We start from the raw sequence: 144,179 nt of genomic DNA, 5'->3' as shown, positions 1-144,179 counted from the left end.
AACTTTTCAATCTCCATCCAGTTATCAACAAGATCCATTTTGTTAAAATATTAACATGGGATAGCTCAAGTTGAACCATTGTTGAAAGGGGTGTCATACAACCACCTAGTTAATTCATTATGTCTAAAACAAATTGTGAACCAAGCAAATGTATCACACAAACATTGTAGTTCCAATACTTGAATTGATCAACACAATTTAGAATACAGTAACATGTGAGTAAAACTCTACTTGACCTGGGCAGTTAAAAAAAAATAATAATCATCATCTAATCAATTTTCCAATTGCTCTGTGAACTAATCATTTGGATATATCCCATACAGTGAACATGGTTTCCATTTGGACCTAAATTTTGCTTCTCCATTTTTTTATTGAGACATCATGTCAAATTATTAGCATTCAATGTTTGTGCTTCAATATCTTGTATGCATTGCATTCCACAATAAAACACATCTCTGTACCATTGTGTCAAACATTTCACCTGTGATGTCTTTGATTTCACATTTGCTTACATGTTTACCAAAGGATTATATTAAACGGCTCACACACCTTATGTGTTTCCATATGAGAGCATTTGTGATCCTTTTCAACAAACTCAACTTGTGTGAATCCTGTAATCATTACACTGCATGAATCGACACCACCTTTGGGGATTTCTTTTTTAAAATTGTTCACGTGTTTTGTTCTATGCTCCCACGTTTTGAAGACATATTGACCAGGGCGTTCACAACTACAATATCAATAAAACTCTTTTAATGCTCGAACATTCAAGGCCATATCCTAGCAGTGCTATCTCTTAAGTGGCCTAAGTTCAAAAAAATGTCAAAATTTGATGGGTTGTTTCTCAAAATCTAGGGCACATACAAACAACAATCTATTTGAACCTACAAGGTCGCATGAGGACACTCAAATTTCTAATACTTACGCCCATTTTCTTAGGTCAGCAATTTTTTTGTTGATGCAAAAACCTTCAGATGCATGCATGCAAAGTTGTAAGGTAGCCTATTTTTTGTTCAGTTTGTTGTGGGCACGAACCATCAATGTGAAACATTTGAGTAAGTGGGTTTATGCTAGGCATGCTCCTATTTTGTTTCCCAACTCACCCGAACATTCAAGGCCATACTGTAATAGTGTTTTGTCTTAAGTATCCTAAGTTCAAATAATTTTCAAACTTTGTTGGGTTGTTTCTTAGAATTCAAGCCACATATAAATGATCTGTTTAAACCTACACAATCATGTCAAGCCCCTCTACAATATCCTATCTCACATTTTCAAGACTTGGACTCATTTTCTTAGGGTATCATTTTTTCTTTTGATGCAAAAATTATCAAATGCATGCAACGCAAAGTTGCAAGGTAGCCTACTTTTTGTTTTATTCATCGTGGCACATAATTGTCAATGCCAACATGTCTAGAACAATGGGTTTATGCTAGGTATGCTCCTATTTTTCTTTCCAACTCGCCTAAATGTTTAGGGCCATACACTAGCCAATGATCATAGGGTAGTCCCATGAAAGTAGGGCAGTCCTAATGAACCTAAGACAACCCTAATGAATGTAGGACAATCCTAATGAACATAGGAAAGTCCGAATGAAAATAGAATAGCCCTAATGAAACTAGGACAACCCTAATGAACCTAGGACAACCCTAATGAATATAGGGTAGCCCTGATGAAATGATAATGAGGATGAAAAGGATAAATATAGACTAACAATCCTATATTGAACCCTAATGAAAATGATAATATAAATGGATGCAAAGGCTAATTAAAATGATGTAATATTGTAAATGCAAATGTAAGTAGGTCATATGCATAATATTTGTTAGTCTATGCATATTTTTCATCATAATCAACATATTTTGCATGCATTCTAGACACATAATCACCATTACACATACACATGTCATCCATGAACATACATAAGTAGGTCATATGCATAAGATTTGTTAGTCTATGCATATTTTTCATCATAATCATCATAATTTGCATACATTCTAGAAACGTAATCACCATTACACATACACGTGACATCCATGTACGTACATAAGTAGGTCATATGCATAAGAATTGTTAGTCTATGCTTATTTTTCATTATAACCATTATAATTTGCATACATTCTAGACACATAATAACCATTACACATACACAAGACATCCATGAACATACATAAGTGGGTAATATGCATAAGATTTGTTAGTCTATGCATTTTTTCATCATAATTTGCATACATTCTAGACACATAATCACCACTACACATACACGTCACATCCATGAACATACATAAGTGGGTCATATGCATAAGATTTGTTAGTCTATGCATCTTTTTCATCATAATCATCATGTACAAATACGTCATATATCATCAATACAACTACACCAATGTCATCATGTACAAGTATGTATCAATGCACCCTACTATCAAGCTATCCTAGATACACAACTGATACAGGTGCCTCTAATATCCTTGCTCTATAACCTCACGTCCTACTCCAAGCTCGTGCAAAGCAAAGTTAGCATTTAAATCAAGACCTACATAAACTGTTGGGATAATGTGGAAATATGTGTTTGAGTAATGTTTTGTCATTGTTGTCAACATATTCCTCTATGTATTCCAGTGTTGCAATCAGATTAAGTCAGTTGTTTTGGCCAGTGTGTTGCAGTTGAGCTATTGTAGATTAAATGGTTTTGAGATAAGTATCTCTAGTTGATTCAGCTATAGTTTATGTGGTCCACATGATGATTTGATTGAGTTATGTGATCTGGTACTGTGGTTGGTTTCTCAGTTGTTTAGTGTTGATCAGTGTTTTGGATTTTTCTCTGCATTGCTTCGCGTTGCAATATCTTGGTTTGCAGATTTAGCAGAGTGTTTGGGACATGCTGGTGTGTCCCCAATTTAGATGGTTCGTGATTTGGAAGTCCGCAAATGTATCTTTCAATTTGACAGTTAGTATAGTTGATGTTCTTGAGGTTCGGTATAATGATGATGAAGATTCTGGTAAGTGGTGATATTGTGGTTGGTGTTGTGGTGATTCATGATGCTTGTGGATGTTTCTAGAATGTGTTCTATTTGTGTTGATGGTCCACATTGATCGTTGTGCTCATTATTGACGATTTCTCTGGTATGTTCGTGTTATGCGACATTCTTGGTGACCGAATGATTGTAGCATGTTGCGGATGTTCATGGCATAATTCTTGGAGGTGTTTCATGTTTGAGGTGTTGACTTAGGGTCATACTATGTCTTAGTTAACATTGTTTTGGTCCGCATGTTATGTTGTAGTGTGTATGGTTATACCTTTTTAATTTGTGATGTGTGTTGAGCCGACCTTGAAATATAGGTTGATGATATGTATAAATAAATTTAATATCATGTTGTCGATGTATCTGCAAATGTGTGAGATGTGTGAATAATGCTTTAATCTTTTGGTAGTAGAGAAGAAGTGTGAAAGAGAAGTATATGTGCCTAACCAGAACTGTAACTAGGCATGAGGAAATGCTATTCTATCAGTTCATGATCTTCCGGATGCAATCTAAATGTTTTTGTAAGATAGTGAGTCTTTCCCAGGGTTGTATCCCTTGTTGGTATTATATTTGAGTAGTGAGATATAGGCAGTGTGCCTGAATGCATGTGCATTCCCCATTGTAATATTTCATATACTTCCAATAGGGTATCATCTTATTGTGGGTAGGTTCCCACCATGGTTTTTCCCTTGACCAGGTTTTCCATGTCAAAAATCTTGGTGTTATGTGTGTTATTGATGTGGTGTTGATTTATGCTTTCATTATTAATTATTAGATCTAAAATTGTGTTTGAGTTAAGTAGAGTTTGTGAGAAAATTGATTCACCCCCTCTTAGTTTTTTTCCTTGTTGCCAACAATTGGTATCAGAGCTAGATCCTCTGAAGCTTGACCGCTTGAGGTAATTTGGGATGGCAACCTATGCTTACAAGAAGGATAGTCTGAGATTTGATGGGAAAAACTACTCTCTTTGGAAGAACCAGATGGAGTGTTACTTGAGATGCATCGTTGAAGATTACTACAAGATTAATAAGAATGTGTATAATATTCCTTTGGATGGTCCTTCAACTTCGGATGAGATAAAGGAAGACGAATACAATATTAGAGCTAAGGAATCATTTTTGAGTTCCTTGATTGATTCTGAGATGACTAATGTTATGGATTTGCAGACTGCTTATGAGATCTGGAAGAAGCTAGATACTTTGTATGAAGGTGACAACCATGTGAAAGTTGCTAAGTTGCAGAGCCTAAAGGGAAAGTATGAGATGTTGAGAATGGGCGAAGATGAAAACATTACTTCCTTTATGTAGAAAGTGAATAAACTTGTGTTGAATATCATATGTGTCTGTGGAGTATTGGAAGAATCAAAGATTGTGGCTAAAGTGTTGAGATCCTTGCCTCCTGCTTACAAATATAAAGTTGTTGATATTGAAGAGATCTGGATGGTGACTGATGTGACTATAGACATGTTGATTAGCAAGCTTGTTGCCTTTGAGTTGAGAAAATTAAATCTCTTCCTAAGTCAGAATCTGCATTCAAAGTTATTGTTTCCGGGAAGTAGAAATATGATCCAAGAGAAATTTCTACAAGGGTGTCTAGATATGAGAACGAGATGAGAGAACTTAAAGAAGAAGAAAAAGAGCTTGAGGAGATTGAATCCCTAATGTGAGAAGATTTCCTAAAGGTGTCGATAAGTATGAAGGAAAGTTGTCTCTCAAATGTTTTTCATGTAATAAGATAGGACATTTTACTTCAAGGTGTCTAGAAAGAGTTCCTAAGAATCCATTTAAGTCATACAAGCCTAAATATCAAAAGAAATATTTGTATGCTACTAATGAAGGTGTGACAGATGATGAATCTGATAAGGGAAATTCAGGAGATGAATGGATGTTTATAGCTATCAAGGAAGATGATCTAGTGCCTACGGATTATACTAGTTGCATCAATGAAGAGAATGCTTTGGCTTTTAAAGTTGAAGAGAAATATGAATGGGTTATTGACAGTGGATGCTCTCATCATATGACAGGTGATAAGAGTAAGTTTATGAGTATGGAACATTATGATGGTGGTGTAGTAAGATTTGATGATGATAAAGTTGGTAGAATATGTGGTAGAGGTTCTATTTCTCTTGATGGTAAGCATAATATTGATGATGTCTTATATATTGAAGGTCTAAAGCATAATATTTTGAATGTTGGACAAATGGTAGACAAGGGATATGATTTTCAATTCAAGAATGGCAAGTGTAAAATCTTGAGTGGTTCCGGAATTGAGATTGCATCAAGTACAAAGACTAAAGGTAATATCTTTCATTTGAATGTTGATGGTAAAAGTTGCTTGATTGCTCGGGTTGATGAAAGTTGGTTATGGCATAGAAGGATGTGTAATGTGAATTTTGATTGCATGGTTAAGATAAGTTCTACTCAAGCAATGAGAGATCTTCCTAAGTTGGTAAAGCCTACTAATTCGGTATGCAAGGAATGTCAGTTAGGGAAGTAGACAAGAGTTACTTTTAAAAGAAAACAGTATAGTTCTAATGGATTGTTGGATTTTGTGCATACTGATTTATGTGCTACTTCTAGAGTGAGAAGCTTGCAAGGAGACAGGTATTTCATGTTGCTAATTAATGACTATTCAAGGATGATGTGGCTTACTTTCTTAAGGGATAAATTTGAAGCATTGGAGAAATTCAATATTTTAAAGCTATGGTTGAGAAAGAATGAATTGAAGCTGAAGTGTCTGAGATCTAACAGAGGTGGTGAGTTCACTTCCAGTGAGTTAAATGCATTATGTGAAGAACATGGATCGAAGAGACAGTTATCTACTCTGTGGACCCCTTAGCAAAATGGTGTTGTGGAGAGGAATAATTGGACAATTTAGGAAGCCACCAAAACCATGATGATTGAAGGAAATGTTTCACATATCTATTGGAGAGAAGTTGTGAGTAATACCATATATACTCTTGACTAGGTGCATATCAAAGGTGATACAGGTAAGACTCCTTATGAGTTATGGTTTGGTCATGCCCCTATAGTTAGATATTTTAGAATTTTTGGAAGTAATTGTTATATCAAAAGAGATGAAGATTTAAGGAAGTTTGATGCTAGATGTGATGAAGGAATTTTTATTTGTTATTCTACTAAGGGCAAGGCCTACCGGTGTTATAACAAGAGATTGAGAAAGATAGTTGGGAGTACTAATGTGAAGGTTGATGAAAGAAATGAGAGACAGATCAAATGCTCTGAATATGATTCAGATGATTAGGATGTCAGTTCAGATAAAGTAGAGCAAGTGTAGACCCAAAATCAAATTCAAGTGTTCTGGAAAAGCTTGAGAATGAAGGAGAACGTAAAAGTGCTAGTGCAGAAGTAAGAGCTCAAGAGTCTGAAAATCAAGAAAATCCGAAGACTCTCAGGTGTGAAAGGTTGAATCATTTAGAAAATCAAATCATAGGTGATAAGAATAAAGGTGTAATGACTAGAAGAATAATTGTTGAAGAGTATTGCTTGATTTCGAAGATTGAATGTAAAAATGTTAATGAAGCATGTAAGGATGAAAATCGAGTTAAAGCAATGGAAGAAGAATTCAACCAGATTGAAAAGAATAATACATGGATTCTTGTTCCCAGACCTAAGGATAAGAATCTAATTGAAACTAAATGGGTCTTTCAAAACAAATTGAATGAACAGGGTGAAGTTGTTAAGAATAAAGCTAGACTTGTTTGGAAGGGATATTCTTTGATGGAAGGAATTGATTTTGAGGAGACTTTTGCTCCAATGGCTAGAATTGAAGCTATTACATTATTTATTGCTTATGTTGCTTATAGAGATTTCAAAGTTTATTAGATGGATGTCAAGTCAGCCTTTCTTAATGGTGAGTTGGAAGAGGGAGTTTACATTGAGCAACTAGATGGATTTCAGTTTATAAATTAGGAAGATATAGTTTGCAGGTTGAAGAAAGCATTGTATGGACTCAAGCAAGCCCCAAGAGCTTGGTATGCTAGATTGGATAGGTATTTGATGAAGCTTGAATTCAATAAAGGTACTATTGATAGTAATTTGTACTTCAAAATTGATAATGATAGCATCTTGATTGTTGAGGTATTTGTTGATTATATTATTTTTGGTCGAGATGATGGTTTGTGCAAGAAGTTTGTTGATGACATGCAGAATGAGTTTGAGATGTCTATGATTGGTCAAATGAAATTATTTTTGGGATTGCAAATTACTCAGTTGGATAAAGGCATTTTTATATCTCAATCCAAGTATGTGAAGGAATTGTTAAAGAAGTTTGGTTTGGATGATGCAAAGCCAGTTGGTACTCCTATGGTAACTGGATGTATGTTGACAAAGGATGATGATTCTCCAAGAAAAAATCAGACTAGATATAGGTCTATGGTTGGTGGATTGCTTTATTTGACTCAGACTAGACCGGATATTATGAATGTTATGTCTCTTGTTACTAAATTTCAAGCCGATCCTAAGGAATCTTATGTTGTAGCTGTGAAGAAGATTTTTTATCTATTTGAAAGGGACAGTTGATTTTTGTTTGCGGTATCCTAAAGATGATGATTTTACTTTGACTTTTTTTACTGATCCTGATTGGGTAGGTGATGTTGATGATGGGTAAAGTACTAGTGATGGTGATTTTTTCTTGGGAAAGAGATTGGTTTCATGGATGAGTAAGAAGCATAATGTTATTTCTTTATCTACTACAAACGTTGAATACATTGTTGCTGCTAGCAATTGTACTTAGGTAATATGGATGAAGCAAATGTTAAAAGATATCAGAGTTGTTTTTGATGAGCCTACTGTTATATATTGTGATAATTCAAGTGTTATCAACATTTCTAAGAATCCGGTGTTGCATTCTAAGACTAAGCATATATCAATCAAGTTTCATTTCTTGAGAGAGAAGGTGAATGAGAAGGAAGTCAAATTAGAGTATTTGTCTACAAAGGAACAAATTACAGATATCTTCATGAAGCCTTTTCTTAAAGATACCTTTGAGTATCTCAGAGAGAAGTTAGGGGTGATTGCCCCTCCTAGTGAGAACTAAGATGCATTGATTTGCATCATTCTAATGCATTTCACAGAGATGTCTTGTGATCTGGATTGATGAGTGGTGGCTACTACTCACGGGGAGTAGTCAGTGTTATGGCTTAATGTTCAAATTTGATGGAAAGATATTCAGTTTAGAGAGTTTTGTGAGATAGTTCAAAGGGGGATAGGATCAAGATTGTGAATATGTGTTTCTGCATTAATGTCAAAGGGGGAGAGAATCATGTGAAAAATTGTCATATCATATGCTTGATCTTAGGGGGATTTTGTTGATTATTGTGAGTTGTTCTTTTCTTTGTCATTGATTTTTTTTCATGTCATATGTTTCCATCAATGCCAAAGGGGAGATTGTTGGGATAATGTGCAAATATGTGTTTGAGTGATGTGTTGTCATTGCTATCAACATATTCCTCTGTGTGTTCCAGTGTTGCAGTCAAATTAAATTAGTTGGTTTGGCCAGTGTGTTGCAGTTGAGATTTTGCGGATTAAAGGGTTTTGAGATAAGTATCTCTAGTTGATTTAGCTATAGTTTTTGTGGTTTGCATGATGATTTGATCGAGTTATGTGATCTGGTATTGCAGTTGGTTTCTTTGTTGTTCAGTGTTCATCAATGTTTTGCGTTTTGCTTAGCATTGCAATATCTTGGTTTGCAAATTTGGCAGAGTGTTTGGGAAGTTCTGGTGTATCCTCAATTCAAATAGTTCATGATTTGGAAGTCCGCAACTGTATCTTTCAAATTGACAATTAGTATAGTTGATGTTCGTGAGGTTCAGTATAACGATAATGAATATTCTAGTAAGTGGTGATATTGTGGTTGTTGTTGTGATAATTCATGATGCTTGTGGATGTTTCTAAATCATGTCCTATTTGTGTTGATGGTCTACATTTATCGTCATGCTCATTATTGATGATTTCTCTGATATGTTCGTGTTATGTGATATTCTTGGTGACTGGATGATTGTAGTGTGTTGCATGGTGCAGTCATGGCAAGAGTAAGTCCTCAAAGAGAACAATATGTACCATGTAGTAAATGAATCACAACACAAACAACTCAATATGAGTGAGACAATGCCAAAACTGAATTATATTATATCATGAATTCAATTACAACTCATCGGCAACATGCAGGCTTACAAGATTTGGCACACAATCTTGATTATAAACATGCTCAAATATACTATCCAGGCTCCAGCAAGAATGCGAGCCAACTTTGGATCTTCTAATATCCCGATTAATCCTCTGTCTCAAGATCTATCTTCCTTATGCTTAATTACATTGATTTATATGATATCCATAGCTCAAGGATAATCTGCGTCGGTCCAAGATGGAACAAATCCCAAATGAAGAAGATGTAATGTGAAAACAACTAGGTCGGCCTCCACCAAAGGAATCCCTTTGAAAACAACATAGAATGATGTGTGGACCCCAAGGGAAGGTCATCCACAAGCCAAGGAACTTTGGAAGCAACATAATTAGGCTCCACAAGCTACAAAAAATGATCTGCAAGATTCTCCATTAGCAAAATAGGTCCAGGCAGTCCTAGTGCTCTGGCTATAAAAATATCCTAGATTCTAAAAGCGATAACTTTTCGAAAAAAGATTCAGACATCCCGCAGACTTAGGATAGGGTAGATGAACAAGTCCACAAGAAAAATCCAACTCTGCAAGACCCGGTATGCAAATGCAAAGAAACACAAATAGAAATGTTGAAACTTCAAAACAAAAAGCAAACAGAAAGAAAATGTTTTTGGTTGATGCAAGATTGCGAAGAACCAGGGATGCTCCTGCATCAGACATCTGGGATTGATGAAAAAGTGAGACCCTCACTTTGCAGGGGTTAGAGGAAAGCCAAGATGGGTTGCCTCTTCCTGAGAAATCCATGATGAGTCTTCAATTGGTCTACCCTTCCACTTCACAAGATATTCTCTGTAATGTTTTCCTCGGGTGTTGCCACCAACTCTACTATCCAAAATGTCTTTAATGTGATCCAGTACCTTCTGGGGCATCTGCTTCTCCAAGTTTGTTGCACTATCTTCACTGAAATCTGCCTCATGATACGGATGAAGGTCTACAATGTTGAATATAGGTGAAATACCCAAAGAATCCAGTAACTCCACTTCATATGCATTTTCGGAACTAAATTTCTTCTAGATCTTATAAGGTCCAAACTTCCTCATCTTCAGCTTATTGTAGGTTCCAACTGGAAATCTTTTTTTTCTCAAATATACCATCACTTCATCTCCAACTTCAAATTCCTTGTGTCTCCTCTTTTCATCTACTTTTTTCTTATACTTGTGGTTCATGTCCTCCAAGTGTTGCTTAACCTAAGCATGTGTTGTCTTCAGATGTTCTACAAATTCTTTCACTTTTGCACTCCTTTTATTACTAATGTCTCTCAACTCTGATAAGCCTCTAGGGTGTATTCTAGTAACAATCTCAAAGGGTGTTCTTCTAATACTCATATTCACTTAATTATTAGGCAAACTCTGCTTGTGCAAGGATCAAGTCCCAACTTCCGATTTTCTCTCCAACTAAACATCTCAATAAATTTCCCAAACTCTTATTTACTACTTTTGTCTATCCATTGGTCTGTGGGTGAAAAGTAGAACTAAATTTCAAATCTATCTTCATCTTCTTCCAAAGTATCCTCCAAAAATATCCAACAAACTTATGTCTGTCAGAAACTATGCTTTTAGGTAATACATGTAGTCTCACCACCTCTTTGAAAAATAGGTCAGCTATATGCACGACATTTGTTGTCTTCTTATAGGGTATGAAATTTGCCATCTTTGAGAATCTATCCATCACCAAAACAATAGAATCATTTCCTCTTTGTGTTTTAGGCAATCCTAGTATAAAATCCTTGCTTATGTCTTTCCAAGGTATCTCTAAAACTATTAAAGGCTTATGCAATCCAACATTTTGACTGCTACTTTTTGCAAGTTGACAAATTCTATAGCTCTGCACAAATATCCAAGCATCCTTATGAATCTGAGGCCAAAAGTAATTCACACTAACCAAGCCTATTGTCTTATCAACACCAAAGTGTATGGCTAATCCTCTTCTATACTTCTCTTTTATTAGGTTATCCTGCATAGAGTTCCTAGGTATACACAACTGAGTTCCTCTGAACAACATCTCATCTTGAATGAAATACTCTAGCCACTTGCTCTTGTCTACCATAACCGATTATTTGCAAGATTTCCAAGGTTCTACAAAATTCGGATCATCCTGATATAAATTCTTCAACTCCTAAAGACCCAATACTTCCACTCTCAGCTCAGTCAACAAGTTCCTCCTACTCAAGGCATCAGCAACTTTGTTTGATTTTCCACTTCTTCCCTCAAAATAAAAATATAACTCTGCAAGAACTACACCCATCTCATGTGTCTCTGATTCATCTTGCCTTGGATGTTCAAGTATTGTAAATCTTGATGATCGGTATACAACACAAACTCCTTAGGCAAGAAATAATGTCTCCACTTCTTCAATGCTTGAATTATGGCAAAAAACTCTAGACCATACACTGAATATCTCCTTCAGGCATCATTTAATTTCTCACTGAAATATGCTACCGGTCTTCCTTCCTGACTTAACATTGCTCCAATTGCATTCCCACTTGCATCACAATCTATTTGAAATACTTTGCTAAAATCCAGTAAAGCCAACATAGGCTGCTCTATCACCTCTTTCTTCAACAACTCAAAACTTTAATTTGCTCCAAATGTCCACTTAAAATCCTTCCTATATCCCCTCATTACTTATGTCATAGAACCACAAATTGATCTAAAATTTCTAATGAACTTCTGGTAAAAACTAGCCAATCCATGAAATGATCTTACCTCCCCAATGCTTTCCAATGTAAGCCATTCAACAATTGATCTTACCTTTTCAGGATCCATCTTCAATCCATCCGCAGATGTCACAAATCCCAAATAAACTAACTGGTGAATAATGATAAACACTAAATACCCAACAGATACTGAGAGGGGGGGGTGAATCAGTATAGACAAAAACTTTCACAAACAACTTAAACTGCAAATACTACACTAACTGGTAAACAAAGTATAACTCTGCAAGAACTACACCCATCTCATGTGTCTCTAATTCAGTTTGCCTTGGATGTTCAAGTATTGTAAATCTTGATGATCGGTATACAACACAAACTCCTTAGGCAAGAAATAATGTCTCCACTTCTTCAATGCTTGAATTATGGCAAAAAACTCTAGACCATACATCGAATATCTCCTTCAGGCATCATTTAATTTCTCACTGAAATATGCTATTGGTCTTCCTTCTTGACTTAACATTGCTCCAATTGCATTCCCACTTGCATCACAATCTACTTGAAATACTTTGCTAAAATCCGGTAAAGCCAACATAGGCTGCTCTGTCACCTCTTTCTTCAACAACTGAAAACTTTAATTTGCTCCAAATGTCCACTTAAAATCCTTCCTATATCCCCTCATTACTTATGTCATAGAACCACAAATTTATCTGAAATTTCTAATGAACTTCCAGTAAAAACTAGCCAATCCATGAAATGATCTTACCTCCCCAATGCTTTCCGGTGTAAGCCATTCAACAATTGATCTTACCTTTTCAAGATCCATCTTCAATCCATCCGTAGATGTCACAAATCCCAAATAAACTAACTGGTGAATAATGATAAACACTAAATACCCAACAGATACTGAGAGGAGGGGGTGAATCAGTATAGACAAAAACTTTCACAAACAACTTAAACTGCAAATACTACACTAACTGGTAAACAACATCACCTATCTAAATCAAGGCAATATCGGTAAGACATAGTGACTTACAAGTCATAAACCGGTAACACTTATATCTTCACAAAACCTAATATCTCATTTCCACTTCACCCATATGCTTAAACAAGTAATACATCAAAAATATAATGACCACTGGATCAGCTTGCATTACCGCTTAACAGAAAACACTAAAACATCACATGAAAAAGCATCACACATAACACACTGATTTTTCACGTGGAAATCCAACTGGGAAAAACCACGGTGGGGATGAATAGCCACAAGTTGTTCTTGAACTCTTTTGAAGTTCGCTCTGTTAGGAGCCTAGTCTGGTTAAAGACTTTACAACAGGTTCTGCTAGGAACCGATCCTGCTAGGGATCACCCAGTTAAGGGATGGCTAAATACCTGGTTAGAGGTTAAAACCATGTTAAAGGTTACCTTGTTAGAGGATTTTAAGAACTCAATGATTTTGAGTCACCCTGTTAAAGGATTTACAAAAATCATGTTAAAGTTGCCCGGTAAAGGGATTTTCCAACTGCTGAAATGGTTAGAAGTCAACGGGTAATACACCGATCTGATAATAACACTCAATGCCAAGGCAAATCCACTTCAATTCCTTTTCCTCTGCAATCACACTCTGCAAATCTCTTCTTAATCCTTTGGTCTGGCAAGAATCACCTCAAATACATTAATTTGCCAACAACTTCAAATAAAAATCATCATCGACCTTATAGACAACAATTAGGTCGGTAGCCAAAACCTAAAACCCTAAGCATCTAGGTTAACAATACAGTCGGTCCAATCCTGGCCGTTTAAACACATTACATAGGGTAAAACAATCTTGAACAAATCTCAAGGCGTTCTTCATCATCCGTTCTTCACCGCTTCTGGAAGCTAATAACCCATCACGCTCTCTCCACCATTTACTAAGATTTTGCTCATTCCCGAGGTAGATAGAATCAACATTCTTCATGCAAGATCCTCAAGGAGATTCTTCACGTGCACAAAGTTGACGTGGTAATGCAATCTAATCTTCATCTCAATGCTAACTCATCACAGGATATCGTCGGTCGAATAACACTGACTTAGAATGCATCAACCAAAAACCCCGATACAAACTTTCCATATACCGGTTCACATGTCGGTTCACTTTTTGCATATACCGGTTCATACCATCATACCGGTTCACTTACTTCAATATACCGGTTCATATTTCATCATATTGACATCATCTTCAATATACCAGTTCATACTTCAACATATTGATATCAATGACAACATACAATCCCATCATGTCATCAAACTCTGCACATATGCCAACAATCTCCCCCTTTGGCATTGATGGCAATACACAAAGATATCTCTACATCTTCTTCCATATTATATGTCTTCAATATTGCAGATATCTTCTCTGCTTCACATCTTCTCCCCCTTTGACAACAATGCCAAAGTGGAGGCACAAACATCCATGATCTACTATGCTACTCCCCCTGAGGAGTAGCATCCTTCAACACATCAATCCTGAAAAGATAAAGATTTGACAATGCAATACCTGACTGATGTGGAGCACATACCTTTAGTTCACCTCTTAAAGGGGCAGCACCCCTAATTCACCTCTTAAATAGGTAAATGTAGCCTTCGGTAGAGGCTTGGTGAATATATTTGCTAACTGCTCTTTAATGGAAACATGTTTCAATACAACCTCTTTGTTCTGAAATTTCTCCCTCAAGAAATGATACTTGAGCTCGAAGTGCTTGGTTCTAGCATGCAAAACCGAATTCTTGGAAATATTAATTGCACTTGTGTTATCACAAAATATACTCACCAGTTTAGATACAGGGACAATGAAACCACTTAATACATGCTTCATCCAAATTGTCTGAGTGCAGTTCATAAATGCTGCTACATATTCTGCTTCTGCTATGGGCTGAGAGATACAACTCTGCTTTTTGCTCATCCATGAGACGAGTCTACCACCGAGAAAGAATGCACCACCGCTTGTTCTTTTTCATTCGTCCACATTACCAGCCCAATCAGCATCGGTAAACACTTTGCGATTGAAATCATTACTGTATGGATACCACAATCCATAATCTATAGTTCCCTTCAGATATCTAAGAATCCGCTTGACTGCTACCAAGTGGGATTCTCTTGGACTTTTCTGGAAACGTGCAGCAATGCCCACTGCATGTGCTATGTCTGGTTTGTTGTGTACTACATAGTGCAACTTACCAATCATTGACCTGTATTCCTTCTCATTCACCAACGCTGAGTCATCTTCTTTTGACAATTTACAACCAGTCATCATCAGTGTACCAACCAGTTTGTTGTCTTCCATGCCAAAGGTCTTCAACATCTCTTTGACATACTTGGACTGAGTGATAAAGATACCATCTTTCATTTGTTGAATCTGTAGTTCAATGAAGAACTTAATCTCTCCAATTAGTGACATCTTGAATTCCTTCTTCATTTCATCTGCAAACGCATGGCTCATCTTGTCATCTCCACCAAAAATTATGTCATCAACAAACACTTCACAGATCAGAATCTGATCTCCTTCTGTCTTCAGATAGATATTGATATCTTCACTTGTTCTTTCAAATCCAATCTTCACAAGATGGGAGTGTAAATGTTCATACCATGCTCTAGATGCTTGCTTCAATCCATACAAGCCTTTATGTAGCCTACACACCATATCACTGTCTTCTGATAGGGCAAACCCATCTGGTTATTCTATATACACTTCCTCTTCAAGTATTCCATTCAGGAATGTAGATTTCACATCCATCTGATATACTTTAAACCCCTTGAAGGTTGCATATGCAAGTAGCATTCAAACTCCTTCCAATCTAGCTACTGGAGCAAAGGTTTCTCCATAGTCTTCTCCTTCTTCTTGAGCATATCCCTTACATACCAATCTTGCTTTGTTTCTTACCACTGTGTCATCTTCATTTAGCTTGTTTCTAAAAACCCATTTGATGCCAATAACTTTTTTGTGCTCAGGTCTGGGTACCAAAGACCATGTATCATTCTTTTCTATCTAGTCAAGTTCATCTTCCATAGCCTTAATCCAGTCTTCATCTTTGTGTGCCTCTTTAAATGTTTTGGGCTCAAATTCAGAAATCATGCAAGAATTCTCTCTGACCTTTCTTCTTGTAAGTATTCCTGCATCCTTATCCCCTATGATCTGCTTTGGATCATGATGCAGCTTTACATACCTAGGAATGATCTTAACAGATTTCTTTTACTTTTCCTCTTCATCCTCATCTTCATCAGCATCTACATGAAAATCTACTAGTGTAGGAGCATTGTTACTTGTACTTGGTTATTTTGCAACCAGTTCCCAGAAGGTTACATCTGGTTCATCTACCACTCGCTCCCTGCTGGTTTCCTCAGGTTTCTCAGAGGTTTCATTAACTCTAACATTGATACTTTCAACAATTCTTTGATTCCTATTGTTAAAACACTTGAGAGCTTTGCTCTTGGTGGAATACCCTAGAAATATTCCCTCATCACATTTTGCATCAAACTTGCTCTGGTATTCACTTCTCTTGATATAACACTTGCTACCAAACACTCTAAAGTAGCTTACTACTGGAGTCTTACCGGTCCAATACTCATAAGGAGTTTTATCCTTACCTTTCTTGATGAGTACCTGGTTCATAGTGTAGACTGCAGTGCTCACCACTTCTCTCCAAAAAGTGTGAGCAACCTTCCCTTGAATCAACATCGTTCTGGCTGCTTCAACTACAGTCTGGTTGTTCCTTTCTGCTAGGCCATTTTGTTGTGGAGTCCGAGGGGCAGATAGTTGCCTCTTGATGTCGTTCTCTTCACAGTACTTATTGAACTCACTAGAAGTGAACTCACCTCCTTGGTCAGTTCTAAGGTATTTAATCCTCTTACCACTTTCCTTTTCAACTAGTGCTCTGAAGGCTTTAAACTTTCCAAAGGCTTCAGACTTGTCTTTCAAGAATATGATCCACATCATTCTTGAGCAATCACCAGTAAGAATCATAAAGTACCTATCTCCCCGAACACTCCTAGTTTTCATAGGACCACACAATTCAATGTGCACAAGATCAAGTAAATTATATGTTCTGAAAGATTTACCTTTGAAGGTTGAGGAAGACATTTTCCCCAGTTGACATTCTCTGCACAAAGGATTCTCCAGTTTGTTCAGCACAGGCAATCCTCTAGCTGCCTTGATCTTACTGGCCTTCACAATATTATCAAAATTTACATGGCAGAGTCTCCTATGCCATATCCAACTGTCATCAAGCTTATCCATTAGACATTGACTGATATTTGTATTTAATTGAAATAAGTTACCTTCGGTTTGCATACCGGTGGCCATCAGTTCACCACTCTTTCCTTTTATTTTGCATACTCCATCTTTGAATTCCAGAGTGAGTCCTTTATCATTTAGCTGGGCAACACTCAAAAGGTTATGACTGAGACCTTCTACCCAATACACATTATCAGCACTACTTTTTCCATTTAAAGAGATGGACCCTTTGCCTTTTACCATACATGGTGCATCATTACCAAATCGGACTACACCTCCATCGTACTCTTCCAGAGACAAAAACTTCCTTCGGTCACCAGCCATGTGGTGAGAACATCCACTATCAATAATCCACTCATTAGAATTATCAAAGCAGGAGACAAAAGCCTTCTTATCTGACACATCTTCCTTAATGGCTACAAACACTATGTCTTCACTTTCTTCATCTTCTGATTCATCATCAGTGACACCTTCATCGACTGCAACAAGACAGTTTCTCCTATTTCCTCCTTTGAGCTTTTTAAACTTCTCTGGTTTGTCCTTATTATCACTATTGGGACAGTTGACAACAATGTGTCCTATCCTATTGCAAGAAAAATATTTCAAAGGGAGCTTACCTCTATATTTTCCAGTTCCCTTAGGAAGTCTCTTGGCAAGAAGAGCTTCAAACTCCATCAGGATCTCCTCATCATCCATATCTCTACTTTGTCTGGGTTCACAGCTTGTACTAACCTCTTTTACCTTTCTAGATAGTGCAGCAGATGCTCTAAAGGTTGATTCAGTCTTCTGAATACTGCCATCATAACTGTTTAGCTCATATGTGGTCAACTTAGCAATGATAGAATCAAGGGGTGCCTTTGTCTTGTCAATAGATCTCAACTCCTGAATAGCAGCAACCCTTATTGCATAGACCAGTAACAGGGATCTCAAAGCTTTGCTAGGAATGGTGGACTCATCTATTGTACCTCTTGGACTCTTGATGTCTCCAACAACAGTTTTAATTCTTATCACATATTGTTGAATGGTCTCTCCTTCAACCATCTGCATGTCTTCAAACTTTCCCCTAAGACTCTCTTCCTTAGCTTGCTTTACATGCTCATCACCGCCATAGATAGTCTCCAGAGTATCCCATACATCTTTGGGATTATCTTTGTCTTGAACATCTTTAAACTCAATATCAGATAGACTGTTGATAAGAGCTTCCATGACTTGCCCATTCTCCTAAATTTCTCTTCTTTGATCATCGGTGAGAGTACTAGTAGGGACAACATAAGTATTCTCAACATAGTTCCAGCGTTGAGCACCGATGCTTTTAATGTAGATCTTCATTTTTTTATTCCATGTCTTAAAGTTATCTCTGTTGAACTTAGGACCTTCCCTTTTCATCATGAGAATAGGATCTTTTCCTCAAGTGGTTAAGCTTATAGCATAGAGGACCTGGAGGACGCTCTGATACCAATTGATGAATAATGATGAACAGTAAATACCCAACAGATACTGAGAGGGGGGGTGAATCAGTATAGACAAAAACTTTCACAAACAACTTAAACTGCAAATACTACACTAACTGGTAAACAACATCACCGATCTAAATCAAGGCAATATTGGTAAAACACAGTGACTGTAAAAGTCATAAACCGGTAACACTTAGATCTTCACAAAACCTAATATCTCATTTCCACTTCACCCATATGCTTAAACAAGTAATACATCAAAAATATAATGACCACTGGATTAGCTTGCATTACCGCTTAACAGAAAACACTAAAACATCACATGAAAAAGCATCACACATAACACACTGATTTTTCATGTGGAAACCCAACTAGGAAAAACCACGGTGGGGATGAATACCCACAAGTTGTTCTTGAAATCTTCTGAATTTCGCTCTGTTAGGAGCCTAGTTCGGTTAAAGACTTTACAACAGGTTCTGCTAGGAACCGATCCTGCTAGGGATCACCTGGTTAAGGGATGGCTAAATACCCGGTTAGAGGTTAAAACCTCGTTAAAGGTTACCTTGTTAGAGGATTTTAAGAACTCAATGATTTTGAGTCACCCTCTTAAAGGATTTACAAAAATTCTGTTAAAGCTACCTGGTAAAGGGATTTTCCAACTGCTGAAATGGTTAGAAGTCAACAGGTAATACACTGATCTGATAACAGCACTCAATGCCAAGGCAGATCCACTTCAATTCCTTTTCCTCTGCAATCACACTCTACAAATCTCTGCTTACTCCTTTGGTCTGGCAAGAATCACCTCACATACATTCATTTGCCAACAATCAAATAAAAATCATCATCAACCTTATAGACAACAATTAGGTCGGTAGCCAAAACCTAAAACCCTAAGCATCTAGGTTAACAATACAGTCGGTCCAATCCTAACCATTTAAACACATTACATAGGGTAAAACAATCTTGAACAAATCTCAAGACGTTCTTCATCGTCTGTTCTTCACCACTTCTGGAAGCTGATAACCCATCACACGCTCTCCACTGTTTACTAAGATTTTGCTCATTCCTGAGGTAGATAGAATCAACATTCTTCATGCAAGATCCTCAAGGAGATTCTTCACGCGCACAAATTTGATGTGGTAACGCGATCTAATCTTCATCTCAATGCTAACTCATCACAGGATGTCGTCGGTCGAATCACACTGACTTAGAATGCATCAACCAGAAACCCCGATACAAACTTTCCATATACCGGTTCACATACCGGTTCACTTTTTGCATATATCGGTTCATACCATCATACCGGTTCACTTGCCGGTTCACTTACTTCAATATACCAGTTCATATTTCAGCATATTGACATCATCTTCAATATACCAGTTCATATTTCAGCATATTGTTATCAATGACAACATACAATCCCATCATGTCATCAAACTCTGCACATATGCGAACACTAACTCTTCCTTCATGAAGCTACACTTCTTAATATTTATCAGCAACTTCTCTTCTCTCAACCTCTGCAAAACTTGTCTCAAATGCAGCATATGCTCTTCTTTTGTGATGCAGCCATAACCAGTAAAAACCCTCAAAAGAGTCAACTGACTTATGCAGCAAGAGGGACACAACAAAAGCAATAAGAGAACATAATAAATTCACATAAAATTATCATATTCAAGCCATATAACTTTCGGCAATCATCCGACAATCTTCATATTATCATCAAAGAACATCCGGTAGTTAACCAGTTACATGCAGGCTTCAATCCACAAACAATCCAACCGAGAATCTAAGAATCAACCGGCTCAGAACATGCGAATCTCAATCCTTATTCTCAGTTCTACTTCCTCTACCTTTACAAATGATTACAGAACATCATATTTATACTCACCGGAACAAATCCGGGTCGGCCTCAAAAGATTACATTCACCAATGCAGGAAAATGAAACATGTAATTAGGTCGGCCCTAAGATTTAAGAAATCTTTCCGAAAAATAACAACCAAGTGATGCGATTCAGCAGGGAGGTCGGCCACACACCAAAGAACATTAGACAAGACGCAAGATGGATCCATATGCCAAGAATCGTGTCGGTAAAGAAGGAAAACCAACCGGTAAGCATAAGAATTGTCCCGGGAACCCAGAAACAACCAACCGGAAGTGAATACTGACCGGAGAAGAACCCAAATGAACTAGAAATATGGAATCAACCACATGAAATTGCCAGGAAACTGCAAAGAAGATCTGCCATGAAGAACAAGCAACTACCGATACATACTGGTAAGAATATTGAAACTGCACAAAGAACTAAACAAGAACAAAACTGAAAGGAAATGTTTTTTTGGTTGATGAAAGAATGCTCATTGATCGGGGATGCTCCTACATTAGACAACCCAGGTATAAAAAAATGTTCCATGAGAGGCAACTCATGAACATCTAAAAGGCTTCGAAATGAAGATCCCATGCTCATTTATGATCCAAGCATCTTCTTTATCTGCCAATCTCTGCTCTATCTCTCTCAATGCTTCAACTAGCTTCTCTAACCTATGACTCTCTTTGGTTCTCCTTCTTTGCTTCAGATCTGCACATTGCCTTTGTTTCTGCAATTCTGATTTTTAGTTCTGCCACACGACTTTATCTGGTTTGTTACCATCAACTCCTTGTCATCCGGTTCCATCTGTCCATCAGACTCATCTGTCAAATCCTTTTATCAAACTCATGTCACCCTCCGGTATAATCTCTGCAACTGGTTCTGTCAAACCTTTCGGTATAACCTCTACCACCGGTTCTTTCAAACCCTCTGGTATAACCTCTACCACCGGTTTCCTGCAACTTTTCTCAAGACTCAGATTCTTCACCTCCTTCTCTTTCTCCTTCAAAAAAATCAATGTGAACTTTTACCCATCCTTGTCAATAGTAACTAGGTTCCTTCTACAATCATAAATAGCTCCTCTCATATTTCCAAGGTTTTCCCAACAATACATGACAAACATTCATTGACACAATATCACATAAAACTTCATCTCTGAAAGGCCCAATATTGAAACTCACCCAACACTGCTCCTTTATCTCTATCTTTTGATCATCTTGTAACCAACTTACCTCATAAGGAAAAGGATGTGCAAGCCTCTTCAACCCAAGCCTCTCAACCATCTCCTCAGATACTAAATTATCAGTACTTCCACTATCTACAATGACCTTGCAACACTTACCACCTGATTTGCAGTTCGTAAAAGACTCTTCCTCTGAGTAGATCTCGTATCCTTTCTTCTAAACATAAGGGATTCTCCTTGCTCAGATGCATAGTCAGATCTGGTACCATCCATTTCTTCAATTGCCACACAACTTCTTGACATTCCTTGCTTACATTCATAGAATCTATGTCTGGTTTCTCCATACTTGAAACATTTGCCAAGAAATTCTCTATCGATACTGTTGCTACCCTTCCTTGGTGTCTTATGTTCTGGTCCTTTACTCCACTTAGGTTTTGACTCCTCTTCTTCAACCGGTTTCTTCATACTGTCATTCATCTTGAATTTCTCCTTTCCTTTATTCGGTTGTCTTCTTCTCACCTTCTCCTCAACCTTCAAAGCATACTGGTAAGTTTCTTCAACTGTTGAAACCTTCAACATACTCATCTCATCTTGAATGTTAAAAGCAAGTCCATTGATGTACCTCGCCACCTTTTCTCTGTCAATCTCTCTATGTCCAAATCTGATTACCACCTTGTATAATTACTCAATATATTCCTTCACGATCATGTTTCTCTGTTTCAAGTTTTGCAACTTCTTGAACAGCTCCAATTCATAGTCTCCCGATATGAACTTGGCCTTCAACCTTGCAACCATTTGTCTCCATCGGGTGATCTTGAATTCCATTCTCCACTTTGTCTTTTTGCAACACTTTCCACCACAAGGCAACATGCCCTTTCAACTTGGTCTGTGCCAACCAGACTCTCTGCGGGTCCTTGACATCCTCAAACTCAAAGTAGTCCTCCAACTCTCTGATCCAATCGATCAGATCCTTTGGGTTCAGCGTTCCGAAAAAGTTAGAAACCTTAACTTTATGCACTTTACTTGCTTGCTCCACTGCTCTTAGGAATCTTTTCTCTCTCTCATCTTCTGGTCCTTCAGCTTCCTCGAGCTCTTCACCGACTTCCTCATATTCTTCCTCGGAATCAGGGTTTCTTCGTAAACCAGCCAAAGCATTCTGGATCTCATTCCTCACTTCATTCTTGAAGTCTTCCATCATCTGTTCTACCCTCTGGGGGTTTGTCCTCCTCGGTGTCATCTCTTCTTCCACTCCAGCGAACTACCTCAACTCGACGATCTGACTCCCAGTTTCAATTGCCTCCCCTCGGTGATCTATTGAACACACACGCAGCCTGCCTCCAATCAACGATCTGTCCACCCCTAGGAATGCCTCAATGGTCGCAAATGATTCTTCCACCAGTCGGTCCATAACCAACTCTGATACCAATTGATGTTGCCATAACCGGTAAAAACCCTCAAAAGAGTCAATTGGCTTATGCAGCAAGAGGCACACAATGAAAGCAGTAAGAGAACATAACAAATTCACATAAAAAGATCATATTCAAGCCATATAACTTCCAGAAATCTTCATATTATCATCAAAGAACATCTGGTAGTTAACCGGTTCATGCAGGCTTCAAGCCAGAAACAATCCAACCGGGACTCTAAGAATCAACCGGATCATAACATGTGAATCTCAATCCTCATTCTCAGTTTTACTTCCTCTAACTTTACAAATGATTACATAACATCATATTTATACTCACTAGAACATATTCAGGTCGACCTCAAAAGATTACATTCACCAATGCAGGAAAATGAAACGTGTAATTAGGTCGGCCCTAAGATTTAAGAAATCTTTCAGGAAAATAACAACCAAGTGATGTGGTTCAGTAGGGAGGTCGGCCACACACCAAAGAACATCAGACAAGACCCAAGATGGATCCATACGCCAAGAATCGCGTTAGTAAAGAAGTAAAACCAACCGGTAAGCACAAGAACTATCCTGGGAACCCAGAAACAACCAACCATAAGCGAATACTGACCGAAGAAGAACCCAAATAAACTAGAAATCTGGAATCAACCACTTGAAACAGCCAAGAAACTGCAAATAAGATCTTCCACGAAGAACAAGCAACTACCGGTACATACCGGTAAGAATACTGAAGTTTTACAAAGAACTAAACAAGAACAAACTGAAAGGAAAAAAAAATTTGGTTGATGCAAGATTTCTCATCAACCGGGGATGCTCTTGCATCATTTTGTCTTACTGAAAATCAAGATGTTATCTAAGTACACAATAACAAACTTACCCAATAATTTATTCAATACCTCATTCATCAGCCTCATGAAAGTACTCAATGCATTAGTCAATCCAAAAGGTATCACCAACCATTCATGCAGTCCTTCATTCGTCTTGAATGTTGTCTTTCACTCATCTCCTTCTCTGATTATGATCTGATGGTATCAACTTTTCAGGTTTATCTTGGGGTAATATTTGGCTCCACTTAAACAATCCATTATGTCATCCATCCTAGGTAAAGGAAATTTGTACTTCACTGTGATCTTGTTTATTGCTCTAGAGTTAGTGCACATCCTCCATTCTCCATTCTTCTTAGGTGCTAATACTATTGGAATTGCACAAGGGCTCAATCTTTCTCTGATCAATCCTTTCTGCAACAACTCTTATACTTGTCTATTCAATTCCTCATTCTCTACTACTATCATTTGGTTTGTTGCTTTATTAAGAAAAATAGCTCTGAGAATCATATCCATGCAATGATTGATACTTCTCACAGACGGTAATCCATTAGGTACATTATCTAAGATGATGTCTCCATATTCTATCAGCAACTCTTTTATCTCCTTCGGTTATTCTTCTTCATGCTCTGGATTTTCAATCTTCTTAGGAACTAAAGCAAAACATACATTCTCATGTCTCATTCCATTCAGGAATTTCCTTCCATCCACAAAACAAATCCTAGAACTAGTACAAACTTCACTCTTAAGAGGCTCCTCCAAGAGCAACAAGGTTTGTTTCATCCCATTTGCAACAATAGTGTATATGTTCTTCCTTCCATCATGTATTGCATGTCTATCATACTGCCAAGGTCTACCCAACAAGATGTGACATATATCCATAGGCATAATATCACACAAAAATTTGTCATGATAAGATCCAATCTTCAATTTTACCAAACATTGTTCACTTAATAGTATATTATGATCATCTTGAATCCATGCTATCTGACAAGGCTTAGGATGCTTCAATCTCTCCAATTTTAGCTTAATCACCTTCTTCTCCAAAACAAGATTATCTGAACTACCACTATCAATTATAACTTTACAACACTTACCATCAACTTCACATCTTGTCTTGAAGAAATTCTTCCTCTGCAAGGACTCCTGATCATCTCCGGTGTGGCATAGTGCTCTCCTTATCACCAATAATTCGCCATCTTCCAGTTTGTTAGTTGATCCAGTAGGTTCTTCTTCCACCAATGCTACTCGTATACTATTTGATGCCTTCTTACATTCAAAATCACGATGTCCTTCTCCTTTGCACTTAAAGCAGGTTCCTTTAAACACTCTCTTATCATGTCTTTTTTCTTCCTTTTCGTAACCCTCATTCCAGTAACCATCGAGTTCTCTCCTTTGGTAAAATTTTATTTCATCTCTTCGATATAAACTACAATCTCTGCTAACTTCCTTGTCTTTGTTCTGATCTGCACATGGTCCTCTTCCTCCTGTATAGGTCCTTCCTCCTTGAAATCTTCCTCCCTGAAATCTTCCTCCTCTACCTCTTTGCTTCTTCTCATGTCTTTTGTTCAACTTCTCTTCCGCCTTTAGGGCATATTGATAACCTTCCTCAACACTCAGCAACTTGATCAGACTGAGTTCATCTTGTATAGACATCCACAACCCATCCAGGTATCTATCAACTTGTTCAATCTCATCATCAGTATGTCTAGATCTAATATTCAACTTGTAGAATGCTTCAGTATACTCCTTCACACTCGATTCCTTCTGCTTCAGGTTCTGCAACTTCTGGAACAGATTTACTTGATAATCGGCAATCATGAACTTTGATTTTAACTTGTTAACCATCCAATTTAATCTTCTCTTTACCTCTTCTTTGTCTATCTACCTGCAAATGTTCCCACCAAAGAGATGTGTGTCCTTTCAACTTAGTGCAAGCATATCTCACCTTCTTGTCTTCAGTAGTGTTCTCAAAATCAAAATATTTCTCCATCTCCGTAATCCAATCGAGCAATTCATCTGAATCTAACTTGCCATCATAATTTGATGGGTTAAAGTGTGGTCTGGCATTCACTCTTGTCAATGCTCTTATGAACCTCTCTTCGTCTGAATCATTCGCCGATGGATTTTCTCCTACTTCTCCCACTCCCACTTTTTCTTCATCTTCTCTCACATCCTTAATATGTCGACCTCTTCTCTGGGTCATTTCAACAACTTCCAATTGGGCTACAATTCCTCTCAATATTTCCATCACAGTAGGGTCTGCATTTCCACGCACTCCACCACCTCTAACATTTCCTCTTTGGTTCATCTTTATGCCAGTCCTCTGCAACTATAGGTCGGATCCGCAATCTGCCACCCCACAACAAAATTCTACATGACTCTACAATCTCCAAAACAAAAACTTATTGATCTGATACCACTTGGTGCAGTCACGATAGGAGTAAGTCCTCAAAGAGAATAGACTGGACCGTGCAACAAATGAATCACAACACAAACAGCTCAACGTGATGGAGGCAATATAAAAATTAAATTATATTGTATCATGAATTCAATTACAATTGGTCGGCAACATGTGGGCTTACAAGATTTGGCACATGGGCTTGATTATAAACATGCTCAAATCCTATCCGGGCTCCAGCAAGAATGTGATCCAACTTCAAATCCGGGCTCCAGCAATAATGTGATCCAACTTCAGATCGTCTAATCTTCTGATTAGTCCTTTATGTCTCAAGATCTATCTTCCCTATGCTTAATTACACTGATTTATATGATATTCATAGCTCAAGGATGATCCGTGTTGCTCCAAGATGAAACAAATGTCGAATGAAGAAGATGTAAGGTGAAAACAACTAGGTCAGCCTTCATCAAAGGAATCCCTCCGGAAACAACAGAGAATGATGTGTGGGCCCCAAGGGAAGGTCATCCACAAGACAAGGAACGTTGGAAGCAACAAAATTAGGCTCCACAAGCTACGAAAATGATCTGTAAGATTCTCCATTAGCAAAATAGGTCCAGGCGGTTCCGGTGCTCTGGCTAGAAAAACTATCCCAAATTTCGGAAATGATAACTTGTCGGAAAAAGATCCAAACGTCTCACGGACTTAGGATAAGATAGATGAACAAGTCCACAAGCAAAATCCAACTCTGTAAGATCTGGTATGCAAATGCAAAGAAACACATATAGAAATGTTGAAACTTCAAAATAGAAAGAAAATGTTTTTGGTTGATGCAAGATTGTCAAGAACCATGGGTGCTCCCGCATTAGTTGCAGATGTTAGTGGCATAATTCTTGGAGGTGTTTCGTGTTTGAGGTGTTGATTTAGGTCCATTCTATGTCTTAACCAACATTGTTTTGGTCAGCATGTTATGGTGTAGTGTGTATAGTTATAGCTTTGTAATTTGTGATGTGTGTTGAGCCAACCTTGAAATATAGGTTCATGATATTTATAAATAAATGTAATATCATGTTGCAGATGTATTTGTGAATGTGTGAGATGTGCGAATAATTCTTTAATATTTTGGTAGCAGAGAAGAAGTGTGAAGAAGTGTGAAAGAGCAGTATATGTGCCTAATTGGAACTGTAACTAGGCATGAGGAGATGTTATTCTATCAATTCATGATCTTTCGAATGTAATCCGAATGTTTTTGTAGGACAGTGAGTCTTCCCCAAGGTTGTAGCCCTTGTTGTTATTGTGTTTGAGATGTGAGCTCTAAGCAGTGTGCTTGGATGCATGTGCATCCCATTTGTAATTTTCATATACTTCTAACAGGGTATCATCTTATTGTGAGTGGGTTCTCACCATGGTTTTTCCCTTGACCAGGTTTTCCACATCAAAAATCTTGGTGTTATGTGTGTTATTGATGTGGTGTTGATTTATTCTTTCATTGTTAATTATCAAATTTGAAATTGTGTTTGAGTTAAGTAAAGTTTGTGAGAAAATTGATTCACCCCCCCTCTCATTTTCCTGCCTTGTTGTCAACATAAACAATGTGAACAACAAAATTTTTACATGATCATTATTTGAAATGAAAATAGGGTAGTCCTAATGAACCGAAGATAACCCTAACGAAAATAGGACAGCCCAAATGAACCATAGGGATGTTATTATTGTGTCTTCCATTCCTTAGAGTTTCCAACCAAAAGAACAATCTCACTTCTTTGATCTAGTACTTGTATAAGATTTTCTTGTGATTTTCCTAACCCCTACATTCCCACGGAATAATATAAAAAATATCAGTATTAAAGAAAGAATACTGACTTAAGTAATTGCACAATGAAGGTAACATGAACTCCAATGTTGGATGCATTGCCATTGTAACCTCACATCCTACTCCAACCTTGTGTAGACCAGTGCCTGCATATAAATAAAGACCTATATAAGTAATGTGAACAAAAAAAGTTGTATGACCATTCTTTGAAATGAAAATAGGGTAGTCTTAATGAACCTAGGACAGCCCTAATGAACCATAGGGATATTATTAATAATGAATTGTACTTTCCATTCCTTAGAGTCTCCAACAAAAGAACAAACTCACTTCTTTGATTTGGTAGTTGAATCATATTTTCCCATGATTTTCCTAACCCTTGCACTCCCAAGCCATGAAAAATAATTTTCTTAACCAAACAAATCATTGGATTGTATTAATTAGTAGAATCTTCTTAAGCTTTACGATTCACACAAATGTAGATCTCTACATAGGCGTAATGTTCACGTGACATTCATAATCATCATAATTATCATATATGTCCCATATGGTATGAGTTGCATATGCTAATCAAGAGTGACTGGAGGATCAACTCTTACTCTCAACACATCCAATATTGTTTCATGATCGACACTACTAACTATCCATAGTTATTTTGTTTTTGGTTTGGCATGATGCTTCAATAACTTAACATTTGTTGCTATAACAAGGCGTGAATACATGAAATGGTTTTGTGTCTCTCGTAGTCTTCAAATGCATGTATGTCATTCTTCCTAATCATATACATCTGCAACCAAGTTCCAACAACAACTGAATATGTAGGATACATGAACCCATCATCATTTGTCATTGGTTGAGTTAGCTTATGCTTTTCTTGTACACATCGTGCCAACCAATAGTTTGATCTCTCTTCATTCCCTTGTGAAGCAACAACTGTATAAACATGTCATGTTGAACATTCAAGATCTAAAAGACAGTCATAGTTAAGTGAACTCTCCATTTCATAATGTAAAGAGAATTCTACTTGAGATAAAGGTGTTAGATACTGTGGAATCCATCTTTCTACCCACTCACTTGACTCACATTGATCCCACTTGCATTGCATACAATTGTGAAAAAAATAAGTCAACTCCCATGTCCAAATGGTCCATGTACTTGCATCCAAATTTCAAAATGAATGCATCTTTGAAGATTCCCTAATTGTCTAACAATTCAATCTATACCCCACTATGCCCTCATCAACCAACCAAAATAGCCTATGCATTTGTGAATCAAGCGTCCCTCATGACAATGCATGATTACACCAGTCAACAACACAACATGCATCTCTGAATGTAGCACCACCTGTAATCTTTAGTTGTTCCTTTACTAGAGCTCTCTTCACACATGCACCTACTCAATCGTGCTCCCATTTTCCATACCCATCTTCAAAAATACTCCATTACGAGGTACACCCCTCTTTGCATACATTCTATTCAACCAATAAAACGTATGAGCATTCTTGAATTGACCCGTGTAGTTATCTAATCAAATGAGATGCTAACCCAATACATATCTTTTCCCTACAAAAAAAAAATCATGAAAACAATGTTGCACATACTATTATGAATGAGACTTGTTATCACTAATGTAAATATGATACTCTATGTTTATCTTCCTATCCTCTTTTTCACTATCATGGGCATGTCTATATGTGATGTGCACAAAAATAACAACCTAAGCAGAATTGTAATATTGAGATTGTATCTCATTTTATGGTTGCAATGTGTAGTTTTTAGCAAAATCAACCGTAGATATAATAGTATCAATCGAAAAAGAGTCCTTACACATCTTGAATGGCTCATCCAACCACCGAGACCTATTGCAATGCCTTGCATAATTGTAGAAAATATTTTTCTCAAAAAATTGATATAAAATCTACAGCATTGATTTCTCTTATTATGAACTCACATCGAGAGCCTTCACCTCCACCCTTCAAATTGTATTGCATTGCCTTGTACCTCTTTTTTCAACCATTTTCTTTCAAAATTCATGTTTGTTGCACTCATGAAAACATGATGCAAACTTTGAAAACCCACCACATTGTAAACACTTCTCATTTAAACAATCATTTTTATAAAAAAAAACCATCATCTCCAACACATAAAAATAAATCTAACAAGTCCCTAGTTGACTTAGGGAGTTGCATTGCACCACACTTCTACAACATTTTGTTAGTATGCAAAGTAGAATGAATATAGTGTAATAGATCATGATACATTGAAAATTATACATGGTATTTACAACATGTATTACAAATTTTAAGAGGTACACAATAAAATGGCTTACAAGCTTCAAAAGTCCTTTGATAGATTTGGAAACGAGTGTTTTTCACAAAATTGTTTGTATAAAATTGTTTGGCCACATTCCAAGAAATGTTTAGGATGTGTTGTGCAGTCCTACTTACCAATTCTCAACTTTAAAGCATCCTTCACATTGTGTGATGCTATCGAATTAGAGTGCCAAGATTGTTGAATTTCATCCTTTACGTTCTTGGTTAGTTTCTTGTCAGCACATGGAATCCCCCCACTAAAAGCCCATGTATCATTTTGAAGAGGACTATCTAGTCTTGGTTCTTCTTCTAAGTGCTCTAAACAATCTTTTACAATTTAGGTTCATATCAACACATGCTTGCCTCAATAAACGAGTCTTCCTCACATGATGTCTTACTAGTGAGGTTGTGATTACTCTTTGAGAAGCTCTCTTTTCTTTTTCTTTAATAGTCTTTCCAATAGAATCTCTTTAATAGTCTTTCCAAATATAATATTATAATATATAGATATCTCTTGATATTTATTTATATATATTGGATTGGAAAGTTCTATCATTTCATTTTACAGAGCTGGAGATTGGTACCCATCGAGTTGACTAGGCGAGAAGCCTCATGAAAAATGTATATATAGATATATATAGATAGATATATACATATATATAGATAGATATATACATATACATATATATATATATACAGATATATACATATACATATATGTGTATATATATACATACATATATACATATATATATATATATATACATATGTACATATATATATACATATGTACATACATATATACATATATACATATATACATATATGTGTGTGTGTGTGTGTGTGTGTGTGTGTGTGTGTGTGTGTGTGTGTGTGTGTGTGTGTGTGTGTGTGTGTGTGTGTGTGTGTGTGTACGTGTGTGTGTGTACAGAGATATTTATAATATTTAAATGTTATATCAAGAGATATCTATATATATCTTCCGAGAACACTTAAATATATATAACATTTAAATATTATAGATATCTCTGTACACACACACACACACACACACACACACACACAGAGATATGTGTGTGTGTGTGTGTGTGTGTGTGTGTGTGTGTGTGTGTGTGTGCAGAGATATTTATAATATTTAAATGTTATATCAAGAGATATCTATATATATCTTCCGAGAACACTTAAAAGGTGTGATATTTATATTATATTTATACTATTATATATGTGTGTGTGTGTGTGTGTGTGTGTGTGTGTGTGTGTGTGAGTGATATTATATTATATTATATTTTATAGACTAGCAAAATAATTATCAAAATATTTAGTTGACATAACAAATTTGTTATTAAAAAGAAAGTGAAATAAGTAATGAGCTGAATAGATATCAGTTACAAATGGATATCCATTGTAATCAGATATTTGTTTTTTTCTGACAAAAACTATTTCCTTTAGATTTCCCTCAAGTTTGCTTTGAGATTCAACAAACCTGGAAAGTCAAGACCAACAATGTGTTTAGAATTTTTCCTTGGTTTTCCAGATTTTGCCCATGTGGTTGACGACTTTTTTTATCCGAATTCGATGAAACAAAAAGGGTTTATTAATAAAACTGTTAACTTTCTACCAATATAAATTTTGCCTTATTTTGAATTTAATAAATAATTATTATTGATTTTCTACATACATTATGACCATAGTCCTAATTGATAGGCTGATTGAAAAACATTTGTAACTTTAAAACAGTTACACATTTTCCAAATTTGAAAAATGCTCCACATTCTATGCTTCGTCTACTATAGGATTAAAACTTTTGAAAAAATCATAAACTAATTATATAGTTACCAAAAAAATACAAAGAAAAAATATGGCACATTTGGGCATGTGTCCTCTACTTATATTGAAAGTTTTAGAAAAAAAAATATTATGTTTTGTTTATACTTAGGTTCTGCAAACATGCCTTCTTTTTATTTACTCCCTAAAATTTTAGTATTATTACATTGAAATTTCAAATTTTTACCAAATAGATTTAGATTTTTCCAAAAAACTAGTGGCTTAGAAACTAGAATCAATTTGCTACAAATTTTGTTCTTACATATTTTTCAAATTATGTTAATAACCTATTCAAATTTTATGTCAAGTTGCACAACTTATTTTTTGAATTTTTATTGCCACTTACGGGCCTAGATTGGACCCCCATGATCCTACACACACCCATATACAGGCACTAAGAAGTAGACTTGAAATGGCTTATTCTTGCATGAAGACCAAAACAATAAAGATCCCAATGTTGAGTCTTAAGCATTACCTTTATGTTTACAATTGCTACCTGAAGTCAAGGTGCAATCAGTGGACATTTGTCAATGATTTTTTTGCATAGGTCATTCAATTAATTGATGCAATCTAGGCAAGGGGGTCCAATGAAGAACTACCCTACTCACCAACCTACAAATTTACTCACAAACACAAATGCCATGTAGAAGCCAAAATATTACTATTTTGTTAATTTAAAAATAATCTCTACCCTAACAAACTACAATAGGTTAAAATAAACCTAGCTCACTATCTACAAACAATATCACATTCCCTACCAACTATGGCTTACAAAAGTAGTACAACCCACAACTACAATGTTGCCCAAGTCCTAGACATATAAATGCATCCCAACTATATATTCCTCTCAAATATGTGCAAGACCTCTAATTGCAAGCCCATTCAAGGGACAAACGCTAGACTATCTCTCACAAGCTCTATATTCTTTCCTTGACCTAGTCTCTCTCCTTTCCACCACTCTCTTCATCTCCTTTTGAGAGAACAATTTTTTCCTCTTTATGTATTCACTACTACACTAAAGAGATCAATATTTTCATTTATCAATGGAGTTGTAACAATAACCACAAACCATTTCCTAGCCCTTCATTATCAAATGTGTAATTTAGTCTACATAGAAAAACCATCCAACTACATAACAATTAACACAAAACCCATACAACCACCAATATATTATATTATTGATAGGGCATATGCCCAAAATGTTTCTACATAGTCACCATGCCATAGGAGAGAAAACACATACCACAAACTAAAGAATGCCAATTGACAAGATAAGGAAACAAAATGCATGACAAAATGAACTAGCCAATTAGATAGAGGAAAAAGTATAGCCAGCATAGTAGCAAAAAGAAGTATCATGGCCCAAACAAGCTGGTTACTAGAAAGGCAAAAATAATCACCACCTCAACAAAGTCAAACTAACACCAAATGTAAAGAAATTTCATGACCAAGCAAGTAAACAACTGCCAGTCAAGGAGGATACTACAAAAATGAATTTGAAATACATAATCACTACCACGTCAACATCAAACCCAAGCATGATGAGGATTTTTAGCCATCAATTGTTATCAATTATATTGTCAAAGGCAATAATAATTGCCCCAATAATTCCATCAACTTCTTCCATGTGCCTTATTAGCAAAGCCATTCCATCAACTTTTTGACTGTCATTTGGTTATTTCTCTTGGTGTTGGCTTTCTTTTTTTGTTAAGGGTTTCTGGTCCCTTCAAAACTAGTTTTACTCTAATAATAAACAAAGCCATTCCATATGTTAACAAATATAATAGATGATGTTGAAGTACCTTCTTGTTGAAGTCAAAGATTTTTAATATATGGGTAACACATGTTTTAAGGGGCCATGAAACCCTATACAATACAAGGCAACCAACCCAAAGGTTGAAAACAACAAAAATATAGCCAAAAAGATAAGCTACCATAAAACAACCTAGTTGTCACACATCCCAAACAACAAATGCAGCCAAGTTGCAACACAATAAACAATTATGGTCAATACACCACCCCATGATCCCTTTCTAACACTTTGAGCACCCTTAACTTGGATGTGGGAGGTACAAGCATGTCTAGGAAGACCTTAACTTCTTTGAACAATCTTACATAAAAAATCATCCTCCAAAGGTCCAGAACAAGTGAAGGGGGGAGGGTTAGCCTCCATTGTCCCCAACAACAAAGACATAGGACCAGTATGTTTTACCAAAGCAACCAATAAGGCATGATCTATAGAATCCGCTCTTAGCACTAAAGGGTCCATAGGTGCATCAACTGAAATAGTCTTGAGAAGACAACTCATAACAAGTCACTAAAGTTGTAGTAGCCCCCATGGCCAAGTCCACCTTCAATATCTCATCCTCTAAATCGATAAAATCACCAACGATTACATGCTTAAGGTGAGCATTTTTCCACCAAGTTACCTCACCTTTCTTGTGACAAGAGCTAGGGCAATTCAAAGCTAGGCTTCCAATAGCAAAGCATCTCTTGCAACAAAAGGGGATATACCTCATAGTCAAGTGATCGAGTCCATGATCTATCCCTAACAAGCAGAATGGTATCCCTATGATTTAGAGGTGTCAATATCCATAAGAATGTGAGGAAAAGTAATATGGTCATAGTTTAACAATGTCGCATCTTTCTACAAAAAATGACCAAGAAAATTGCTAATAGATTTAAAACAAGAAATCTCCCCAAAACTAGAGGAGATTGAGAAGTCTAGCCCAGATAGGAAAAATGCTTAAGGATTTTGTAATAGGGTTGAAGGAAGGAAATCATGGCTTGAGAGAGAGAGAGCACGTGTTTTTCCCACAACCAAACCCCACCTAGCACCCACAACCTATCATCACTCAATTGGAAGCCATTAAAAAAAACCTCTAGCACATGGATAGAGTCCAATCTTGCCCTCGATAAGGGGCCTCCAAAAATCCAAATCCCATTTGTTTAGTTTTGGAAGGGAAAGCCATTCAATTTGCAAATGAGAGTTTGGCATTTAGCATTCAATATTTACCACCTGACCACAAATAACAATTGGGGAGGATGGAGAACATGGCAAGAGTTTAGCCCGCTCATAAGGGCAAGCAAGTTTTAACTAGAGGTGCGGACCTCCATCAAATCTAGCGACTTTTGCACATGTTTTTCCACTAAGCAAGGGAGAGAAGGTGTTAGTAGAGATATCAAGACCAAAGGAACCCACACATAACGATTGTGGAGCCACAATATGTTTTTCCACTGAGCAAGGGAGAGAAGGTGTTAGTAGAGATATCAAGACCAAAGGAATCCACACGTAACGATTGTGGAGCCACAATATGGTAGTCACCAAAACTAAGCAATAGGAAATTTGTCATCACTAGGGCACAACCAACAACCTCCAAAAATGGAACAACGTCGCTAGGCTACAAAACAACAAAAGCGAGGCCAAGAACAATAGGTGAACCTACAAAAGTATGACCAGGAACAACAGCAATAGCAAAAGATTTTTCCATCACAACAGCAACATGGGATTTCCCCCTTATTGAAGCCATAGTTGTTATTAAAGTCATCTTAGGTTCTTGCTAATAGATATAATAGTTGTTGATGAAGCCATTTGTTGTTGAAGTCACACCAATTGATATTGACAAAGTGACTCAACCAAATGTTGATGAAGTCACACGTATGTTTAAGTTGACAAAGTGAACAACAAATTGAGGAATTAAAACCGTGTTACTACAAAAGATGTTAGATGTTGCAAAATTGGATTCATGTTGTTGCAAAAGATGAATCTATGATTTCATTTGTTACTGAAGTCATCTAGAATATTAATTCACCTCAAAACACTTCTAAGAATGTTCAAAAGCTACATATGAAGTCTGAAGTTGTCAAAACCTACTTTATCTTGTTTCTAGTGATGCAATATTGCTTGCATATCCATATGCTCTTGTATTAATAAGATGTGCATTCTAGTATTTATTGAACATGTAGTTTAATTAAATTGAGATATTTGTGTACTGTCATGAGTTTTTGTCACATGGAGAGTTACTATTTGTGTTCTTTCTTCTTTCATCATAATGACAAATCAAAAAGTGTGATCTAAAACGTTGAGAGTTACTATTTGTGTTCTTTCTTCTTTCATCATAATGACAAATCAAAAAGTATGATCTAAAACGTTGATGCAAACAAAACAAATGCAACTATTTCTAGAAGCAATTACAATCATACTAATGGAATGTGAAAACCTCAAATTTAAGATGGAGGCCTATTGAGAGACTTGTTTTTCTTTGGTTGGTCATTGTATAGAGTGTTGCTAACATGCTCCTACCCTTCCAATATTGTTGAAGAGTTGCTATGTTGAGTACCTAACACAAAAAGAAACACACATATTGCATGAAGCATATTGTTCTATGGAATCATCTTTGTTACTTGAAGTGGAAAGGTATGTGCGAAAAACCTCTCTAACTTTGTAAGATTAAGTTTATCCAAAATGAATATTCCCAAGTCTCATCTCCACTCAAACAAGGTTCATAATGCCTCGGCCATCTATTGCTTTAACCTCGGCCGTTTTATTTAATACCCTATAACTAATGCCTTTGATGCATTTCTCAAATCTGTTAAATGAATTTATTGATGAATCAAAAAGCCACAAAGAAAATGAGCTTGCCAAGTGCACATTTGTCATGGTGTGAGCATCACCTTTCCTAGTCAAAATGTGGCACAATGTTGGTAATTTATTATTTCATGGTGAAAACTCTCACTCCACATTAATTCACCTTGGTTCTACCTTATAGTAATTATGTCATGTTTTAACTTCCACGTGATTTGTTTAATTGACTATGTTTCTAATTCGTCAAGTGACTCCTTTGAGGATGATGTTGTGTCTTTTGCTTACAGTGCAAATTCATGCACCCTCATTGGTAGAACCTTTGCCCCTACTGTGCAAATTGTGCTGCCTTCAAAACCTCCTCGTTGTCGCTCTCATGTTGTGTTTCCTATTGTGTCTTCTATCATCAATGTGTCGTCTATCACGGGTGCACTTTTAGTCTTTAGTGCAACCACGAGTTCAAATGTTGTTTTTACAATTCTATTCTGCCTATTGTTTTTGTTCTGCACCTTTCGCCTCATTGCCCTTCAACACCCTCTCCATGTATCGATAGGCCCTGCGTGGAGGTTTCCCCTATTGCTACAATGTTGTTTGAACTATTGTTAGTCCATAGAGAAAAGGTCGTCTTCCTCTTTCCAAACTCATACTCAAGTTATGAGTGTAAGTTCAACCCACTCTTGATGTGGGCTGTTTGACGTTTTACTTGTGTTGTAAGTGTCATGTTATGGCATGTGTTTCTCAGCCCTTGGACCCTTAGTAGTTAAGGATCAGCACCCTGGTTTGTTGCTTATCTAACTAAAAACACTATAAGATCTGCTATCTTCTCCATGAAAAGATTGAGGCCTTCCTTCTCTAACCAAAGTGCATCTTGCAATAGTTGAGGGACAAAATATACAAGTGTTTTCTTCTCGTGCTTTAGAAAATATATATACATGCATTTTTTGCAAAATATCAATTTTATTTATCAATAAGAGATGGCATGATGATGATATAGTTACAAACTTTGACACCAATGATTTGCATTGTGAGACCCAAGATTGTGGTGCAGAAGATAACACAATAAACTAGCAAGTAACCCACGATGAAGACAATGCAATTGAAGTTTGTTTTTTTTTCACCAAACGGCAAAGCCAAAAAATTTGATATTAAAGAAAAAGTTGCATAATTACAAAAAACTTTAACAGTCTGACTGCCCTTCCGGGTCTGCCATAGCAGAGGAGATTTTCCTGATTACGTCTATTATCAAACCACAAAAATTCGGAAGAGTTCATCAAATGCAATTGAAGTTTATTCATTATAAACAAGTATAGAAAATATGTACATAAGGAACCAAAAAGTCACGAATGAGAATTCTCGTGATCAAAAACTAGGGTGGAACATCCTAGCTGAATTATGTAATTGGATCAACTCTAGAGGACCTTAGAAGATAAAAGTATCATTTGTTTTTGTGTATTTTCTATCTGTGATTTTCCTCAAGTACATATAGAATTACAAAAAGATTACTTGCAGAAAGATAAGATGCTTGCCCCACATTAGAATAAGTAGATTTGTTTATAGTAGAGAGGCAACAAGCTCTTTACCCAAATTTTATGGTCCCTCAAACTACTTAACAGGATTATTAATGAGGCCATGAAGTTGGAGCTACTTCATAATACACTACTTTTTTGTGTATCTGTATCATGCCTAAGGAAAGTTATCAAAAATGTATTCTTGAGCAAACAAAGCTTCAGATCCTGGATGAGGAAGTAATTAGAACTAGAATTAATGCTCAATCAAATATAAGTGATGGTTCAGTAAACCACAGATTGAGATAATAAAATCTGTGTCTCCCCTAAACTATAAAATGAATTACAGGGAGCAAACTTTGGCGTTAACCAGTTGTTGGTCACCTGATGACCAATATCATTTCCCCCTATCGTTATAATCATCGAGGTATGAGGTGTGAGACAAGGACTCTCAGATTATCTCAACATCTTGCTCACTTGCAAAGTCTTTCTATATATTTAACTAAACCACTATCTTTTATTATAATAAAATCCTCTGCTTTAATATATATGATTAACTACACCACTATCTTTTATTATAATAAAATCCTTTGGTTTAATTCACCCAATACCCGTTGCAAAGACACTAGTCTTTGAACACAATGTTTTGAAAAAAGGTAAAATCTGTTACTCATTTTGAATTTTGCCATTATGCCTCAATGTGTCTAACATATATTTGACTTTAGTGACAAACTGGCTTGCTGTTCAACTCTTCCCCAAACTAACCTCTCAAATCTATGCTGCCTGACTATTTATAAACTTTTCAACTATGCTCTATCATTACTTATCATTGAGATCGATACATATAGCCCAACACGATGACCCATCATCAAATTCACATACTTGAGTAAAGTACGCCAGCCTTGTACCATTGCTATCCTAAAGTACACATATCCAGGTCAGGTGTGGGTCAAGAAAATCCAAATAATTAATAAACCTCAAGATTATATTCAATAATGTGGGTTACACAATAAGAACAAGTGATTTCAATGTACAGACTTGCACACAAGTACAAAGTGAAGGATTACATAGGCATTGCAAGATGATGCTCCATAAGCATGCACTACACATGTTTGACAAACATATTGTTCACCATCTGTATCTCTAACTGCAAACTAAAAACACCAAAACTTGCAGCTCCTAGTGCTAAAATGTTTAAACAAGAATATGTCCACTTTTCTATCATGACTCTGAATGTATAATCTACATACAAAAAATTAGGAATTTCTTCAGGCTGGAAAAAGAATCTTTGCACTTTTCATCTTTTAGATATAATCTTGGGGAGCACAAGTCTTCAGGTTCTCTTGATTGCAAATGATCCTTGGAAAAGATACTATTTATTCCAGTTCTTAAGAGACATGTACTACATGCTTTTTTGTTTACAGGAACTGATATCACCTATTGCAACTTCAAAAACTTGTAAATTGTGTATCAAGCAACAAACTTCAAGCAACGTGTATCTGAATGTATTCTTTGGCATCGGACTGAGCAAAATCGAGATGAACACTGCACACAGCTGTAAGGAGCTATATAGCCACAAACACTGCAGAAATGCCGCCGAGCTGTGGAGCTGGGAGGACCTACAGCAGCTCTCAAATATGTTGGTACGTGGGGAGGTGTAGCTTCCAAATTTGCCTAGAATAACAAAAACAGAAAATTAAATTAGGCATTGGAATTAGTTTATACCTGTAGGAATTTGGTTTGTTAACATATGATATTGAAATGTGGGCATAGTATGGTTATCCTAGAATTAGAAGATCTAATAGTATACTTTAGTATTAGTATTATGTTGATGTAACCAACTCAAACTCTTTTGCTTGTATCTGTCCCTCTACATGTTGGGATGCTCTATTACTGAGTTACCAATTGCCTTTATGGTCAAGCTTTTGGTAAGCTTCTTATTACAGTTAGTGTGTGACTCATTTTGTTCAACATCCCCATTGAGCAACACTTAAGCGCTCAAAGCTCTGATCCAATGTTAAACCTTAGGGCTTCATGTACTGTAATAAGCCTTCTCTATCATAACTCGGATATCCAACATGTATGCACTTTTTATCTTCCTTCAGAGAGTTGGAAAGTTAACAGAGAAACAGTGAGACTGGAGATAAGTTTTGATACTAGAAAAGGAACAAATCTTGCTTCCGACCTCTTGTAATAACTCCATAAAAGTCTGTGGTGCCTTCTTTGCATTCTCCACAGCTTTAGCTTGCCTTGTTTTACGCTTTGAGCTTCTTGAATGCTTTTTTTGGGTAAAAACTGCAAAATCAGCACTACATTGTCAAACAGCAAACAGTAAAAAAGTGCCTATAATGTTTGTTACGATCTTTGAAAAGACCCTTACTGACTGTTCAGAACAGTAAACAAAAAATAATATAATGATAGTGTCAAGTTACATGAGGATAGCATATAGATTAAACTTCTTACAATGAAACTGATATTTTATCTTAAGTAGAATAATATGTTTCTAAATAGAGATTGGTTTAACAATAATTCTGCATCTCGTATAGCCTTATTCGATGAACAGAGTTGAGGGAGGATGAAAGAGCTCTACACTAAAGATAATTTTCTTTCAGCAATCAATTTCACAAATAGAAAGTCTCAAAAACCATTATTAAATAATAAAAGACCTTAAAGTTAAAATCTATGAGTTTCCTTGAAAGCTAAAATTCTTATGACTTCTGCCATCTTTGTCATAAAATTAAATATTAAAAAGCTAGCAAACTAAAAACAATTCAGTTTGAAGACAGTTCAAATCATTCAAGAGAACGATAACATTGTAAGCAAGGATTTATTTGATATACTCATAAGTCAGTTTTATGATTTCAATCCTAAATACTTTTAGTTGTCTTTCTAGGGGAAAACGTTAGAAAAGAATCAACCATTAGGAGGCAGAACAAGCTGCTACTAATTACAGATGGATTAAAAATCATTGAAATAGAAAATAGTCCTCAACCAGAAGCAGTATTTTTTACGACATTTATGCAATTGTTTAGCTTCAATTTTTAGCAGAAAGATGGAGACAAAATAATGACAATATCAGAAAAAGATGTAATAAGAAGACCTAGGCAGCCACACACAGTAAGGGCATGATTCTCTTAAGGAGCTGTTAGACATACAAGAAGGGTAGAACTCGTTCCAGGGAAACAAAAAAAGGCTCAAGTGATAGAGGCCTCTATCCATCAAAGGAACAAAAGCACTCCAGATTACTCAAGTCTTAACTGGGTGAGAAAGATAATTGCCTCCATGTATCAGTATTTGTGACTTAAAAAATTCCTATAGGAGTTCCCTTTGATAAGTCCAAATGAATCACAGAGTGTGATCCAAAACATTGATGCTAAAATCTCTGCACAGATATATCTAGAAGCACTCTTCATCGATATTATGGACTGTGAAAACATTGTGTCTCGCAAGTCCAATTGCATTAAGTTTCAAAGGTGTACATTCCACCAAGCTAATATCAATGCAATTGGCCATGGAGAGAGAATATGAAGGGATCTTGTGTATAGAGTGTTGTAACAAATTGGCTTGCATAGAAAAATTAAGTATATACACTGCCCCATGTGATTGTTGTTTGTAACTAGGGTTATGTATGGGTTCGGATTGCCTTAAGGCAACATCCAAACCCCTTTTAGGTCCGAGCCCTATCCTAGGGTAACGTGACTCTAATATATGCCCAGCCCAATCCTAAATACACGCCACCTAATTAAATTGGCGCCAAAACGCAAAGGACGCCGACTTGCAATCAAGGATTAAAATGTGTATAAATAAGAGACATTTGCAAGTCAATATTCACTCATTCATTCAACAAGCAAAGGCGAAAACAGCTCTGCTAATAAAGGGCGAATTTACAAGGGAGGAAGCGAATTCATTCAGAATTGTGCGAATTTGTCCAAGAGGATATAGGCTGTGTTATACAAACTTGGAGAACTTAGAAAGTGCAGATCTGCTATACAAAAGGACTAGATCTGACAGAGAAGCTAAGTATTGTATTTGTGCATTTAAGAGGAGAATATATAATCTGACCTGTGGGTCTTTAATGCTGGGTTTTTCCTCCTTGGAGGTTTTCCCAGGGTATGCGTGTTTGTATACTGAGTACTTGCTTTCTGATTTTACTGAATGTTAACTTATTTGTCACAAATCTGATTACAATCTAGGGCATAAATAAAAGGATATAAGTCTAATTAATGAACCTAGTGTATAAAATTACATGGTATCAGAGCTAAGGTTTCACTAACTTCTGATTTTAGCAAATCAATTGTTGCATATAGCTACTGTTTGTTTTCAGATTAAAATGTCAGGTTTGAAGGCTGAAGATAGACTTGAGAGAGCCATTGATTTTGCTGCTTGGAAAGTCCGTATTCTATTGATCCTTGAAGAGAATGATCTGCTGAAATTTGTAGAAGAAGAAAGTCTGTCTCCTCCGGAAGATGCTGAAGAGCTGAAACAGTTCAAGAAAGATTCCCTCAAGGCTAGAAGGATCATAATTGAGTCTGTCAAGAATCATCTTGTCACTGTCATATCAAAGTTCGTATCTGCCAAGGAAATGATCAAGTACTTGGAAGGGATGTATGAGGTCAACAACCTCAGCAGGGCTCTTGCTCTAAGACAGCAGCTTCTTCACATGAAAATGAAAGAAGAAGACTCAATCATAGCCTACTTCATGAAGATTAATGAACTAAAGGATAAGCTAAGCACTCTTGATTGCCAAATCTCGGATAAAGATCTTGTTATGATTGCATTAAATGGTCTACCTGATGAATGGGAACCATTCATTCGTAGCATTGGTGGAAGAGCCGATCATCCCAACTTTGAACGTCTTCAATCTGATTGCATCGAAGAAGAATCTCGAATTGAGGTAAGAGGAAAACTCAAGAACTCTCACAAAGATAATCATGTTCTCTTGGCTAAATCTAGGAAAGGTGGACATTGGAAGAAAGAAAAGAGAAGCAAAGATTTTAGATCCTCATCCTATGATCCAAGGAAAAAGTCGAAGAGATTCCTCTCACATTCGTTGCTTCAGACGTGATAAGTATGGTCACTATGCCAGAGATTGTCAGAATGACCCAAAGGAAAGGGAAGCCAACTTAAATGAAGTTGTTGAACAAAGTGAAGATTATCTTCTTATCTCTGCTCTATCCAGCAATGTTCCTACGGATAGCAATACGTGGATACTTGACAGTGGTGCCTCCAGACACATCTCAGGATTTTGTGAGCATCTCTCAAATCTGATTGAAAAAGACACCAACCTTCATGTAGTAATCGGTGATGATGCTCGATACTCGGTAAAAGGTTCTGGCACTAGCTCTTTAAATCTAGATTTTGGTATTTCCTTACAACTCTGTGATATTCTCTTTGTACCTAGTATTAAACAAAATCTGATTTCCATTTCTGCCTTAGAAGATAAGGGTTTGCAAATAGCATTTTCTGAAGGGAAAGTACTCGCTTGGCCTAAGAAATCTAATTTCAAATCTGCCCGTATTATTGGAAATAGATGTGATAGTTTATATAAGCTTGCAGCTAACCCAATTCAAGCTCTCATTCATGAGACCCCTGAATCTTGCGAACTATGGCATAAAAGATTGGGTCACTTACACTTCCAAGCTCTTCCCACTCTCGGTAAGATGGTTAAAGGTACGCCTAAACTCAATGTATCTCATGATGATGCTTGTAAAGGTTGTGCAATGGGTAAAAATATAAAGAATCCCTTTCATAAAAGTGATAGTAGGGCTAAAGAAAGGTTAGAACTTATTCATTCAGATTTATGTGGTCCTATGTCTGTACCATCTCCTAGCGGTTTCCTATATTATGTTATCTTTATAGATGATTTTTCTAGGAAAACATGGATCTATTTTCTTAAATCTAAAGAGTCTAAAGAAGTCCTAAACAGATTTAAAGAATTCAAAGCCTTAGTTGAAAATACTACAGGAAATCGAATTAAATGTTTGAGGTCTGACAATGGAGGTAAATACACCTCAGGTAGTTTCTATGACTTTTGTGTTAAAGCAGGAATTAAGAGGGAGTTTTGCGTTCCCTACAATCCTCAACAAAATGGAGTTGCTAAAAGAAAGAACAGGACCATTGTTGAAGCTGCAAGGGCCATGATCCATGATCAAGACCTTCAACCTTTTCTATGGACGGAAGCATCCAAAACAGCAGTTTACATTCAGAATAGATGTCCTCATCGCACCCTAAAGGATGTGACTCCTGAAGAAGCCTTTACAGGAATCAAACCTGATATCAGTCACTTAAGGATTCTCGGGAGCCCGGTGTATGTTCATGTGCCTAAAGAAAAACGAACCAAATTGGATCCATCTGGAAAGAAAGGCATCTTAGTGGGTTACAGCGAATCTTCCAAAGCCTTCAGGATCTACATTCCAGGTCAAAGGTATGTTGAGGGAAGCAGAGATGTAACTTTTGAAGAAGATATTGCTTTCAAAAGATCTAAAGGTTCATTAACCATCAATAATGATATGATGATTGAAAATCAAGATTCAATAGTTAATGCTAACCCTGAGTCTCAGGAGGAGTCTACTGACCTTCCAAATCAGGAAGTTCAGAATGACCCATCAGAACCTATGCACTCTACCGATATACCTCAGGATATCGTGGTCCCCAAGAAGAGACCACTTTGGGTTAGAAACACGATTCAAGATGCTAAAGGATTTGCTACTCCCAGAGGAACCTTTAGAGATTGCAAGAGATTCCAAAATCACACCAACTACATTTCTGTGATGTGCAATATCATTGAGTCTGAACCTCACAATGTCGAAGAAGCTATGTCCCATCATGCTTGGAAACTAGCCATGGATGAAGAGTATGGGTCTATCATCAAGAATGATGTCTAGGACATTGTACCCAGACCCAAAGGTAAGTCTGTTGTTTCCTCTAAATGGTTGTTTAAAATTAAACATAATGCTGATGGTAGTATTGAAAAATATAAAGCTAGGTTTGTAGCTCGTGGCTTTTCTCAAAAAGAAGGAATAGATTATGAAGAAACCTTTGCCCCTATTGCTAAATATACTTCTATTAGATCTATAATAGCTATTGTTGCAGCCAAAGATTGGGAGCTGCACCAAATGGACGTTAAGACAGCCTTCCTCAATGGAGTTATTGAAGAGGAAGCCTATATTGAGCAACCAGAAGGTTATGTAATCCATAAAAGAGATTCTCATGTTTGCAGGTTGAAGAAAGCCTTATATGGGCTCAAACAGCCTCCTCGAAAGAATTGATAAGTACTTACTAAGCTTAGGATTTTGCAAGAATGATGTTGATGCTAATATTTACTTGAAAGTTTATAATGGTGAGATGCTTATTTTAGTTATGTATGTGGATGATTTATTTCTCACTGGTGAAAGTAACTTAATCATAAGATGTAAGAAGGAATTAGCCTCAGAATTTGAAATGAAGGACTTAGGTTTAATGCATTACTTCCTAGGGTTAGAAGTATGGCAAAGATCCAATGAAATTTTTCTAAGTCAAGGAAAATATACTATTGATATTTTGAAAAGATTTAGGATGATAGATTGTAAACCTATGCATACTCCTATGGAATCTAACTTAAAGAAGTTAAGTGTTTCTGCAGCTAACTCTGGTTTTGCAGATCCATCTGAGTACAGGCAGTTGATTGGATCCCTGATGTACCTAGTCAATACTAGGCCAGATATCGGTTATGCTGTGAATGCTCTCAGTCAGTTCATGAGCTTACCTAAACTTGTTCACCTGGTTGCGGCCAAGCACATTCTTAGATACCTGCGTGGCACGATTGGCTATGGGCTGAAGTATTCACTGAAAACCCCAATCCTCTTGGAAGGCTACTCAGATTCAGATTGGGCAGGAAGTGTCAAGGACAGAAAAAGTACTTCAGGTATCTGCTTCAACTTGGGCTCTGCAGTGATCTCTTTGTTGAAATAGTAGCTAGCTCGGATACCTATCTATTGTATTTTAATGTTGTCAATGACAATTAAAATACACATGTATTATCTATTATGTAAATTGAACTTAGGGCTGGGCCCAATTACATGTAACTTGTAATTATGACTTGTTATAATGTAACTTGTGGATAGGACAGGCCCTATAAATGTAACTTGCAATTTGGTCTGACCCTAATTGGGCGATGTAACTTGTGGTCCTATACTGAATGTAACTTGTAGATAGGGTAGACCCAAATGTAACAATTAACTATGTTTTGGGCTGGGCTCAATTGTAACGTGGTGGCTATTGGGCTGGACCCAATACCTAACGTGGGAAAATGTATAATATTAATTATTTATCTTGCAAACCGACTTGAGGATGTTTAGCGCCAAAAGGATGGTATATAATCCACTTGAAGATGAAGTCATTTATACAATCATTCTTAGCAAATGCAATCTGCTCTCCTACACTTTAGCGAACTCTTCACTTGTGCGAATTCAATCAAGGATATTGTTGGGCGAAGTTGTCAAGATCTTCTGCAATTCTACTCCAGCCTATTGTTGTCATATGCTGCTGATCCTCTCTTTTGGTCATCTACTGTTGATTAGGGCTGCATCCTTCATTACCTTGTCAACTTGCTGTTTGGACAGCAATCTGAGATAAGTTTGCTATATTGTAATTGCCTACAATTGAGATAATACATATCATATTTAAGGCTGGGTTTTTCACCTCCAAGAGGGAGGTTTTCCCAGGGTATTAGCGTCTTGTGTCTTGTGTTTTATTACTATTACTGTTTATTCACAGTCTGATTATAATTAATTGGGTTAGTTTAACATCTGATTGCTTGAAATTAACACTCTTGGGCATGTAGAAAGCAATCTTCGGTAGCATTAAGCACTGTAGAAGCTGAGTACATTGCTGCATTTGTTGCATCCAGAGAAGCAGTGTGGCTTCGTAAGCTCCTTGTTGGACTATTTGGTCAAACTAGTGGTCCTACCACCATTCATTGTGATAATCAAAGTTGTATAAAGATGTCGGTAAATCCTGTGTTTCATGATCGGTCCAAACATGTGGAAACACACTATCATTTCATTCGGGATATGGTGCAAAGAGGCGCCATTCATCTAAAGTACATCAGCACAGATGAACAGATTGCTAACATCCTCACCAAACCTTTATCCAGAGTGAAGTTCAAGTACTTCAGAGACAGATTTGGTGTCATGGAAAACAGAACCCTGATTGAGAGGGAGCTTCAATCTCAGTGTCTCTATTTGTAGCACTTTGAATCATTCCTTGCTTGTGTGCAAGAATGAATTACATCCAATCTATGCTTGTGTGCTAGATGGATAATTGTAATAATGTAAAGAGTCTAAAGACCCACTGGTGTATTACACTTTCTATGCTTGTGTGCTAGAACCATCCTATGCTTGTGTGCTAGGTGGAAGATGTAATTCTATGCTTGTGTGCTAGATCCATTCTATGCTTGTGTGCTAGATGGAACTTAAGGTTCAGATTATGTATTCTCCTCCTCCCTAGTTAAGAGGGAGTGTTGTTTGTAACTAGGGTTATGTATGGGTTCGGATTGCCTTAAGGCAACGTCCGAACCCCTTTTAGGTATGGGCCCTATCCTAGGGTAACGTGACTCTAATATATGCCCAGCCCAATCCTAAATGCACGCCACCTAATTAAATTGGTGCCAAAACCCAAAGGAGGCCGACTTGCAATCAAGGATTAAAATGTGTATAAATAAGAGACCTTTGCAAGTCAATATTCACTCATTCATTCAACAAGCAAAGGCGAAAACAGCTCTGCTAATAAAGGGCGAATTTACAAGGGAGAAAGTGAATTCATTCAGAATTGTGCGAATTTGTCCAAGAGGATATAGGCTGTGTTATACAAACTTGGAGAACTTAGAAAGTGCAGATCTGCTATACAAAAGGACCAGATCTGACAGAGAAGCTAAGTATTGTATTTGGGCATTTAAGAGGAGAATATATAATCTGACCTGTGGGTCTTTAATGCTGTTTTTCCTCCTTGGAGGTTTTCCCCGGATATGTGTGTTTGTCTACTAAGTACTTACTTTCTGATTTTACTGAATGTTAACTTATTTGTCACAAATCTGATTACAATCGAGGGCATAAATAAAAGGATATAAGTCTGATTAATGAACCTAGTGTATAAAATTACAGTGATTACGTGTAAGAATATTCAATACCATTTAATAAAGTACAATAATCCACGAGGCTATATCTTTGTTATATACCTAATTAATTGTTGTTAGTTATCAACAGTCACTGCCTACAAATTTGAACTATCAATTTGAAGGAATGCAACCTATTGTATGTGCCACTGTGTTCATATACATCCTATAATTTTATCCTCCATGCTCACTTATTAGCTTATATATTATATTTCTAATTTCAACATATAAGTACATTACATATTTGTTTTATGTACTTTTCAGGTACATAACAAGTGGCATTACATACTCATACAACATACAGTATTGTCCTTGAAATCCCAGATCTGTGGTTTTGTTTAATTTTCGGTTGGCCTGCAACATAATTTTCCGTTGCTTGCACATTGCAGAAAAATTAAACCCAAAAACTAATTAAAAACATTAACAACTCTAATAGCAGTTCCATTCTATACTTATTACAGGATGAAATTGCTGAAGGTAAGAAGTGCATTTCAGTTGCCTTTGCTCTTGATTATTGGATTGTAACTTCAAAGACTTAAGGGGTTTACAATCACTATGAAGGAGTCTATCTTGATCGAATTCTTTGAATCAATGCACAGAACTCTGTTAAGTATGTTGTATTTTGTTTGGTTTGATAAAGTGTTTCAGAATGATAAGCAATCGATTGGCCTCATTGCAGAACAACATCAATGGCATGACATGCAGCATCAGATTGTTTAAGGGTTGCATTAGAAGCTCATTTCAGGTGCCTCTGTTCTTAATTCTTGGATAACATAAGGAATTTATGTGTCTCTATTGTTTGGGTGCTTGAACCAACGAATAAAATTCTGTCATATATGTTGTATTTTGTTTAGTTTCAAAATGTGTTTCTAAATGCAACTGGGTGGCCTCCTTGCTGAACAACACCAATGGCATAACCTGCATCTGATTTTACTCAAAGGGTTGCTGCAAATCATAAAGCACTAGATCTGAGCAGTGGATGCCTTGATCTGATCAGAAACCTATCGAAGTGGCATGAGAAATATGAATGAAATGTCAAACATGAAATTCATACCACCAAGGAAGCTTTTCAGATATGTAGTACTTGATGGAATATGCCAATCCTTAAGGACCTTGACTTTTTCTTTATCCGCACGAACACCATATGGATCACTAACAAAAGCCAAATATTTAATGGAAGTTCATATAAAGGAACTTTTTCATTTGACTTGCAAATTGCAATTTATGTTGTTATACAAGATCAATACCAAAGTGAACATGCCATGTTCCATGGCCTTCCTGATATTGAGAAAGTAGGAAATGTGAGGATAAGTTTTGGGGACAGCAGTTAATAGAGGCCATTTTTCAGGAACAAAAAGTTAAGAAATAAGGAAAATAATAAAAATCAAAACATCAATAGTGAAAATTTTTAATAATAAGAAAAAAATATAAAGGGAAAATTTCAGAGCTCATTATCCTAGTTCAACAAGCTGCTATCTCAAGGCAATGTAGCAGATTTAAGATTATAAAACAGAATTGGTATAAACTGCAAATGAAGTGAAAGCTGCTGAAAAACCAACAACAGATACTTTTGCATCATATCAAATTTAATTCTAAACAATATGAATCATGTTGAATATAAAAATAAGAATTACCTGTGTTGATGCCAATTTGACAACAGAAGACAGAAATAATAGCTTGCAATGGCTGTAATCTAAAAGCAAACGTTTATGTATGTAGGCAGATAAGAATTATAAACATATAGAACATTATTCCCAGAACATTGACAAAGAAGCACGTGTTTGAATTTTGTGTAGGACAATATTTTTCATAAAATTGTTCATATAAAAATGTCAGAAAAATTAAACACAAGGTTTTGCCATGAAAGACTTTGCTTTATCTAAGATAAGAAATCACAAGGTATTTCTTTACATGGATGAAGTAGAAAAAAAATCACCGGTTGTAATATACAACTGAACAAATTATTCAGCTTACTCCATTTTTCTAATTTCATTTTTTATGAACTGATTGTCAAGGGCGTTCCCTCTTCTGGGAACAGCCCAGGAGGAAACACATTTGCATACTCACAGCTGGGTGAAAACATGAAGATCTATTAACAACGTGAATTAGTACTTTATTCAAAAAGTTCTGAGATCTATATGCTTGTAATGTGGGAAAATTTTGATCCTGTGTCTGAAATGTATTTGTCTAGAAGATTTCCAGGGTCAAAAGGTACTTGAAAGGCATTACTCCTAGGATTAACCTAAGTGTCAGTATTACATAAAGATGTTTGATCAATTTGAAACTTGAATTTTGAGATCAAATTATTGTCTAAACACAACTCATATTGGTGAATTTCAATTCCATGTTGGTGATGCATTTGTTAACAAGGTTTTTTATTTTGTAAAAAGTATAATATTACTACAACTCCACCCTTTCATGACATTAAATTGTTCCTTTAACATGATTAGAAACATAAGTTTGAACATCTATTTGTCCTCTGCATAAATAGGTTTTGCGTAATAGTGGAATTTCCATTCAAACAAATACCATCCATGTACAATCACTTGTCAGAAGCAAATTCAAAAGAAAATTGTCAGTAAAATGTAATGTCCCTTTTTTTGGCCTCAGTGAGCAGAAAGGATACAATTTAATTAATTAAATAAAGTTGCCTTGAAATTGATAATTTTTAAGCAACTTGCATTTAATTAATTATTATCATGAATTTTTAATGACTTCAGCCAGGGGACCAAAAATAAAAATAATAGTCATTTTGTGGAGGGAAAGAATTATTTATTATTATTTAAAAGTGACTTTAAATTATATTTTTCCCTAAAGTTTCATGAGAGAATATTAAAAAGAGTATGAAGGTATTCATTAGTCATTCTGTGCATTTGGTATTTTCTTGAAACCCTTGTTGTAGAGTTGAGCAGATTTCTACCACCTCAGGACAAAAACCCTCAGGCGAAGATTGGTTTCCATGGTATCCTAGCCAATATGACATGATTCAAATAGACTCACGAATTGTGCAGAAATGAAGAAATTATGGTAGTCTGAAAGTTTCAGATATTCAATGTGTGCATTCAGAAAAATAAATAAATATTTATTTTATGTTAGTGTTGTACCCAGTTGTACCACCTATGGCTTCCAATCAAGCCATACATAGTCAAGAAATTGTGTGATTCATTGATGGGGCTTTAAGAGCCTTCGAAGAATCTTGCATGGCACTAGGGAGGTTGACTAAGGTCAACAAAGTGTCCTAAATCCTGATCACAGCTATACAAAAAGGAGTCGAGTAGATGTTGACAGATGCATCATTGTGTTAAGAGTTCAAAGGAATCGAATGGTGTTTTGGAAGGCTTGAAAGCCTTTTCCCAGTCTTGTGTAGCCTTCTAAGGGACCCACCAGGGTTAGGTGCAGCATCTTGAAGCCAGTAAGGTCAATAAAAACCAACAAATTGAGAATAGAGGCTTACATTTGGGTTGCCACTTGCCACACTTCTGCAAGGAAGCCGTATTAATCATAAATATGCGGTAATGCTATTTGAAAGGCTTTTAACCATTAGGATGGGTTAACGTAGCCTTACCAAGGCTGTTTATCATCTATGACTGCCTCATAAAGGAAAATCCCAACCCTATGAGGAGTGTCATACCAATAATATATGTAACCATACCAATGATTAACAATGTTTGTAATGTCCCCTTCTTAACTATTGAAAGGTTTGCCTGGCAGAAATTATAAGGAGACAATCAGAAACTAAAATAAACCACTAATACAAAGATTACATAATAGAAAGCATTATATTTATATTCATTTATGAACACGGCAGAATCTTAACAAACACACAAATTACAAATGCCTGATAAAAAAATCAGCATTGCATAAGTTTATATTTCAGAATGTGATACTTATAGGATCCATATTCCATACTTATTCATTTTTGCTTAAGAAAACATTACATAGGTTCAGGTGTCCAATTCACTCCTAAAAACAAATTAACAATCTATTCCTTAGTTATCTGCACTATCCCAGGGAACAGTGGATGGTAAGGACGATCCTTCATGCCAAACCCCAAACCCAGGAGCAGTCACTTGCCCTCCTGGCCTACTGGTTCGTCCTCACCAGTAGATGGCGTATTTGGGTGGGCAATTGGTCCCCAAACAGATCCCTGATCCCCTGAGTTAACCAAAGGAATAATGAATGGTAGGGCAGCTTGGTTTACCAGACCCAAGCACAGGAGCAGTCACTTGCCCTCCTGAAACCTGGGTGGGTAACTTCCCTCCCTACAAATCCACTAGTCTCTTGGGCGCATTATTCATATATTAATTATTACTGTTTAATAAACATTTAATGTTATATACAAGATTTTACCATTAATTAATTATTCTGTCATACATTGCATATTACAGTATCTTTAATTACAGTATTCAGATTCTTACCATTCAATGCAAAAAAAATATACAGCATGTGAAAACTCTACTAAGACACATCAATCATCCTAAAATGACTGAATAATAATATGATGTTTATATTATTCACAGAGTAAATCATTTCTTTCATTAACGTATGGTATTGAAGCAAACACGCCCTGTCATGGAAATAATCAAGATATATTTCCAGGATATATTAAAAAAACATTGTAGTAGCCTACCCTCGACAGGTTTAGTATTTGTATACAGACATAACCCTTTATTATCTCTAGTATGCAAAAGATTCTTTCAGTTTATTAATTATAATGCACTATACATCATCGAAGAATATCTGTAGATAATGATACAACAACAGCAATATGTGCAAACTTATACAACGTTTACATAGTTACAGTTGAAACGCATATAATGACTGTAATCTTCTTACTGTTCTGAGTATGTAACATACCCGATGGTGCGTCTTGGCTGCAGACGTCTCTTTCTGACCATGTATCTTTTTTTTTTCCCGTAATTCTCCTCTTCCCCCCCTCTTCCATGTAAGACTTAGTGTCTTATATAGAATGTTGGAGGGCCAGTCTGATGGTCACGTCTCTTCAGGAGAGACGTGACTAGTTGGATTGTTGCATTGAGCAATCGCCTGGGTCGTGACCCCCCATAGGAGTCCATACCCCGTGCGAATTATATACTGCCGTTAATAAAAACATAACAGCCCAATCACTTTTGTTATTGTTATTAGAGCTAATCATTATGGATTAACGGAGAACTTAGATTGTCAAAATGCTAGTTATCTAGACACACCATTATTTCAATTTATTTAAACTCTTTATTGTTATTCGGTACAAAAGTATATATTAAATTTATACCAAATATTTAGAGTACACAAACATTGATATGTTAGGCATGTCTAACATAGGGACATGACAATGTTGTACTTCTTTAAAGGTTATACAAGGTATTTGGGGGGGTCTTTGAAAGGGGAAGTGGCACCTAGTTTAAGTAAATCAAAGTCAAAGACAAGGAGGCACAGCTATTTGAGGTTATCACAGCTTATACGTGAAATAGCAGTGAATATAGAGCTGCCATACACTCTATGTGGGAGTTGAATCATTCATGAATGCAAATCAAATTTAATTAGACGATAATCATATTTCTGCTAGGAATCAATCAATCAATCCAGGTCAGCTTATTCTGTATTTCTGGGTTTTATAATACTTATATATTGTTTGAAATTATCACTTGGCATAATCCGTTGGTAAATACAGACTTATCCATAAAATATTAAAATCCCATGGGTTCATTCATGCCAACATTCTGATTTTGTGAAAATATTTCTGTGATCATTCATGTGTCAGTATAGCTGAAATACACAAATAATTATTTGAAAGCACATATATTCAGCTGAATATAAACTGTTAAAAAAATGTCAGTTTAGTATCTTTGTGAGAAAATTAAAAAAATTGGTAATGAAAATTTGGCCACCTAATTACATAAAACCTCCAGGGGCGTTAAGGTTAACATAATATATCAAGAAATCATGAAAATTATGTCCCAGTCCTAAGCTCAAGATGCTCTAGTGTAGTTTAATATTGATCTGGTGGAAGTGCAATGTAAAGTGAATTAAGTAATTGTGAGGCATAAAGTGAAATGCATCAAAAGGCCCAAATTAATTGTTATTGTTAGCTTGAGGTCACCTTGGAGTGAGTTAGAGATCAATATTGAGTTAGTGAGTAAATTGAGTCCAGAAATTAGTTGTAAAGAGTTGTATACACTGTTTCTTCTATAAAAGATGAAAAAATTAAAGTGTGACAGGGTTTTAGTCTTTTCCTTATTAGATATTTGGCCTATACAATAATTGTGTAAGGAAACAATTATATCTGGTTTTACACAAATTAGCATCAGTCCTGGTTAGCTCTTTATTGATAATGGTATGGTAACTGTTTTGAATTTTATGTGACAGAATCCTTTGCTAAAAACAAATCCAAAATTTCATCATTTTGAGTGAGCCCTGTGTAGGATTGAACTTAAGTGTCCATAACCACACCACAATGTTACTAATTTTTTGTTGCATAGTCAAATAAAAATCCTAAAGCCCCCCTTGATGTTGGTTCTCTATTTTCCTTTGTTAAAAAGATTGAGTTCAAAATACCCTTGAATGTCAAGATAGATAAAACTTCCACCCTCAAGTTTCTAATCATGTAAAAGGAACAATTTAATGTCATGAAAGAGTGTAAAGACCAGTGTTCCACGGAGACGCGTCCCCACCCCCCAGAAAAATCTGCTATAGTCGGCATAAAATGCCTATTGTTATGTTTGACAATATTTGTTATCTGTCAATGTATTAATTGTTCGTATTAAGTGGGTTGTCACTCTCGGGTAGTTAATATGTCAATTGGTTGACGGTTATGTTCCTCTCAACATTTGTCGAGTCCTTTAAATATGTTGTTTACCACCAAGGAAGGTAGTATGGAATAGCCGGGTCAATTGTAATCCTTGGCCGACCATCTCTGGTCTTCTCCTCTGTAATAATAGCATGTGTGAATAAAGATATATTTTACTATTGTGTCCGGTATGCATTTTCATGTATATTATTATTTCTAGTATTCGATTTATCAAATATAGCAGCAAACATTTTGGCATCGTTGCCTAAAAGAAATCAGGTCAGCCTTAAGTGATTCATGCCCATAGACCCCAATAAGGGTGAGAAGAGGCCATGGGGTGGTCAAGACCAAGCGATTAAGTGATTCGCCAACCCTCGGCTGGAGGAAGCACAGCGATCAGTCAGAGCCTGGAAGTCGCGGAGTGCTGGGACGCTAGAGGTGGACGTGTAGAGGACGCACACATAGCCGAGAGTGCAAGGAAAGCACTGGAACATAGCAATTAAAATAGTCCACCCAGGTCCGGCACACCTGGAAATACCCAGAGTGTTGGGGATGTTGGACGTAGACGTGTAGATGACGCATGTATGGCCAAGAGTGCAGAGAAAGCACCAGAACAGTCCACCTAGGTCCGACACACAAGTGAGTAAGGAGGCAAGAAACCAATTCGCACGAACTTGCCCTCATCAAGGAACTAAGAATAGGGGGCCTAAACTGAAGACTCCAGGGAGGAGAGAGAATAGAAACGAAGGTGACCAAGGTGCGGAAGACGTAGAAGGTGAACGCATAGAGAGCTCGCGCGTGGGCTAAGAGTGCAAGGCACATGAGCGTGGGGAGCAAGATGGTCCAATCTGGTTGAACACACACAATACCTTCCACACGAGGATAATGTTGCACAACCAGAATATCCAGGAGAGCCAAAAACTCTCGAAGTTCACAGGAGATGGATAAGAGAACCCCGTACGACATTGTAAGACATCTATAATGATATGGGAGGCGAATGGGCAAGATGACCATGATTATTGGCTGAAGGCATTTCTCGCCACCCTTCGGGAAATTGCTATTGACTAGTACACAAATCTAGATGCTAAGGACATGGCCGGGTGGAGTGAACTAAAGAAGGCATTCGAGGAGGAGTTCAAACAACTGGGAGATGGAAAAATGAATGTACACGCTTACAATCGTAGGCTCAAAGAATTGTTGAACAAGATGAACACCAGTCGGTTGATGGATTGAAGAAGAGGTGGTTCGTGGAGGGACTTGTTCCATCTCTTAGGAGGAAAATGAAAGTTGTTCCTCCGTCCTCATACGCCAATGCTTACAAACGGGCAATGGACATCGAAAGTGAAAACAAAACATCCTCCCGAGGGAAGAGGAAGATTGAAGATGACGAGAGCACCGAAGGTAGCAGTGATGAAGAATCCAAAACTATGCAGGGCCTTCGACAAGATATGTTGAGAATGATGAAAGAATTGAAGGCCGCAAAAGGAACTCATAAAGAAAAAAATGAGCTATGGTGTACCAAGTGCAAAATTGAGGGGTACACAAAAGGTAATTGTCCTAAAAAGATGTTTTGTGAGATTTGGCAGGTGATGGGTCACCCAATAAAGGAGTGTCCATATAATTTGAAGGCTAGAAGTACGCAAGTACTCTTCACACAGGGAGAGTCCAGCCCATCGAAACCACAAAATGTATCGCCTAGCAATGGAAATCAACAAGGGCGAAACCAAATACAATACGACTCTAAAGGACGTCCTATCATCCTATCATACAATACTGACAATGTAGTGAATGGTGACACTTTGCGAGAGACTGCCAAAATAAGAAAGACAACATACAACTATTGTGCAAATGGTGTGGACTCAGGAATCACAAAGACACCGACTGCCCGAAGCAAAAGGATATTAATATGTTGGATGTGGCAGAACAAGATGAGGCGGTTTGGCAATCACAAGAGCACAGACAAAGAAGGCAGTGTATTTGGACGCTTGTATGGAGAAGGAACGACTCCGAGAAGCTAGAGCCGAAGTAAAACAAGTGTTGGTGAAGGAACAAGTAACCTCCAATGGAACTGCAAGTACGTCATTGCAGGAGTCAGAGAAGAACATAGTTCGGCAAGTGCTACAGACAACCATACCCATCAAGGAGGTAGACCTTTTTCACTATGCTGCAACTGAGAGTAGCAATTACCAACATGGTCAATGATAACACAGTTAGCCAAAAACAATGCAAACCACAAGAAGAACAAACAGGGAAGCTACCACATGAAGAGAATGAGGCCAATCATCCAATGTTGATGACGGTGAGCATCGGGAGGAAGTCGACGGTTGTCGAGATGGAAATAATGGGGAAGAAATTGACAAACACCGTCAATGATGGGAGCTCAAAAGTAAACGTACTGCCAAAAGAGACTTGGAAATTTATGGGGAAGTCGATGCTTTGGCCACCGACCTTCCACTTGGTAGGTGTCGACCAGCATGGCATCAAACTGTTGGGAACATTGATGGCACAAAAAGTAATGTTTTCTTGGACTTTGTAGTCATCCCATTGCAGACGAAGGTGTACGATACACTCCTTGGAAAGGGATGGTTGGTTACTGCCAAGGCAAATCATAATTGGAAGCGGAACACACTCTCGAAGGAGAGTGATGGGAGGAAGCACATGATCGACTTGAGGAACAAGGCAGTGAGTGAAGTATCGGCATCCTCTGACTCAGAGTCCGTGGGTGGAGATTTGGGGATGGAGGGAGGACGAAAAACAACGGAACCTAATGATGAAGGGGTGCTCAAATTGGAAGATTGCTCTGAAGATGCAAGTTCCCTAAATGGACTATTCCACTGGCAAATGGAGGACTGCGACATATTTTCACCAATATGTAATTTTCTGGAAGTTACAACTCTCGGTGAAGAGCAACCAATGAAAGCATTTAAAGTTATGGATGATACATCTGGTAGCACAAAGATGGGAAGTGGAAGGGAAAAGCTCACGAAGGAAGAACAAAGGCGGTACAAACAAGGGAGCCTACATAAAAGGAAATTGTATCCATACGTAGTCAAATCATACACAAGTCTATTGTCAAAAAATATGGAATTGAGAGAAAAAATTAAACAAAAGGAACCGTACAAGCAAATACAAAAACACTATGCAGGAAGTCTATACACCGTATGGAGAGCACAAAAATTGTCCACAAGACTATTTTCGTATACCGTACAAAAGGCAAGAAGGGGTCGTGCAAGGAGCAAGTCATTTATTGTACGAGTACAACAGCCGTACGGAATCACAGACAATTGGAGAGTGCTTCATCTGTACAAAATTATAGATAGACAAAGAAGTCTTCGTCCGTACATCATAAGGGAAGAGAAGTCTCGGTTTCAACCATACGAGGAGTCCATACGGTGATTGAATAAGCATGTACGGTGTTCGAAGGAAACAAATCCGTATGAGTCCATATGACAATAGGAGAAGCACATACAGTGTCAGAAGGGAGAAAATCCGTATGAGGAACATCGATTGAAGAATTTTGTACTGCAGGAAGCAAAAAGCGTACATGGGGTTAGTTCACAAAAGGTCGTATGGAAAGGGCGTGGAGAACAGGGAAAAACAGAGCAACCATACGGGGTTGTGAGGACATCATATGGGATACCAAATAGGTCGTACGAAGGACAAGGAGCATACTGTACAAACGAAATCAATACGCCATATAAAGTAAGCCTAGAAATAAGAGGTCGTGCGGGAACATTAAGCCGTATGTGGGTGCAAGAATGGAAGACACCAAGCCGTACGAAGGATAGAGTGGAACCGAACGCAAGGGACTAAGAAGGTTATATGGGCAAACAAAAGTTGTACGTGAAGATAGTTTGCATCAGGTCGTACGAGCTCAGTAGAGGAGACAGCTTGGCAAGTCGTACATGCAAAGAAGGCAGATAAAGTTGTACGGTCGTGGAAGACTTACGTCAAATGAGGGTAAGGCAGGAAAAGTGAAGCAACCTCTAGTATGAACATCAATTTTGAAGTGCAGAATACGACTTGATCAAAATTCTGACATCATATGTTGGTTAAACACTGTGAAATCTCCATTTTCTGGCTTTATCAACAATATTTTAGGCATCTTAAAAAATCACAAAAATCATGTGTGCCATGGAGTTCTGTGTGGCTTTGAAGGTCTTAATTTGGCCTTGGCGATAGGGGCATTGCCCCTCAACCCCGCCCTGTATCGCGATAGGAAGCACACCTTGGGCACTACCTTGAGACCATGCGATGGGCGTTGCATCTCAACCCCGCAAGGGGTCCTACCCCTTGAACCCAGTTGGGATCATTGCCCCCAAACCCCCATTTGATTTGGCAAGTACACTATAAGTTGGGATCGTCCAATCCAAGTCACTGTCTGTCATTAGTCTTTCAAAATATTACTTGATGTTTATTTGTCATCTGGAAGACTACTTTTTCTTTTGGGGGGGATGATGTAGTTGGCATAAAATGCCTATTGTTATGTTTGACAATATTTATTATCTGCCAATGTATTAATTGTTCGTATTATGTGGGTTGTCACTCTCGCGTAGTTAATATGTCGATTGACGGTTGTGTTCCTCTCGGCAACCATCGAGACCTTTAAATATGTTGTGTACTGCCAAGGAAGGTAGTATGGAATAATCAGGTCAATTGTAATCCTTGGCCAACCATCTCTGATCTTCTCCTCTATAATAATTGCATATGCGAATAAAGATATATTTTACTATTGTGTCTGGTATGCGTTGTCATGTATATTATTATTTCTAGTATTTGATTTATCAAATATAGCAGCAAACATCCGTGTCTCCTATAGGGGGGTGTTTCCAAGATTTGGGGACTTGGGAGAAACATCCACCCACATCACCACCACTTCCACCACCTCTGCGACTTCTGGCAGGGACACCGTTGGGTTGCTTGCTCTATGTCACAAGTTGTTACATACTGATTGCAACCTTTAACTTCTTGAAAACTAGATGGCCTTTCATGGGACACTCACAAAGATGTTATATTGCAGATTTTGCCTTGAAGATTTCAATTCAGCTCTATTTTTTATATCAGCACCACCCCCCCCACCACCACTCCACCGCTGTCCCCCCCCTATCCCCAAGCTGTCCCCAAATTTAGGCCCTTGGTCCACCCGTCCTTGAAACCCATCCCTGCGTCCCTATGTCCTCTAGTCACGAAACTCTATGGAACATTGGTAAAAATCTACAAAACAATATAGTGCATAAAAATACAGGTGCCCGAATTTCAAAATTCACTAGTCAAGTTTTGTGGCTGAGGCTCAAAGCTTGACATGATATCAGACCTAAATAAGCGTTGACTCATAAATGGAAGCTTGGCACCGACTTGTTACTTATTAGACATGGAATTGGTCTTTTGTTTAGAGTTACAATTTAAACTCCTACAAGAACTGTCTTTCTATGGTTTTGCCACATAAGGTTAAAAGGATTACTTTGGAGGTCTCTGTCATGGCTCCCATTGCCATCAAGGAACTAATCGTCAAGATAACAAGAAATGATAGACTGCGTATTATACCTGTTAAACTCTTAATTGAATGAAGGAAATAAATAATTTTTTCTAATAGTGATTCCTATGACAAACCAACTATAGGAAAGCAAAAAACTGTATACTATATCTAGGAGTACATATACAAGGCACTGATTTGTATTCATTGCATGTCATGTTAGTTGCCATCAGTCAAACCATAATGGGAATATAAGGCTAGAGGCGGTCTCTGAATCCTTTTCTCCCCTACTGCTGAGCCATTTGTACTGCAGTCAAGGGAAAATCAAGCTTCTAACTCAGTATATCCTCTTGCCCTCAGCCTAAGCATCCAAGAATCTTTACCGCTGCTGCCACTGGGAAAATAGAGCCTACAAACTGCATTCCTCTCCTCCATCAAATGTGTTAACCCAGTTGTCTTTAGACTGAATGTAGAAAAAGATCCTCAACAGGAACATCCTCAAACAGTAGCATTTGCTCTCCATCATACATCATGTCCCTACACTATGATATTTACTTTTCCACCTGAAATGTTTCCAGATATTTCTCATGAAGATTCCCTGTAAAAATTTCCATTTGTATACCACGTAGAGCCATTTCTCCATGGTTATAGTTCAATAATTTGAAGGAACAGAGCATCAGTCGCCTTGGATCACATATCAAAATTAAATGAAAGATAAATTTTAAAACTAGTATACATTTCATGCATGTGCACATTTATCTCTATAAGAACAATGTAAATAATCTATGTTACCCGGGGACGCGTCCCCAATGTTTTTTTCAGGCTTCCCTGTCCCGGGGACAGGGGACTCCTAGGGGACGTCCCCATAAATTGTGCATATTGACAGTGAATTTTGACAATGAATTCTATAAGCAATTTGACTTTGACTCTCAATTTAACACAAATTTGGCATAAGAACTCTACTAGTTCTTATATGTTAAGGTTCTATAATGTATATGTGCATGCTTTATCCATGTTTTCATATGAATATTTTAAATTTCTCTATATATTTTAATTTTTCCTATTTTTATATAGCCATCCCCTAGCCATCCCCTAAATTGGCAAAAAAAATCACCGTCCCGGAAATGCGTACCCCTGTCCCCTACCATCCCCGTCCCGGAAACTCGGGGTAACATAGTAAATAATAGAATCTTTTTTTTTCATGAAATTCGACCCATATGCATTTTTAAGTCACCTCAAGGCAATCTGACCTGCATACACGCAGAGACCTATAAGAATTTGTTAATAGTGGAAGGAATGCCGAATGTTCACTACTTTGAGAATTTCACCCCTTAGCATCTTTCTTCATTGGTAAAGCAATTGGAGCATGTACTGACTTATAAATAGCCCTATTCTTGAAATTCTAACCAATGTGAGATAAACTAACTACAACCCAATCATAATACATGTATGAATTATAGAAGGATTTCACAGGAATTTCACTAAATTTTGTGTGATTAGACGTGTATTTTACTATTTTTAAGTAATCTCAAAATGACCTTGATCATTATTCATTTAATCTAACAACATTATATTTCTGCATATGTGATGGTAATAATTTTAAGGCATGGGGCACTTGGCACACAAGCAACTATAAGCATTTGTTAGTAGGTAGAGGAATGGTGAACATTCACCGTTTTGGATTTTTCACCCTCTAGCATATTTTCCCATTGGCAAAGCTTATGCAATGCCTTACAAGTAACCTTTTGCAGTTCTAACCAAATTTTTACCAAGTACAACCCAATCATGCATACAAGTATATTACTTTCCTTCAGGAACACTTAACAAAAATTTTGAGAAACAGAAACCATATTATCTTCTTCAATATGTAGAAGCAAACCTTGCTCTTCTTCATCAAGAGATGCATCCTCATCATCATCAATGTCAACCACCTCCACAGCAGCATTGTCATTCTCCAAAGCATCAAGGCGAGCGAGAATAGCCTACCAAAACAGTTGAAGTAACTTTAAATCTTGTCATTGTGAAAACAAATTTCTATGGCTAATACAGATTGCATGCTCAATTATGTTGGAAACTGACAAAAAAATGTTCAATAAAATGTATAATTTGTGGTGAGGAGATTTCAAGTGGCAACAAACAAGCTGTAGCATAGTTTTCTAGATTAAACGCTACTTTTTCTCATCAACAAGATAAAAAAATTATTACACGGTTTAATTCAGAAAACTATCTTACAATATTGTGGAAATTTGATGTTTTCAACAAACAACTTGTCATTTTCAGTCAGTATTTAAACATTGAAAGTTCAACAAAGAGTTTGGTTGTCATGTGGATACACCATATGTCAAACACAATTCTGTGCAAAAAGGTCAAGATGAGACAAGAGGATGTTTACAGTTTAATACAGAAAATTATCTTACAATATTATGGACTACAGATATTTGATGTCTCAAACAAACCAGTTGTCAGTTCTAGTCAGTATTCAAACATTGAAAGTTCAACCAAGAGTTTGGCTCTCATGTCGATATATCATATGTCAAACAAAATTCTGATCAAATGTCACAAGAGAATGTACTCGCCAAAAAGCAACTAAGCTAATATTACTTCTGAGTTTTAATCAACTTTGTACGGAAGTTTGCACTTGCAAAGCATTTCATTCTGTATTACTAAAGTGTCTTTGATGTAGAATTTGTCATTAGTGAGAACTGTAAATTGGAATCTGTCTTATTTTGAAAATATGCTACAATGAAATTCCAACACACAGTTTTGTTTTGATAAATACGTCCTAAGAGTTACCATTCTCTTTTTCTAGATCACTTCAAATATATATACTTTGACAAATTGTCAACATGTCAACAATGACATCAACTTAATACCAAGCCCTAAAATGCTATTTTTGAGTAAATGGAGAGGAATTTCTTGGGCTTTTTTTTCACGCTAGAGGTATTCCCATGACCCAGCCCAGCACCCAACCTGCCTTACCTTGGGCTTACAAACTGCCAAGTTGGGGCCAGGAAGGGGCGAGATGAGGCGAGACTAGTACTCTAGGAATGTACGCAACCGCCCGCAAGCCACGTGTATCAGACAAATCCGAGCCTCAGAGTCGAACCCGAGACCAATGGGGAGCAAACCCACAGCCCAAGCCAACTCCACTACTCATATGAGCTAATTTCTTGGGCATATTGTTTTTGGGTCTTCCTTTAAGGGTTTCATGATGAACCCTAACAAGATCAAAGCAATAGTGGACTGGTCACTTCTAGATAATATTAGAGGTCTTAGAGGATTATTGGGCCTTACATACTGCTACAAGCTTGTATGGAATATGCACTCTTCACATCTCTTGGTTTAGAACTATTCAACAAAGATAATTGTGTGGAAACCATTGAGGCAATTCCAGCATTTAAGGCCCTAAAGCTGGCCACATGCTACTCATGTTCTCAATACACTTGATTTCAGCAAATTTTGCATAGTAAAATGCAATGCTTCTAACAATGGAATGAAATTGTTATAATACAAGATGGTTAGCCAGTAGCATTAGAGAGTCAACAAATGAAATGGAGCTATGTGTTGCAAGTCATATGCAAAAAATAACATGTGGGCCACACTTCAAAGCTCATGTAGTTAAGTAGGGTCCTTACCTCACGGAATAACACTTCAAAAAATTAAAATATATCATGATAGCTTGGAGTACTTCTTGGAACGACTTTCTTCGTAGATGCAAGAAAAATGAGTCTTAAAACTAGAGTGTTATCACTTTAATATTATGTTCAAGAAAAACAAAATTTAATGGCATATGAATTTTACGGGAAAAAAGTAAGCTTAGTCACTTCTTAGTTCTTTGTGGTATTTTGGTCCTCGAACTAGCCTAGGTTGATGTGGCAAAACTGAAATGGCACCAAGACTCCTTGACAAGGCATATGATTCACAAGAATTGACCATATTTGTAATCATCCAAAAGTTCATGTGCAAAGACTCTTAATTATGATATGTCGCATCTTTGCATGGATTCCCAGCTGAAAAATCAAGTATTCTCAAAATCATATAATTCACCCATCAAAGAATTTTCAGTTTTCCAAAAAACCTACCACCAGGTAAAGTGTGAATTTTCTATGAGTAACTTACTATATGTTTAAAATTTATAACATAATGATTAAATTTCTAGCAATATAGAGGCAAACTATGCTATACTTGGGCCCAATTCAACCACTATGATTAATTCCATAGCAACATAGAGGCAATATGTTACATCCCACTTGTGCCCTAGTTGATTTTGTGCAGTATTTACGCCCTGATACATGTTAACCCTAGTGCATATTTGATATACTTGTAGATATTTAATGTGCCCTAATTTCATGTTTTAATTGATGGATATGTTCAGATGACTATGCATATGTGAATGATGATAATTATGCTTCTACATGATTTGATGGACTTTGATTTATTAATTGATAAAATTTCAGTTAGCAATATGATATAATGTTTTACTTTTGTCGTGGATTATTAATTGTCAGAATTAGGCAAGATTTGGATCTAACCGATTTCCGTGGGCCAAGTGTGTGCAGGAGACAGCCGTCCTCCACGAAAGGAGGGAAAGCATCATCAGGTCGGGAGGTGAAAGGAAGGAAAGAACTCAATGTCGTTTGAAAACCCTAACCTAGCCAGGTAAACCTATGTTGACCTTGTCAGACCTTGTTAGCCAGTGAGCCAGGTAACCTAGAGGGTCAGTGTAGAAAATTTAGGGTTCATAACCCTAGGGTTTGTCGCGCCTCGAGTTAATTATTATTAGTATTTAATTAATTATTTCTTTAATTATTAATCAAGTTAGTTGGGACTAATGTTATTTTTTATTATATAAATATATATTTATGGATATGTATATATATGTTACATATATATCCTAGGTGAATACCTGGGTACGGGAGTACGTATACAAGGTCGTATATGTACTACCGCAATCAGGTATACGTAGGGTGTATGGGTCACATATATATAAATATGTTTATTTAATTAATTAATAATTTGCTTGACAAGGCTTATTATAATTAAATAAATTAATATTTTTTGCCAACTTTATTTGGCAACTCAAATATTCAAGTGAAGGTTATGTGAAGGGGGGTCATATGAAATTAACCTCTCCTAAAAAGTTACTAGTCGATTTGGCTTGGTATATACTTATGGTATTATTGAGAGGGATATAAGTTTTTAATTAAAAAATATTCCATCGCTCCACTTTGCCATATGATTTTATCGGGCATAAAGGAGTTTTAAAAAAAAAATGAAAAGCAATGCAATTTTAAAAATAAAACATGTTATATCGCCATCCTATATACATGAGATATCAGGCAAGTGAATAAAGTAAGTTTTTATATATTCAAACACTTCATTATTTTATGGGAGAAAGGAAAATATTTTGGAGTATGTCTTGAGTGCCGAGAATGCCCAACGCGTGAAGGAGAAGCTTCCGGAGGAAGGAAAAAATGCAGATCATGTGAGGGAATAAGCATGCCCTGCGTGACTCCATGGGCGGTTTGAGAATTCCGCCTGGTATTAGGGCGTAGGAATGAGGATAACGTTTTGGCAAAAATACATAAACAGGAAAAGGATTGATTATTCATTCATTCTTATGCTTGGACGGCAAGAAACAGGGGTTTGGCTGTGCAATTTCTATCATTTTTCAGCTTTGCTAATTCGAAGTTTAGAGGGTTCTACTAAAAGGAGGGTGCTGGAATATAGTCTTTGACGTGATACTTCATTTCACAGGTCATATTATCTCTCAGACCTGCAATTTTCTCTTCTTCTTACTGTTATTTCTCATTTTTTAAAATAAAAGGAAAATTCCTTTCTATCTCTCGAAATCTGGTCTAAGGAGTGAGCAAAAGAATTCTGAACCTGTTCTACTGATTGTGGGAAAAAGGGTTTAATTATTTTTGCAATTAAAAGAAGTGAATAATTGGTTTAGAATAAATGGGTTAAGAAAAACCAGCTGGAATAATATTATAACAGCAGTACCTCATAATTTAAGACTGAAACATTTCTATTAAACCTGGAAAACCTGCTAGATTTTGTTCCTTATATATATTTCAGATTTGCAGTAACCTCCTGTTGGATAAGGGTTTGAATAGTTTGCAACTATTAGGAATTTAGATATTATGTACTGCTGTAACTAGGCTGTTAGTTCTTTTGAACAGCAAAACCCTGTTTCCTTCATAAATAAATTGTGGGCAAACTATTGTTATCTGAGTTCTTTAATAGAACTCCTGACTCTTCATTACGTCAACGATGGGTTAATGTATTAGCCTCTTGAAGGGAGCACTCCATTCTATTTCAGTTATAAAAAGAAAGGGGCTGTTAACTTGTATCACTGTTTTCTTTCAATCTAAACAAATAAAAGGTAGATGTAGTGTCATATTCATACTTACATATATATACAACCTGTATAGGTACGTGCATATGCATGGGTGTGTGTGCATGTAAGCATGGAGGTATAACACTTCATACCAGTATGCGTATAATATATAGATTTGAATCCTTAAACTGCGTAATAAACTGGAAACAATTATACCAGCAGTGTCCCTCAGTTTAGAATCGGAAACTTACAAGTCTCGTGTTTAGAAGACTGCTGACACCTTAGTTGAGCTTCCTCAGATTTGCCTAAACCTGATCAATCCAAACAGCAATGTTTAATACACTATCTATTTGAGATTACCCCTCCTGGTTATAAAACTAACCTATACCCTAGCCTAGGAAGGCAATGGGTGGAAGAGCACTATTGTACATGATGCAATTAGCATCACCATTGGGAGGTCATTCTCAAGAGGCCGGACAGCAGAGACACGTCCGGCAAGATATATTCCATACTCAGGAATTGTGCGTACAATTAGCGGCTCTTATGCCCCCTAACTTCTCTAGCCAGGGATTCAATTGATACATTATTAAACATTGCAGTTTGAATGAGAAAGAAATTAATGATAACACTTAGATTACTAAAACTGTATCATTTGAACGCTAACACAAAAGTTGGGCCTTAGTTCCCTTTTGAGTTCAATTGAACTCGTAGAACCTAGACTTATTGCCAAGAAGGGTGAGATCATTGATAGCGCGTTAATTCGTGCTTACAGTGTAAAACCTTGGCCAACGTGGTGCTTCGTAATGCATGCACTCGTCTGATCTTTAGTACCAGATACACCTCTAGTCAAAGCGTCATACTAGTGGGGAGTAACCCTTAGTGTATGACCAACTAAGCGTGTAGGTCCTAACACCAAGTCTCAGATGGCATTGAGTTCTCTTTTCCTTTACCTCCCTGCGAAGGGCCGGGCCAATCTAGAAGGATATGGCACGGGGGACTAGACAGTCTGTGGTTGGACGGAAAAGCGCCCTAATGATACTTTCCCTCATCACCAGTATCATGACAGAGTGTTGAAGTTCAAAACTTAGCATCAGATGCAAAGTACTCTCTAAACCCTTTCTCTCTTTGATTTCATGCAAAGTTATTTATTTCTTAATCTTACATGTATGCTTAATTTTAGTTCAATATAATTAATCTTTCAACTATCGTTATTCTTGTTTCCTGTTTTTTTTTTTTAAATTCCCTTCTTTATGTTACTTGCTATGTTTATGTTAACGGCTATATTTGCAACGGTTAGATTATTCGAATTAATATCTCTTTTAAATTTCTAGCATGTTACACAATATATGTAATAACCAATTTATAAGTTTCTTGCAGAAGGCAGATGGAATGCCCCATTCACATTGGTCAAGAACCTTTGAACATGTCCATTAGTGAATTATTTCTCGTGTATAACTATATATATTATAATATCAAATAACAGTCTTCCTGGAATGAAAGCCAGAATTAGATGATTGAGATGATCTTTTTCAGCAAACCCTTCAGTCTTTGTGTCAATGTTTTTTATAAGACGTTGTCAAGCATGTTACACAAAGCAACAAGCCAACATTGGTCCATAGGTTTTGTGTTTGACTGCTTTTAAATTAGTTCCAATGTCATGGCAGTCATCTATTTCAGAGTTGTATTGTTCCTGTATGTTTCCTCCATGACTTGTGAATATAAAAGTGTTGCTAGAAGGCTGCTGGGAAACCATCTATACTAAGAGCTTTGGCATTTTGGAATGAAAACCAGAGCATAGTTCTTCATTGTTATTGGACTAAAAATCTAATTGCTCTCTTCATCGATATGCATTGATATATTAGCCAAAAGATTGTCTTAGGATTTGTATTTCCTCTGGTTATTCAGAGTAATAAAGAAAAGATCAGGAAAACAATGAAAGCATGTTCTTGAATTTTCTAATCTGTTCTTTATCAACTTGCTCTTGGGATTTGGATTTCGGTTGTATTCAGAGTAGTGAAAAAGAGATCAGGAAAACAGTCAAGGCATGTTCTTAAATTTTCTGATTTGTTAATTATGGACTTGTTGATGGTAGTTTTTATCCCCCGCTTTGCTGTGGATCTTTCCATATATGCCTATTTAGTGGAAGAAAGTTGCAATAGAATATTCATAGAAAATTCACTTCTTTCTAGGTCTTTGATACAAGTATAGTTATTCACACTCCTGGCTTTCCCAATTGTGTATCAAGACTCTCTCTCATGCTCGATGAGCATTGATAATTAACGATATGGATCTGTCATTACATTCAATGAGTTGCCAATTTTGTGTATACTTACATGAGGGGTACTCTAATTATTCTGACAACTTAATTTTTATATGTGTTTGTATATACACAAATGTGTTGTGGAGATTGAGCAAGCGGCAAATTGATCTCAATCTAGGAGGATGCCCATAAAAATTTCCACCCACCACATTTGTTTGTTAGTGCCTTGTTGTGTTTAAGGGTACACGACTTTCATAGACTCGTGTATAGATATCCTAGTCCTATCTAGTGCCCTATGTGGTTACATTAATGTGGATTGATATATAATGTTAACCTTAACTAGGGTTTGGGAATTTGAAGTTTTGAACCTATTTAAGAGATTGCCTAAGTAAAATTTTAAGGTGTTTAGGCCTAGGGTCTAGGAAGACACCTCGCCTATTACTTATGTGGTTAGGGATCTTAAAAATCATATGTGATCAAGTGAGAACCTCCTAGAACACTTAAAAGTCAATAGTCACCTAAACTCATAATTAAGCCTATACTTCACTACAATATGTACAAAGTTGCACCTATGTTTGGACTTTATTTGTGTAAATTTGGACGGGCATGGTTGAAGTTCCAAGTATTCTATATTGTGTTTAAGCCAGTTTTGTTACTGCTATTTTAGAACTACTTGGTATATTACCAAACCTCTATCAGCTCTAAATCTTCATTCTGGTCTTTTGATAATCTTAAATTTGCCACAAATTTGTACAAATATGCCCAAAGGGTGTAACCATTTGTTGTCACACATTTTACTACTTGTGATGTGAATTCATGTGTGAACCAAGCAAGTTCAAACTTGGAGATTTTTTTGTGTGGCTGTTTTCTAATTGGGACTGAAGTTAAGAAGGATCAGCCAATGAATGATTATGTCATCTCATTGTCTTTGTCCTTGATAACATGGTTCCGACATATCCGGTTTGTGAAGATCATTACTTTATCTCATTTTTCAGCTATGTACTTCAGTGCTTTGTCCCAATTTGTCAAATTGTATTTCACCTTATCAGAAGTCAGGATCGATAAGCATGGTTGTGTCTGTCATTTCTGTCAAGGCTCTAGCTTCTTCATGAATAAAACATATGCCTCTAGCTTTTTCCTTGGTAGTTTTATTGAGTTGAAGTCACCTAATCAAATGATTTTCTTGCTTTAGAGTAGCATGCACCTAATTTTTCAAGAGTATTTTTCTTAGCCAGATTTGTCCTAATGGTAAGATACATTTGCTATGATTATTGTCCATGTATTTCATTGTTGAAATAAGTAACTTACAAACCCCATAATGTGTTTGGTAATAGTGCAAATCATCGATATACAGATTCCACTGTATCATAATTTTGGAGGAAGAGCAATATATCAGATATTAGCTTCTCCATTGATCCTACCTGTTGAATTTGTGAGGAACCTGTTGTGAACATTTCCTATAATAGAACCATATCTGCTTTATTTGTCACTGTTTACTGTTGTAGGAATAGGCATTTGTTGGGACCCCTATACTGCATATAAACCATAAGAAAATGTGCATCAGGTTTGTGGTTGATTAGACGTGCCTAGCTAATATGCTTCTGTTCCATGTCAATTCCTTTGAGTGTATCTTAGAATGTATTCTATAGTCCTAGAAAGGGGAATCAATTGATGGTTCTCTTTTTTTAAGGATCACGTGAATTTTGGTACACAAATTTGCATATGCATTGGAGCAGCTTCTGTGGGGAGGAAGACCCCTGTTTTTGCAGCTGATATTTTAATTACCTGCAACAGATTTTTAGGTATCTCTGATGAGGGTAAATTTTACTATATATTTAAGAGTCAGGGATTTGCATTTGGTAAGAGATCTATTTTCTATTTATTGAATCGAACTGAGCCACAAAAGGATTTCAGTCTATAATACTCAACTTGTTGGTTCGGGTTCTTACCTTTTCTTGAGAAAAAATTGTTAAATTTGCTTGATTTCTGTAAAGTTTACTGGACTTTTAATGGTTGATTTCATGCTAGTTGAACTTTTGCTCCTTTTCCATACAAAGACTTTACCAACCTTACAAACTAAATGTTCTTTTCCGTGAACCCGAAACTCCTATGGCTAAACCATGTAGACCTATCCATTTGATATACCTTCCATCCAAACTACGCAACAATGGACATTACAAATCAAAAGAATACCATCTTCAAGTAGGAGCAAATATTTCTTTATTGTCTACCCCTTACTCGTGTACATATCCTCTAGCAACAAGACAAGCTTTGCACCCATCCAAATAATCATATAATTTACATGTGATTTTATGAGCCCATTTGCAACCAATGGATTTCTTCCCTTAGAGCAATGTTGACAACATCCAAGTCTTGTTTTTCACGAAAGCGTCACATTCCACCTTCATGGCAGCTTCCCATTTAGGCTTTCATTTGGCCTCTTCACATTTGTTAGGCTCAAATATTTGTGAGGATATAAAAATCCTTCATGATGGTAGAGTATGTTAGACTTTTTGTCATTGATGTCAAGTGGTTTTTGTCAAGCCTATGTTTTTCAAGCTAGAGGATTGCTCAAAGTATTTTTCAATTGACTTTGAAATGCTTTACGAGCTGTTGTTTATTCATTAGATCTTCTCAATTTTGGTTGAGCTCCTTGTGTGCTTGAGCTGCTTCAGCTGCTTGACATGCTTCAGCTGCTTGGTTGTCAGCTTCACCTAGTTGCTTGCTTACTTGAGCTAGGTGTGTGTGTGGTTCAGCTGGTTGAGTGTTTGCATCAGATGTGTAAGTGCCAAGTGTCACTTGGTCAGCAGTTATATCAGATTTAGGTGCCAAGTCATTCTTTGTTTCCAAAAGAGGATTCCATATTTTGTATGGATGGCTTTGTTATGTTTCTGAGCTAAATTAATTTTGGTATTCTACTGCAAAGTCAGTCTCTCTACCATCTGTCAGAATACATGGGGCTAGCAGAGTTTTTTTTTTCAAAAGAAAATTGTGCTGTTTGTGTGGCTACATTTCCTATATTTCTGGAGGTTTTTATATATGTCGTGGTGCATGTGTCGGGACTACTGAGCTCTCATTTTTCATTTTTTTTTGTAACGGCAGCTATGAGTTAAAGTTATCTCCACATATTGTTGTTAAGTCGTTGGATTTTTTTTTGGTATGTGGGTTTGCTGGATTTGGAAGACGTGATGGTTAAATTGGTTTGGTGGAGGAGTAACCTGGCGATGCCACAATTTTTTTTTGTAACCAATGGAAGTATGGTGGGTCAGAAAAAGGAAGTGGAGCCTGCTCGAAAATTAAATATGATGCTTATTTGGGTTTGGACATTTTGTTTTGGCTGAATATCGTGTTTATTTTAACGCGCAACAGTAATATGCATGGGTTTTAGAGAATATTATGGAGTGCCTTCATGGCCAACATATATGAAGTTTTTTTGTGTTTTGCAAAAGCACGATATGGGAGACATTGAATATATATTTTTTTCGGGACTATTTTTCTGATGATATTGATTGACGTTTTGAAGTAGCTTGTTTGATATAGTTCTTTGGCAAAGGTCGTGTTCTTGGTAGAGGATTCTAAAAATCAAAAGAATCGATTTCTACATGTATCGATTTTTTTTTTATTTGCTGTTTTCATGAGAGTGGGCAAAAAGGTAAGCATGTTATGTTTCTTGGTTGAACGAGAGTGAAGGAGTGAGCTTCTTAAGCTGGGAGTAATATCATTTGACGGTAAATCATTGGGTATGTTTATGTTGCGTTTGGAAGTTAAAGTCGTGTAAGCTCCTTCAGTGTGGGAGATGAAACAAATTTTTAATATATATATATTATATATATCTTCCGATAACACTTAGAAGGTGTGTTATCTAAGTTGAAGCTTCTATTGAGGTTGGTGCCTCATCAATTTTGAGTCAGTGCTCTAATTGTTCTCAGTTGTTGCTGAGTGGAGAGTTGGTGCTCTCTTTGGTAGTTGCTTGTTCTGTAATCTGGGTTGGTGCCCATACTGAGTTAATGAATGTCTTTCGATATCATGGTTTTTTACCCAAAAGAGTTTTCCACGAGAAATACTTGTGTTGGTGATTGCTTATTTTTTATTTTATATAATTTCATATTTTAAGTTTTAAAATTCCTACAATACTAATTCTCCCCCCCCCCTCTCAGTCAAAGTTACAAGGCTCAGACTCACCTCGGACTCGGCAAGTTGATTTTTGACTTGGATTCAGACTCGACGCCCAAACTTGGCCAGGACTCAGCAAATTGAAAAACCCAAGAAATTCTAAGATTTTTAACGATTTTAAACTTCTTTTATGCATTTTTTATTAAATAAACATTAAAGACACAATAATCTCATCAAATAGAAGCACATACACAAGTTTACATTGATCACTAAGTATAAATGCAAATTTTAGGCTTGCGCTGAAGGAAATAAGCTAAACTAAATAACACATTAGAAATATAGATAGTGTCAAATGTCTACAAAATTCATGGAATATGAAATCCATGTCATTAAAAGTTCAAAACATATATCAAGTTCAACATAAAAGCTAGAGCCTAGAAGTCTAAGGCTTAGAGGAGCCAATATTAGTGATCATTGATCACTCGACCCCGCAACCGTCCTACATGTGCGCCTAAAATAGGTCCCGGAACATTCTGCAGCCACGATATCTACTTGTGTCTCAAGCTCAAGCTCAGCCTCAGTGACATCAACATCCTCATCCACTGTTTGTTTGCCCTCTCGGGTAAACGGTTAAATGCAGAAAGTAAATGCACAGAACATAACGGAAATATATTAAATAACCAGCCTCCGTATTAATTCCACAATCCATGTACAATAAGTGCTTATAACATTACATCTGACATGACTAACATGATGATACTTCGAAGAAAAGGTACACAATATATAATACCCGAAGGGGTGCGACACAACCGTCGCGACTCCAACTACCTACCCGTCGGCCAACTAACTGACCGCCGTAACTCATTATTACCGACGACAACATAAACATAATATAACAACATAACATAATGATTATTCCCGTCAACATCATCCCCCCCAAGAAAAGAAGTCGACTCCGACGACTTAATACAAAATAGAGATGAACAACAGGAACTACTGACGCCAGTCGGGCCCGGATCTTATACACTTGCTGCATCCTCGCCTGAAAACCCTTTTCTGCTACCATCTGATGCTCAAGTGCGGATTTCACCAATATTGCTTCCTTTGCCATCACAGTCCTCCTGTGCCTAACCCAAACTTGTCTGCAAAACACGTTCTTCAGTCTCAGCTTCCACCAACTGCTACTCAATTGATACTGTCTCCCTAGCCAATTTGTCCTCGATAGCCACCCATGCTGCTCTCCTGGCATCCAACTCCTGGGTACACTGAACTAAGTCTCACGCAACTATTGCCTCCAACCTGGTGGTCAGCGCCTCCCGAGCCCTCTGTGCATCCACCAAGGCAACCTCACGTCCAACCGAGACATACTCCGAGTTCCTCAAAGCGTACCTATCCTGCCTGGAGGTGGCCACAATCCGCTGGCACAAATGCTAGGAGACACCTCAAATCCTCCATCACACTCCCCAAAGGCTAAAAACTGAACTGAATAACTCCCTGGTGTCGTACAACTATGCGGACCTGCAAAGCCTTCCCTCAAACTCTGTTTGTTCCCAACCTCCAAATCCGTCTCCCTCTACGGCTTATGGCTTCCCCGCCAATGCTTAGCTGCAGGCTTCTTTCTCACAATACGAACAACCACAACACTTCCCGTGGTCTTCTGTAGCTCAAAATAAACTAGGGGTCTGGGGGCAACGCCCCCAGCGGGGTCGAGGGGCAGCGCCCCAGCACCAATTTACAACCTTCAGAACCCCACGAAAGTCCATGGCGCGCATCATTTCTGTGATATTTTATGATGTCAAAACCCTTCTTCTACACTCCAATATTTTCAGTGTCCAGGCTCCAGATGTCATGGAATCATTTTCAATCCGTCGTCGTCTTTTTTTTTTTTTTTTTTTTTAGGCACTGTAATGTCCCCGATGGCACCCCGGCCATACAACCTCCTGTACGGTTAACAATAGCACTAGCACCTCCAATCGTGCGATCGACACCCTTCTTATCGTACGGACACACCTCCGGTCAACAACAGCACTGGCACCTCCAATCGTGCGGCTGCTTGGTCTACCTGTGGCGGTCGTTTTGCCCTTACGTGGCTGTGTGGATTGTGCGGGCTTGGTCTCTTTTTTTCTTTTTCCTTTTGCGGCTGCTGCGCGTTGGTGTGCGTAACCCTTGTTGTGCGTGTTGATTGTGCGGTGCGTCCCTTTCCCTGGCTGGTGATGTGCCTTCGACGATGTGCGGGGTCTTTTCCTTTACCCTTCGCGCCTCGCGGTGTCCGGTGCCTTTTCCTTCGCACCCCGCGGTGTCCGGTGCTGTGCGGTGTGCGGCTTCTTCGTGCGGCGTGGTGACTTCCTCGTGCAGCATGGTGGCTTCCTCCTATCCTCGGTGTGCGGCGTTCCTTTTTTTCCCTTGCGCGGTGTTTTATCCTTGCGCGGCGGTGTCTTCGTGCGGCGTTTTATCCGTTTTGCGCGGCCTTCGGTGGCTCCCACCGCACGATGGTGTCACCGTCGGTGATTCCACCACACGGTGGTTCCACCGCACGGTGGCTCCACCGTCGGTGGTCCCACCGCACAATGGTTCCACCGTCGGTGGTTCCACCGCACGGTGGTTCCATCATACAGTGATGCCACCTTCGGTGGTTCCATCGTACGGTGATGCCACCTTCGGTGGGCCCACCGTACGGTGGCCTTTTTTCTCCTTTTTTTTTCTTTTTCTTTTTTTTGACCGTACGGTCGCTGTCGTACGACCGTGCGATTTTTTTTCTCTCCTTTTTTTTTTTTTTTTTTTAAAGTTGTCTAGAGAGTCTTCAGCTCGGGTCCCCTGTCTCTGGGATCGCTCTTCATCCTTCTCGGTTGTCCTCGCCCAAAAGTCTCCTGCTTTTGTCTCGTGCCTCTCGAGTCGCTTGCCCGGCCTCTTAGGTCCCCTTCCATCCTCTCGGGTCCCCCTTTGGGCTCTCGAGTGTCCGTCCGGCCTCTTGGGTCCCCTGTGCGCTTCGCGTGGTAGGGTTTCAATTTGGGCCCGTTGGTGGCAAGTCTATTTTCAATGGCCATCCGAAGACCTGGAACCACAAATTTTACAGGGACCACGGTCTCCTTCCCGTACATAAGAAGAAGAAGAATAATAAAGATTTTGAAGACTGCGGTCTTCCATACAGGGTTCCAATCGTGGCCAACACTCTTCGGATTATCTACGTTGCCAGGATTTGGGGCGTCTCCCTTCCAATATTCTTTGTATTCTGGCAGGTACACCTCTGTTGGTTGCTCTGGTTCCTCTACTTCGAGCCTATAGCTTTGGAACATTTCGTAATCCTCCATTTGCCAGTGGAAGAGCCCGTTAAGTGAGCATACCTCATCTTCAGAACATCCCTCCAATTCGAGCACCCCTTCACTGTTCGGCTCCATCGCGTTCTTGCCCTTGCTTTCATCGGGGCCCCCTTCCCTTTTATTAGAGTCCTCTAAGTCTGAGTTGGAAGAGGCGAGCTCTTCGCCAACATCTTGGGTGTGTAGGTCAATGGTATATTCCCGCCCTCCCTTCTCCATGGAAAGTGTATTTTTCTTCCAGTTGTGGTTTACCCTCACGTTGATCAACCACGCTCTCCCCAGGATGGCGTCATAGCCTTTCTTCTTCGAAGGAATAACCACGAAATCTAACAAGAATGGTTGCGTACCAATTGTCACTTGCTGGGCCATCAACAGGCCAAGTGGCTTAATGTCGTGTTGGTCCGCTCCCACCAAGTTGAATGTGGGTGGCCATAGGGTGGGCTTCCCCAGCTGCTTCCATGTTTCTTCTGGTAGTACATTCACCCCAGATCCACCGTCCACAATGGTGTCCTTCAGAATGGTCCCACGGATACCCATTTCTACCACAGCTGGGTGTCTACCACTGCTCAAGGCTAGTAACATCGGGTCAGTCGAAGGGCTGACGGAAACCTCCACCTGTGGTGTACTCTTCGAAGCGGTGGCGAGAACCCCTACCTGTGGTGCACTCGACGCTGCGGTGGCGGGAACCCCTACCTGTGGTGTACTCGACGATGCGGTGCTTTGCACATTGGTGAGGATGGCAGTCCTCAATTGTGGCATAGAGTCTAGAAGGTCTTTTACCTTTATCGGCACCTCCATCTGCAAGATTTGCCCAATGATGTTATTTTCCGCTTCCGTACGGGATGATGTACTCACCACCTTGTTGTCCCGTCGTTCGGTCGTCATCTCACGTTCAATATTGGCCTTTGCCTCCCGTAATCTCTCCTTCTCCGTACGGGGGTCGGGATAAGTGGCTTTTTTCGTCTGGGCGCGGGTGATCGCCAGTACTTCTTTCTCACCAGTCTTCTCAGCCTTCTCAATGTTGAGGAGATTAACCCCTGCCTGCGGACAATTTGCATCCTCATGGTCGCCTGGCCCACACCAACGACAGAGATGCTGAGGGGTGGCTTCCTTCGTGCAATCACGGGCGAAGTGCCCCCACTGATTACAGGCCCTACATTGGATAATTGGCCGGCCCTTGGCGTCATACTGGATACGGCTTCCGTTATTGTTATTGTTGCTATTCCTTCCGCCGCCGCGTCTGTTGTCCCGGTATCCTCCAGATGATGCCGTTGTGTTAGTCTGCTGGCCCATACCCGCCGGTGCGGATGTTGTGGCCCGCTCCGTGAACAACACCTGGTTCATGCTTCGGGTTTTCATATTGTATGGGCACTCCTTGGTGGAGTGTCCCATCACTTGGCAAATCTCACAGAATACCTTCTTCGGGCAAGTACCCCTTGTGTGTCCGTCATTCCTACAGTCTGTACACCACACTTCATTTTCTTCCGTCTTACTTGTACTCCCTTTCATGGCTTTGAATTCTTTCAACATTCGTTCCATGTCCTTCTGGAGCGCGTGTACCTTTTTACCCGATTCGCCACCGCTACTGCTCTCCCCATCAGAATCTTCATCATCGTCAGATGAATATCTATTACTTTTCTTCTTCCTTGATGTTTTATATTCGCTTTCTAGATCCATCGCCCTGTTATAGGCGTCATCATATGACGTCGGGGGTACAATCTTCATTTTTTTTCGTAGGGAGGATTTCAATCCTTCCACAAACCATCGTTTTTTTAAGCCGTCAACCGGCTGGCTCTCCATTTTACCCAAGATTTTTTTCAGCCTCCGACTGTATGCCCGTATTGTCTCCTTAGTACCTTGCTTGGTACTGTATATCTCTGTTACAATTTCGTTGTCATCACGGAGCAACCGAAACTCCTCCGTGAATTCCTTCTGTAGGGTAGCCCATGTGGCCACTTTTTGCTTATCTACATCGGAGTACCAATCTATGGCGACTCCACGTAACGTGGCTGGAAACTGCTGTACCCAGTCATCCTGGTCTGTTACTCCGTTGGCAGACCAAATGGTTTCACATGTACGGCAGTGCCGTAAGGGGTCTTCCTTGCCATCCCCTGTGAACTTTGGTAATTTTTGTTTGCTCGCCATCCCTGGTTGTCTTCCTGGAGGCGGTTGTGTCTGTGTCTGTGGCTGTGTCTGTGGCCCTGCGCTGCTACCTCCGGTAGTGTTGGTGGTGTGTCCTGGAGGTACGGTGTTTTGCCTGTCGCGTGTGGCACCTACACCCGTACTGTTGCCCTCCCCTTCGTTTTGACACGCTCCTACTCCTGCTTCCCGTTGGTGATCTTCACTCCGTGGCGTGAGGGATAAGTTCCTAAACTGATCCCGAGTCTCCTCGACTAGATTTCGCCGTAACCTTGTTTCTTCTAGAAATTCTTCGTGGCTCCGCGTCCTACGATGATCTGGCGACGCGTAGAAATTTTCATCGGCCTCTGCACCTTCCGTGACACCTCCTTGGTTCCCCTCGGGTCCCCCTTCGGCAAGTCGTCCTTCGGCAAGTTGCCTCAGCCTCCGTCTACGTTCTACTTGCTGCTCTAGAATCAAAGCCCTCTGCGCGGCCTCCCACTCGTTCGTTTCCGGTTTTCTATTCCTATCTTTATTCAATAGGTTTGGCATTAATTGTCACACATCTCCATAACTTTCAATTCTTAAATCAAAACATGTCTTTATTAATTCATCTGCTCAAGTACAACTCGTGTCAATGACACTTTTATTTGAAAATAAGAAGTTCACAGTTCAATTCCCTCCTGGCCTGGCGCCATCTCTCTCCGTGTCCCGTCGGCTGTTCTCCTCGTAGCGTTGCAGGATTTGTTGTCGTCGCTCCTCCTGGCAATCTCCTCCAGGTAGGCCTGCTGTGCCAGCGATGCCTCTGCAAGCAACCGGGGGAGGTGGTTCATCAACCGGTTTACTGTCGGGCTAACCTCCAGCACTGTCCACACGGCACTTGGTGGGATTTCTACCCTACCTGGAGCAAAATTGAAAATTCTCGCGTTGCCGTGTCTTCTCCTGTATAAAGTTTTGTCCGCGCGTCGTCGGCCTCCGGGTTTACTTCACCAACGGGTAGGCCCATTGTGTCTGTGCGCCATCCGTGTCTTCCGTTCCCGAGTTCGTCTAGGCAACGGCGCCAAATGTTTGCCCTCTCGGGTAAACGGTTAAATGCAGAAAGTAAATGCACAGAACATAACGGAAATATATTAAATAACCAGCCTCCATATTAATTCCACAGTCCATGTACAATAAGTGCTTATAACATTACATCTGACATGACTAACATCATGATACTTCGAAGAAAAGGTACACAATATATAATACCCGAAGGGGTGCGACACAACCGTCGCGACTCCAACTACCTACCCGTCGGCCAACTAACTGACCGCCGTAACTCATTATTACCGACGACAACATAAACATAATATAACAACATAACATAATGATTATTCCCGGTAACACTGTTGTTATATGGAACCTAATTAGACTCGAAAGTTAAATTTTCCCCCCTTTTATCGGTGCAATTTCCCCCCAAAATCTTCAATGGGGGTTTGGGGGCAGCACCCCTTAGACGGGGTCAATGGGCAGCGCCCCTAGTGCGCTTCACGATACAAGGCGAGGTAAGCGGTACAAGGCGGGGTCGAGGGGCAGCACCCTCGAAAGCTCAAACGACTTTTATTTCATTCCCCTGTTTAATCTTTATCTGCATTTAATTGATATTTTCTACATGCAATTCCTAACATCCACATCATCCTTGGACATATTCATCGTTAATTCCACTTAAAACAAAGACTTTTTTAAAAAATTTGGTTTTTTTTTTGTTGCCTAGGCGGCAGAGTCTAGGCTTCGAGACTCGGCAAGTCTGCTAAGTCTGGCAAACTCGGCGAGTCTGCCAAGACCCGGCCAGACTTGACTGAGTCCGAGTCCAAAGGCGGCTGGCCTTGACAAGGGTGACCCGCCTCGAGACTCGGCGAGTCTTGTAACTATGCTCTCAGTATTCCTTGTGTGCTTCTCAACTTGTATCAGAGCTGATACCTTCTGCAAAAGCTTAAAAGCTTGAAGGTTGTTTCTATTTGGTCGCAAAATGAATGCCCTAGAAGGACTAGCAACGAATAGGGCTCCTCTATTTGATGGTTCCAATTATGCCTTTTGGTGTGTTAGGATGAGAGCATATCTGATATCTCTTAGATTCGATGTCTGGAACACTGTTGTATCAAGTTACATGCCTCCTCAGAATCCTCCATCTACTGCTGATGAAAAGAGAGCTTTTGAATGCAACGCTAAGGCTATGAATGCTATTTTGTGTGGATTGTCAAAATCAGAATTTGTGAAAGTTATGCGCTATGACAGTGCTCAAGCAATGTGGGATAAGCTTAAAAATGCCTACAAAGGAGATGAAAAAGTGAAAAAGGCCAAGCTTCAGACTCATCAAATACAATTTGAAAGTCTGAAAATGAAGGAAGAAGAAAGTGTTGCAGCATATTTTCTAAGGGTCGATGAAGTGGTTAACTCTCTTAAAGGCTTAGGAGAAATAGTTGATGATAAAGTTGTTATACAGAAAACTTTAAGGTCACTACCTTTAAGGTTTGATGCAAAGATTTCTGCAATTGAAGAGATAGCTGATCTTGATCAGATGACCATTAACAAGCTCCATGGTATATTGATTGCATATGGGATGAGGACAAACATAGAGTAAACATAGAGTCAACAAAGAGGGAGACTGCCTTCAAAGCATCAAAGAAAGGCAAGCAAAAAGAGAAACGTTTATGTGATAGTTCAGATGATAATTCTAATTCAGAAGAACCATCTATCATGAGAAAATTAAGAAAGAACAAGAAGAAGATGCCTCTCAAGTGTTTTAACTGTGGAAAAGCTGGACATTTTGCAGCTAAGTATCCATATGAGAAAAATGAAGATAGCAGTTATGAAAAGAAGTCTAAGTTTAACAAAAAATAAGTACAAAAGAAAAGATAAGAAGTCATGGAAAACCAAAAAGAGTTTACATTCAAAAGAGGATAGTGATTCATCTGAAGAAAGTAATGTTGAATCTCAAAGTGATGAGATCTTGTTCAGGGCTATGGAAGAAATTCACATGGAAAATCAAGAAGATGAAGATGATTTTGGAGAAGAAGATGGAGAAGGGGATCTTCAACAAGAGTTGTTAAGTGTTCTCAGTGAAATTAAAAGTCTTAAAAAGAAAAATTTGAGTTTGAAGCTGCTGCTCAAAGAGGAAAGTGAAGAAAAATCTGTAATATCACAAGCTCTTGAAGATGCTAAGAAAACCATTAATGATCTGAGAATTCAAATTGAGGAAGCCAAGAAACTGGAAGAGGAGTTAAGAAATCAGATTAAGTTGAAGGAAGAAAATTGTGATAGATTGGAGGCTGAAATTGTCTCTCTCAAAAGGTTAGGCAAAAATCAGCACTGCTGAACCAAGAAAAGATAAATCAAAAAAGTTCATTATCATTGGATGATATATTAGCTTCTCAAAAACAGTCCTCAAATAAAGGAGGAGTTGGGCTTGAAGAAGGTCAATGTTCTATATCTACAAAAGAAGAACAACAAAAAACAAATGCCGATGGTACAAAGGGTTCGACATCAAAAATCAGACATAATGCTCCTAACTTCTGGCAAGGACATATGAACAAGTTCAATAATTCCTTTTTCCATGGTTATTGTTTATCTTGCAATTATTTTGGACACAAAGCCATAAATTGTAGAAGGTTTACAAGGAATGATTTCAGTTTTAGGAGTAGGAATTCTTTTATTCCTCCAAGGAACTACAATGTAATATGCTATAAATGTAATAATCCTGGTCACATTGCAAAAGTTTGTAAAAATGAAATGACAGATTTTTCTAAGCAGAATAAAAATGATGAGAAAGTGGACAAGGCAAAGGACGTTACTAAGTTTTGGAAGAAGGCGGCAAAGGAAGTGCTAGTGAAATCTCTAATTGTGCAAACAGCCCCCCAAGCACAAAATGAAAAAGATAAATGGTATATTGACGGTGGCTGTTCTAGGCATATGACTAGAGACATGAGCAAGTTTCTTACTCTCAGGAGAACTAATGGAGGTAGGGTAAGATATGGTGGTGATTCTTCAGCAAAAATCAAAGGTACAAGTACACTTGTTTTGAATGATGGTGTGACAAAAATTGAGAATGCTCTATATGTAGAAGGTCTGAAGCAAAATCTATTAAGTGTGAGCCAGTTGTGTGATCAAGGACATAGTTTGAGTTTTAATTCAGATTGTTGTGAAGTTACAAAATATGATAAACATATTGCAAACGCAAATAGAGCTCCTAACAATTTATACACTCTTGATGATATCAAAAAGGAGAAGTTTGGAGTGTTTCAACTCTATCATTGAGCTGCCTGCTTGGACTCAAGGGGAGATATTTTATTGTCACATTCTTTCAGCCCCATTTCAGTTATGCAAGATGGTTTCAGCTTTTGTAGGTTGGTTTTGTCGTTGATGTCAATGGGGGAAAAGTAAGGTTGGTGGAGCAGTATCTCAGGGGGAGCAGTTTTGTTTTGTTGGTTTCAAGAGGTGGTAGTTGCAGATGGAGTTGCCATCAATGACAAAGGGGGAGGCTGTTAGACTTTTTGTCATTGATGTCAAGTGGTTTTTGTCAAGCCTATGTATTTCAAGCTAGAGGATTGCTCAAAGTATTTTTCGATTGACTTTGAAATTCTTTTCGAGTCATTGTTTATTCATTAGATCTTCTCAATTTTGGTTGAGCTCCTTCTGTGCCTGGCTGCTTGAGGTGCTTGAGCTGCTTGAGTTGCTTCAGCTGCTTGGTTGTCAACTTCACCTAGTTGCTTGCTTACTTGAGTTGGGTGTGTGTGTGGTTCAGCTGGTTGATTGTTTGCATCAGATGTGTAAGTGCTAAGTGTCACTTGGTCAGCAGTTATATCAGATTTAAGTGCCAAGTCATTCCTTGTTTCCAAAAGAGGATTCGATATTTTGTATGGATAGCTTTGTAATGTTTTCAAGCTAAATTAATTTTGGTATTCTACTGCAAAGTCAATCTCCTTGTGTGCCTGGCTGCTTCAGCTGCTTGATGTGCTTCAGCTGCTTGACCTGCTTCAGCTGCTTGGTTGTCAGCTTCACCTAGTTGCTTGCTTACTTGAGCTGGGCATCTGTGTGGTTCAGCTGGTTGAGTTTTTGCATCAGATGTGTAAGTGCCAAGTGTCACTTGGTCAGCAATTAAATCAGATTTTATTGCCAAGTCATTCCTTGTTTCCAAAAGAAGATTTAATATTTTGTATGGATAGCTTTGTAATGTTTTCGAGCTAAATTAATTTTGGTATTCTACTGCAAACTCAATCTCTCTACCATCTGTCAGAATACACGGAGCTAGCAAAGTTTTTTTCAAAAGAAAATTGTGTTGTTTGTGTGGCTACGTTTCCTATATTTCTGGAGGTTTTTATATCTGTCGTGGTGCATGTGTTAGGACTGTTGAGCGCTCATTTTTCAATTTTTTGTAACAGCGGCTATGAGTTAAAGTTATCTCCACGTATTGTTGTTTAGTCGTGGGATTTTTTTGGGGTATGTGGGTTTGCTGGATTTGGAAGCTGTGATGGTTAAATTGGTTTGGTGGAGTAGCATGGTGATGCCACGATTTTTTTTGTAACAGATGGAAGTATGGTGGGTCGGAAAAAGGAAGTAGAGCTTGCTCGAAAATTAAATACGATGCTTATTTGGATTTGGACGTTTTGTTTTGCCTGAATATCGTGATTATTTTAACGCACAGCAGTATTATGCATGGGTTTTAGAGAATATTATGGAGTGCCTTCGTGGCCAACATGTATGAAGTTTTTTTGTGTTTTGCAAAAGCACAATATGGGAGACAATGAATATATTTTTTTCAGGACTATTTTTCTAATGATATTAATAGACGTTCTGAAGTAGCTTGTGTGCTATAATTCTTTGGCAAAGGTCGTGTTCTTGGTAGAGGATTCTAAAAATCAAAAGAATCAATTTCTACATAAATCGATTTTTTTTTTTTTTTCTGTGTTGATGAGAGGGCAAAAAGGTGTGTTATGTTTCTTGGTTGAACGAGAGTGAAGGAGTGAGCGTCTTAAGCTAGGATAAATATCGTTTGAAGGTGAGTCATCGGGTATGTTTATGCTGTGTTTGGAAGTTAAAGCTGTGTAAGCTCCTTCAGTGTGGGAGATGAAAACAAATTTTTAAAATATATATATAGAGATCTTCCAAGAACACTTAGAAGGTGTGTTATCTAAGTTGAAGCTTCTATTGAGGTTGGTGCCTCATTAGTTCTGAGTTGGTACTCTAATTGTTCTCAATCGGTACTGAGTGGAGAGTTGGTGTTCTCTTTGATAGTTGCTTATTTTGTAATCTGGGTTGGTGCCCATACTGATTTAATGAATGTCTTTTGATGCCATGGTTTTTTACCCGAAAGGGTTTTCCACGAGAAATACTTGTGTTGGTGATTGTTTATTTTTTATTTTATATGGTTTCATATTTTAAGTTTTAAAATTCTTGCAATACTGATTCACCCCCCCTCTCAGTATTGCTCGTGTGCTTCTCATAGTATCACTTCAATCTCTTTTATTAGCCCTCTTGATTTTGCTATGAAAACTAAGGATCACTCTCCTTCCCATCAAATCCCCAATCTCATCTTCAACATTGAGAGGGGTCACTTTGTTTTCCACCAAATGCCCCTAGAATTTAACCCCTATAATGTTTCCTATTTGATTTCAACACCAATTTTTTTTCCAAATCTATAAGCAATTACCCAGACACTATTGTTTATAGAACTACCATTAACTAAAAATAATCGTATTCTCTCATCTCCATCTCTATTAACCACAATTTTGTTTGAAGAGACATATAGTTAGTATGCTTTACATTGCTTGATATAGCCAATAAGCATGTATATTTTACTTTTTGCATTTAAATCACTTCTATTTTCTCTAATAAAAAGGGCAAAAGTAATACAACTAAAAACCTAAAAATCACTTAGAAAAGGTTTTTTGTTTGACCATGATTCCTCGACAATCAAATTTTCCAAATCTTTACAAGGATTCCTCTTATGGATGTAGATTGTTGTATTCATAGCTTCTATCATGTACTAGTATGGCACATTAATTGTGCACCATGCATCTTGCCATCACCATAATTGTCCTTTTCCTCCTTTCCACATCCCCATTTTGCTATGGTGTGTATGTTGTTGTTGAGAGGCACACAGGAAATACTGAGAGGGGAGGGTGAATCAATATTTCAAAATTTCCAAAACTATGAAAGCCTAAAATACTAAAATCCTATAAAGCATAAAGAAAATAATCATAAAAACACGAACACCAAGATTTCTCATGGAAAACCCTTTCGAGTAAAAAACCACAGCACCAAAAATCTTTTATTAAAGAGCACCAACTCTAAATACCAAAAGTGAGCACCAACCCAGCTCAATAGCAGTGAGCACCAACTCACATAGAAACTGCACTAAAGAAGTACCCATTCCACCAAATGAGGCACCAACTCTCCTCTCTGCTGAAACACTAGCTCCTGATTGTGTTCAAAAAACAAGATTCAATATTGCTTTTCTGAATACAAGCAATCCTTCTATCCCAGGCAAACAATGCATAAAATTCCTAAATATAAAACACATTCAGATGTCCTAAATGCTCTGCAGAGCCCTCAAATAGCACCAACTCTCCTCTCTGCTGAAACACTAGCTCCTAATTGTGTTCAAAAACAAGATTCAATATTGCTTTTCTGAATACAAGCAATCCTTCTATCCCAGGCAAACAATGCATAAAATTCCTAAATATAAAACACATTCAGATGTCCTAAATGCTCTGCAGAGCAATATTAACAATGCACTTTTGTAAGCTGTAATCTGAACAAAGCGGAGATTCTATGTTCACCAACCACGATAGCACAGCACGCACTTCTCCAACCTGTATATGCACTTCTCCAAACTGAATATACCGCGACTCATAAACTCGTGCACAGCTACAGTCAAAGGAGACAACACGATTTCCTTTCACAACCTCAAAACAAAAACTCCCAGCCAATCGCTAAATTCACACCCTTAAAACGTGAGGCCATAGGCAGCTATATTCCACACCACAACAGTTTTTAACACATACCACACAGTCCACTCACAATAGCAATCATATGTATATTTTATATAGCCCAACTCAAAAGATATATATCAGAAAAACAACACACACCTCTGAAAATCCACGACACCCATCTTCCATATACATGCACAAAGAGAAACTTACTGTGTGTTATGAATTCGACCTTCACACAATCCAAAAAGTAATCAAAATGTATATCAAATTTAATATCCGTTGCTGAGAGGAAATCTTTTCGACTCTATCTCATTTTCAAAACTTTCTCAACACCATCCTTTACAAATGAAAATGTTTCATATTAGAGGTCTGAAACATGTTCAATAATGGCACTTTTTTAGGTTCACGGCTGTGCGTTTCAAATTGCAAATATTACCTTTAATTTTTTAAAAGCTCTGTAGCACTTCACACTCCATAAAAAAAAACGACGGTGCCAACACCACTTTTTAACCACGATTCTTTTAATTAACACATCCCCATATAGAGAAGCACGATGTGAGGCAGCCCTGCCAAACCTGATATGGAAATCCACTCAGCAGAATATAATAAAGATAATCGAAATTTCTGCAGGCATGTCAAAAGCATGCACCCCAATAAACATAAGCAGCTCCCAAAAAAAAAAGTAAACCCGTATTCATCAACCGTCCAAAACGATCTTGAAATTAATTTGGATTCCCCACGAACTCCACTCAGCATCAATAAAAAATTAAGGATTGATTCTCTGCACCACCAGCGCACGTTCCATTCTGGCAACATCTTTATTTGTGAGGACCACGAACTGAAAATAGCCGCTTGTTAGAAAACAACGCTAAACTTGGTAAAGCATCACATATTGTTCAAATAATATCCACATCCACAAACCAGTCAAAATCTGATGCCTTGTAGAAACCATAGAGAATACATAGGATGAAAGTATATTAAATTGGTCCACATAAACACAAACAGTGACATGGCAACAATTCTGACTTAGAAGCTGTTATGTTGACAAGTAGACACACAACTAGCTAAAGCTGACAGCCAGACACCTCAAGCAGCCAACCAAGCACCTTAATCAACCAAGCAAGCAACTGGAGCTAGCAGGCAAGGAGCTGAAGCAGGTCAAGCATGTCAAGCAACTCAACCAAAATTGAAAAGATCTAATGAATAAACAGTAGCTGGAAATGCACTTCAAACTCAATCCAATATTACTTTGAGTAATCCTCTAGCTTGCATAGCACAAGCTTGACAAAAACCACTTGACATCAATGACAAAATGTCTAACAGTTTTATATTTCTTACAAATACCTTCTTTTTTGGCAAAATGTTGTTGAACTTCTTTAAAACAAACTCGCGTCCATTATCAAATCAAAGTGTCTTAACTTATTTGCTTTTTTGTTTCTCAACCAAAGCTTTCCCTAGTACAAAATTAGAAAAACAATCTAACTTGCTATTCACAAAATAAACCCACATTTTTCTAGTAAAGTCATCTATCAGTATCAAAAAATACTTGGCTCCAGACAATGTACCAAATCCAAAACCCCTTTGGCTTGCCATGCCATATCAATACCAAAAAAATGAAGACTTTGTTTTCCCATCTAACACCTTGTACATTGATTCTAACTTCTAAGTTGCTAGTTCTAGAATGGGGTGAAGTACAACTACGACATTTTGATATGCAAGATGGCCAAAAAAATTCCTAGGTTCAATACAGTTGGGTATGGTTGTATAATATATATATGAAAAGAAAATTTAAAATATATGGAATTGAAAATACATTTGATATATTATATAATATTATAGTTTTGACTTTTTTATTGTAGAATACTTCATCATTGATCAATGATTGCATTCAACATTTCAATAATTAAAATCATTATAATTTGAAAATTTGAAGATAATACAATCAAAAATTTGTATTGTGGTCATCAATCTTCATCAAAAGCATCTAGATCAAAGTCATTTCTCAGTTCAAGATCATTTGAACCACAAGCAAATGGAGTGCCATTCCCACTAAGTACATCATGTGAAAGAGCTCCATCATCATCTACATTGACTCCAGCAATCTCTATAATAGATGCATCCAAGTCGATACACTCAAAGATTATATCTCCATTCTTCATTGCTCCTTCCTTGTAGTCAACTTCGTTATGTAATAAGAGACAAGTTGGAATGGACATAGACCAAGTTTAATGGACATAGACCAAGTTTTCTACTTTTTTTGTAGCCAACTAATTACGCACCACTGAGTGGATAAAGATGTACTTTAATTTGTTCAATTGAAAAACGTGAGACTTATTAAAATTAAAGATAAAGTCAATATAATCAAAAATTAAAAGCGCAAAAGATTGGTAAGTACTTGAGTCTACACATGTTAAATAAAAAAATGTTTAATTGTGTTAGAGCCTTGATTGCAAAAGGTCGAAGGAACAAATGATGTTACCTATGGAGGTACCACCATGTATAAGCATCTTCCTTGTATTGATCAAGAAGAGCACAAATATTATGATCTCGTCTTGAAATGAACTTGCCAAACGCTTTCCTAACATTATCCACCACTTTTGGATCTAAGAAGATTCTTCTTAATGCCAAGTTGTACCCCCATTGCACCTTCACTATCTCTATATGGTGTAGTTCTCCCTAGCAAAGAAATTATCGTTATGCTATAATATTTGGGGGATGATGGATATGCAAGGAGATGCGAAGATTTGTTCATTTTATTCTAGCAGTGATGAATGATCTTTCCCATCCTTCGGAAAAATGTTCTTTTGTGGTCATTCTCCTTCTATGCTATTATGGCCTTCATTTTTTCTATAATGGAGTCAATTTCATCATAAATTGCCCCAAAACATGATCAATCTATATCACCAGACCCAATCATACTCATGATAGTCTCAATGAAACTCAAGACAGCCCACATGAGCCCACGAATCATCATCTAGGATCAATGAATTCACCTTTTGTACCCCCTCTAAATTTGATTGCTTCCAAATACTACATTGTTGGCTAATGAACATGTGTTCAGTGCCTCTCAAACCTTCATAGATCATCACAAAACGATCGTGTGATGTGAAGCAAGCCACAAAAATATATTGTTGTCTAAAAGTAAGTTAATAACACATTAAAATGTAATGTAAATATGGCATACATTAAATTTAAAAATTAAAATAAAATAAATGTACCTTCAATTATTCCAAATTCAAGAAATTCTTAAAGATGACTTGTGACATATGATGGTTTGTCACAACTATTTGGATCTACTCACCCTTAGTGTTTATAGCTTTCACCCACTCTATCTAAATGCCAATTGCTTGCATCACCAAGTTAAGGGAGTGTACAATACATGGTGTCCAAGAAATGTGCATATACCTTTCCTCAACCAAAGCACCTGCTGCCCTGCAATTTTTCACATTGTCCATAATGACTTGGACAACATTATCAAGACCCGCTATCTCTATGGACTCAATGAGGATTTTAGAAATAAAGTTTGCATTCTTGACTTGCCTCTCACAATTAATCGCCTTCAAAAACATTTACCTTTTGGGGGACAATGAAATAACATTTAAGAAGGGTCAATTTTCGCAATCTTTCCATTCATCAAAAATAATGGACACTCTTGCTTCAATCCAAAAATCCCTACTTGGTTTGAGTGATGTCTCTTTAAAAAAAAAAAAAAAAAAATTTTGCCAATAAGGTGGTACACACCTTTTCATACCCAAGACTTGTGTAACCAAAAGGTGTTATGCTAATTGTTGCCACCATTTCTCGCCAATATGATGATGAAGACCATTGGCATAAATGCAACATGCAATGTCTTCATGTACAATGTCTCTTGTTTTATTTTGAAATGCCTTAACCAATGGGCCTCTTTTGGGTGAAGGAGAGGGGTATTCTTCAATAGAAGCATCTCCAAAAAATGTTGGGAGGCTATGATTGAAGGAGAATCTATAGGTGGCTTCAATGATGTTTTCTTTGCTAAAAGATGAGATTTTAATTTTGCTCTCACTCATACCATCAGCTTCTTCTTGTTCTCTAATGAATGTCATATTTTTTTCTTTTGGTAACCCCTTCTTATTTCATCCTTCACATATTCTAATTCTACACCCACTTATAGCACATAAGTGAGTTTTCACTTAACTAGATATGTTATTAAATTGGACCCCACACTGATTACAATTCCAAATAAAAGCCCCACCTCCTAGAATTTGTTCAAGCATTAACATGATTCCATAGAGAAGATGCATGATCCATTTAGTTTGTTTATTCAGACCCACCGAACTTGAACTAGTGACCATTCCAAAAAGATTGCAATTTGTTGTTATAAGAAATTATAAAATTTAAATTAAAAATAAAAAATAAAAAAATGCAACCCTTCAATATGTATAAACTAATAAAATTTCAAAACAAACACCAAAAACCATTATAAAAAATCTTGAAACTCAGTTTTTCTCCAAAAAAAAATATTATATGTTTTCTTTTAACTTGAAAAAAAAATGTTAAAAACCCAAAAGAATTTGTTAAACTACTTATCTTCGATGAATAGATCTCCTTTGTGCAAGCTATATTCATTCTAGTAGCACTTTGTGACAATTCTCTAAACAAAAGCAGCTATCTTCTAAAATGTGCAAATGGCATAACAAGAATGAGTTTGTGTGAAATAGGTTTGTGTAATGGACATGTTTTGGGTTTAATGCACTTGTTAGGGTTTTTTTCTCTTATGTTTCAATGTTTAAAAAATATTTTTACTTCCTGTTTTGGACGTTTTTATTTTTTTAGAACTAGTCTATTGGTCGCAAGAGTGCACAAGAGTGGTTGGGAGGGCCTAGGAGCAACCAAGGTGCATCCCCACCACACCAAGTGAAAGAACCAAGGCAGCAAGGATATACCATGGCTGCTCCGAGATGCTTCTATCACTGAACTGGAATTTGGCCCAGTCAGGCACAGGATCGAGACCCTAGGTACAAGAAAGCAGTAACATAGTCTAACTTTCCTAAATGGAAGTTCATCTACTATATTAGTCTTACTAAATTATAGACAAATATTGATAACTGCGGTGACCATACCTCTCTTGCTAGAGTACATTCGTACTTTCAACCAACACTAGTGCATTTGATTTTGTTGTTTGGCGACCAACCAATTTGTGCAACAATCACTTTGTTCTCTTGAAAAACAGTTACCATACATTTGTTTCCTTGAAACTTTACACAAAGACCTAAGTTTATAATAATATATTTCATAGACAGTAAAGTTTTTGTTCATGTCAAAAGTATATCAAACATTCTTAAATGTATAACTAACAATATTGTTCAGGGTAGCCTGAACAAACCCGCATTCTCTAACAAAGTGAGATGTCAGTCTTGGGATGGTCTATTGTTGAAGTACCAAGTTGTTGACTCAGTAGACTGATTTTGTGATGTCACAATACAAAATCACTTCTTGCTCCTTGTTCATCCTCATCAATAACATTTGCATACCATGACCTCTTTTGACACTTTGCAAGGTCTTGCTGTTGCTTCTAACAATCTTTCTTAAAATATCCCAACTCTTTACAGTAGTAACAGTTACACTTGGATTTTAATGATGAATTACCACCTTTGGAAGATTAACCTAATGAACTGGTTACATAATTTCAACCACCTCTACTTTTGAGCCATACAACAAATGCGCTCTTTGTGCTGTTTAAAGATGGTTCTTCTGATTGTTCTTGCCTTTGTTCCTTTTATGAAATAAGTTTTGAAAACATCTTGAAATCAAGCTCGAGTCTCTGCAATCAAGTACAGCGACTCAACAAAGGAATCAAATGACAATGGCAAACTGTGCATCGTCAAAGCAAACAGAACTTGAATATCTACTGGCTTTTCAATGGCTATTAATTGATCACTCAGGTCCTTCATATGCAAAAGATAAATCAGAAACAAATCCACCTTTGTGTACTTTATGGAAAACAAAAGATTTTTCAAACATAAAGCACTCCCAGTTTCAGATAACTTGATATTTGGCTTTGAGATTTGTCCATGATACAAATGGTACAGATGCATTTCCTACTTTTGGTACTAATCTGTCTGAAACTGACACATTTAGAAGCATTAATGCCTCTTTATACCTTTTTTAATAATCTTTTGGATAATCTCCTGGTCCATGTTCCTTATTTAAATGGATTTGATCAAGATTCAAAATCCATGTATTCACCAATGGTCAGGATCTTATGATTCCATAGGCTGCATTTTTTCCTGGCCAGATTTTATGGCTAGGGTACCAATAGATGCTGAATAACAGCATTCTCCACCAAAACAGATCCATTGACCACTACAACAATTAAATATGAACAAAGATAATTTTTTATACAAAACAAACACCACTAGTGATTCCACCTACAAAGACAAACAAACTAGCAAAGTTTCAGCCAAAAAGCCTCTTTTGTTTGAAAATTACAGAATTAAATCCCTTCCCAAATACATTTAAGGCAAACATCTAATATTATAAATATTATAATGTTTTAAAATAACTATATAGTATATTTAAAACAAACCATATACATTGCCCTAAATATATATCCAAATTATGGAATGGTCAAACAAAACTTAGTATATGTTGGGCACTCCACTTGGCACTGCACTCTGCTATTGTTGTATGTTTATTTCTTTTATTACAGATAATATTGTTGCAGCTCCTTTTCTCTTCCAATTACCAGAATAACTTGATCTGTGATTCACTGGACGATCGTACATGTATTTTCTCCACTGCCTGAGTGTTGTAAAATATCAAACGTTTCATCAAGTATCCCATAGTGAATGCTGCAGCCACTGATGCCGCACTACCTGTCCTTTGCCACTTTTCTCAGATGTTCAAAAAGCTTCATGTATCCCATTGCTATCAAAAGTTTTGGATCTGCTGAGATGTCTGGCATAGATTTTTTAATTGCCAGCATCTCTGCAATGTTGACATCTGACAAGGGAGCATCAGCAAAGATCTATAAAGGCTGTGAAGGTTCTTGAGTTGGCTGGAAAAATCTGATCCCCCACTCTGCACCTTGGTTCAGTTAAAAAATGCTGAAAGAATTTACAGCATGAAAACCTGCAGCAAACACAAAGCAATAACCTGTGCCTTATATACAGCAATTTTTCTCTATACTGGAGATGATTGGCTTAGTTCTGATACTATAAAAGCTTATTAATACAAGCCATAGCAGCTAAATTATTAAGTTGCTTATTATATAAGCTAGAAAGTTCAACAATACTTCCCACGATCTAGGAACAACTCTACAACCACCTGCAACCTACTTACAAGTTACAACCATGTGCTATATCTAGCATAAGTAAAACTACACCTTTACAATGCTAACAATATCAAAGTTTGACTCATAAGATGTCAGATATTGTATTTGATAGATGTGTTACTAACAAATCAAAATTACCTGTGTCCGGTTATCAGCATTGGAAAGAGCTTCACCCATTTTGGGTGCAATTTTGCGAATACGGGTTGATGAGCGACGTGCAATACTTCCTCCTTCGTCCTCCATTGCTTCTGCAATATCCATACCCATTATTTAATACACATTGAAATACTAATAATAATAATAATAATGAGGAAATATGGTGTTGTCATGGGAATTCCAAAAAGGAAAAAAAGAAAAAAAAGATCGAAAAACTACACAAAGACATTAGCATCCTCCCATCCTGAAAGGTAATGAAAGTCATATGCATCAAGAAGACATCAAACAGTGGGATCTATGATTTCGTAGGTGGAATGCACTAAAGAAGATGTAAATTTTCTATTCTATAGTACGCAATTGAAATCTCATGGCGGTCATGGGATCCATAATCTCAGACTGAATGCACTAAAGCCAACATGACAATTTCTTTCTAGACTTGTATGTCATTGAAATATCATAGCTATCATGAAAATTAATTAGCTTTGTCTATTATAACATTTGACAATGTAAAGTTTAAAGAATCTAAAACGCCAAACAGAAAACTTTGCCTAGTTTTTTACTAGTAACACCATAAGCTTGGGACAAACAAGGCTAATAACTAACATGCATCACAATTTCCATTCCTAGAAGTAGGGCAATATGCATTTTGGGAGTGCCAAAGTATATGCCATATAATCAATTTATTCATGCATCCCATAAACAAAGAAGATTAAAATGAAATATCAGTTGCATTCACTAAGCCAAAAAGGAAAAACATATTTTGTAAAACCACTTCAATATCCATTATTCCATGAGCATCCAAGTTCATCTCATGGGCAGAAGAGATAGCTTGAACAAAAGAAACTGTCATAGAACATAGTTTCAAACACATTGCTGAATTTCTGAGAATGCCATATTGTCACCATAAACTGCTGCTTCTTGACATTTGTTTAATTACCATCTTTGATAATCTTCTACAGAAAGACTATTGTTGAGTCCAAGACAGAAAATTCAAATTGATAAATTCTTTATGAAATTCAGCCATGTGAGAAAAGCTCAAAAATATTGACAATACTTGCTATGTGGCCACCTAATTGGCCTATGCTTAGGCAATTTGTAGTAAGAAAATATATCCCAATTCTTTTTGCATCATGTGTATTGTGTACTGTGAAGAGATCCACCAAAAATGATTTCATGGACAGAATGTACTTAAACAGATGTAAACTTTCTGATTCTAGACTTCAATAGCCTACTGAAATCTTACGGTTATTGTGAGAAAAGTTGTATTCAGAAAAAAAAAATCAGATGTCTGTTACAGGTTTACAACGTTTGACTATGTACATAGTTAAGAACTTAAGAATCTAAAGCACCAAACAGAACAGTTGGCCTAGTTTCAGACTCTAGCACCATAAACTCGATACTAGCAAGACTAGAACTAGTAACATGTAACACTAACAATATTTCTCTAACTAAATGTAGAGTGTGCAATTTGAGTAATGCCGAAGGATATGTCGTGCAATCAATATTTGTGCATTCTGTAGGCATAGAAGAATTACAATCAAAATTCAGATGGCATAAGGTAAGCAAAGAAGCAAAACCATGTTTTGAAATCACTTCACTGCCTATTTTTTCATGAATATCCAAGTCCATTGCATGGGTGGAGTGCATAACTAGGAACATAAGAATTTTCCTTTATATTCAACTTCAAATACATTGCCGATTGCTGATAAATCCAAACTATCATCAACTAATGCTTCTGGACATTTCTTGGATTGCCACATTCGATTATCTATAGAAAGACTATTATTGATCAAAGGCAGCAACATGAAACTAATAATTCTTTTGTGAAATTTGGCCATGAAATGAAAGCTGCAAAAAAATGGAGAATACTGTCTGAGTGGCCAGTTAATTGTCATATACTAGGACTCTTTGTACTAAAAAATAAACTGTTCCTTTGCATTGTGACTGCCAAATCCAGCATTATTCAATATGCAAATCGGTCAATTACTTAGGAATCAACTCATATATGTCAGCTTCAAAGATTCTGAATTTTACATGAAGTAAGATCCCATATAGCATGACATGGAAGAAAAAGTAAGAAATCTGTCACTGTTTTTCATTGAAAACCACTGATTCTTTTATGTAATACAATGGGTCTTCTAGTTTATTCTAGGAATTTTATCCAAAACTTATCACATGTCCTCATTTTGACAAATACATTAACATTACTTTACCATTTTCTCTTGTTATTGTGAATAAGGAAGTGACTCCTTCAAAAGGCAAAAATTATGAAGGGTTGTGCTCTTTCAAGAAGGTGATAATTATTATAGGTTGTGACTCTTACGAAGGGTTGAAGAGTTGTACTCTTTCAAAAAGGTGATAACTGCGAAAGGTTGCGACTCTTATGAAGGGTTGAAGAGTTGTATTCTTTCAAAGGATGTTAATTGTGAAAGGTTGTGACTCTCTGCAAGGGTAGAAATGATGAAGGGTGGTGACTCTTTTGAAGAGTGGTAATAGTGAAAGGTTGTGACTCTCAAAGGGGAGAAATGATGAAGGGTTGTGACTCTTTTGAAGGGTGGTAATTATGAAAGGTTATGACTATTGCAAAGGGCAGACATGATGAAGAGGTGTGACTCTCCCTCACATTCAAAGATAGGTTTTATTTGAGAGGACATCCAAGGCAGATGAATTTATGGAATCATTTATTATTCTCAAAGGCAACAATGAAAGTAGTGACTCAATTCTTATGAAAGGTGGTGACCCTTTCACCAATAAAGTATAAAGGAGAATTCATTCCAAGCATTGAAGGATCACTTATCAATCATCACCCATGAATCCATCAAAACAAATCCTTCATTCATCCATCAATCATTAATCCCTCAAGAAATCAAGCAAACAATCATCAAAACCACATCAATCATTACTTCATTTTGGGATCAAGAAAACAAACAATTCAGCAATCAAGCATCACTCTATCAAATCAGCATTCATTCAATCTTCATCCACAAATCTGGCATGCGTCAGATCTGGTCTGCCATTACAGCTACTAGATAGACTAGTTAGTATTTTGTATGACCTTGACTTTTTGTGACTTTGGCATTTGATGTCAAAGGGGGAGAGATATATGGAAAAACATTAGGGAGAGATGTATGAAAATGAATTATCTTTTTGAGGAGAGATTGGTATGAGAGTTTGGTATAAACACATGTTACTCCCAGGGGGAGAAATGGAGATTGTTGATTTTTGTACTTGGCATTTCTGTTTTGGCACTTTGATGGTTTTTCCATCTTGTGTTGCCATCAATGCCAAAGGGGGAGATTGTTGGTATTTTGGTATGGTTTTGTCATTGATGTCAACCCCTGCTAAATACACCTACTTTGGAGATCCAGCAACCGGCAAATAGTTACCGGTATATGGTTAACCGACAGGATATAATGTTCACCGGTACCTGCAATGACATGGAAGACACTTGGTAATGTCGAAGATATCATGTGGACACTTTACTTTGAAGTAATAATCATTGGTATATTCTCATTTGCATATTTGCTTTTACCGGCAAATAGGTCCAGGTTATCTAAGGTTACACCGGCAGGTTTATCTTTTCCAGATCAGCATGGCACGCTATGGAGATGATTTATTATTGTTGTAAATGCATTAAGCCGATATGTTCAATCGGTTATTGCATCGGATATTGTATTATTTGTAAAATGTTTTTTGTAATATCTTGTAGAGCCGACCTACTAAAATTGGTCTTAGGGTAATGTATAAATGTAAGATCTTATTTGTAAGATCAAGTGTGGAAATGCGAAAAAGAATTGTGTGAAGGTCTATGCGAGATCAAGCAGAGGTATACACGAAGACATCATTCGAAGGTGAAGTTAAGTTTTTGTAGAAGCATATCAGCATTACACCGGTACTGAATCCAGCATATGAAGATGCTATTTTGTGCAGTACATTCTCATTGGATTTAACCATCCAACTGTAGTCAGTGTGACTCCCATTTGTGATTGAGCAGTGAGCTCTAGGCTGTTGGCCTTTCTGCATGTGCAAACCCCTCTTTGTACACTTACTATCTGCAATAGTATCATCTGATTGTGGGTAAGGTTTCCCACCGTGGTTTTTCCCCTTACAAGGTTTCCACGTACAAATATTGGTGTCATATGTTGTGGATGACTTTATGTTTAAGTTTCATGCATTAATTCTTACCGGTATAGCAATTTTTTATTAAAACTGTTTATCGGCATACTTAACTGTCTTACCGGTATTAAGCATTAAGTTGGTTAATAAGATTTTGGTTTGAATTTATTCGACAACTGATTCACCTACCCCCCCCCCTCTCAGTTGTCTCCGGGACCTACAAGACTAAGGATTAGAGTTTTAGAAAATGGCAATATTAATAATTTATATTTTAGGAAATATAATTTGATATATATATATAAGGGTTGATCAGACAAATAATATTTTATAAGAATTATTCTGTAGTAAAACATATAGTATAATACATGAAACACAAATAAATAAATATATACATATTTATAGAAATAGTAATTTAAATGAACAAAATAAATATGAGACTATAAATCAGATTGAATTATCAATTCAATATCAGGAAAAAGATTATGTTATCACTGATTTTTATTCATGTTAAGATAGATTTGTCTCCTACTCAAGTTAGTTTTAAGTCAACGTGTATAGAAATAGATTAATTATGGTTAAAACAGGCCTAAACCTAGTAGGGGACATTACAACCAAACTAACATTCATTACATCATCACTCATCGATCAGATCGCATAGTTATACATATAAATTGTATTCAGAAATAAAGCAGCCATTTATATTTAGCAGAATAATTGGTATGCAATATGATTAAGTCTATTATTTAATCTCTTATATGAATCTTGATTTATCTATTTGATTAACGTGAAAATCCACCAAGGAGTTAGAACTAATAATCATTCATCAGATATAATAGAGCAATCTTATCAGAAACATGTAAGGAAACACAATAGGGATGTCAGTGTATGGGTCCTATCCATTTAGTAGGCACCCATTGAGTTGGTTACTTGTGGGCACCCATTGAGTCGGTTGCTTGTGGGTCCCCATTCAATTGGTTGCTTGTTCAGCATTCTTGGGCTTAATTGTGGAGGATAGTCCCCTCAAGTTTCTAATATGGTTGAAGCTATAGTGTGCACGTTTAAAATAGGAATCTTCATTATCATTCTGTTTAATGATTAATTGATTATTCAGCTAAATTCAATTGCTATTGTTGTAATGTCCCCTTGTTAAAATAGGATTTATAAATAAATAATAATAATAATAAATTAAATAAACATAATAAATAAAATTTAATATAATTAAAATTTAGTCAAATTTAATGAACGGTCAAAAGGCATGAAATGAAAAGTTGTGACTCCCTCAAACTTGAGATATAAAAGGGAGAGAAGAGAACTTCATTTAGGGAGAAAAGGGTATGAAGGAAGAAAGAAGGGAGCAAAGGAATTAAGGAAGCATCAATGGGAAGAAGATAAGGAAGTGACTCTTTCAACGGGGCAGCAATGATGAATGGTTGTGACCCTTTCAAAGGGTGGTAATTGTGAAAGGTTGTGACCATTATAAAGAGGTGTGACTCTCCCTCACATTGGGGATATAAAGGGGAGAATTTTTCATGAGGAGGAGATTAAAAAAAAAAGATGAGAACAATTTGGGGAATAGTATATTATCCTCAAGGGCAACAATGAAAAGTGGGTGACTCAATTCTTATGAAAGGTAGTGACCCTTCCACCAATAAAGTAAAGGAGAATTCATTCCAACCATTGAAGAGAACTTATCAATCAATGGAGGAAATCAATACAATTAAAATCGATTCTCCTAAGAAAGCAAAGAATCTTAACATCGATTCTCCTAAGAAATCAAAGAATCTTCAGCAATCAAATACAGATCGAACCATTCAGTAATAGCACTCATCCAAGAGAGCTGAATTCAGCTTTCAAAGAGGGAAACAACAATGAATTGAATGTCCAAATTACCACTGCAGACTGTAAGTAAATAACCTGCAATAATTCTACAAGTATAGTGGGCAAGATTTAGTGTCCTCCCAAAAGGTGACATTACAATTGTATAATTTAGTGAAAGAATGCTCTTGTAAATAAGTTGTACTTTTTGATTTGTCATTATTCCAAAAGGGGACATTGCATACTTTAAGGATAGACCTGCCAAACACAATCATGTCTCAAATTGCTTCTAAAAGGATGTTGAATGATTCCTAATTGATGCATAAGCAAAGATGCTAGCTCTATTTGTCTACAGGAAGATGATCTCTCAAATCTAGTGCCCTGTTTCTGTTGAAGTAAATATAGCCAACCATGTAAGAGGATGTACCCATCAGAAACACCAAACGTTTTGTCACTTATTCAACACAATCTTTTAAAATTTTAGTCACTTTGTGTCACACCAATCCCTTGCCTTATGATGTTTGGTCTTTAAAGTATAAGAGCCAGTAATGGCACAAAACTGTGAAGAAATAGGTTTGTGAAAAAGAATGTGATAAGTTTTAACATATGAAGATGGTCCAATCTCTACTATTCACTCTATGTGAAGATAGCTCTGGCAACCATTCCATTTACAACGTCAGTAGTAGTTGTTATCCATTCAATAATAACTCAAAAATATCCTCAAGACAAAGGCAGAAAAAAATAAACAAAAATTTAAAACCACCAAATAAACGAAAAATTCATTTCACAGTTCAAAAGTTAGTAGGTATTACAATTATATCATATATGAAAGCAGTCCTAGATAAAACCACAGAACCAATGCCATTTATTTAACAGATAACATGATTGTTTTCAAATGAAATAAAACACAACAAAAATGATCCGCCAGCGCACAGATTCCAATAAAAACATGAAATTATGGAAAATGACTTACCTCAATATTTTGCACAAATTTTGTTGTCCTGTCGACGATGGCGATGAGAGAAAATGGGTACAGATTGCAGAAAAAATATTACGAAACCCTACTACAGCAGAATTTTTTACAAAATGAAATGACCCATAACCACTCTCCCTGCAGCTGCTGCTTCAATCCATTAACACTAAGCAAAAAGTAGATCAAAAAAAAATCAGGGTTTTAGAGCTGCTAGATTCTTGAGGTCGAGACAAGATTTTTTCAACGTTTTAATAAAATATTGGTTGCGAGTTCAAATTTGTTTTTACGCAAGGGCCGAGGAATGTTACATATCTTAAACAAGCTCAACGGATTTATTCAACAACTCCACCAAGCTTTTGCAATAACCCGCTCCTTCTACATATTTTCCTCTCATGCAGGTTCATTTTCAAATAAGAACGCAATTTTCAGTTTTCTTTTTTCAAATACTAAATCTAAACTGGAACAACTAGCCTATTTCAATTTGATTTTACTCTTCACAAATTTAAAAATTTAACGAGAACAATATTTGCTAGCCTATTTATTGTTTGTTTTTTTTATTATCACACACAAGTATTTTTGTTTTATTTTGTAATACTACTAAGAGTGTGATCTTTGCAAGCGAGAAGATCAAATATAAATTAAATTATTTTATTAATGATTATGCTGCTACGTATAAAGGTATACATAGTTTATAAGGTATTAAGTAAACTTATGAGTATGAAATTATTATAAAGTCTTTAGTTTGAGTTGGAAATCCCTATTCTACTCTTGTACTTTGGTTTTTCTATTATATTAACTTTACTTTTGTAGATCTACATGTAATACACAAATCAACATAAGATGATTTATGCTACATGTATATATTAGATTACATCCTAAGGTTGTTGTATATTTGTGCAGAAGCATCGTTTGTAAGTACAAATCCACAACCATAAGCAGATTGTAGAAAGTTACAACTTTAACTGGCCAGATCTGTAGCAGACAAGGGAGACGTCGAAGAACTCAACAAAAAAAGAAAGCAAAAAACAAAAGGTAAATATATTGTGGACGACGAACAAGATATAGACAAATATGTTATATGGTTTCATAGTACTTTGAAAACATACCTTTTTTAATCTTCAAATACTGATATCTTTGTGCTCAATACCTAGGGTCCTCAAGAAGCCTACAAATGTGACAATATTACTTTACCCTATCAAGCACATATGAATCAAAGAAATACATAGAGGAACAACTTCAGAAGAAAATCATTACCTAAATCTGCAAGCACAAACCACGCAACAAGTTGTGCTACTCAATGGTTTCTGAAGTGAGAAGACAAAAAGAACAATATGCAGTTGTGCTCAAATACAAAGGCCACAGAAGCTGATAAAGGCAGATGAATGAACATTCTCGACTTGACAAACCATAATTAATATGGTGAACGGCTGCACAAAAATTTATGCCCTTGCATTAATTAAATCAATAGTAATATTCAACTTGTACTATCCAATAATGCATTGGACTCTAACTATGGAGAAACGTATCTGGACATTCACTGTGACCTAGAGTTAATAGAATACAGATGCGATGGGCAATTTTCTATACGTTGTTCTATTCAAATAGTTCAATGCATTAAAGACATACCAATTTTTTCAAAAATACAATTAAACCTCCATTGAATTAAATCTCATTTGTCCTAGGAACAAATCTTACAATATAATATCTCATTCATATTTTGGTATATTTTATTACAGTTTCGTACAATTCATTGAAAGGAAAAAAAAATTCTCTGCATTTTTGTGGAATTCAATTGACAAAGAAGACCAAAAATTATTGTGATTTTGGATTGTTCTAAATAAACAATATTTTGGATGATTTAACCAAGAATAAAAATGCATTTTTGCCCATGACTGTTTGAAGAATAGACCAATGAGAAAGAAGATAAATAATTTTATTAAAATAATAATAAAACGTACCTTGAATAAAACTATAGAAACACCTATAAATGTTTCAAAATACTACAATATGATTAGATAGCCTGAGAAAACTAATGCATCCAATGAATGCATTAGCAATCCTCCTATCGGCAGGAACTAAAAATGTTTTTTTTTTTCCGTTGTAAGACAACTTTCCGGATGAAAGCTACTAATAAATATAGCCTAATAAGAAAGCGAACAGGGTTTATTCTAATTATTGTTGTTGAACGTTTTTAATTGTGTTCTTCGTATTGTCTTAAATATTTGAAAATAGAGAAAATAATAATTTAATTGTGTATTTTTTTTTAATATTAAAAAATGTGATGTTATTAGGATTTAATAGTGTAGTTTTTTTGTCGGAAATATTGTCTCATAATTCATAGTGGTATTAGGATGGGAACCTTTGAATAAGTCTTAAATCTTTATCCATGTGAACATCACTTAGATGCAATGTGCACTAATGGGCAACTTATGTTTATAGGAGATGAGATCATGTGAAACAAAATATAGGATAATGATTTTGAGTCAAAAACTATAGAATTAGGCCACAACTACTACATAGAGGGATAAAGTGCATGATTACATAACCATCACCATAACAGAAATCAGAGTAGATTACGCATGAAGGACTTTGAAATGCTAACAACACAAATGCATGACACCTTAAGGAAAGAATTGTCAAAACTTTAACTCTTTTTTTTAGACAACCGTTGAGCTCTTATGGTGCAGTGTCAAGTTAGGTAATTAATTTTACCAAAATTGGATATGAAATAGTCAACAAGGAAATAATTGAAGCTCAGTGGGAAAAAAATATATGTTGTGGCAACAACATAAACATATACGACACCTTAAGGAAAGAATTGTCAAAACTTCAACTATTAATTTTAGACAATCGATGCGCTCCTATGGTGCGATGTTAGGATTTTCAATTGCTATCTCACCTTAGTCGATTAAGTTTTGAATAAGATTCTTGAGCTTAAAGTAATTTGAGTTCTTATGACCCTTAATCCTATGATATTTATAGAAATCATTATCATTCTACTAGGCTGGTTTGAAGGGACTTGATTTGCAAGGTTTTATTTTTGCTAACATGATAACATGTGACTAAATTAACTTTTTCAGGGCCGACTCAATTGGTTTTCCTAGAGGAGTGTAGGCTTGTCTTGGATTAATAGTCTTGGGTGTTGGAGTAAATTATATTTACTCATAAGCTTAAGTTTAACTTAGGCTAATTATTAGGAGTTTAGGTAAACTTTATTGTAAGAATTTGTTGAAAATGGCTAAGATCTAGAGCACATAGAATAGCACAACAAGAGAGACAAAATCTTTGATAAGAATAAACTGTATTCTAATCAAGAGCAAAATATTGATCAACTGGATCATCAAAAATTACATACAATGTAGATGAGCTTGCTTATAAAGGCAATGCCATATGGATATGTGAGCACACAATCATGGCATGTGGCTCAATGAGAAACAAGGGTAGGTAGGAGAAATGATAATATATTCCACATGAGGTAGATCACCCACCGAAGGTCGAATATAACAACAAGATAAGACCACAAAAGGTGGAATTTATCCTACATACATCATCCCTCTGTGCACACTTTCCTAAGTGTCTCATACCAAAACTACTATGAAATGCATTATGCTAAGTCAATTCAAGTAAGGTGTAATTATATTCTATATGAATAAATAATTACACCAACACCCCCCCTTAAGTGCAACTTAGGGGGATGCACTTAAGCTAACAATGCAAGATGGGTTCCGGCTACAAGACCATGTTAGGTACCCATGTACAAATACAAATGCATGCAAACCAATGCAATCTCTCACAAACAAAGAAAGAGAGAAAAATCCAATGGGAAAAAACTCCCCCCCAAAAGAGAGATGAAAACTATACAAAAGAACTCTCAATGAAGTATGAGGACAAAACCCCATATGAGGAAAAAGTTCCCCCCATATCTCGATCATTTTAGCTCCTTTTTTTGTGCATTATTTTTTTATTTGGGGTAGAATTTCATGCTATTTCCAATAATGCAAGTAGTTTTATATTTTGATGCAAAAAAATTTCAAAAAATGTAGATATTCACCACTATACCTAAGTAATCCCTAGACTTTGTTCAGGCTCATGCAAACTCCTTTTCAGGTGCCATTTTTTTTTAAAGTGCATGACTTTTCATCTACTTTTGCGTGGTGCTATCTATTTTTTACCATTTTGAGTAGAAATTGTACTTTCAGTATTTAGTCATTTTTGGCCTATTTGGTACTTGTATTTTTCTTGGATCTCAGCTTAGATCTCTTCCAGTATTTGTTGGAGTCTCTAATAGCCTATTTGAGGCAGTTGTAAATTTGAAATTAGAAGTCCACCTTGCCTTGTTTTGCAAGTGGCCATTATAATCGCACTAAGTATAAAGTGCCAAATCATCATTTTATTTATTTTTTTCTTTTTTTTTTTTGGGGGGGGGGGGGGGTTATTTGATTGAGTGAATTTGGGGGGATGTCTTGTGTGATTGTGCCTCTTGATATCTTGTGTTTTTCATTTTGGTGCTATGGGTTCTCCTAAATTTCCACTTTTAACTCCGTATAATTATGCCTCATGGAAAATTAAAGCATGGAGTAAGTTAATGAAAAAATGACTCATTCATTATATAAATGGAACTATAACAGCACCACCTGATCCTAAGGTTGATAATAATGCTCAAGTTGAATGGTTCACTAAAAATTGTATGGCACTTGGAACCTTTAGAAAGTATGTATCAGATGACCTCATTTTTCACATTGAGAAATGTACTACAGTTAAAGAGGCTTGGGGCATTTAAGCCAAATTGTATGGTCAAGTTGATGAGATTAAGGGCTACAAGCTTGATGTTGAACTCACAACATTGGATCCAAAGGATTTTGATACAATCCAAGATTATGTCACAAAATCAACTGAGCTAAGAGCAAAGCTAAAGGATTGTGGCGTTGACAAAAAGGATGCTCAATTGGTTTACAACTTGTTGGACAAGCTTCCATTAGAGTATTCAGCCTTTGTTTCTAGCTTTCACACCCATTGGTTGGCTCAAGGTTCCTCATACACTTTACCATCATTTGATGCATTCATGGAGATGTTGATATTTCAGCAATCTAAGTTGACCAAGATGGGGATTCTCAAATCTTCAAAGTCACAAGCTCTGGTGGCTAATAAAGAGAATCAAAGCAATCAAGGAAAAGGAAAGAACCAAAATAAGTTTAAGTCAAAACAAGATGCAGCACAATCATCCTCTCCAAAACAAAGTGATTCTACATCCTCACCTAAGAGGATATCATATAAAGACAATTTTTTTGTGCATATTACAAGAAGTTGGTACATGATGAACAACATTGTTACAAGAAGGATATTGATAAATTGAAACATCTTCTTGAGAAGAATAAAAACAGTTTGCCTTATAGAATGTCTACTTCGGATTCTTCTTCTTCCAAAGAAAAGGATAAGGGAAAGGATCACTCTCTTGGGACAAGTAAAGGACAAGCTCTTTGTGCTACTACAAGTCATGATTCAGGGAGATGGCTTCTAGATTTAGGGGCTTCTCATCATATGGCATCTTTGCAGTCTATGTTCTTTTCATCTGAGCCTTGCCACATGCCACAGATTTTGATGGGCAATCATGCATACATGGATGTGATTGGGAAAGGATCTATTGTCATTGGAGATAACTCCTTCAATGATGTGTTGTGTGTACCTCATTTGACAAATAATATTATTTCCATCTGTCAGATCACACATGGGGCAACAAGAAAAAATGTGGAGTTCACACCTAATTCAGTTATCATTAGAGACTTGGAGACTAGATCTATTATTGCAACTGGGGTGGTGGATCATGCATCTCAGTTGTACTCCTTTTCACATTTTGGTCCTATTGATGAGGTTGATTCTTCATATGTTGATTCAGATATCGAGTAGAACTTTGGGTACTCGAACATGAGTGTTCTCACATGTGACCCCATTCTTGAGCCTTGCATCACATCTCCTCCCATTGATATCATATCACCTATTGCACCTGATGATGTAGATGTTGCGATAGTTTTTCCTTTTCGTGACTCAGTGCAACAGGGTATTTCTTATCTTCCAACTTCAGTTCATTGGGATGACTACTTGACAGACATGGTAGGTTTTTTTGTGGAGTCCTACATTGCAGATTTAGGAGACATCATTAATGATATTAGTCTTCTCTTTGATGAAGATGGTCCTTCTTCGATTGTTGCGAGGGAACACTCTGACCCTCTTGTTCATTCTCTACATGATCATTTTTTTGAGGTTGACATGATTGTGGATACTTATGTATAGCATTTGGAGGAGGTCTCTTTATCCTTAGAGGAGACATGTGAGTATTTGGATCTTGTTCTATATTCATCTCCTTTAGATCTTGGAGTGCCTTTTTCAGCAGTGTGGACTAGTACACCACCTTTGGAGGGGGAAACTTTTAGCATCAACATGGGGACACTTGAGCAGTTTTCAAAGACTACATTCATCTTGAGTTTGTTTCCTACATCTTCCCCTTCGTGATTGGGGAGACTTCATGGGTACACCTTTGGGTTTGTTTCTTCCTAAGGGGAGGAACTTGGTTCGACGATCTTGGAGCAGTTTTTTCATTCATTTTTTAGCTTCTACCATTGGTGTGACTTCTACATTGAGGGGGGGGCTACTTGGTCTCTCTTCTTCTCTCATATGGGGGGGCCTTTTTCCTCGCATGGGGTTTTGTCTTTCTCATACTTCATTAAGAGTTCTTTTGTAAAGTTTTCATCTCTCTTTTGGGGGGGAGTATTTTCCCATTGGGTTTTTCTCTCTTTCTCTATTTGTGAGAGATTGCATCTAGAGCACATTGAATAGCGCAACAAGAGAGACAAAATATTTGATAAGAATAAATTGTATTCTAATGAAGATTGAAATATTGATCAACTGGATCATCAAAAATTACATACAATGTAGATGAGCCTGCTTATAAAGGCAAGTCCATATGGATATGTGAGCACACAATCATGACATGTGGCTCAATGAGAAACTGGGGTAGGTAGGGTAGGTAGGAGAAATGATAAAATATTCCACATGAGGTGGATCACCCATCGAAGGTGGAATGTAACAACAAGATAAGACCACAAAAGGTAGAATTTATCCTACATACATCATCCCTATGTGCACACTTCCCTAAGTGTCTCATACCCAAACTACTATGAAATGCATTATCCTAAGTCAACTTAAGTAAGGTGTAATTATATCCTATATGAATAAATAATTACACCAACATTTATTAATATTTTATTATTTACTTGCATAAATATTTGTGTTGATAGTTGTCAAGTAGTTTTACCTACCCTTACACCTTATTGGTGCTTGCATCCTAGCCTTTGGCTTTATAAGTAGGCTTATATGTACATTGTAAATCATCTCAATACATTTTCATCTAATAGTGAAATATTTTTCCTCTCTCTATGAAGGTTATTGTGCGGGTTGCAGGTCTTGGAGTGGAGTCTATACTCCAACATCTGTTATAATGATTGTCGTGCCTGTGAAGTGTGATACCTACAACTGCAACACAAAATACTCAATAGATCATTACAAGCATGGTTAGCAAATTTAAAACAAAGAAAGATAAAATCATGGCAAAGCGATCTATCGCCTCCTAAGAGAGCGAGTGTGGATTTTCTCTCAGATCTGGATAAGAAAATTCCAATGACTTGAATACACCTAGATGGAGGATTTGAAATGATAATGATGCAATTAAGCTAGAAAAGAGAATGATTAAGCTACATGATTCAACAATTATGCTAGAAAATGATCAAATTAAGCTAGATCTAAGATGCAATTGCCTATAGTAACAATGCTCAAATGATATGCTAAGAGATACTTTGCCTATAGTAACAATGCTCAAAATGCAAATGAGATGGGATGATTATTGCTCCAAAATGGAGGATATTTATAGGATTTCCAAGGCCAGGGGTGAGGTGGCAGGAATCAATGGTCAAGATTGAGTCTGAAGATATCAATGGTGAAATTGGAGGAGGTTGGAAAAGAGGTTGGAGGAAAGGGAACATTTGCCATCTCTATGGTGACAAGTGTCAAGAAGCTTTGCTCATGAGAGGGCAAGTGTCTGAGAAAAGGGGACATGTAGCCCAAGAATGCCATGTGTTTCAAGGGAAGAGTATCCACACCATAGGAGGTTAGGATGTGTAAGCTAAGATAGGTTTAATTAAACCCAGGGTTGGATGGAATGGGTTAGGTTTAGAAGTGGTTAGGTTAGGTGGTTAGAAGTTAGGAGGCATGTGGGTAATTTGAATTTAAAAATTCAAATAATAAGAAAAGACTAATTAACTTTCAACAACTCATAAATTGATTTGTTTTAATTAATCAGAAGATTAGAAGAAATGAATTTGATGGGGAAGGATTAATTAATTTGAATTAATTAATCAAAGGGGACTATTGAAATTAACCTATTAGATAAATCCTTAGATTTATTAATAAGTAGATGAGTGGAAGAATTTAATCAAATTGCTAATGAATTCAATTAAATTGGGGAGGAGGATTAATTAAATAATTGCTTATTCAATTAATTATCTTCAAACCATTTTTAGGTGTATACAATGATTATTTTTCCATTATCATTTGGCAAAAATCATTTTGTTGTTTGTGGTTTATTGTGTCAGTGATCTAGTTTTTCATTAGCTTGATCTATTTGTGGTTGTTGTGATTCATCCACTTGTGTTTGGAGACTGCAATTCAACCCTTTCGTAGAACACCATAATGGTTGTGGCTTGATTCATCATGGCATGATCAACTCGATTCCTTATTGGAGGATCCACATTTCTTTGTGACATTGGGGACAACCTTTCATCTGATCTGGCTCATGATCATCTCCTTCATAGGCAAAGCTATTTGGCCAGATTGGCTTCATTAGCTAATAATGTGTATTGGTGAAGATTTGAGTTTATGATCAACTGCATTTATATTTTTTGTCATCTCATTGTTTCATTCGCGCATAGTTTGGTGCATTGATTTATCAACCTCCGGTGCAACATCTTTATTGGTCTTTTTTTTAGCAATCCTTGGCTTATATTGATCAATGTGAACTTTTGATTTAATATTTTAAAGGCTTCCATGACTAGCATCAAATCCTCGACAGATTGGGTTCCTTATTGGTTAGTGTACTTCATATCAAGAGGCTTGTTTTTGAACTGTGATAGGAGCTTTACCAGTAGCAACTCTTTCTTGGCTTCATCAACAATAGATTTGATTCATTTCTCATGAGTTTTACCAATGTGTTTTCACTGGAGAGTATCATTTTCTATCTACCATCATTTTGGTGCTTCTCAAGGCTGCAAATACCATTATTGCGTGAGGTATTTCTCACCAGATTATAGAAAACTCAAAATTATTTATCAGGTTTGATTTTAGTGTTCCTCATGTGGAGGAATTTCACTTTCTTTAGCCCTTGATCTTACAACTTTTTCCGATTAGGGTTTCTATTAGATGAAGCACTGGAGGTAAGCCCATTTGTAGGTGCATTGGTATGTTTTCTGGAATTTTTAATCCCACATTTGACGTATAAGAGTATTTGTGCTATTTATAAGTGTGATCTACATTCTCGATAAAATTAACATATTCTCATATGATGTACATGTTACTTCTCATGTGGCCCTAGACTTGGAGCCAGAGTATTGATTGTAGTAGCATCAAGGTGATGATCAGCTAACCTGATGAATTGTTGGTTGTTGAATTTGGAGGTGCTTGTGATTTGATTGTAGTTCTTTGACACATGAAACTACCAACATATCACCCTACAAGTCCTATCGGGTTTCATCCTATGAGATCATTTGTGGTCACATGATGAGACTAGGAGCTTGATTTTGTCTCAAGGTGCCTCTTTTAGTCATTTTTTAAAACTTGCACAACTTTTACATATAGAGATTTTTTTGGCATATCATATACCATTGGAAAGTTGATTTCGTCACCTACACAATGGTTGAGGTCTTTTTCTCATATTTAGTTGTTTGGTGGTGCTATTACTCTATTGAAGTTTCATATTAGTTTGCTCCATTTGTTGCGCACATAAGGAGTTGATTGCCCATATTGTGAATAATATTTGTTGCTTTCTCTTGTTTGATCATGGATTGGTCCAAGGTTGTACTTCTAACTCCATATAATTACATTGAGTATAAATCACTATTAGAGTAATCGGTTCTTTACTTGATTAATTAAACAACATTTGTTTAATTAATTAAGTTCCCCTTTATCTCTTTTACACTTAAGATAACATTAGGTGCATAATAATTAATTCTTTTATTAATTATTATGTGCAAGCCTAGGGTTTTCCCTTTTAGGGTTTCTTGACCTATTAGAGGTTGAATTCTTTTCTTTGTATCATTATTCTATTACACATTTTTGTGAATACAGAGCTCTCATCTTCTTGAGCATTTCCTGTGTATTTGGTTTTTCTCTGTTGCTTCCTTGCTTCTCCTTGTAACAGGTTTATTCAGCTTGCAGAGATCATTCAAGCTCCTGTGGTGTTGTATTTCTCAACTCTCACAATCACAAATGAAGTTATTCTTGCTAACATTGAAGTTTCATAGAGTCACATTTAGTCACGATCTCAAACCCACACTAGGTGTTGTAGAAAGGAGATTATGGATTGATAGAAGAGATGAAGCTCTTGATACTCTTCATTTGTCTATTTTTCTTGATCTTTAATGCCATGTTGATTCTATACATATCCCAATGAGATTTGGACCACTTTGGAGAATCTCTCTCGTAAGCCAAATAAGATGAGGAAGTTTTATTTGGAGAATACTAATGATCCTTGATCTAAGACACTTTGATCGTATCCAAGACTTCTTCACCAAGCTCAATTCTCTTCAAAAGCAATTGTTTGAATGTGGGGTTACAAAACATGATGAGTAGTTGATCTTATCTATTCTCTCTAAGCTTGGTCCTGATTATTAAGTATTTATTTCTTCATTTTATGCTACTATGAATGCTCTAGGTAATGAACACAAAATGCCTTCTCTTGATGGTTTTGCAACACAACTCAGAAGGGAACAAGAAAAGTTGGCACATATGGGCACATTGACACCTCCAAGGTCTCAAACACTTCTTGTAAAGGACCCACATCCAAAGGCTTCAAGTGGCAAGTGTAAAGTGGAAAATTGGATCCTAGTGACTCCCCACCTAGGAGAGAGAAAGGAAGTCACTAGGATGATTTTCGCTTGGAGGAACTTTGCATTCAAAAGAGGGGCTTGAAACCACTAGATCCAAATCCTAGGGAAACAAGGATGTGAATTCCAAGTGGATTTCAAGGGTTGAAGTGTGATTTACCCTCTTTTGTAAATGAGAAAGTTGACTTGTTGACTATGTAGGAAAGAGAGATAAAATGAGTGAAATGAGGAGCTACCAGTTTTGGATCGCGTTGTAACTTCAGATCTGAGATATTTTGATTGATATGGATATGCCCTGCAAATTTGGAGAAAAGTCGTGGGGACCATGTTGAAAGTATACATGGTCCTCCACAAAATCCGCAAAATGAAAAGAGTTCTTTCGCCTCTGTAAATGGAGTCCAATTCTGAAAATACAGTTGCACACCTATAACCTACACACAAAAAAGAAGGGAAGAGGGTTTGTGGATAGGGGTTTGCCTCAGTCAAACCCCAACCGAGGAATCAACCTTGAAAGAAAGTAATTGCAAATGCTTGAATGTAAACAATGGAAATGTATACCTTGTAGATCTGCAATTTGTTGATGATGGTTGCTTTGCTTCTTGAATGTAATCACAAATATTGCATGAAATGGCATGTGACATGACAAAACCCTAACACACACATATGCTTGCAAATGAATGTTGTCAATATTGCTCCAATGGATGAATGAAGAAGACACATGAAGAAGAAGACTTGATGGATGCTTGAAGACTTGAATGTTTGAACTTCACCTATCATGTATTTTGTGTATATTCCCCCCTTGCAAATGAGAAGACCAACTCCCTTTTATACATGCCTCAGAGAATTAATTCATCTCACCAAAGGTCGACATCTAGGAGATTTGGAATCCCAAAATGCAGATAGGACCGGAGGAACCTATCTTGGGGCCACCCTAAGAGGGGGGGACATGGGCGTAATGCCCCTATCATACCCTAAGAGGGGGGGACAAGGGCACCATGCCCCTATCCTACCCTATCTTGGGGTCTGGACAGGGCCTGAGGCCATTTCAGGGCTTAAACAAGGAGAGGTTCGAGGTGAAAATGCAGAGAGAAGTCTTAGTTGGGAAGGAAGATGTTGTCGCCAAGGTGAGGACCTCAAATGTGGTTAAAATTGCTAGGGTCACAATTTTATGACACTAGAGCAAGAAAAAATATAAGGATTCTAAGTCTAATGAGAGAGTTGAGGATCCTTCTTCACAACCTACTCTTGAGTCCAAGACCTCTTCTCAAGAGGAATCATCCAAAAAGAAGAAGATCAAATGTGCATATTGCAAAAATCAAGGATTTGATGAGCATAAGTGGTATACTAAGAAGATTGATGAGCTCTCTCACCTTCTTCAATATCTTGTTGCCCTTATTAGTGTCTCCATCTTCTTATTCATCTTCACAATGCACTCCTAGCTTCCACTATTCCTTAGAATGGTAGATGGCTTCTTGATTAGGTGCATCACATCATATGACATCTTCTATGGATATGTTGTCTACTTTTGAGCCTTGTAGTTCTCCTCACATTTTGATGGGTAACAATACACATATGAAGGTGTGTGAAAAAGGACCAATTGATATGAGCTAGGGATCAATTAATTATGTTCTTTGTGTACCCTCCTTGACCACTAATCTCCTTGCAGTTTATCAAATTATCCATGGTGCACTTCACTTCTGATCATGTATATACTATAGATGAGGAGACTAGAGAGATCACTGCTACAAGTGTGGTTGATCATGCATCTCAATTGTATGTGTGCTCTCATTTTGTTTCTGATGATGATTAGGATGATGTTCATACCCTTCCACTAAGGGTAAATCATGTTTGTGAGGAGAAGTTTGCTCATTTGAACCTTGGTGTTTTTGAGACTACTATTGAGATTCCTCCTCCACTACCTCTTTCTTCTGATTTGCATATTGCTACTATTCAAGAGGTTTATCATAGTGTTCCAAATCTTGCTATGTGGGATGAGTATTTGGAAGGTATTTCAGACTTGTTTGTGGAGTCTCATTGTAGCGTCGTAAATTGTACACCCTTAATTAGGTTGTCCAATTCCATTCTTAGGTTAGCACCCACCTTAGTATGTCCCATTACATTATACATTATGTGTGGGGGAAAAAGTGACACTAAGCAAACATGCCCTAATCTCACCTTTTGACACACATTTGTGGAATACGAAAGAGCTTGGAGGTATCACACAATTGGCTACTTCTTTTTGTGGAAGAGAGAGCCACGGGCTACCTATTAGGATTTCTATTCCTTTGTTGTAATAGAAAGATGAAATGATGCAAGTTCAATTCCAAACCCCAAAGTGCAAGTATGAACTAATAACAAGATTGCAGAATTGAACTTAAACAATGGAAAGCTATAAACACAAGGACAAGGCAAGAATGCAAATGCATACCCAGAGTCAAAATCTGAGTGAAAATGTTCGGGACGGGGGCGCGGGTGCCACTGTCCTGATTCTGCACCTGAAACTGTTGTTTTGCAACCTGAAAAGCTGTCGGAAATGCTGAACTTGCTGTCTGACAAAAAGGACCAGGGCGCCCAGCGCCCCTGTCCTAGGGACCAGGGCGCCTAGCGCCCCTGTCCTGGCAGGACCAGGGCGCCCCACGCCCCTATCCTGGTCTTTTGCTCTGAAACTTGGTGTGAAGTTCTGTCTCGGTCTGTTTCTTCCGGATCTGCAACTTGCGACGTCGTCTGAATTCTGAAACCTGCACTTATATCTGAAAAGGTGTGGTGGGCGGCTATATAGGGTTTTGCCTTAGTCAAACCCCCGCTTTGGTGATTTCCACCTCCACGAATAGCCAAGTTGTATTGTAAAAGTAGTGTGTGTGCAGACCTTGTGTGTGTGCAAGATCCTAAAATGCAAGTAAGCAAACTAGAGCAACCTAGAAAGTAAACCCTAATTGCTTGCAAATGATAATGTAAATGCTCTAAATCAAGATGCAAAGTGATCTAAAGCATGAATACAAATGATATAGTGAGGCTTATGCAAAGACATGAAAACAACATGAAATCATATCCAACCCCAAGGGAGGGGTACAAGCCAATCTTCAGTCGGTGATCCCCTGTTGCTCTTCAATGTCTTCAATGCCCTAAATGGATGAATGAAATTGATGAATGCTTGATGGATGGATGTTGAATGTTGTTGAAGTCTTCAAAGATCTGCTCTTTCGCTGCATAAAAGGTCCTTGAAACCAAAAATCTGGATCCTTTCAAATGAAGAAAGAGAGCTTTATATATGAAACCCTAGGTCTTAATTTCAACTTTTGGCCGACCTAGAGATTGAATCTCCCGCCAATTTCTTGGGGTTAAGCTTTATTTTATGATTGGATCGCGCTCCTAAAATTTTGGGAAAAATGTCCGGGACCATGTGCATGTCGGGCGCCATGGTCCCGACAACTTTTCACCAAATTTTCAGGGCCGTCGGATATGATGATTTTAGAGAGAATCTCGAAGTTATAGCTGATTTCGAGATGTTTTGACCCCCGAAATCAAGCCCCCAAGTTCAAAATAGGACCTAATTAGGGTTTTTGATTAAATGATGTATTAAAGGAATAAAATGAAAGGGGCACACTTTAATGAAAAGGGCCCAACTTTATGATATGGGAGATGATAAAATAGAACCTTAGACCTAATTAATTTGATTAATTAAGTGCTAAAGGGGAAATGCAATGCAAAATGCAAAATGCGCCAAGGCAGGTGCTAAACTAGGTGTGAAATTGTACTGCTTTAGCAAGTGCGTACAATTTACGACGCTACACATTATAGGACTTATTTAGGAATTTACTTATTAATTTAATAATTAAACCTAAGACCTCTCTCATCAATTCACATATCATAAAATTAGGCCCTTGATCCTAGGTGTGCCCATTTTTATTTAATATTAATTTAATTTTAAAATATTACCCTAATTCTAATCTTCAAGATATATTTCTCACATCTACACATCTTAATTTAAGCCACTAAGCTAGATTTATCATTAGAATGATGCTATCTCGCATCTCTAGAAAATTGAAAAAAAGTTGATAGGACTAGGTAGTATACTACTTGGTCCCAAACTTTTTTCTCCAAATTTCGGGAGGATAATAAGGTGCTCTTGCCCTATTCAAATCTCACTTGGTGTCAAATTTCATCAATTTTAAGTTGATCTTCTACTAAATTCAAATTTAGGGTTTCATATATATAGAAATTCTTTCCCTGATTTGAGGATCCCTAATCAAGCAATTTTTGGAAGGAGATTCTTGTGAAGTGAAAGGATTGCTTTGTGTGAAGTTTCAAATCTACAAATTCATCCATCAATCAAGCCTTCATCAACATCTTCATCAATCATGTACGCTTCAAGAGATATTGAAGAATAATAAGGGAATCACCAACTATTGATTGGATTGTACCTCTTCCTTAGTATTTGGTATGATTTCATGTCTCTACATTGAGCTTCAAATTTACATCACATTAGTTTTCAAATTTACATTAATGCTTTAGATTTTCATTATAATTATGATTGTCAAAAAACTTTTGAAGATTTGAAACTTTATTTAGCTAATCCTCCTATTTTACAACTTATTATTCCCAATCAACCTTTCCTTCTTTATACTGCCACTTCTTCTCATGCTCTCACAGATTTATTGGCACAACATAATAGTGATTGTAAAGGATACTTGGTTTATTATATAAGTTGCACTTTAATTGATTATGAGGTACACTATACTTTGATAGAAAATCAATGTCTTGCTCTTGTTTTTGCAACCCAAAAGTTAAGACATTATCTTTTGAACACTAAGACACGTGTTATCATCAAATTTGATCCTATAAAACATCTCTTTTTCAAACTGATCTTTCAGCTCCTGACACTTGGAAAAATGGGTTATGTTGTTAATTGGAATTTACCTTAAGTTTGTTTCTCAGAAAGCATTTAAAGGACAAGCTTTAATCGATCATATGGTTGATGCTCCTTCTCCTCTTACTTTACCTAATCAGGATTCATTCCTTGATGATTTCATTCTTCCTTTGGATATTGATAAAACTTGGGAATTATATTTTGATGGATCTAAGTATCAAATTGTTTCAAGCACTCGTATTATTTTGACACCGTCTTCCGGAAAAACCAATCCCTTTATCCTATTACCTCAATTTACTATGTACTAACAATATCGTTGAGTATGAAGCCCTTATTGCCAACTTAAAAGTGGCTTTATCCTTTAACATTCAACGTGTGTGTATCTATGGTGATTCATAGTTTATTATAAGACAAGTCATGGGAACCTACCATTATAAACACAATAAACTATGTATCGTACCTTGGTCTTATCATTGTTAAAGAAGTTTGCTTCTTATACAAATAGATCCTATCCCTTGAAAGGACAATTGGCATGTGGATGAAATGGTGAGAGAAACCTCTCTTATATCCCTTGAAGATACTTTTGTGGATTATAAATTCAAAATTCATAATCTCAACTCACTTGCTATTATCGACTATCTTAATGAGGTAGCTTGTTGTTATGCTTTATATCCTAATGAATGGTACTCTTTGTAGTGTCCTAAAATTGCACCCCTTGCAATTTTGACTAAATTTGGGTCTTCACCTTAGTATTTGCACCCCTTGGCCCAATTGAAGACCTGATTATGCTCATGCACATCACAAACATCAAAAACTTTGATTGGCATCCCTTTGGGCACCTTGATCCTGACCCAAAAAAGGGCAGGACCAGGGTGTCGCACAATGGTCCTCCCTAAATTGAGCCCTCTTTAAACCCATTTTAGCATTTCAAATTTGAGCGGGATTTCCCTCTCCATGTCGGCCCATGTCAAAAAATTAATCAGTTTTCTCAATGAGCAAGTATATAAAGAGGCTTTCCCCTCTCATTTGATCTATCTAACATATCTATCAAGCATCCGAGAAACACACATGAGATCAAGCATTCAAGAATTTAAGAGCAATTGATCATCTTTAGTCTTCCTTCAACCTTTGGAGCAGCAATAAAGTCAAGATTCAAGCATTGAAGTGGAGATCTACATCCTATTTCATGAAACCCTAATTCCATGTGGAAGCAAGAAAATTTTCACAGGGAGGTATAATCATTCAATTTTTAGACATAATTCAACATTTCCCTCAAAAGGAGAAACTTTCCTTTCAGTCATTTCAATTACATTTATCCCAATTTCATGGTTAATTCCAAAACTGAGGTTTGACTTAAGGAAAGCCCCTATTCCCAACCTATTTCCCTTTCTTTCTATGTACAAGAAATAGGTGTGCAGCTATACTTCTCAAAATAAGCTTCAGACATAGAGATGGAACAATCCTTTTTGGTATGCAAAAAATTCAGAGGACCATGTTGCCACGTCCTGGTCCCTGCTTTTTCAAGGCATTTTCCCAGGGAATATCTAAATCAACTCATATTATTCAGATCCAGGTGCACGACAAAATCCCAAACCTGTAGCTCATTATTTTCTCAGTTTTGTCTCCAATTTCAACACTCTACCCTAAATCAACATTTCAACTTACAAAAGAGGAAAAAACACATCATAATTAATCAATCCACTTAGTATTGAGTCCTTATCCTATTTGTGGTTGAATCTAGTTGATTCCTCCCCTCTTTTGAATGTAAAGGAATTCCATCCTCAAAGTGAAAAATTGATTTGGTGATTTCTCCTTCTATGTTGCAAATTGCCAAATCAAAATTTCTCCTTTACACTCTCATATCTTTTGATACTTAATTGATGGTACCTTTCCAGATTCTACAAGTAAGAACACTCGAGAATTTGTTGTGTGATACATTATTCTTTCAAATGTCCTTTATCAAAGGGGTTATAATGGCCTCCTTCTTTGTTGTCTCAACACACCATAGATCACCTTTGCTCTTGAGGAGGCACATTCAGGTGCTTGCAGGGGGAATTTTGGTGGAAAATCTTTGGTTCAAAGGTTGCTTCAAATGGGATATTATTGGCAAACTATGGAAAGAGATTTTTTTTTCTTTTGTCAAAAAGTGTCATTAGTGTCAACAACATAACAATTTGGCTCACACTCCCGCTCATGAACTTAGGCCCCAAGTGGCTTCTTGGCCTTTTTCATTATGGGGTTTGGTGATATTGGTAAAATTTCCCCTCCATCACAAGGTTATACTTTTATTCTCACTACTATATATTATTTTATGCAATGGGTAGAAGTTGTTCCTCTTTGATCCATTGCCACTAATGTAATCTGTTAGTTAATTCTAGATAACATTATTTCTCTATTTGGTATACCTTCCATTTTGATTTCTGATTATGGTACTTCATTTAAGAATAAATATATGAAAAAATTCCTTAAGAAATACCATATCCAACATCAATTTTCTACTCTATATTACCCTTAATCAAATGGTCAAGCTAAGGCTTTTAATCAGATTATTGAACAAACTCTCTGTAAGACTTTCAATAAGCATAGCAAGGATTGGCATACTCAATTGACCTATGCTATTTGCGCCTATCAAACAAGTGATTGCATAACTATGGGTACAACTCCTTATATTCTTGTTTATGGTTTTGACACAATTATGCCTTTGGAGTTAGAGATTCCTTCACTGTGAATTTCTCTTAAGGGGATGATCGACGATGATTCTTATAGGGAACAACTTATTCAATAACTTGGAATTCTTGATTAATAGGGCATACACGCTCTCAAGCATATTCAAGCCCATCAAAAAACTCTACAACAAAACTATAATGACAAGGTTATTAAATGTTCTTTCTCTGTGAGTGGTTTGGTGTTGTATTAAAATCAACATAACATGAATGCTTTTCTGAGCAAAAAAGGAAAGTCCGAATTGGCTGGATCATACATCATTACTGACGTTTATGGATAAGGTACTTACAAGATAGTAGATTTTGAAGGTATACCTCTTAAGTAACCCATAGATGTTATGCATATTTGTAGATATTATGCTCTCTCTCTCTCTCTCTCTCTCTCTCTCTCTCTCTCTCTCTCTCTCTCTCTTTTCTTCTTTATCTTTCATCATTATTGAATGGTGTGCTAGCGTGTCTTCATTAAAGCATGTGATATTAGATATGAGAAAAAATAGGGCTAACAACTGAGGGGGGGGGGGGGGTGGGTGAGTCAATTGTCACCAAATTTTATAGCAACTTAATTTAATCTCAAATCCGATAATTAACAGTGAAAGCATAAATCAATAGCACAACATGAACACACATAACACCAAGAATTTTGATGTGGCAAACCAGGTCAAGGGAAAAACCACGGTCATAACCTACCCATAATATGATGATACCCTGTTAGAAGTATATGAAATATTACAATGGGGAATGCATATGCATTCAAGCACACTGCCTAGAGCTCACTGATCAAAAACAACCAAGGGCAACAACCCTGAGAAGACTCGCTATCTTACAAACACATTCGGATTACATCTAGAAGATCGTGAACTGATAAATAGCATCTCCTCATGCCTAGTTACAATTATGATTAAGCACATACAAATTCTTCTTCTCACACTTTTGCTTTGCCTCCGAAAGATCAATATTTTATTCATACATACACTTATCCATGACACACTCAATTACAAAGATATTACATTTATTTATACATGACATCAACCTTGGATCAATATCATTAAGTTCGGCTCAACACACATCTCCTAATTACAAAAATATAACCATACCCACTATAATATCACATGCAGACCAAAACAATGTCAGCTAAGACATAACATGGATCTAAATCACCATCTTGAATATGAAACACCTCCAAGAATTATGCATCAAAAATATGCAACACGCTACAACCATCATGTCAGCCAAGAACATGAAGAACACCACCGAACTAAAGAAAATCATCAATAAAACACTCATCGATCAATGCGGACCACCAACACGAATAACACACAATCTAGAAACATTCACAAGCATCGTGAATTACCACAACAACATCCACACCAACTCAAATTACTAGAATCATTTTTATTATCATATTGAACTTCAAGAATAATAACTGAACTAACTATCAAACTGGAAAAATCACTTGCAGAGCTCCAAACCATGAACCACTTGAATTGAGACACAAATCAACATCCAAAACATAATTCTAAATCTGCAAACCAAGATATTATAATGTGGAGCAATGCAGATCAAAATACTGAACACTGGCAATACTGAACAATAAAAAACTTTCCACAACACAGATACCCATAACTTACTCAAATCTTCATGTCTACCTCTGCCACTTGCACTAAATCAACTAGAGATATCACTCTATAAACCCTTTAATCCATAAACACTGATAACCAACATACAACATGAACCAACTAACTGAACTCCACTACATCACTGCACTAGACAGAGAAAATATGTTGACATCAATGATAACACATTTCTCATATATCATTAGAGTACATATTTGCAACATACCAACAAAAATATCCAACAATCTCCCCCTTTGGCATTGATGGCAACATATGATGTAAAAAACATTCAATGACAAAGAAAAGGAAAATCTTTCCCCCAAAATCTCTTATCTCTTATGATATTCTCTTGCCTTGAACTCTGCACAATTTTTTACATGAATCTCTCCCCCTTTGAAATCAATGGAAAAGGAACATATTTTCAAACACAAAATCCCACAAATCTGAACATCTGACTACTCCCTCTGAGTTGCAACCACCACTCATCAATCTAGATCACAAGATATGACTGTAAAATGCACCAGATTGATGCATACCAATGCACCTTAGTTTTGATTAGGAGGGGCAATCACCCCCAGCTTCTCTTTGAGATACTCAAAAGTATCCTTAGGCAAAGTCTTTGTGGAGATATCTACAATCTATTTCTTTGTGGATACATATCCTAATTTGATTTCTTTCTCTTTTACCTTCTCTCTCAGAAAATGAAACTTGATAGAGATATGCTTAGTCTTTGAATGCAGTATCGAATTCTTAGAAATGTTAATAGCACTTGAATTATCACAATAAATAGCAATAGGCTCATCATACACAATTATAATATATTTCAACATCTACTTCATCCATACAACCTGAGTATAATTGTTAGTAGCTACAATATATTCTGCCTCTATGGTAGATAAAGAAATGGAATTTTGCTTCTTACTCAACCATGAAACCAATCTCTTACCCAAGAAAAATGCACCACCACTAGTACTCTTCTTGTCATCAACATCTCCTACCCAATCAACATCAGTAAAGGCACTCAAAGTAAAATCATTATTCTTAGGGTACCATAAACCAAAATCAATAATTCTTTTTCAGATATCTAAATATTCTTTTAACAACAACAACATGAGATTCCTTAGGATCAACTTGAAATCTAGCAACAAGATAAACAACATTCATGATATTCAGTCTAGTTTGAGTCAAATATAACAATCCACCAATCATAGATCTGTATCCGGTCTGATTTTCTTTAGGGGAATCATAATCCTTAGTCAACTTACATCTAGTCACCATAGGGATACCAACTGGCTTTGAATCATCTAATCTAAATATTTTCAACAATTTCTTCACATACTTTGATTGAGATATGAAGACACATTTTTGTGAACGAGTAATTTGCAATCCCAAAAAGAATTTCATCTCACCAATCATAGACATCTCAAATTCATTCTGCATTTCATTAGTAAACTTCTTGCACGAACTATCATTTACTCCAAAAATAATTTCATCAACAAAAGCTTCAACAATCAAAATTTTATCATGATCAATCTTGAAATATAGATTACTATGAATCCAAGCTTCAACAAATACTTATCCAATCTGGCATACCAAGCTCTGGGGGCTTGCTTCAATCCATACAATGTTTTCTTCAATTAACAAACCATATATTTTTCATCAGTCAACTGAAATCCATCTGGTTTCTCAATGTACACTTCCTCTTCCAACTCACCACTAATAAATGTTGACTTGACATCCATATGATATACCTTGAAATCCCTATAAGCAACATAAGCAAGAAGTAATCTTACAACTTCAATTCTTGCCACCGGAGCAAAAGTCTCCTCAAAATCAATTCCTTCCATCTGTGAATATCCTTTACAAAAAAGTCTTGCTTTATTCCTAACAAACTTACCTTCCTCATTCAATTTATTCCGGAAGACCCATTTGGTTCCAATTACATTTTTGTTTTTTGGTCTGGGTACCAGAATCCATGTATTATTCTTTTCAATCTGATTCAATTCTTCTTCCATTAGTTTTACCCAATGTTCATCTTTACATGTTTCACTCACATCCTTAGGTTCAATCTTAGAAATCAAACAATACTCAACATGATCTTTTGCAATTCTTCTCCTAGTTTGAACATTTTTATTTTTATCTCCTATAATCTGACTTTCTAAATGATTTAATCTCACATACCTGGGAGTCTTAGGATTTTCTTGAATTTTAGACTCTTGTGTTCTTTCTTTTGCACTTGCACCATCTCCTTCTCTTTGAGTTATCGGATTCACTGGAGAAATCTGAACTTGGTTCTGATTTTGATTTTTCTTACCTTTATCAGAATTGTCATTCTGATCATCTAAATCATATCTGGAGGATCTAGGTTGATACTCATTACCTTCATCAACTTTGACATTAGCACTCTCAACTATCTTCCTCAATCTCTCATTATAGCACCAATAGGCCTTTCTTTTAGTAGAATAACCAAGAAATATTTTGAAGAAGTCGAGAAAATACAACTTCAGAGATCCCAAGAGCACCTTCAAGCAAAATGCCTATCACAAGAGAATATTGGAGACAAAAATACAATAATGGCTTCGAAGAAAAAGATTATCATTCATAGAGGGAATAGAATAAAAAAATACAATGCAATCCTTATAAAAGGAGAATACGAAACCCTAAAGATGTGCCACCTAAAAGAAATCCTAAAGGGATAAATGTATTTAATAATTAGAATAATTATTAAATAGCTACCATATTATTAAATGCCTAAGTTTAGCTTAAGAGTATATTATAATAGACTAATAATTAAATAAATAATTATTAGCTAATACAAGATAACTCTAACACACCCCCTTAAGATGAACTTAGGGAGTAGCTTAAAAAAAAGTAAATGCATGAAAGCAAAAATGCAACTACATGAAGAAGGCAAATTTGGGTCCTGACAACAAGGCTTGATGAGGTACCCAATCACAACCAAATCTCTATGAACCAGAGAAATATAGAAAACTACATGGGAAAAAACTCTACTCCAAAAAGAGATGGGAAAAGCATGCTATAAAAAAAACATGAAGGAAGGAAGTGATAACTCAATGATGAACAGTGAGTACCAAACTGGTACTGAGAGTGGGGGGTGAATCAGTATAGGTAGAAAAACTTTTCCAGAACTGGTTTGATTGTAGATTGTAAACTACTAGCAATCCCTAACACCGGTCTGATCCAAATTACTACCGGTTAAACACAGTGCAACTGTGAAAGACATGAACCGGTCAATCTTCTTAGCTTTCCATACAACCTACTCCCTCATTTCCACTTTGTCCTTATGCATAAACAGATAATTTATCATCAGAGATACAATGATTTACCACTAAATAAGAAATAACAAAACATCACATGAAAGAGGCATCACACATGACACACATATTTTTTTCACGTGGAAATCCAACTGGGAAAAACCACGATGGGGATGAATACCAACAAGTTGTTTTTGAACTCTTTAGAAGTCCGCTATGTTAGGAGCCAGGTCCTGTCAAAGACTGCTACATCAGGTTCTATTAGGAACCGATCCTGTTAGGGATCACCCAGTTAAGGGATGGCTAGAATACCCGGTTAAGGGTTAAACCCTGTTAGTGTTGCCGGGAATAATCATTATGTTATGTTGTCATATTATGTTTATGTTGTCATCGGTAATAATGAGTTACGACGGTCAGTTAGTTAGCCGACAGGTAGGTAGTTGGAGTCGCGACGGTTGTGTCGCACCCCTTCGGGTATTATATATTGTGTACCTTTTCTTCGAAGTAGGATCATGTTAGTCGTGTCAGATGTAATGTTATAAGCACTTATTGTACATGGACTGTGGAATTAATATAGAGGCTGGTTATTTAATATATTTCCATTATGTTCTGTGCATTTACTTTCTGCATTTAACCGTTTACCCGAGAGGGCAAACATTTGGCGTCGTTGCCTAGATGAACTCGGGAACAGAAGACACGAATGGTGCACAGACACAATGGGCCTACCCATTGGTGAAGTAAACCCGGAGGCCGACGACGCGTGGACAACACTTTACACAGGAGAAGACACGGCAATGCGAGAATTTTCAATTTTGCTCCAAGTAGCCATTTAGACATACATTCGACGAGCAGCGACGGAGGCAGAAATCCCATCAAGTGCCATGTGGATAGCGCTGGAGGTTAGCCCGACAATAAACCGGTTAATGAACCACCTCCCCCGGCTGCTTGCACAGGCATCGCTGGCACAACAGGCCCACCTGGAGGAGATTGCCCAGGAAGAGCGACGACAACAAATCCTGCAACACTACGAAGAGAACAGCCGACGGGAAACGGAAAGAGATGGCACCAGGCCAAGAGGAAATTGAACCTTGTAATAATCCCGACACACTACTGATATAAATTGTAGCCGAAAGGCAAAATAAAAATAAAAATAATAAAAGTTTTTTTGTGTACATGGCGTGTGTTTGCTGTGTATGGAAGTGACTTATGCCCAATAGACTAAATAAGGACAAAAATAAAAAGATACAGAGTGACGAATGGGAAGTGGCACAAACCGCATTGAATCTCAGACAACAGATAGAACGAAGGCGTAGGCTAAGGCAACTTGTCGAGGGATGACCGACCGAGGGGTTGCCCGAAGGGAACCCAGGAGGTGTCACGGAGGTTGCGGAGGCAGAGATAGACGGAGAGAACTACACTATCTACACTGTTGTAGGGCTGCCAGAAGGAGTCACGGAGGGTGCCGAAGGAGAACTCTACAGTTCGCCAGAATACCACCGTAGGGTAAGAAGTCGCGAAGAGTTGGTGGAACAAACAAGGCGAAGTCTAAACCTGATCGACGCTACTAGAGACTTGCTAAAGAATTTGTCCATTTCAGAGGACAACTGGAGGGAGACAACGAAAGGTGACGGTACGACCGAAGGTGCCGAGGGAGCACAAGGGTACCGTACGGGAGGCAATTTGTTTGGTTCGGTGTCAGCAACTTTTTCTGGAGGACCCACGAGTGGAGGTTCAGTTGCAGGAGGTGGAGGATCGCCAGGTACAAGCACACAAGGAATTAGAGGAGCGAGACCCAGCGGTGGGATGGCGAATAAACAAAAATTGCCAAAGTTCACAGGGGAGGGCAAGGAAGACCCCTTACGACACTGTCGTACATGTGAAACCATTTGGTCCGCCAACGGAGTAACTGACCAGGATGACTGGGTACAGCAGTTCCCAGCCACTTTACAAGGAGTTGCCATAGATTGGTACTCCGATGTGGACAAGCAAAAAGTGGCCACGTGGGCCAATCTACAGAAGGAATTCACGGGGGAGTTTCGGTTGCTCCGTGATGACAATGAAATTGTAACAGAGATATACAGTACCAAACAAGGTACCAGGGAGACAGTACGGGCATACAGTCGGAGGCTGAAAGAACTCTTGGGTAAAATGGAAAGCCAACCCGTAGATGGATTGAAGAAACGATGGTTCGTTGAAGGGTTGAAATCCTCCCTATGGAGGAAGATGAAAATTGTACCCCCGACGTCATATGACGACGCTTATAATAGGGCGATGGACCTGGAGAGCGAACACAAAACATCAAAGAAGAAGAAAAGTAATAAATCCTCATCCGAGGATAATGACTCTTCATAGGAAAGTAGCAGCGACGACGAGGCTGGCAAACGGGTGCAAGCGCTCTAGAAAGACATGGAGCGAATGAGAAAGGAATTCAAAATAATGAGAAGTACTGGTCGGAATGAAGGGGACATATGGTGCACTAAGTGCAAAGAGGAAGGGCACACAAAGGGTACTTGCCAAAAGAAGGCATTCTGTGAGATTTGCCAAGTGATGGGACACTCCACCAAGGAGTGCCCATACAACATGAAAACTCGAGGTACGCAAATGAACCAGGTGCTGTTCATGGAGCAGGCCACAACATCCGCACCAGTGGGTACTGGCCAACATACTAACACAACGACATCATCTGGAGGATACCGGGACAACAGACGCGACGGCGGAAGGAATAGAAACAATAACAATAACGGAAGCCGTATCTAGTATGACGCCAAGGGCCGACCAATTATCCAATGTAGGGCTTGTAATCAGTGGGGGCACTTCGCCCGTGATTGCACGAAGGAAGCCACCCCTCAACACCTCTGCCATTGGTGTGGGCCAGGCGACCATGAGGACGCAAATTGCTTGCAGGCAGGGGTTAATCTCCTCAACATTGAGAAGGCTGAGAAGACTGGTGAGAAAGAAGTACTGGCGATCACCCGCGCCCAGACAAAAAAAGCCACTTATCCCGACCCCCGTACGGAGAAGGAGAGATTATGGGAGGCAAAGGCCAATATTGAATGTGAGATGATGACCGAACGACAGGACAACGAGGTGGCGAGTACATCATTCTGTACGGAAGCGAAAAATAACATCATTGGGCAAATATTGCAGATGGAGGTGCCGATAAAGGTAAAAGACCTTCTAGACTCTATGCCACAATTGAGGACTGCTATCCTCACCAATGTGCAAAGCACTGCATCGTCAAGTACACCACAGGTAGGGGTTCCCGCCACCGCATTGTCGAGTGCACCACAGGTAGGGGTTCCCGCCACCGCATTGTCGAGTGCACCATAGGTAGGGGTTCCTGCCACCGCTTCGAAGAGTACACCACAGGTGGAGGTTTTCGTCAGCCCTTCGACTGACCCGATGTTACTAGCCGTGAGCAGTGGTAGACACCCAGCTGTGGTAGAAATGGGTATCCGTGGGACCATTCTGAAGGACACCATTGTGGACGGAGGATCTGGGGTGAATGTACTACCAGAAGAAACATGGAAGCGGATGGGGAAGCCCACCTTGTGGCCACCCACATTCAACCTGGTGGGAGCGGACCAACACGGCATTAAGCCACTCGGCCTGTTGATGGCCCAGCAAGTGACAATTGGTACGCAACCATTCTTGTTAGATTTCGTGGTTATTCCCTCAAAGAAGAAAGGCTATGACGCCATCCTGGGGAGAGCGTGGTTGATCAACGTGAGGGTAAACCACAACTGGAAGAAAAATACACTTTCCATGGAGAAGGGAGGGCGGAAATATACCATTGACCTACACACCCAAGATGTCGGCGAAGAGCTCGCCTCTTCAGACTCGGACTCAGAGGACTCTAATAAAGGGGAAGGGGGTCCCGATGAAAGCAAGGGCAAGAACGCGATGGAGCTGAATAGTGAAGGGGTGCTCGAATTGGAGGGATGTTGTGAAGGTGAGGTATGCTCACTTAACGGGCTCTTCCACTAGCAAATGGAGGATTACGAAATGTTCCAAAGCTATAGGCTCGAAGTAGAGGAACCAGAGCAACCAACAGAGGTGTACTTGCCAAAATACAAAGAATATTGGAAGGGAGACGCCCCAAACCCTGGCGACGTAGATAATTCGAAGAGTGTTGGCCACGATTGGAACCCTGTATGGAAGACCGCAGTCTTCAAAATCTTTATTATCCTTCTTCTTCTTATGTACGGGAAGGAGACCGTGGTCCCTATAGAATTTGTGGTTCCAGGTCTCCCGATGGCCATTGAAAATAGACTTGCCACCAACGGGCCCAAATTGAAACCCAACCACGCGAAGCGCGCAGGGGACCCGAGAGGCCGGACGGACACCCGAGAGCCCGAAGGGGGACCCAAGAGGATGGAAGGGGACCTAAGAGGTCGGGCAAGCGACTCGAGAGGCACGGGACAAAAGCAGGAGACTTTTGGGCGAGGAAAACCGAGAAGGATGAAGAGCGATCTTAGAGACAGGGGACTAGAGCCGAAGACTCTCTAGACAAATTAAAAAAAAAATTGTGAAAAAAAACACCACCGTATGGCAAATGACCATACGGTTGGAAGAAAGAAAGAAAGAAAGAAACGTACGGTCGTATGATAGGCGACTGTACGATCAAAAAAAAGAAGAAGGGAAAATGGCGATCGTACGGTGGGACCAAGGTGACACCACCGTGCGGTGGAACCACCGACGGTGACACCACCGTGCGGTGGCACCACCGAAGGTTGTTGTCGAGACATGAACCCACCACCGCACACCGCACCGAACACCGCACAGCCCGACCTTGGCAATAAAACCCCTTGCAGAGGAAGAAGACACCGCACCGCACACCGCACAGCCCGACCACCGCACAACACCGAACACCGCCGCACAGCAAGGGATAAAGGAGGAGGAAGACGCACCGCACGGCTTGACCACGCACCGCACGACCTGATCAACACGCACAACAAGGGTTATGCACACCAACGCGCAGCAGCTGCAAAAGGAAAAAGAAAAAAAGAGACCAAGCCCGCACAATCCACACAACCACGTAAGGGCAAAACGACCACCACAGGTTGACCAAGTAGCCGCACGATTGGAGGTGCCAGTGCTGTTGTTGATCGGAGGTGTGTCCGTATGATAAGAAGGGTGTCGACCGCACGGGAAGGTGGCCGCACGATTGGAGGTGCCAGTGCTGTTGTTGACCGTACAGGGAGGTTGTATGGCCGGGGTGCCATCGAGGACATTACAGTGCAAAAAAAATAAAAAATGACGACAGCCAGATTTAAAATGATTTGCTGGAGTTTGAAGCCAGGACACTGGAAATTCAGAGTGGAAAAGAAGGGTTTTTTGTATCTTAAAATATCACAGAAATGCAGTGCGCCATGGACTTTCGTATGGTTCCAAGGGTTGTAAATTGGTGTTGGCGGCGGGGGCGTTGCCCCTCGACCCCGCCCTGTACTGTGACAGGGAGCGCACCTGGGGCGCTGCCCCAGGACCCCGCGAGGGGCGCTGCCCCTCGACCCCGCTTGGGGCATTGCCCCCAGACCCCCAGTTTATTTTGAGCTATAGAAGACCACGAGAAGTGTTGTGGTTGTCTGTATTGTGAGAAAGAAGCCCGCAGTTAAGCATTGGCAGGGAAGCCATAAGCCGTAGAGGGAGGCGGATTTGGAGGTTGGGAACAAATAGAGTTTGAGGGAAGGTATTGCAGGTCCGCACAGTTGTATGACACTAGGAAGTTATTCAATTCAGTTTTTGGCCTTTGGGGAGTGTGATGGAGGATTTGAGGTGTCTCCTAGCATTTGTGCCAGCGGATTGTAGCCACCTCCAGGAATGACTGGTACGCTTTGAGGAACTCGGAGTATGTCTCGGCTGGACATGAGGTTGCCTGGGTGGATGCACAGAGGGCTCGGGAGGAGCTGACCACCAGGTTGGAGGCAATAGTCGCGTGAGACTTAGTTCAGCGTACCTAGGAGTTGGATGCCGGGAGAGCAGCACGGGTGGCTATCGAGGACAAATTGGCTAGGGAGATAGTATCATTTGAGTAGTAGTTGGTGGAACCTGAGACTGAAAAACATGTTTTGCAGACAAGTTTGGGTTAGGCACAGGAGGACTGTGATGGCAAAGGAAGCAATATTGGTGAATTCTGCACTTGAGCATCGGATGGTATTAGAAAAGGGTTTTCAGGCGAGGACGCAACAAGTATATAAGATCCGGGCCCGACTGGCGTCAGTAGTTCCTGCCGTTCATCTCTATTTTGTATTAAGTCGTCAGAGTTGACTTATTTTTCTTTGGGGGGATGATGTTGCTAGGAATAATCATTATGTTATGTTGTCATATTATGTTTATGTTGTCGTCGGTAATAAAGAGTTACGACGGTCAGTTAGTTAGCCGACGGGTAGGTAGTTGGAGTCGCAACGGTTGTGTTGCACCCCTTCGAGTATTATATATTGTGTACCTTTTCTTCGAAGTAGGATCATTTTAGTCGTGTCAGATGTAATGTTATAAGCACTTATTGTACATGGACTGTGGAATTAATATACAGGCTGGTTATTTAATATATTTCCATTATGTTCTGTGCATTTACTTTCTGCATTTAACCGTTTACCCGAGAGGGCAAACAGTTAGAGGTTACCTTGTTAGAGGATTTTATGAACTCAATGGTTTTGAGTCACCCTGTTAAAGGATTTACAGCAAGGTGGTTAAAGCTACCCTATTAAGGGGTTTTCCAACTGTTGAAGTGGTTAGAGATCAACAGGTATCACAATGATCTGGTAATAGCACTTAATGCCAATGCAGATCCACTTTGGCTTTGAGTCACCCTGTTAAAGGATTTACAGCAAGCTGGTTAAAGCTACCCTATTAAGGGGTTTTCCAACTGTTGAAGTGGTTAGAGATCAACAGGTATCACAATGATCTGGTAATAGCACTTAATGCCAATGCAGATCCACTTTAGTTCCTTCCTTCTGCACACACACTATGCAGGTATCAATCCTCTCAACTGGCCTGGCAAGAATCACGTATCTCTGCACATGGATACACACACAACATTTGCCAACAACCTCAGCATGAAACACCACATTGACCTTATAGGAAATAGATAGGTCGGTAGCATAAACCCTAAACCCTAAACACTTAGGTTGAGAAATTTAGTCGGTTCAATCCTGACTATTGAACACTTTGCATTTGAATACAATAGTCTTGAACAAATCTCAAGACATTCTCCATCGTTCGTTCTTCACCGCTTCTTGGAGGTGATAACCCATCACGCGTTCTCCACCATTTGCAGAGACTTCACACATTCCCGAGGTATATAGGATCAATCTCCTTCATGCAAGATCCTTCACGCGCACAAGGCTGACGTGGCAACACGATCTGACCTCCATTACAATGCTCACTTCAACCGGAAACCCTGAGACTAAGACTACCAACCGGTAGTCATGCCATATGAACCCTTGATACAAAACATTCCATATACCAGTTCTCATTCCGACATACCAGTTCACTTGGACAAGCATACCGGTTCACTTTTTCACATATGCCGGTTCACAACATCATACCGGTTCTCTTTGTCAGTTGCTTAACTTCAATATACCGGTTCACTCAACATATTGACATCAATGACAACATACAGTATTAACATGTCATCATGCTCTGTACATATGCCAACAGGAAGGCCTCAATGAGACCCCCCAAGGATAACTTCCTTCACTCCAAGCATAGAGCACAACTGAAGATAGCACAAAGATGCAAAAGGTTTAGTGAATATGTCGACAACCTACTCCTCTATAGGAATGTACTCCAAGATGAGAAAGCCATCCTGAATCAATTGTCTGATGAAGTGCATGTGAAGCTCAATGTGTTTAGTCCTTGGGTGCTCCACTGGGTTGCGGGAAATGTGAATGGCACTCTGATTGTCACACCAAAGAAGAGTGGGACTATAAGGAGGGAACCCAAACTTAGTCATCAACTATCAAAGCCATAAAACCTTCTGACTAGCTAACACCACTACTTGGTACTCAACCTCTGTAGATGATAACGCAATAGCAGACTGCTTCTTGCAAAACCATGTGATAGGACCATAACTGAGGCAAAAAACAAAGCCAAAAGTAGACTTTTGATCATGAGCATCACCAGCCCAATCTGAGTCAGTGAAGCCAACAATGTGAGGGGATCCTGAAGTATAGTGAATGCCAAACTGTGTAGTGCCCCGAATGTATCTCAAAATATGTTTGGCAGCTTGCCAATGGCTCTCATGAGGATCATGGGTGAACCTAGAGACCAGACCAACCGCAAAGGAAAGATCCAGACGTGAATGTGTCAGTTACAACAAACTGTCAACCAACTATTTGTATAAGGTAGGATCCACAAAAGGTGTAGAACAAGTGGCAGACAAAACAACACCTGACTAAAATGGTGTGGGTACAGGTTTGCAAGCAAGCATGTCAAAACTGTGAAGCATATCAAGAGCATACTTCTGCTGAAGTATGGAAATCCCATTGGAAGACTGAATAACCTGTAGGCCCAAAAAATAGTGCAGAAGGTCAAGATCTGTCATCTCAAACTGCTCCATCAAGGCTCTCTGAATATCCTGAATCAAGGAGGACGAGCTACCAGTAATGATAAGATCATCATCATAGAGCACAAGGATAACTATATCATCCCCTTGACGTTGAATATATATTGTGGGATCAAAATGCCAATGTGTGAAGAGTGTGGAGAGTAAGAAAGAGTCCATCTTCTCATACTAGGCCCGAGGAGCCTGTTTGAGACCATATAATGAACGTCGAAGTCTGCAAACCAAGGAGGAATCCTACACAAATTCTTGAGGCTTCTCCATATAGATATCCTCATGAAGGTCTCCATGTAAGAAGGCACTCTTCACATCCATCTGAAAAACTATCCATCCCTGTGAAGCTGCAAGTGAAAGTACAAAGCGAATAGAATTCATCTTGGCAACAAGAGAAAAGGTCTCGGAGTAATCAATACCCTCCACCTGAGAAAACCCCTTCACAACAAGATGAGCCTTATACTTATTAATAGAACCATCTGCAACATACTTGGTATGGTACACCCACTTGCACCAAACCAACTTTCTTCCTTTTGAAAGAGTACAAAGATCCCAAGTATGATTCTTCATCAAAGAAGAATACTCCTCATCCATGGCCCTATCCCATTCTGGGTGACTTGTCACCTCTGAAAATTTATGAAGATCATCCAAAATGGAATGACTCAGAAGACTAGAACCAGATGTTTATGCATGAGTATGACAAGTGTCTGAAGGATCACCTACCATAGAACCAACAGTATCAATTGTAAATCAGGCCCACTTGGGCAAAGGCTGAGTTGTAGGTGGTGGTAGTGGACCATCATGTTCTATTCTTTCTCTCAACAACACCATTCCACTGAGGAGTGTGAGGAACTGATAACTGATGCTACAAACCATGCTTTGTGTAGAAATCTATAAAAGACCGATTCACATATTCTCTCCCATTATCTGTGTGTATCCTCGTGATAGAAAGACCAGATTGCTTCTCTACAAATGTCTTAAATACTCTAAATGAGTCAAAGACATCAGACTTGTACTTAAGAAAGTACACCCATGTACGTCTGGAGAAGTCATCAATGAATGTGAGCACATACTTGGACCCTGAAAAAGATGGAGTCGAAAATGACATAAGATCACTATGTATCAAATCCAAGGGTGCCTTAGCACGTGTGGCTTTGCTTGTAGGAAAAGGATCACGGTGATGCTTGCCAAGTGCATAAAATCAACATACACCATCAATATAGGATATCAGAGGGATCCCAATCACAAGTGCCTATGTGCTCATCTGCTATAAGTATCTGTAATTGATATGGCCAAAGCGATCATGCTAAAGTCTTCTCACTGAATTTGCATGTGCTACAAGAGAAACACCTGAACCATCTAGACTCTCAAAGCCATCAAACCGGTATAACCGAGAATCAAAACCAACACTACCAGAAGCCACAACCAAATTGAGATCATGGAGCTCTCTAATAACCATATCATGTGGTGAGAACTCAAAAGTTTTCCTAGAGCCAGAATGACAAATCTGATAAACAGAGAGGAGGTTCATAGAAATGTCAGGAACCAAAAGAACATCCTGAAAACAACCACCTGTCCATGGAACAAAACCTGAACCTGAAACTGAGAGTTGTGTTGAGTCACCAACTGCAATCTATAAAGTATCACTATGAGCAAGTGAGGTAACAAGCTGCTATGAGTGTGTCATGTGGTGAGAAGCTCCTGAATCAATAATCCAAGTGGATGCAGAAGTAATAGCTCGTGCAGAAAGAGCATGTCATTTCCCTATAAAAGAGTAAGATGGAGGCTAAGGAGAAGAAATATGATGCTGCTACATGGCTTCCTCCAAAGCCTCTAATCATTTCCAACACCGGGAAACTGGATGTCCTTCCTTGCCATAGAAACTGCAAAGTTCATCTGATTTCTTCTTAGTCTTGGATGAAGACTCACCAGACTTAGAAGATTTCTCCTATTTGGGATAGGACTTCAGTTTATAATCAGACTTAGGTGGTGGCTTGGAGAAACTCTCAATGCTATTTGAATCCTTCTTAGGCTTCGATTTCTGCCTCTTGTTCTCTTTAGAATTCTGAGAAACCAATGCTTTGTTCTTTGATCCTATGAGAGTGTCCAACTAAGATAGGTGAGCCTGCTCATGAGTCAAGAGATCACGGAACACATCAAAAGTAGGCATGGTGAAGTGTGTACCCAAGACATCCATAGTAGAATAAAATGTGGAAGCAAATATCTAATAGGGACCTCGAAGCTTAGACAAAATTAGGTAGATACACCCTGTGTCTGTCTTATTTTTACCACAACTGTGTAGGATAGATCTAGTGGTTTTAAACTTGTTCAGAAAGTCCTCAATGTGAGGAAAGGAGTCAGGTAACAAGGAAGAGAGATCTGCCTCAATCTGTAATGCTCTGAACTCATTGATAGTACCAAAGATAGTATCAAATTTGGACCACATAGCCCGAGGAGTGAGAAAACCATCAAGGTGAAAAAACAAGCTATCTGAAACATGTAAGGATATGACACCCATAACCTCATCCATCTTATTCCTATGCTGAAGAATCTCAAAAGGATGCTACAACTGAGGCTGATTCGCATCCAAACAAGACCACAACCCTCGTGATCTGAGAAGCCTCGTCATACAAGCTTTCCAGAGGTGATAGTTCTGGGATGTAAGAAGCTCAACTGAAGAATCTGCCATGTGTACATGTACCTGTACCTTCTCTTGATTTTTTTTAATCAAGTGATCTTTTAGACTAGACAAAGGATGCAAAAGGTTTTTTTTTGAGTTTTAGGTGTTTTGATTTTCTGAAGTAAATTAGAGAAAGTAGTAAAATAAAACCCCCCACAAGATGAAAAACCAAACCCCAGTATAATCTAAGAGCCAGAAAGAAAGGCAAGAGCAAAAAAAACCTTCATACAAATATCTTGTGTACCTAGTAAAATTTCTAGAACAATGAACCTCAAATATGAATGGGGCTCTCCAAGACATTTCTGACGCCTATTCGATTGCCAAAAACAAAGTTCATTTGCCCAAGTTATGGCTCCCAGAGTGCAGAAAAGAGCTCTGACTTTGATGGTAAAAAAAGGTACAAAATGAAAAAATCTAAAAAATCTCACCTCCAGATCTGAATAGAGCTCGAAAAGAGATTTTCGGTGATATAAGATTTTTCAAAAATTGACTCTGTTCGCCCAAGTTATGGCAAAAAAACCAATAGCCTGTCAAAAAACCCTTTAAAGAAAAAAAGGCCCCTTTGCTGGTGGCAGGAAGGTGCAGTTTGGGCTGAGTGGTGGTAGTTGGTGACAGTCGAGCGGAGCAGCAACGACGACTAGGCGGAGCAGTGGCTGGCGGTGGTGGCGGTGACTGAGCTCCGAGCGGTGACTCTGAGAGGCAGGTAGTAGCCGATGATGAAGCCACCACAGTTTGCTGCCTGACGATTACCGTGAGGGCTGGCCTTGGTGGTTAACAGATCACCGACGATCAACGGTGAGGGTTTTGACCTGGGCAAGCCGTTAAACTGCCCAAAAATATATTTTTTTCTCAAAAAACATGCCCTTGAAGGGCCTAAAATAAAATAAAATCCTAGAGCCAAGGTTGTCCAAATTGGACAAATTTTATATGAAAATGGGGGTTTTTGGGCGTTCCGAGCTTAACGGCGAGGTTTGTTTGAGCTGCCCAGAAACAAAGAAGCACCCAGATCCAAAGTAAAACTCTAAAAAAAAGCTGAAACCCTTGCCTCCAAAAAAAAAACCTTATAAAAAATCAGGAACAAGCAGTAGCAGATGTAGGCTCTGATACCATGAAGAAGTTGAGAAAATACAACTTCAGAGATCCCAAGAGCACCTGCAAGCAAAACGCCTGTCACAAGAGAAGATTGGAGACAAAAACACAATAACGGCTCTGAAGAAAAAGATTATCAGTTAGAGAGGGAATAAAATAGAAAAATGCAATACAATCCTTATAAAAGGATAATATGAAACCCTAAAGATGTGCAACCCTAAAGAAACCCTAAAGGGATAAAGTGTATTTCATAATAAGAATAATTATTAAATACCTACCATATTATTAAATGCCTAAGTTTAGCTTAAGCGTAGAGTATAATAGACTAAATATTAAATAAATAATTATTAGCTAATACAAGATAACTCTAACATATTCCTTCATCAAATCTAACATCAAACTTCCCTAAATATTCATTCCTTTTGATATAGCATTTACTTCCAAAAATTCTGATATATCTAACAGTAGGAGTATGACCAAAACATAATTTATAAAGAGTCTTATCGATATCACCTTTGATATGCACTCAATTAAGAGTATAAACAACAATACTCACAACTTCTCTCCAATAGACATGCAAAACATTTTCTTTAATCATCATTGTCCTAGCAGCTTCTATTGGGATCCAAGAACACTGAGAGGGGGGGGGGGGGTGAATCAGTGTTTTGCCAATAAGATATGATTTTACCCTTTTATAACATACACATATAAACCGGTAAATGAAGAAACATATAACTTGAAGAAAATAAACCATCCACATAAATGAACACCATAACACACATAATTTATACGTAGAAAACCTCAAAGAGGAAAAACCACGGTGGGATTTGTGACCCACAATATCAATTCACTGGCCATATGAAAGGATATTACATAAAATGGGGGCCTGCACATGTAGGAAGACACACTGCCTAGAGCACACTTCTCATCACAAAAAGAGTCTCACTGACTACAAGCTTCTACTGAAATAAAACAGTAATAATGAACTCACAAAATGCATCTGCTATGCCAAAAAGAGTTCCGGTTATAGTTTTGCTATGTACCGGTTCATAAACTCTGAACACTTCTACCAGGATCTTCTTCCCTCCAAGAATGCTTTCTAAGCTATCTACAAATCATTACATGATATAACATTCACATACAAATGATCTACATACATATACTTCGCATTACACAGTCTCCCATATCCTTATTAAATTTTTTTTCATATATATCTATAATGGCCTTAACAAAATGACCTAAATACCCTTCACAAACAATATGCCTTATGTCAGCTTACAATGCATTACAAAAGATATACAATGTCGGCATTATACAATAATTACAAATAGAACTTCCTTCGGGTCCAAGCCTGATGTCGGCTTCACTAAATTGTTGGATGTCAGTGCCGGTGTAACCCTGGATTCTCCAATGACAGTGTCTATAGATGAATGCCTCCTAATGTCAGTGTATACTGGTGTATGCTTCCTTATGAATCTTGTTGCCAAGTTACCATGTTGCCATGTTTCCATCAATGACAACATATGAATCCAATGAGTGTCAATTGTGAACAATCTCCCCCTTTGACATTGATGGCAACTCTCATGTGAAAAATGGATTCCCTGTCGGTTCAACCTAAAATATGCTCCCCCTAAGCAATACACTCCTTTATGATATCCTTCCCATATTTTTCGGTCTAATATTTTTTACATTGTATGCACTCCCCCTTTGGCATCAATGCCAAAGACTGGTGAAAGAATTGAAAGAATTTGGTGTAGAAAAAGAATGAATAAATATAGATTACTTTACCGGAGCTTGACCAATTTCAAAATTTCTGGGTAAGCCTTGTCTAGCAACTGTAAATATGTATCCCAGCAGGTTCTGAAGGTATTAAATATGGATACAGGTCCACTCAGTAAGTGTGCAAATGTTTCCTTCTCTTTGACTTCTCTTGGTGTGGGCTTAGCAATCATATCCATACATTCCCTCTTATGTACACTGAGTGAATCTAACCTTGGACTCACCAATCCTCTAAGACTCCTTGCTCTCCGAATGATCTTTTCTCTTTACTTTTCAAAAGCAAAAATTTGGTTCTCCAAAGACAAAATTTGTCCATCAACAGATGTTGTTAGTGAGGTTAATCCATCAAAAGAATTTGCAATTTTGGCAACCTTATCATGTAACTCCTTTAATCTGCTATCTACATTGGCTGTAAGAGTTTCTATGTTACAACAGACCCTGTAGATATTTGTACACTCAAACAATTCTCAATAAGAATCAATTTTCCTTCAATTTTCCTTCAATTTTCTTCTTCTCTGTTTCAATAAGTTGATCAAAAGTGACTCTCTTAGCCATAGTAAATCTCTCAAGTGCCTGCCAGTCTAAAATTTGCTGCAAAGATTGAAAATTGTTAGATACATGCTCAATTAATGCCTTAATCTTGCTGGAAGGGCTTGCTTCATTTTCAATCTTACAATCAGGAATTAGTTTGTGCAAAATTGTGGTTGAGTGATCTATTATTCCTTTATCTGCCGATCCCTCCTTTATTAGTTTATGAGTAGCCATCATCATTAACTCAATGGGACTCATCTGAGTGATTAATTTCTTCTCAACTTAAGAAGTGTCAATTGCCAAAACTTTTGTCGAGGAATCAATATTAAATGTCGGTATAGTCTCAGTTTCCTTTACCTTATCCTCCTTAGCACCGATGGCTTCACCACTTGGTGCAGTATCAATTACCGCTGGTGGAGTATTATCCACAATATTGCCAGTACCTTGTACATTATCTTGTTCAAAAGTTGTCTCTGTCGGTATTGACTGTACACTCTCCTTTACTGTCGGTGGTGTCTCTATACTTATAGTTACTATCAATTTATTCAAAATTGGAGTTGAACTATCCAAAATACCTTTCCCTTTAGATCTGTCCGGGATGGTGGAAGTTGTTGCTTTTACAAATTCTTCTTGGGAGGTGGGAAAATCAGGATTCTTTTTGAAGAATTTGGTCCAACCATATTTGGTCTCATTTACTACCTCATTTACCCTGCCCATCATCAGGCTTATTTGTCGGGATTTGCTACTAAATACTATTCTGTTTGCAACATCAATGCATCGTTTTATTTCCTCATTGTTTATTGAACCACACATACCCAAAAGTTCTACTTCCTTAGTTTCTCTATCCCTCTTGATTGCATCAAGTCTTCTAGCATCTAATTTATTGTACAATGATAGAGGAATTTCCTTCAAAATTTCTACTAAGGCTTTCTTATATATATCTATGTGCAACAAAATGGCCTCTTCAATCTCATTCTGCTCATTATCTTCTAAATCTTCATAACAAATGGATACATTATTCAAAATTCCATCCTTGGTTATTTCATCAATCAATTCATCACAGGTCATTGTAGCCTTACCAGATTCAATATCATAATCACTATTCTTCTTCTTCTTGTGGGTTGTCGGAGTGGATGTGATTGGTTTCCTCTTCTGAATAGGTTTCCTTGTCGGAGGTGGGGGTGCAGTAGGTTTATTACTTTTCTCACAAGCTTCCTCATTGGCCCCACCTTCTTCTCCTCTACCGGAGGCTGGTCAACTTTCTTCCTTTGTACCCTTCTGAATGCTAGAGGTTCATTATCCTCTGGATCAGAGTCAGAAGTGACAGAAGAAATGAAAGTTTCAAGCCTCTTTGCCTCAGGAGCACTAACCATTATCTGTTCCTTTGTCAGTTTGGATCCAGAACCTAGTTGAGTGTCTATCTTATGGATTACATTCTGTATATGTGCATACATATTATCTATTTTCTTCTCTCTTCTTTTCTTGTCGAAGCCAATCTTGACTTCAAGAGCCTTTTCCTCAGCAGTACCAAAGTGTTCTATCTTATCATTCAATGGAGCTTCAAGCAACATTTTTGCATAAAGTTCAAAAATGCTATCATCCACTTCATATCCAACCTCAGTGACCCATATGGTCCTAGGTTCTACTACCTCCATAAGAGTTTCATCGGTCTTTACCATAAAACAGATATCAGTGGAGTATTTCTCCACAATGTGCTTTGATATTCTTTCCCTCTATCTCATATTTTCCTGAAATGTATTGAAATAGCCCCAAAGCTTTTCATCCCTGCTGATACCAAGACCGGTGATTGCTTCCTTGATTTGCATACCTACCGGTATGTCATGAGCCCAATGCTTCTTCCCTTATAGTCGATTATCATGCTGGCAAATTTCACATCTATGTCCTTGATTGTGCTAACCCTCATAGATCTTCCATCATGGGTTGTGTCAGTGAGCTTCTCAATCGCGGTGGTGGAATTCTTCTTGTCGGGTTCTTGTTTGACTTTGGGTAAGCTGGTGATTGCTTGAATTGCTTCCTTTGTAATCATGTAGGGCCAATCTAGCCAGATGAACTCATTGTCAACCTTGCTCAGAACATATCTAATCACCTCATCTTTGAATTCCGGTATGTATAGGATATCGGTTAACCCTAGATCCTCGATGATCTTATATTTTGGCTTGATTGTTTTGGAGCTTCCTAGTATCACAGATTGATACATGCCCTTTATCTCTTCTGTACCTAGATCCTCCAAGGTGTAGTGAATATATGCCCTTACATCTTCAACATACATCACGCTATCGGGAACCCTAGAGAATGCGCCCGTAGAGTCTTCTTTCTTAGCTATCTGGGGAACTTCCTTGAAAACGGGTCTTAGCCTATCCTTAACTTCAACAATGGTGGGATTTGCAATGAAAGTAGGAGCAAATGATCCAGATGCCATTTTGAAGAAATACCTGAAAATGATCGTCGGTGTGAAGATTTGATTGCTTCTTCGATGATTGCTAGAAATCCTTTTAGAATGCCTTTGCTGGCTCTTAATTGCCTAAAATTTTCCTTTTCTTCGCTCTGGATTGCTTGAATGCTGGGTGAGTGAAAATGAATTCACTTTCCCCTTTTATCAACAAGTAAATCCTAATCCTTCACTGTCATAAATGCTTCACGATGTACCCTACCGGATGTCGGTTTCACAGTCTTATGTCGGGTAAACCTTCATCAATGATTAAGACAACTCTCTATATCTCTTCCAGATCTCTTTCAGATCTCCTCCAGGGAATATGAAAGATTTTCAATAGATTTACCAACCGCTAAGGCGTATGCCTCAGTTACCGGTGGAATTTGCTGCCAATGCAGGAAAGCTTTGTTCTACCGGTGGAGTTACCGGTGTAGATCCATCTCCACTTGGTTCTTCAGACTTTCTAACCCATTTCTTGGTGTGATCTTGTTGTATTTCATCTACCTTCTTCTTTCCTTTCTCATTTTCATTATCATTGCTAACCGATTGAGTCTTGCTTTTGTAGTACTTAGCAAGATGACCTATTTTGTTGCATGCATAACATGTAACATTGTTCTTTTGAATTTGTTTAACATATGTGGTGTCATTCCTTGACCTACATTGATTAGCCAAATGACCAAACTTTCCACATGCATGACATTTGACATTCATTCTGCAATCTTCTGATCTATGACCATATTTCTTGCAATTTGTGCATTGATCGGGAACAAAATTGTAGTTTTGATTTGCTTTATTTTTACATTGTTTAGCCATATGCCCAAATTTATTACATACAAAACATCTACCATTGAATTTATAAGCATTAGATTGCCTTACCGGTTTCCTCTAGTCTGATGATTTCTGCATACCAGTTGTTTGATCTTCATTTGGAGTACTGGAGCTTTCACCTTGTACAAATCCAAGTCCTCTAGAATCTTCATCCTGCCTTTGTCTTTTCAATAAGTCATCCAATTATGCAACACTAATCCTGAATTTTTCTTTATACTCACTTGCAATAGTCAGATAATTTCTTAGAATAGTTATTTGTCTTCCAAGCTCTTGTTCATTATTCCGGGAGTGTACCAAATCAGTTCTCAACAAATTATTCTCATGAGTCAATCTGCCACATTCATTAAATTTGTTCTTCAGAGATATAACAAGATTTTCTTCCTTTTTCTTTCTATCCTCAATATCTTTTGATAACCTCATAGTCAGGTCTTGCATTTCATTCTTCATGAGCATGTTTGTGTGATTCAGTTTCTGACATTGTTCCTTAAGTGCATTTTTCTCTTCATCATCCTGGTTTTACAAAAGTTCCTTTCTCTTGGCTTGAGAAGATGATAACCTTTCTTGCAGGATAAGAATGAATTCATTAGCAGAATTCAATTCATCTTGCAATTTTAAATTCTTCATCCTTTCAGCATCATAATCCTCAAGAGGCATCTCAAGTTGCTTCTCCATAGCCATGTTCAATGATTCTAGTTTCAAGATCTTCCTCAAGTTGATAAACTTCTTCCGAGGAACTAGGCTCTGATACAATTGTTGGGATCCAAGAACAATGAGGGGGGGGGGGGTGAATTAGTGTTCTGCTAGTAAGATATGCCTTTGGTTTCCTTACAACAATTGTCTTTAGATAAGTTTTCAGGTGGAGCAAACATGCATTTCCTGGTTAATAGAAATAAGGCATTTGGTGGAAAGCTCATTTGGAATATGTACTCTAAGCCTGAGGCCCTTTGGTGTCAGATTATGGAAGCCAAATATCTTGATTCCTCTAATCCCATGAGAATCTTCACAGTTTTGGATCCTCCTTTTGGTTCTTCTACTTGGAACTTTATGGTTGCATCTAAGAGTTTAGTTGTAGATTACTTATCTTGGAAAGTTCATAATGGGGAAGATGTTCTCTTTTGGACAGATTCTTGGAATGGTTTACCTCCTCTTTCTTCCCTTCCATCTCTAGCTAGTTACATGGATATCTTTATTCAGCATTGGGGGGTTAAGTTGGTTAATTACATTGATCATGTTGACATCTGTTCTCACAAAGTTTTTTGGAAAGACCCTTCATCTCTTCCCCTTGTAGATCTCCAAATTTTAGAATTTAATTCCATCCTTGAGAATAGATTAGTTTATCTTTCTAGGGGTAAGGATAATTTAATATGGTGTCCCTCAAAATCTTGTAAGTTTTCTATTAAAGAGGGCTATAAAGCTTTACAACATATAGA

The 144,179-nt window shown here is 37.7% G+C and overlaps 1 protein-coding gene across 1 annotated transcript; it reads right to left on the bottom strand.

Annotated features, from left to right (window-relative positions):
• Positions 1-39,272: 39,272 nt before the first annotated feature.
• Positions 39,273-101,695, bottom strand: LOC131034231 (SWR1 complex subunit 6). The gene is made up of 5 exons (XM_057965638.2): positions 101,209-101,695; positions 94,287-94,396; positions 62,598-62,700; positions 40,494-40,603; positions 39,273-39,982 (listed from the first exon to the last, which is right to left on the bottom strand). The coding sequence occupies exons 2-5, from the start codon at positions 94,389-94,391 to the stop codon at positions 39,779-39,781; spliced, it is 522 nt and encodes a 173-aa protein (XP_057821621.1). The 5' UTR covers positions 94,392-94,396; positions 101,209-101,695; the 3' UTR covers positions 39,273-39,778.
• Positions 101,696-144,179: the final 42,484 nt, after the last annotated feature.

The sequence above is a fragment of the Cryptomeria japonica genome, chromosome 3 (assembly GCF_030272615.1).
Source record: "Cryptomeria japonica chromosome 3, Sugi_1.0, whole genome shotgun sequence".
Taxonomy (NCBI): Eukaryota; Viridiplantae; Streptophyta; class Pinopsida; order Cupressales; family Cupressaceae; genus Cryptomeria; species Cryptomeria japonica.
This window is presented reverse-complemented; position numbering and strand designations above follow the sequence as displayed.

What these genes read in the sequence shown, in the direction of transcription:
- LOC131034231 (XM_057965638.2), bottom strand. Translation starts at nt 94,391, where the DNA reads ATGGAGGACGAAGGAGGAAGTATTGCACGTCGCTCATCAACCCGTATT. An exon ending in TCTTGATGAAGAAGAGCAAG is followed by an intron (nt 40,604 to 62,597) that starts GTTTGCTTCTAC and finishes CTGATTTTGCAG; the next exon opens with TTTTTACCCAAAAAAAGCAT. An exon ending in TTATGGAGTTATTACAAGAG is followed by an intron (nt 39,983 to 40,493) that starts GTCGGAAGCAAG and finishes TTGTTATTCTAG; the next exon opens with GCAAATTTGGAAGCTACACC.